This window comes from Amphibalanus amphitrite, unplaced genomic scaffold (assembly GCF_019059575.1).
Source record: "Amphibalanus amphitrite isolate SeventyFive unplaced genomic scaffold, NRLGWU_Aamphi_draft 000131F_arrow, whole genome shotgun sequence".
Classification (NCBI taxonomy): Eukaryota; Metazoa; Arthropoda; class Thecostraca; order Balanomorpha; family Balanidae; genus Amphibalanus; species Amphibalanus amphitrite.
In genome coordinates, this window is record NW_024881626.1 from 541111 (window position 1) to 668664 (window position 127554).

The 127554-nt window shown below is 49.7% G+C and overlaps 6 protein-coding genes across 8 annotated transcripts; 3 read left to right on the top strand and 3 right to left on the bottom strand.

Annotated features, from left to right (window-relative positions):
• Positions 1–61177: 61177 nt before the first annotated feature.
• Positions 61178–63886, top strand: LOC122381988 (ubiquitin carboxyl-terminal hydrolase 16-like). Its single transcript, XM_043366813.1, has 2 exons — positions 61178–62833; positions 63077–63886. Exons 1-2 carry the CDS (start codon positions 61178–61180, stop codon positions 63884–63886), a joined length of 2466 nt encoding a protein of 821 aa, XP_043222748.1.
• A 2508-nt stretch (positions 63887–66394) lies between these two features.
• LOC122381976 (cuticle protein AM1274-like) lies at positions 66395–69347 on the bottom strand. Of its 2 annotated transcripts, none has more exons than XR_006256618.1 (3): positions 67484–67598; positions 66917–67113; positions 66395–66784 (listed from the first exon to the last, which is right to left on the bottom strand). XR_006256618.1 is itself a non-coding variant. In XM_043366784.1 (3 exons), exons 1-3 carry the CDS (start codon positions 69286–69288, stop codon positions 66517–66519), a joined length of 474 nt encoding a protein of 157 aa, XP_043222719.1. In that variant the 5' UTR covers positions 69289–69347; the 3' UTR covers positions 66395–66516. The 2 variants fall into 2 exon arrangements, 1 of the variants encoding a protein (XP_043222719.1); XM_043366784.1 differs by lacking the exon at positions 67484–67598 and adding an exon at positions 69280–69347.
• A 4422-nt stretch (positions 69348–73769) lies between these two features.
• Positions 73770–89551, bottom strand: LOC122381989 (diacylglycerol kinase 1-like). The gene is made up of 8 exons (XM_043366814.1): positions 89456–89551; positions 85205–85346; positions 83581–83705; positions 78763–78897; positions 77866–78021; positions 77172–77373; positions 76796–76977; positions 73770–75774 (listed from the first exon to the last, which is right to left on the bottom strand). The coding sequence occupies exons 1-8, from the start codon at positions 89549–89551 to the stop codon at positions 75679–75681; spliced, it is 1134 nt and encodes a 377-aa protein (XP_043222749.1). The 3' UTR covers positions 73770–75678.
• A 2677-nt stretch (positions 89552–92228) lies between these two features.
• LOC122381955 (larval cuticle protein 1-like) lies at positions 92229–106747 on the top strand. Of its 2 annotated transcripts, XM_043366747.1 has the most exons (4): positions 92229–92397; positions 92578–92774; positions 92904–93108; positions 106540–106747. In XM_043366747.1, the coding sequence occupies exons 1-4, from the start codon at positions 92389–92391 to the stop codon at positions 106618–106620; spliced, it is 492 nt and encodes a 163-aa protein (XP_043222682.1). In that variant the 5' UTR covers positions 92229–92388; the 3' UTR covers positions 106621–106747. The 2 variants fall into 2 exon arrangements, with proteins under 2 accessions (XP_043222682.1, XP_043222681.1); XM_043366746.1 differs by lacking the exons at positions 92229–92397; positions 92578–92774; positions 92904–93108 and adding exons at positions 105234–105386; positions 105712–105974 and having other exon boundaries at positions 106335–106747.
• Positions 102771–104125, top strand: LOC122381953 (adhesive plaque matrix protein-like). The gene is made up of 3 exons (XM_043366744.1): positions 102771–102838; positions 103127–103368; positions 103789–104125. Exons 1-3 carry the CDS (start codon positions 102830–102832, stop codon positions 104111–104113), a joined length of 576 nt encoding a protein of 191 aa, XP_043222679.1. The 5' UTR covers positions 102771–102829; the 3' UTR covers positions 104114–104125.
• An 8861-nt stretch (positions 106748–115608) lies between the features above and the next one.
• Positions 115609–121658, bottom strand: LOC122381952. The gene is made up of 4 exons (XM_043366743.1): positions 121296–121658; positions 118578–118714; positions 117986–118151; positions 115609–116759 (listed from the first exon to the last, which is right to left on the bottom strand). The coding sequence occupies exons 1-4, from the start codon at positions 121298–121300 to the stop codon at positions 116324–116326; spliced, it is 744 nt and encodes a 247-aa protein (XP_043222678.1). The 5' UTR covers positions 121301–121658; the 3' UTR covers positions 115609–116323.
• Between the last annotated feature and the right edge of the window lie 5896 nt (positions 121659–127554).

Genomic DNA, 127554 nt, shown 5'->3' on the forward strand with positions numbered 1-127554 from the left:
TAATACAAATTAATAATATTATATATTATATTATATATATATATATATATATATATATATATATATATATATATATATATATATATATATATATATATATATATATATATATATATATATATATATATATATATATATATATATATATATATATATATATATATATATATATATTACAAATATATATTTGTGTATTTTGGCAATATATTTTCTTTAATACACGTTTGGTTAAAGACCAAGGCATGCAACAAAACGAACATTACGATCAATCGAACAGAACAACAAGAAGATAACGAAATGCAAATATGCCTTGGTCTTTAACCAAACGTGTATTAAAGAATATTTATATATATATATATATATATATATATATATATATATATATATATATATATCCTCTTGGTTCTTTTTGTATACTGGGGTATACATCGTCTTAAGTCGATCTCTACGGAATTCACTAATGGCTAGACTATTTCATTGCCATGCGTTGCATTCTTCATGCCATGGTCCGCCACCTGGTGGCTGAATTTATATCCTCAAGTTGAATTTGTTGACGCCTCAGCGCTTCAATCTTCCCGGTATCTCGGCGGTCGCAGCATAGAGGTACGTCTCCTAATTATTTTCCTGTTATTTCTTTTTAAGAGTATGACTCATCGAAAACTGTTGTTTTGCTAACATAACCATTCGTTGTTGATCATTGCTTGCAGGTTTTGTAAACAAAATTTGTGTTTGGAACTTTTCCAGAAAGAATTAAAGTTCATGTATACTAAGGTATACAAATGTCCTTGGCCCGAAAAATTTTGAGACGTACTTAAGAAGTAGCACTACAATTATTCGGAGGAATTGACCTCTGAAAAAATAAATGTACACCCAAGTGACCAACGGGATCCTGCACGACGGAGAAATGTAAACGTCAGTATACAACGGACTGTGCCTAGGACTAGTTATGTATACTGTAGTATACATGGTTGCTGGGTTAGTTAAAGCCATTTTTTGTGGCTCACAAACAACATTATGCCTTCAAATGGCTCTGTGGTTGAGCGTTGACATTCTTCGAATCGTTGGCGACCTCAATGACCGTAGATCCTCACTCAAAGTTTGATAAATCGCCCGATGAATTAAAATCCGACCCCTAAGCACAATGGCATAGGCAAGCACCTCTCTAAAACACACCATACGGCGATTTTTTTAGAGATGTCGCTTCAGATAATGCTGCAAGGTCTTCCTCTACTGTTTATCGATTCGCAACAGGTGCTACAAGTTCTATATCTTCAAAGGAAATGGCAACTAAAGACCTAAGAGCAGTGGGCAAGGGGCAGAAGAAGCTGAACTTAAGGGCGAGTGGTGTTGATAATTAAACGTGTCAATACTTTTAGCCATTTTACGCCCTAAACAAACGAAAAAAATACACTTTGGTGTTTGTATGGAAGTTTTCATGGGTTGCATTTCAGTCAGATTTTATAGGCTTTGAGTATTTTTGTATATCCCAGTATACATGTCACTGCGCATGCGCGATGACCTTCACGGCTGAAATGTCACCAATCTGGTCATTATTGGCACTAAAGCTCTCAGCCAAAAAAGTTTCGTTGCTCTCCATTCATGGGCGAATTGGCGGGACTCAAGAGGATATATATATATATATATATATATATATATATATATATATATATATATATATATATATATATATATACCGGGTGGCCCAGAAAAAAACGTTCCGAACTTTGGAGGCCTATATATCAAATTCGAGTGCAAATAACGAGACAAAATTTTCAGCAAGTTTGCGTCATTTCTTTGCGCATTGGTATGCTAAATTATAATACTATACCATCATTTTCAAGTTGGCAATCTTGAGTTGAATTAAGCAAGACGTTTTTGCTTTTTTTGCCGATGTCAAACGATAGTGATGATTGAGTTAGACGCCCCATGTTATAAAATAGAATAGAAAAATAGAGCATGTGAATGAAACCAACACGTATGTTCTTATTTTAAATATTTGTGTCTCACTTATGTGCCAAATATTCAAATACTGAGCCAAAATGGTGCTTATGGATGCCATTCGTTTTAACACCAAATCATGATTCGTGGCACGGTGCATGGATTACTGCTGATTACCCTCCTTTCAGTAGATCAAACAGTAAATCGACCGGATAAGGAAAACAAACTAAAACAGACTAGTTCCTGTGCCAGAAGACCACATAACATTTTATGAAAAACAACATTGCCAGCAGATGACAAAAAAGAAAACTGGTTGAAAAGCTACCTTTTCCCAGGAATGTCAGCCAGGAAAGCATTTGAGCCACAAGATGGTTAGGAAAACTGGAAACTTCTTCCGATGCCACTGGCACAGAGCCATCGTGGTTGCCTGATGGAATGTGTCATCCTGAGACCCGAACCATCAATGAGACTAGCTGCCAGTAGCAGCCATGGCTCTAGGCCGTGGTGCCGAGGGGTGAAAGTGACCTGTTCACTCACATTTTTGAGTAAACATCGGAGCAAAAAAGTAATTTTTACATGGCATGCTTGAAACACGAACAGTTTAAAAAGTAATTTACCGAACACCATGAAAATCACACCATTTACTGAAAATGTGTGTCGCATTGACTATTCGAAGTTTCAATGTTGTATCTTTATCACTTTCTGAGAAATATTGATTTAAAGTTGGGAACGTTTTTTTCTGGGCCACCCGGTATATATATATATGCGCATTGATAACACCATTTTCCGACACCGGCATTTAACGTCTGAATGGACGCAGCGATCACACAGTGACAGTTTACGTACCGAGAGATGATCAGACTCCCTTTCTTCACGGTAAAGGTTCTCTCGTCAGAGAAAACGACGCGCCGCCATTGCTCCGGCTGGTGCTGTAGCAGGACACTGGCCAGCAGCACGCGCGGCGTTTCCGTCCGTGCGACGCAGCTGGGGCGTGTGTAAGTCGATGGTGCTCCAAATACGCCCCCATCAAGCATACGTCTGTAATAGGACATGAGAAACCTTAGCTTACAGCAGACGTCGCACACAGACATACAGTATGGCAGTTATTGCGCATCCAATAGCAGATAGTCTCGCCTAGCCTCACGAACTTGCAATGCCCCAAATAGCATTGCAAAATCCGAAAACCGTCATTAGTAGGTATAGAACACTTAACACTATAAAACGCATCAGAACAATATAAATGGTAAAAACAGTGCTGCATTGGTGTGAATTGGCTAGGTACTCATATGTAATAAAGAACAACTGCATTGTGCTCATCAAACAGAAGACAGAAAAAGCATCATGTGACAATCAAGAAGCACTTAACATTTTCTAAACTTCAGTCGGAAAGGCTAAAAAAAAACGTGTCAACCTCACATAAACTTTCTTTCAGATGATCGAAATCGTCCTCGCCGGCACAGGCCATTTTGCGTCCTTCGACGGCACAAGCGGGGGGGGGGGGGTACGACCCCCTCGGGTTTGGCCCCTGATCGAGCTAGCTAAAGCTTTGCAGAAAAACGAGCGTGTTGCCCGTCACGAGAGGAAACCGATTCTACCCAATTTTAAGGTCCTAGGTCATCGGTTGACCTTCCAGGTCAGGTCAATGACCCAAAAGTCGTGAAAATCGGGACCTATTACTTGTTAGAAAGTCGTAACGGGGTTTTCGGGGTACTGATCACGAATATCGTGTTAGTTTTGATCACAGATGATGTCTTTAAGCATTTAGACCAGGTCGGGTCAGGTAAGGTCAGGTCAACCGGTAGGGGTCGTGAAGAAGGGTATTCGTAGTACGTGTCAACCGCCTCTGACAGCTTCGTAACATGTTCCGACTTCCGAAGGCACCAAAACTAGGGTAAGGGCGGGTAAGACCCAAGAGGACGCGGGCGATAAGAGTACGCATCAGCGGTTTCGGTTGCCTAGCAACGCGGGTTTGTCGAGTTCATGAAGCGACATGAAGCCGCCAGTGAGAGTTTGTCACCAACGGAACGTGGGCGTTGTGCGGCCACGCTGCTGAGTTTAAGACGATGAAGTGTGAAACTTGTGAGTTTCTCTCGGAGCCACTGTGCAGTGCAATATTCTGTTCGTGAAGTTTTGCACAATGTTTCGGGGTTGTTTTGTGTGCGAATTACATGTACGGTAAGGACGCATTGTTCATGAGGGTAAGAGTGCGCAAAATTATGCATCATATCGAATAAAATACGTAACATTATCAATATTTCGCTCGATGACTTTAGTTTTGTAGGCATCTTATCAATGAAACACTGTAAGGCAGATGTGTACCTACCCGAAAATCTAATTACATGTCTTCTGAGTTCGGAGTTAGCATTTGGACTAGCGGTGACAAAAGATGAAAACTTTGGGAACCAGACTCGAACCAGACCCGGCTGGACATTTCTGGAACCAGTCGGACCCGGCCTTAGTTGGAATCGGAACCAGTTGGACCCGGTTCTACAAAGTCGATTTATACAAACTACTTGTAGGTATCATTAGTTGCATCATGTAAAGCATCTTATTTCCCACTGGGAATACTCATGAGCTACTGTGTGCCAGGAAACATTCACTTCATTCACTTCATATTTTGCAATAATGTGTAGTGTGCAAGATGTAGGTACAGTTTATGGTAGGATCCGGTTGGACTCGTCAGAAAATTTCCAGGAATCGGTCTGGACCCATATGGGTCCAGACTGGTTCTTTGGACCGGGTCCTCGGGCCCACATTTTGCCACCTCTAATTTGGACGGTACAAGCTGCATAGATGTGTGTTCATATCAGTGTTCTAAAATTGGATTTTGGTTGGGTGTGGCGATGAAGAAAGAAATTTCCTAGGATGAGAAAAAAAAGAAGTAAATACCAAAATAAGGTATATCGCAGAAGGGCGTAACGCCCTTTTACGCCATTTGATGAAGCAGGATTTCATGTCAGGATTTTGACAGGATCTAAAAGAAAAATATGTGGATGCATCGACTGCTGGCTGTTTGAATACATGAAACATTTTCCAAAGATGACATAGTGTCACTTTATCTGATTTTTGGGATGAAAATATTATCTCCATTAGGTGTGATTTTCCACCCAAAATTCTGAAAAACGGCACACTGGTTCATATGCTTGGGTACTTCACCCGCATGGTGTGCGTACTCTTACAAGATACACACCCCAAGTGGTAAGAGTGCCTACGCAACAGCAGCGGTTAAGAAAATTTAGATTTAGACGACATTCATTTAAGCTGAGGCATCGTTGCCTTGCCTCATAGGTTGATAGCTAATTCAATGAGCTTTAATATTCCATATTTGCTATTTCTTTCTTTCAAATATTAACCCTAGAACGCCTAGGGGGGGGGGGTTGTATCAACCCCCCCCCTGAGGTTTTTTCGAAGTGCACGCTAAACGGCTTGTCGTAGCGGGCTGAAATTTTCAATACCCTCTGGGGCAACCTTTGCGCATCTTTTGCCGAAAAAAAATTGATCGGGTCATGTCAGGTCACGGAGTTATGACGTCATAAGAGGTACAGCCTCAGGCCGGATTTTCACAAACTGAGTGCCAACGCCCGAGGTTTCCTGCCGGTGGTACGGACATCGGTTGATGGATCGTGATGAAACTTCCCATGCATGTTGGGGCAAGTATTGGCTATCATATGGTATAAGAAATTTGACCGGGTCAGGTCAGGTCACGGAGCTATGACGTCACAAGAGGAACAGCGTCCGGTACTATTTTTGAAAAGCGCCCGAACCACTATTTTGCTAATTCTTGTCACCTCAATGGGAATATGCAGCAATATTAGCTTCTGTAGGGAGCAAATGGACCTCCCAAATCCAAAAATACAATCAGATTTCAAAAATTTAAATTTTGATTTTTCGAATTTCTGCCGCCGACTGTGACCTTGCCGACTTCCGGCGCTCCCAACGCGCCATTTTTAGAGCTAGGGAAACGAAATACATACCAAACGATAGAGAATTGATCAAGGAACACGATAGTGAAGGTTTCAAGTCGATATCTCCCACCGTTTTGCGGCAATCGCCGCCGAAAGTTGAAAAAAGTCTATTTTTCCGAAAATTTGACCTTTGACCGGTCAAAAGTAGGTCAAATGTTGACCTAGGACCAAAAAATATACCACCAATCGCGAGATCTCGTTGAGAGCAATCCGTTGGTTTTTTCCGCTAAGCTCTACGACCTTCCGTTTCGAAACGCCAGGGGGGGGGGGTCGTAACAACCCCCCCCCTTGGTCGTTCGTGTTATGAGAAATGGCCTGGTCGTGCGAGGGTTAAACGAATGAGAGCAAGAAATCCACGGTGCGTACTCTGATACGACTTGACCCTGCTTCGTAAATGTTCAAATGGTTGCTAAATTCAAATTCGGCTTAAAAACTAGCCTAGAAACATGTAAAACTCGAAAAAGTGAACCGAGATCACCAAAGGTCAAAGACCTGACCTGACCTTCAGGTGACCTTGAAATCCACCCTAATGCATGGGAGCAACATCAAACCATACGAGTATGTTTGAACGTTTGAAACCACGAAAATCTTGCAAACGCGCGGCTAATGCCAGAAGACATACGTCAAATCGCGATTCCGGCCAAACATGGCCTTGGAAAGTAGGTCACAGGTCAAAGGTCATTTGAGTCAGGGTCATGGTATTTTCAAGGTAGGTGTAAAATTGATCAATGCGAGGGAACTAGAAGTTTCGTCGTTTTCGGCCGTTTTTTTTTTTACGCGAGTTATTCGCGAAAATCTTAGAGGGGGTGCATCAACCCCCCTCCCTGTACCGTCGAGGGTTAACGGAAGGATCGCCTAAGACCCATAACCTAAGGTACACAAATCCCATATTTTGGTCAGTGGCAATGGGTTCCCTGCGACAACGAACCTTCAGATATCCTTGAGTTAACATACTATATAGTGAGATCTCTAAGCAGTAACGAAATTCGTAAAAATACTTGATGCAGTGTCTTTCGTAACGCACCTTCTGACTAAAGCAACACTGCAGTCGAGACAGAGTTCCTTCTTGACGACAGCAGGGGTACTGAGCGGGTGCTGCAATACGTACTCCACTATCCTGGCATCATCTTCCTTCGCAGTTGACCTCCGGCGTCCAAAGGCTCCGGGATGGCGGTTCGCAAACGGGTCTATCCGGATACTCTCCGCACAGTTGTTCACAGTTCCTTGCACACTCGTCCCATCTTTCCTCGAGGCATCCTGTACCTCCTGATCTAAGCCAGTGTCGTGCTCCTCAGTACCAGAATGGGTTGACCCAGTATTTTCTACCTCAGACGGCTTCCAGCCGTTGATCTTCTTCCAGCGATTCCACCAGCGACGTGTAGTGGGAGCGGTGCAGCCGATCACTTCGCTGGCTGATTGCATCGAGTAGCCCTGTCTCATCAGCTCGACGCAGCGCTCCCGTTTTTCACGGCTCAACTGCGTCCATTTTCCTGCCGGATGCCGGAACACGTTAGCACAAGTAGAGAGGAACGACTGAATATGGAAAGGGGAAGTATGCCAACAAATGCGTTGAATCAGAGCACGGATCAATGGATCAAAATAGCACGAAAGATGAAAACTTTGAAATGCACCATACCAAGGATTTTTCCATATTTCCTGGCCCTTGACGCGGATATACTAACATTTTTTCCGTTGTCGCGGGAGTTGCGGGAGGTTAAACGGTGCAAAGCGGCTCCCACTTTATGTTCTACGACCAAGATAGCGCCACCAAGCTGACTAAAAATAGAAACATTTAATATCATCTCACGAGTAGGTTTCCGAGGTCCAGGGCGAGCTTGTGTGGGATTTGCTGCCTTTGCCACTCGTGACGAGGGTTCTCCAGCTTTGCCTGAAATGTTACCGAAAATATACCGTCGTAAGCACGTCATTAAAACGGTAACACTAGTACGGGGACCCGCAGTTGCTTCTGTACAGCGACCCTGAGTATATTGTCCAGCACCCTCACAGGGAACAACGACAAGCTGTCAGAGGGCACGCACAGAAAACCTCAGCTGCTCTTGTACAGGGACCGGCGGTCGATATCAATGTTATCGGTTGTTACTGGACAGGACAGACGGCTAGAGTTGGGGTTCGTCTACAGTAGCAACTGCGGGTCCCCGTACCTTACCTACTCGCTTTGCCTGGCATCATCGATGACGGAAGCGTGATCCAGTTATCAAACTGTCTCCCGTGCGCTGAGCGATGTGACCATAGGAACGTTGGATTACGTCGTGCACGTTTAAATTCCCGAAATGACGACTCTAACATTTTTTATTAGTCAGAGCTGTGGTCAATGGTCCAGTCTGATATGACTTAGGAAATCGAAAGATGGAAACACCATACAGCCCACAGTTTTATAGATCTGTTGGATGTTTCTGAATGTTTTTTTTTTCTATGTCACGACATAGAAGTTAGAAGCATACTCATTACTCAAAGTTCAAGTTCCCCCAGACGCGATGCCATTTATTCACACCTTTTATTGAGTTAAATAATTACATGAGCATGCCTGGAAAAAATAAATACTTCTTGCACAAAACAACAGACTTCAAATCTGACTTCATACGTTCAATAGTGATATCAACATACGAACCAGAGCAAACCACTGCACCCTCTTGTCATTTAACACGACCGTAACAAACCATACTCGTAGTAACTACAAAGCCAACAAAGATCAGTACCTCACTGAAAGCAATAGACAATATCTGGAAAGTCCTCTTGAGGAAGTTTCATCACAGTCGCGGGACACTTTTTGCCTCGTAGCGCTTTACAGCAGCACCACTAACATCGGCATGCTGTAATTGCCTACCAGTGTCAGCCACTGTTCGCTCAACACTCGTGTTTATGCGGGCTTCACATATCGGTCACAAAAATCATCACTCATTCGATGCCATTTTTGGAACAGGCGTTGACGGTAGTTTCCCAATACTTGGCAAGAAGGCGAGCAAAGCTTCACTCCGACTAGTTGACCCACCAACTTGGAAGCAATGCATCTGAAAACAGCATATATCAACCGTCAAAGCACGGCATAACAAAAGAACAATCACGAACCACATAGCTTTAATAATTCTTAAACAAACTATTATCGCTGGTGAACCGGGTGCGGGCAAGGTCGGGTGGTGGGTCCGTGGTGGCATTCGCAACAAGCACTGCTTAGCGGGCACCCGGGCCCACAGCAAGGCATTCAACCATTCAGACAAAATTTCTTTTAAAAACTTCTCTTACGAAGTAATGGCAGTGTAAACTAGAGAAGTATACAAGCACCCGCCTGTTCGACGATTTTTATCATGGATGCATGGAAACAATGATATCACCAATCATTGTCTGTTCTACTTTTAGCCCGCGCCGGGCGGCGAGTTACCCAAGTGTGGAACTATAAGTCGATTCTAGGGCTCTGATTGGTGACTTTGGTCGGGGGATGACGCTTATAGCATAACGTCACTCGCGTACTTGGCCGGACCAACGCACACTGGTCGGAAACGCTCCAGCGAGAGGCCAGCGGCCTTTCCGCAAAAGTTTTTTGCTTGTTATTCCACAACTAGTGAAGCAAACTTCATAAAACTTTGCATACCTTCTCTGTCATATGTAAGCTATCATTTGGATGTCAAGCACTAAATATATGACGTGAATCTGTTAAGTTATGACGTCATAATTGAGTATAATACAGGATCTAGCACCACTTTAAGTCAACAAGGGAAATTGGGAGCTGCTATTCGGGCACCGGGAATGGTTTCATGCACTCCTTGCAAGGTCCAGTGCTTGACTTTAGCATTGTTGACTTTGCGTGACGTCATTTATGACGTCACTAAGGCCATGTAAGTTTTTCGTCAATAACTCCTGATCAGATGGAGCTAGAGAGTCGGGAAAGCCACCATTGGACTCAGGAAGACCTGCCGAATCGAATGATATGCAATATGACCTCCTTCAACCATTTTCGTGACCTGAGGGCTCCGACCTGACCTTGACCCGAGGTTAACACCTTAACCCTCGCCGGCACAGGGCGGGTTGATGCAAACCCCCCCCCCCTAAGGTTTTTCGCGAATAACTCGCGTAAAAAGCGGCCGATCGCGACGAAACTTTCAGTACCCTCGCATTGATCAATTTTACACCTACCCTTCAAATTTCATGACCCTGACCCTAATGACCTTTGACCTGTGACCTCTTTTCCGTGACCATGTTTTTTGCCGAAATCGCGATTCGGCGTATGTCAGCTCGCATTAGCCGCGCGTTTGCATGCTTTTCGTGGTTTCAAACGTTCAAACATGTGATTTGATGTTGCTCCCATACATAAGGATGGGTGTCAAGGTCACCTGAAGGTCAGGTCAGGTCATTGACCTTTGGTGACCTCGGGTGACCTCGGTTCACTTTTTCGAGTTTTACATGTTTCTAGGCTAGTTTTTGGAGCTGAATTCAATTTAGCAACCATTTGAACATTTACGAAGCAGTTTTGGCGCCTTCGTAACATGTTACGAAGCTGTCAGAGGCGGTTGACACGTATTACGAATACCCGTCACAACCCCTACCGGTTGACCTGACCTGACCTGACCCGACCTGGTCTAAATGCTTAAAGACATCATCTCTGATCAAAACTAATACGATATTCGTGATCAGCACCCCGGAAAACCACATAGCAGCCACAATTTACGACTTTCTAACAGGTCCCGATTTTCCCGGTTTTCGGGTCATTGACCTGACCTGGAAGGTCACCCGATGACCTAGGACCTTAAAATTGAGTATCATCGGCTTTCTCTCGTGACGGGCAACACGCTCGTTTTTTCCGCGAGGCTCTAGCTCGATCAGGGGCCAAACGCGAGGGGGGGGTCGTATCAACCCCCCCCCCCTTGTGTTGTCGAAGGACGCAAAATGGCCTGTGCCGGCGAGGGTTAAGTTGACTTCACCCGAACACCAAGTATAGCATTCAACGCGCCTGAGCTAGACAAACACGATTATGCCAAAATCGCGGCAGTGCGACCATTTTTGGCAAAGTACCTAATTAACCTAAAACCGAGCCCGTGCCTTGTGGCACTTACCTGACCTAAGAGGTCACTGGCTGACCTAAGACCTTAAAATCGGGTAGTACCTAATTTTTGCGTCTTATAACGGCACACAAGCTTGTTTTTTTCCGCGAGGCTCTAGCTCAATTAGAGGCGAAACGGCGAGGGAGTTGTACCAACCCTCCCCGGTCAATGTAGAAAACCAATCGGTCCGGCCAGGGTTAAATACCGGAATTGTGATCTAATGTAAAAAGACGGCCCAAGGTAACCCGACGTCAGTGACAGGTGTCCTATATTTGCAGCGTCTTATATTCACGAAGGTTTCAATTTCCACTTTGTTCAGCCGAGTGATGGTTGTCAATTGCAAGGCTCTCTAAATGCAAGCCGTAATTGCCACGCAATATGTGGAAGGCTTTTGATGTCAATACATAAATAAATGCATACATAAAACGCGCTTTTCCCAAATTCACAAACTCAAGCGCATCTGTTTTAATGACCAGTCAACTACGCATGGATGCGTGCAGGCCACACAGGTCAGCGTAAGCCGGGCGCGGCGGCCGAGCCGAAACTGGGGCGGGGCGGGCGGTAGTTGGGTAGGAAGAGCGGCTCCTGCAAATTTTGCGCAAATATGCGCAGTTAGCTTTTATGTTGCCCTGGTGTAAATTTAAATCCTACTTCATCTCACAAAAAATCAGAGTGGAACTAGATGGGACTACCTGTTGTTTCCTTACCTAAACTTTGCAGTTATATTCCAGAATCACTGTAGGAGAGCCTTCATAAAAAAGCTATAGTACATCTTAGTTAGGGAAAAAGTATACCAAAAATTTTGCACTGACCAGTCGGCAACTTCATAACGAACATTTTGATGCATAATATGTGGGATTTCAATTTGGTGTCTATCAGCAGTAAGACTCTGAATATCCGGCTCAAGAAACCTCTTGCTCCGCGTCAATTTCCGAGTTCTGGGATACCCCATCTTCGGGGGCTGATTACAGCTATTTTTGGTCACCCGGATTAGTTTTTTTGGCCTAAGTATAATAATTTGATCAATTTCAAATCGATCTATATAAAAAATAATCCGAAACTCCGGAATCGCCCGTGGCCTCTCGTGAGGGCGTTTCCGACCAGTGTGCAACGGCGCGGCGCAGGCGCGCCGAACCAACCCAGAGGCTCTCAAACTCAATTGTACAGATCCTGCGCATTGAATGGCGAAACTTCGGCGAGTTCGCTTGAGTTTGGAAGCCCCTGCCAGAGAACTGGAGACGGCCTGATTATTTGCTCGACAATGGGCAGCGCAGATGGCGATCGACGGTGCCAAAAAGATGATAGGGAAAAAGGGGTTGAGACTTGAGCAGTGAATTACAAGCCTGTTGCATAGCTGAGTGGTAAATTGTAAAATACTTAAGGTTTGAAGAGATGCAGTGTAGTTTAGCCGATTCAGGGGCATTCTGCCGAGTGCCGAGTTATGTAAGGCGGAAGGGTCGCAACTCGCAAGTCGTTTGTTTACATGATTGCTTGATTAAAATGTAAAGCGTACCTAATGTTTAGTTGACAATACAGCGAGGTTGGGCATCTGCTCAATCCATTTCTTCTCTGCAGACTCTGCAATAGTGCATTCGCCACTGTAATTCATTGTAAGAGGCACTGGGCTGCGCCGCCTGTTAATTATTCCGAAACCACCAGTGAATTGTCACAGTCACTCACAACAATACGAATCGTTCAGTCGTGCGCTGGGGGTCCGCCAAGTTTGAGTGTGCTGCAGAATGCAGACTGGACCGCCGAGAATATAACACTTCCGTCTCCCTGGGCGAGCGGCGCATTGGAGCCGAAGGAAACTGCTTCAGTTTTTTTGTGGGGAAGATACCCATGTTTGAAAATTATGTTCTGGAATGATGCAATAAGGAAAAGGACGGTTTCTTGAATTGAGGGCTGTGGAGAAGAAGCAGATTTTCTCATTTGCTACCCGACACAACGCGAAAAGACGCAAATGTTGCACATTAGGCTTAATAAGTCTAATAAAAGATAAGGGACTTCGTGAATCATGCCTAACTGACTGTGACCCAGTTATTTGCCACTGCAGGTAGGTACTAGGTAGGTAGATACTCATTTGTAAACAGAGCGTTCCACCAACCCTCGCCAGAAATTCAATCAGCAGTTGCTTATCTTAAAACGTTTGAGTGCACCTAACAACCTTTAAAAATGACGTCCTCCCTCTCAATGGTTCGTTCGAAGACACAAAGCCAGAATCAGCCAAGCAATATCGGAATCCATTGCGCAGTGTGTCGACTGTCGGATGTGCCCATCCACATAACATAGCACACACTGCTAAATGCAGGTACGCTCACCTACACATTAGGTATTCGAAGGACTTGATAGCTCATACACATGGAAGAAACGCATGAAATGTGATTAATAGCTGCAGCAGAAGTTTGGCGTCCGATGCCTCTTCGCCAAGTTAAGACCATGCCAATCTCGGCCAGTCTGCCGCCGCGCCGGCACTGGCCGTAGTGTGACGTCATCCGGCCGGCTCGGCGCTGGGTAGTTCCACACTTAGGTAACTCGCCGCCGGGCGGGGGGCGTTTGAACAACCCCCTGCGGTTTTTTGCAGATATCTCAAAAACCGCGGGCGAGGCTTCCCGAATTAGCCGTTGGCAGTTTCCAAAATGTTGGAATAGCCAACATTTTACCTTTGGTGACCTCTGGTGAACTTTATGTTGTTGCAGTGTGAATAAAATGCTCTCGCTCCCTCTCGCCCTCTCTCGCCCTCTCTCTCTCTCTCTCTCTCTCTCTCTCTCTCTCTCTCTCTCTCTCTCTCTCTCTTCTCTCTCTCTTCTCTCTCCCGGCGCGGGTTAAGCGGCAATTACTTAACACTTCTCACTACACCATTCAATACTCACTGACTCCCTTGATGCGCAGAATCACGGCACTTGTGATATACTCTGCGCCGACTTCCCAGCACTTTCAGCTGTGCACACGGGCCCTGCTGTGCGCGGCTGGGCGCGCATGGCCTCCGCGGCGCGGTCCACGTGGCGGGCACACAGCTCTGGAGTGACGTGCTCCCTGGCTGCCTGCAGCATCTCCCAGATCCGCTCAGCGGTGACGTTACCTTTGACGCCGTCCAGTGCACATTTCAACTCCGCAGTCACTCCCTTCCATACATGATCTGCCAACGAAGTAGCGCACACACATAATGGCAGGCCATGCACCATGAATCATCAAATCACAAAGGTAACACTTTGACACCCGAACCCCCAAGATGCATTCCTGAAAGACACCCAGGCACCGTCAGCGCTCACCGATCGGATTGAGGTCAGTCAGACGTGGAAACCACCTAAGCAGCTGCAGCCGTGGCTGAGTTTCCAGCCAGCCTCGCAGCGTCAGGGTCCTCGGCCAATTACGCAAGTGTAGCAGAATCCGGGACCGGTCGGGCCGCAGCTCGTCGTAGGCAGGTAGAAACTGACTCTCGAGCAGGGCGCGGTAGGCAGCGGGACCAGACGCACCGGCGCGTCTGGTACGCAGTAGCGAGCCGCGTCCCTCGCCGTCGATCCACGTCCAGACTCGCACCGAGCGGGGGCTTTTCTGCTGGCTGCTCTTACTCTGGCGGTAGTCTCGCCGTCTGAGGGGCGAAGCCCGATGCTAATACGTCGGTGTATGGCGAGACAGTACATAGATATAGTTTATCGCACTTTACCCTAGTACATACAACAGGAACAGCTATAATGGTCAAGTAAGATAAACTACCTATTGAAGTGATCAATGCATCCCGCTTTATTTCTTTTAATGTTAAACCAAATTGTAATTCAGTGCTAACTGACACATACTACTGTTAACGCCAGACCCCTTGAGATCCTAATCTTTCGCGATTATTTTTAAATGCGTGGAAGAATTTCAACCAAGCTCAGGACATGGCCGTTTCAAGACCTGCCGAAACTTATACAATTTAGATATTTCATCGCAATTTCAATATTTCAGGCACTTCTCATTGACTCGTAATGTTAAATTTCGAGCAAGATTTTCACCCGGTGTGTAGAGGCTATCACCAGTCAGTCTGTGATACGTTATGACGTCACAGCTAAGCCCCGCCTCTGTGGTCTTGGCCTGCGGCGGTTTCGGGCCGGCGCGCGGTCACTCGCGCTGTGGCGGGGAGCGGGGACGGGCGAGCTGCGGTGCCGAAAGCCGGCGGAGTTGTGCGTAACGTCATGGCCGACAGTGCCCAAAGAGCGACATGATGACTGAGGAGCCATAAATGTTCAATGCGCATTGCTTGCACAATGCTGATATGTTCGCTGATATGTTTTATTTTTTTATAAGCTGCAAATGACTGGCAGATGGCATATAACTGACATAGGGTTAGGAAATATTCACCTGTGTTTAACCCGCGACTTGGTGGGGGGGGGGGGCTATTTTTTGCCCCCCCCCCTCCAGACTTTTCGATATATCTCCAGAACCGCTCCGCTGATCGTCACCAAACTTTCAGCACCCTCTCGGACATCAATTTTTCACATTGTGACCAAATTTTTTTTTTCCAAAGGCTATGATAGGTTGGCCGGAAATGACGTCAGAGTGACGTCATGTTCTGCCGTTTTCGACCCAAAAAAGGGTTTCGCGGTAAGAGCTGTCAGGCCTATAGCTTTGCAAATACAGAAAAATGATAGAGACATAAAAGCTGTAGAATTGACAGGGCTACAAAACTGCTATCTCGGATTTTTGAAACTTTTGAATTTTGACCCCCAAAAATAAAAAAAATATTTTTTTTGGATATAATAACCGAAAAATCCAAAAAGTTTTTTTGAATTTCGCAAAAACCAGAATATATATGATAGTCCTTGCCGCCTTCCATCCACATACCAAATTTGAGATTGATGCCTCTTTTTTTGGCGAAGTTATAGCGAAAAAACTGTTCAAAATTGATGACGTCAAATTTTCAAACTCAATTTTTAGCAATTCTAGACCCCGTAGCGCAAAACAAAGACCACCATTAGACTCCTCGTGACAAGCTGCATCGAATCGATACCCATTTTATGCAAAACTATCAACTTTAAAATTTGACCTTTTTTGGCCTGACCTTGACCTGACCTTGACCTGAACTTCACCAGAAAGTGACCTAAGCCGTACCTGATAGTCTTATAACCAACACCATTGAGTTGGAAATGAAAAATTGGCCATAAAACATGCATCACACAACCTTAGTAAAGTTGGGCTCATGTGACCTGACCTGTGATCCTTGGTAACCTGACCTGTGACCTGACCTGGTATTGTCAGTGACCTCTAGTAGCAACATATCTACTAGGCAACTGACGCCCTATCGCTGATTCTCGACAAAATGCGTTTTCCTCGGTGTTATAGCGCATTCCCTACAAGACCCGTGAACGGTGAAACATTTCATCTTTGACCTGACCTGTGACGTCATCGGTGACCCCGAGGTCAATGAAATTTGAATTCCCTCCACAAATTTGACAGGCCTTTCGAACGCTGTTTGAATTTTGCGGATCCGTCCAGTAGTTTCGGAGATACGAGGGGGGGGGGGGCAAAAAATAGCCCCCCCCACCAGGTCGCGTTATAAACAGATCCCACCAGGGCGCGGATTAACCCGCGCCCCACTGGGGTCTGCGTATAACACGCCCTACTGGGGGGGGGGGGGCTATTCATAGCCCCCCTCCTAACTCCGAAACTACTGAGCCGATCGTCAAAATTCAAACGGCGTCTGATAGCCCCGGAAAAACTGTCGCGCGAAACCTAATTTCATTGACCTCGAGGTCACCGATGACGTCACAGGTCAGGTCAAATTAAAAATTATTAGCATTTTGGCTTGTTCACGTTTTGGGCTCTGGCCGCCGTCTTACAACTCAGATCAGGCTCATTTTTGGTTCACACACTCGTGATCAGATGCTCTAGACACCCTGAGGGTGCCAAACTTGTACTTTGATTTTCAGGTCAAGGTCAGGTCATCACAGGTCACGAAAATATTATATCATGCGTCGGTCACGTGACACATCTTTGATGGTCCATTTAGGCCAAAGATTTCGAATTTGATGTCGTCTGTGTCATTCGAGGTAATTTTGAGTCGAATTTAGCTTAGGTCAGGTCACTTTCAGGTCAAAAAAGGTCAAATTTTGAAGTTATATTTTTCAACAGAAAAGGTGTCTGTTGGATGCAGTTTGAGCTCAGGAACACGATGGTGCTATTCATATTGGCGTACGATGTCAAATACGTGGTTAAAATTGATTTGAAAAATTTATAATTGTTAATTTTTTGCAATAATGCGTATAACTTGGCCATTTTTGAAGATATTTAGCTAAAACTTGCTAGAGTTAGTCATAATAACGCATTCTATCACATATATTCCGGTTTTTTTCGAAAAGTCAAAAACTTTTTGAACAAAAAAAAATGTAAGAATGTAAATTTTGAATTTTATTATATAAAACTTTCCAAATTTTCAAAATTTCGAAAATCCGAGATAGCAGTTTGATAGCGCAGTCTATTCTGAGTCCTCTCATGCAAAGAAATTAGATCTAGCTTAAAAACTGAGCCCTTGGGAGCGATTGCCGTGGTTCAATGTTTTGCGTCGAAATCGACCGAACATGACGTCACTCTGACGTCATTTCCGGCCGACCTATGGTAGCTACGAAGTTCAAATTTTGACACAAGGTGTCAAATTGATGCAGCCGAAGTTACTGAAAGTTTGGCGTCGATACGTCAAGCGGTTTGGAAGTTATTGCAGAAAAACGGGAGGGGGGGGCTATAAATAGCCCCCCCAGTGGGGCGCGGGTTAAAGCCTTTGGCGTTGCAGATAATGCGATGATGGGATGTCGGATGTCACCAAGTAGCTGCCGATTTGTATATCGCTATGCAACCATCGAACAACGCAATAATTAAGTTTATTGTCTTCGCTTCACATCATTCGGCTCGCTCGTATTTCAAACAGATATCCTACATCGAAAATCGTATTTGTTAAGGATCGTTAACGTTTATTCGAAGCACGTGTGAGCAGTAGGTTGAGGAGTGATGGTCCTCTTGGTCCTATCCTATATACAAGAGTCAACAAGAGCCAACATTTACTTGACCGTCTGCTGCAATTGATTCATAGCACGTGAAGCGTCAGCGAAATTCATAGTCCTTTGCAGATGGCAGGGGCGTCGTTTGTACAGAGGTCGCTGATGGGCACGGGTCAATGCCGCAGTCGTGGGCGGAGTCTAATGTCCTATGACGTATGAAAGCCTCTATCCAGGATGGAAAAAAGTTAACATCACGAGCCAATGACAAGTACCACAAATATTTAAGTGACAACAAAATGTATTTGAAGAAAAAGTTTCGGCAGGTCTTGAAACAGCTGCTTTCTAAATATGGTTGAAAATATTCCACGCATTTAAAAACAATCGCGAAAAATTAGGGTCTCAAGGGGTCTGGCGTTAACAGTAGTAACTTTTCGAAGTAGAACTCTAACTTCAGCTGTTCCTAAAATAGGATACTTTAAAATGGGGCCTGCTGGAACATCTACGTAGAGTCGCCGCGGTCAACCAAGGCTGATTCACTTACCGGGATACGATCAGCTTTCCTTTGGTCACAGTGAACGTCCTCTCGTCGGAGAAAGCGACGCGCCGCCACAGCTCCGGCTCGTTTTGTAGCACGGCGTCGGCCTGCAGCAGCCACGGTGTCTCCGTCCGTGCGACGCAGCTGGGACGCGTGGCGGTCGACGGTGCTCCGAAAACACCCGCCTCGTGCAGGCGTCTGGAACACATGGTTGGCGTGTCACCTTCAGTGCGCTTCACAAGTTTCAGTAATGTGGGCCCTTGCACACTTCGGTAAGTTGTAACTTGAATAATCTGGGAACATTAACAGGTTATGGCAAAAGAGGCCTTTTCTTTGCAAACGGTTCATCAAGTAACTTCCTTTAAACGTCCAGTGTATAAAGGAAAGTGTTGAGGCACCCAGTCACTTCGTTTCAAGCACTGACATCTAATGTTGTAGGCAGAGCCCTTGTATGATGTATCACTACGTGCTATGCATCCTTATCTCTAACAAGTTACAAATAACTTACTCGATAGGTGTACCATTACAAATTTGTTATCAGATCATGCTATCAATAACTAAATCATAGCACAAAAAGCGAGACATCCCAACTCTGTCCATTTTTGCCTCAACAGGCAAAAGTTGTATAAGTCCAAAATAACTACTGTCACCCCGCGCGGGGACTTTATTCAATAAATGTGTTAATCCTGGGTGTCGCGCATCGTTCGTCTCTCTTATGATTTTCAAGGACTGATAATAAGAAAACATGTGGACCTTCGTTAAACTTACAATCCCTAGCACGTAGTGAGCTAAAGGCTGTATGTAGCTTTATAGCATAGAAAACGTACCTCATGATAAGCCCTTCGGTACAGACGAGACCGAGCTCTCTCTTGATCACGGCAGGAGTGCTGAGCGGATGCTGGGCTGCGTATTCCACTATCCTGGCATCATCTTCCTTTGAAGTCCATCTTCGGCGCCCTTTGTTCGACTTTAAATCTTTCAGCGGGTCATCCGTTTTGTCCTTACCCTTGCCCTCCACAGTATTTGTTTTCATTTCGACAGCCTCCACTTTGTTATCTTCTTCCGAGCTGGTATCATCATCGCCCTCCGAGATCGGCTCGGGGTCCATGAGATTTATTCCACCCTGTTCAGCCTGTCTCTCGGGCGGTTTCCAGCCGGTGGTCTCCCGCCAGCGCCTCCACCAGCGAAGGACACTACGCTGATTGCAGCCAATGAGCCGGCTGGCAGCCGTCGATGAGTAGCCCAGCATCATGAGCGCTACAGCACGCTCACGCTCTTGTCGGGTCAGCCGCCCTTTCAGCGCTCCGCCGCGCTCCCGCTCTTGGCAGCCTGTCTGCGACCCTTGCGCCTCGCCACTCTCCCGTTTCCCGCCACGCTTACGTTCTTGGCGCTTTAACTGCGTTTTTTGAGCCACACCACGCTCACGTTTTTGGCGGCCTGAGCGTGACTTTGTCACCACGCCACGCTTCCGTTCTTGGTAGGTCATCTGTGGTCCTTGCGAGACACTACTCTCACAGTCTTGGCGCACCAACCTCGATTTTTGCGCCATGCAACGTTCCCGTGTTTTACTATTCAGTAGAATTTTTCCCGCGACGCCGCGTTGACGTTCTTGGCGGTTTGGCTGCGATCTTGGCGCCACGCCGGCTTCAGGATCCCGGTGGCTCCGCCGCCTTTGTGTGCCTGACCGAACACAAGGCAGATGGACCAGACAACAGCTGAAAGAAGGAACTGAAGAGTGGATGGACTGGGATATGACTGTAAAGACAAACGTGATACTTTAAAAGAAAATGAGGAAACAATTTGAAAATACCAATCGGTCAACTGTCCCATCGATGCACAAGACGACACTAGACACAACCCGACATAATGTGGAGGAACATAAATTTAAATGCACATGTCTTCTTTATGCGTTTACCACTACCACTATTTAACAGCATTGATCCCAGTGTGCATTTATCTGGCATTTCCTGTTTCACGTAAATGTATCGACAGTCAGGCGGCGGCCGTTCAACACAACCATGCAAAATATAGGTACAACAGAACAGAAAGCCGAATCTTTGGCTGGCGAAAGAGCGCTCTTGTAGAGTCTCTCTTTGAAAGTGCCGATGCACATTGCACGGGAAAGGAAGCACCGGTGAACTAACCACTAAAATCGGTTCGACCATGCCTCCCTTCCTTCCCGACATCCGCATCCATCCCCCAGGTCAAGTGTTTTGGTGACTGAAACTTAGCAGCCCTCCCTCGGTCGGGCTTGATGGTACCGCCGCCCCTTGCATCGGTACTTTCAAGAAACACTGCACAAACAAGCAAAGAAGCAAACATCTGCGACCAATAAAGCAGGGTAAATGTTTCGATTAGCGCCCCCCCCCCCCCCCAAGCTTGAAGCTCGCTGAAGCACAGCCTATCTTTTCATTTGTACCGTTTTTCATTTTCATTTGTACTCCAGCAGTTTTTTTGGCAATAACTTAGGTATGATAAAATCATATGCAGCATGACCTTTTCCTGTCAGGTCATGCTGCAGGAATGACCTTGACCGTAGGTAATTTTTTTTCTTCAAAATCACCTACTATTGTCAAATTATCGTTCATTGGCGTCTCGACGAGCGACACGCGATCCTGGTAAAGTAAAAGTCGTGCCTTTCTGGAGTCAAATTTGTTCCAGGAAAAACATTGTTCGTAAAAACGGCTATTTTTAGAGTTTTTACCCTCTGGAGGCTAAGCCATTGATTCCAGGTCAAATCTGTGAGTTCACTCCAGAGACAGCGTTATGGAATGCGATTTTTCCGCGGCGCTGTCTATTGGTATCCGAGTTTTGCGCTAGCTTTTTTTGTTGAAATAGGCAAAATTTTACCTTTGATGACCTCTGGTAACTTAACCTTCGACCTCACCTAAGATGACATAGGTATTTTCGTCATGATTTTTGACACTCTTTCGAATGCCGCTTACCGTTTGTCGCCACATGGCCCAGGAGCCGAGTTAGAGGGGGGGGGGGGAGGTGAACACCCACGACCGGGCGCTGTTGGCGCCGAGTACTGCACCGGCCCGGGTTAAATGGTTAGGTACAGGTCTCGCGAGATTAAGCGGTAGGTTTTGCACTTTTACATTTCCGGTCATATCTCAGAAACTAATCGATCTACGATGAAGCCATTTTACACGCTCATGGCCGGCTTGTTACCCAACAAGTCGATCGCATCTTCAACACTTAAAAGCTTAAGACGACGAAGATATAGCCTGAAGTACACTAAATTTTCTAGGTGCAAAACCTACCGCTAAAACCCGCGAGACCTGTACGTACAACAAATTTATCTATAACGGCTTAGAAGTTCCTACCCCAGTCCTACTCGCTTAACCCGCGCCGGGCCGGGGGGGGGGGGGACTGTTTGAACACCTCCCCCCATGCGGTTTTTCGCAAATATCTCAAAAACGGCGGCGCAGACCCAGGGCTTTCAAGGTCAGGTCACCAGGTCACGTCAAGTGACCTCACCTAAGAAAAAGTTTCAATCCTCGTCAGAGCTACAGCGGCTGAACGATCGCCTTGAAACTTTCAGCGATTGATAGGAGTAACAGTATGTACAAAATGTATATCTCGGAATTTTGATATCGGTGACCTAAGGTCACGTCAATTTTGCGACCTCTCCATTACCTATCAGTCAATGGGAGAAAATGGAAATGCGCCTGTTGTGGACGAATGGTTCTCAAAACCCTCTCAAACATCGGTTCATGGGTAAACATGTCACACTGAATCGGAAAAATGCACTTGTGACCCCTCTGTGTGGCGTGTGCCCCTGAGGTAATCTCAGGTAACGAACGGTCACCAACAGTTTTTTGGCTATAACTTTTGATAGAGACGTGCTAGAGCGATGAAAACACGTCAGATGTATTCAGCTCGACGATACGGATCGACCGATATGCAACATGACCCTTTCCGGTCAGGTCATGACCTTGACCTGGGGTCAAATTTTCAAAATGACCTTTCAAGGTCAGCGAATAGTTCACTCGACGCGTCTCGACGAGAAAAACACGATGCTGGCAAAAGTAATGTCGTGGCTTGCTTGATCAAAAGCTATTACTGAAAAAAAACTATTTTTGGTGAAACGGCTATTTTTACAGTTTTTGCTCTCTGCAGGCTAAACCGTTGACCTGAGGTCAAATCTGAGAGCAATACTCAGAAAGGTCTGTAAAAGGGCTATCGAATGCGCTTTTCCGCGGCGCTGTAGCTCTATTGGTTCCCGAGTTAGCCGTTGGCAGTTTCCAAAATTGTTGAAATGGCCTACATTTGACCTTTGATGACCTCTGGCGACCTGACCTTTGACCTGACCCGACAAATGACCGAAGTGTTTCCGTCATTATTTTTGACGTTCTTTCGAATGCCGCTTACCGCGTGTCGCTACGTGGCCCAGGAGCCGAGTTACACGGGGGGGGTTCAGACACCCCCCCCCCCCCCCCCCGGCCCGGCACGGAAGTCGCGGAGCACCGGCCCGGCGCGGGTTAAGAGGTAGTGATGTCAATTACAGAAAATCGGAATACCGATACCAAACCAAACACCAACCAAAATAGTGGGGAAATACCGAAACCGAACCAACTCTGGAACATAGTGAAATGCCAACTTTTTACCAATTTCCTAGCCTCTTATATATTAGTGAGGGTTCATAACACCAACAAAATACCAAACACATTAGGATTGAAATACCAAATACCGAGTTGGTATCGGTTTGGTATCGGTATACCAAAAAGTTGGTATCCGATTGACATCTCTATTAAGAGGGCTGGGTCGCAAATTGGGAAGGGTCGCTAATAGAAACATTTACCCTACTTTAATAGCATAAATATTGCAAGCAAATTGAATCAATATTTTTGGGGCAGGGGGCCTAACTAGAAAGATATGCATTAATACGGTCTATGCACAGGTCACGAAATTGCGCACATGTCGGATATACGTAATCTCAAAGTGAAAATTCACTTACCAAGTGAGTTCGATGGTCCTAGGTTTTCTTCTTTGACCTCGACGGCCATTACAACACCGGGTGTGTCATCCCCAGCGCCGTCTGAAACAATCGCCGGACTCCTTTCTTGTACCAATGGACGCCACGCTGACCAGTTAGGTGCCACACCACAACAATCATCGAGATAACATTCGATGCTGCCTCACTGCTAGCCTTGGTCATTTTTTGCTAGACGCTTAGCTTGATCAAAGTTCATTTCGACTCTGGAATGACTAACTTTGTCTTGTTGTTGATTTGCATATATTTCTTTTTTTCTAAAATCGAATGAAAAAACATAAAAAACAATAACGTACTTCTTAACGCCATAATCGCTTAACAAATAAACACATTTAACCCACAACTCGTCTGCCTGCAATAAAAAAGTATGTCCAAAAATGAGAATCCAATGCTTTATTCCGAGTTTAACAACAATTCGCCTTTGTGTAACTGCCTGAAATGTCCAATACATTTTAGCTCCTAATTTATCGAGCTGGCAGCTGCTTTGGTATTTTGTGTAATAAATGCTTAAAGAATGCCTAGAAACCTGCATAAAGGTAGATTAATTAAACAGATCCTTGCATCCTCGTGGCATGACGACTAAGATACCTGTTCAAATCCTATCGTCACGCAATGGATATACCTACCTTCTGTTGAAGTGCCACATGATTCAGATGATTTGTTTAGGAGTCTGTTCAGCTCATTGATGTCAGGCTTCACATCCTCAGGCGGGTCACCTGTAAGCAGAAAAAGAGGACATCATTCACATGTTATACTCTCATTTCGTTTGCGGATGAGTCAACATTTACATTACACTTCACAGTCGTTTCTCTTTCCTTCTTTGCAAAGCGTTAGCACCAACTAAGGTAGACTTAGTAGAGTTTTCACAACAATTCACATGTAGACGCACACAACCAATTCCCAGACTCAAAGTCCCACCCACTGGTCCCAGCTTGTGTCCAGCTACATCCACTGAAATTGGCGCGTCTCTGAACGACTTGGGTTTCCCTCCTTGTCATTCCTCTTCTTAGAGAAAGGCTGAGGAAACCGGACAGGTGAGTATCGAAGGTCTAAAACTTGGCAATTGTTCGGTAATTGGTAAGCACATATACCTACATACCTGTGGCAAATAATGCGTAATGTGCAGGCTTTTCCGTTGTAAAATTAATACAGCAGCAGTCCTTAACCCTCGCCGGCCGAGGGGGGGGGGGGGTGCCGCCCCCCCCCCCATAGGGTTTTTTCGCGATAGCTCCGAACACGCTGGCGATAGAGAGCTGAAACTTGGCATACCTGACCTTTGATCCAAGCCGCATCTTTTGACACCAACCGCATTTTTGGGTCAGGTCAGGTCACTGACCTATGACGTCATAAGTGAATCTCTGCACGGTCTTCAGATGTCGCAACTTCGCAACGCCCTCACTGCCAGAGGAGATGTCACAGGGAAATGAAACTTGCAGGATCTAGTATCCATCATGAGTCTCACAACTTGTATATCTCGGATTTTTCCTAAAGGTCATATGAGGTCAGGTCATTTTCGTGACCTCACCATTAGTGTTCTACTACTTGCCCTGCATCTGCATTGAAGTCACCAGACCTGTGAGTGAACTGATCTGGATATTATTCATTGTTTAAAATTTTTGGTACCCGTCACCCGTGCTGCTGTCGTGAAGCCACCAGAAAATTCATCGTAGAGACGCAATCATTGTCAGTTGAAGATTGATGCATTTTTGAAAGACGCATCCAACGGTGTTATTTTTATGCGTCTATCTGCTCTTGCTTGCAAGAAAATCGCCAATATCTGCAGGACTATTTCCTTTCCGACGCGGATGCTTTCAACGACTTCTCCGCCCTCTGCCAACCGTCCTCGGTTGTCATGGCGACCAACCCCTACCGGGACCGGCCGGCGCCTGAGACGCCGGTAGCCGGCTAAACGAACAATGCCGGCCGACCCTTCCCCCCTGCCCCGGCGGCCCGCTCGGCGCGGGCTGGCGCGCTCGGCGTGCGAGGGGACATGGGAGCAGCGGACATCTGACTGCTTCCGGCACTGGGGCCCCGAACGGGTCTCGCCGTGTAGAGTGCCAAACACCGGCCAGCGACCACCGACGGGACGATCACACTGCTGAATCTGCCAGACGTGCATACGACCGGGCACATCTGATGGCGGTGCGTGACCGACTAAGCAACGACACCACTCGTGAAGTAGCCGAGACTATCCGGCGCAGTCTTCCCGCGTATCTCATCCGCTGTCTTAATCGATCACGCCCCCTCAGCCCTGCGGAAGCGGCATGTGGACCCCGCCCCGCATCGAGGACTCTCCAGTCCAGCCGGCCGACCGACCCGCCCAAATTGCTGATCGGCGCCCTAAATATTCAAAGTATCAAACCCAAACTTCAAGAGCTGACCTGCGAACTCGCTCGTCGCAACTACGACGTAATGGTGCTTTCCGAGACCTGGCTACGTCCGTCTACCCCGAAACGCCTCCTGGTCATTCCGGGCTACTCGCTCAGTCGTGTGGACCGCCCAGATGGCAGCGGTTATGGCGGCGTAGCCATCATCACTAAAAACAGTTTGACGTCAATGACACTGAAGATCCCCGGCAGCGGGAGCTCCGAAAGCAAGCTGGAGTCGCAGTGGGCGCTGCTGAAGCTGGACAAGGGCCAACAGATAATCATCTGCTCCCTTTATCGGCCACCCCGACACTCTGAGGCTGCCCTGCTCGCCGACTTCACGGACCTCGAGGCCCAGCTGCAGCGGGTCCTCATCGATTACCCCAGAGTTCCGTTCGTTCTCTGCGGGGACCTCAACTGTGACCTATTGAAGGGGCCGAATTTCCGCGCGTCTCAACATCTGATCAGCTTCTTATCGAATTATTCTTTAGATCAACTAGTAACAAATCCAACTTTTACCTCCGGCTCTCTATTGGATGTGTGTATTGTTAACAAACGCGAACTTGTGTGTGACACCAGCGTTAATTATTGTCACTTCAGTCCCCATAAAATCATCGACGTGATTGTCAATGTGCCGAAAGTGCGTCAAAAGCCCGCCGTTATCTCATCTCGCTCTTTTAAGCGCCTAGATCACCCTGCACTGTATCACGACTTACTCGATGTCGACTGGGATTATGTCTTCTCTGCCGAAACTGTCAGTGACAAGTGGCATGCTTTCTTGTCGTTCTTCGTACCTGTTTTTGATGCCCATGCCCCAATCAAGCGTGTGTCTATCCGTAACCCGACCGCTCCTCCCGTCTCCGCCGCCACCCGTAACCTCATGTCTCAACGTCGCGCAGCGCTTCGCCATCTAGGCCGCAACTCGAGCGAATACAGAGACCTAAACCGCTCAGTCCGGGCGGCAGTGCGTCGAGACAGGCGAATAGAGATACGGAGGGAAATTGGGGAGCGGGGCCCCAACAAAGTTTGGCAGTGCATCAGGTCAGTGGTAGCCGCGAAGAAGGACGGCCCAGACGTCCAGCCCGATCTATCTGCCGATGATTTAAATTCATTTTTTGTATCTGTCGGTCCTCGTGTCGCTGACGAGATCCGAGCCCAAAACACTCCCACCGATTTGGATGTGCGTCTCACCCGTGTCGGCGCATGCAGTTTTCAACTTCGTGAGATAACACTGGGGGAGCTCGAGCGGATTATTTTCAGCATGCGTAACTCGAGTGCCTGCGGCTCCGATAACGTCTGTGTCCGCATGCTGAAATTCGGATTCCCCGCTATTGGTGGTGTCATCCTGCATATTATCAATACCTGCTTAATCCAATCTGACATCCCCGATTCATGGAAACATTCCATAGTTCACCCTCTGTTCAAGTCTGGTAACCCTTCAGACCCCGCAAACTTCCGACCCATTTCCCTAGTTCCTGTAATCATGAAAGTAGTTGAACGCATTGTCCATCAGCAGCTCTACGCCTACCTCTCCCATAATCACCTTCTGGCATCCTCCCAGCACGGCTTCCGCCCCCGGCACTCCACGGAAACCGCGTTGCTGTCTGTCACTGAACACATCCTGGCCGCCACTGATAGGGGGGATTTGTCAATGCTATGCCTTCTCGATCTCAGTAAATGTTTCGACGTGATTGACCACGATCTTCTGATGCAAAAACTGATGTTACACGGCGTTGAAATTTCCTGGTTCGCCGCCTATCTACATGGACACACTCAGAGCGTGTCTTTGAAAGATGTATCCGGACGTAGAGTGCTGTCTAGGCCTCTTTCTAATGCCATGGGTGTCTTCCAGGGCTCTGCGTTAGGGCCGCTTCTTTTCACCATTTTCTCTAACAACTTATCGCTATACGCGGGCGACGCAAAAGTGTTTCAGTATGCCGATGACACTCAAGTATTGGTTAGCGGTCCAGCTCGGGACCTCGAAGTTCTCATCTCGCGCATGGAGGACTCGCTCGCGTCTCTCAACGACTGGTTTTGCGCTAACGCCCTCAAAGTGAACGCAAGTAAAACACAGCTTATTGCATTTGGCACTCGTCAAAATCTTCGTAAATTACCAGACTTTAGAGTACCATTCCGCAACGCAGCGTTGCAACCGTGCGCACAAGTCGGGAACCTTGTCCTTGGCGTCACTTTTGACAGCACTATGTCATGGGACGCACACGTCTCTGAACTCTGCCGCCGGTGTACGGGACTGCTGATTGGTCTTTCACATGCACGCCACTGTCTCCCAGATGGCATCATTCGAACGCTCGTGACGGCACTCGTTGTATCGCGTATCCAGTACTGCCTTTCAGTTTATGGTAATGGGTCCCAAAAAAATTTCGATCGACTCCAAAAAATTCTTAACTTCGCCGCTAGAGTTATTTTCGGCCGCCGTAAATTTGACCATGTCTCCGACCTGCGAACAAAACTCGGGTGGTTGTCCCCGCGCGGTATGTCCGATTTCCACACCCTTGTCATCGCACACAAGGTCATACAGCGCCGTGAACCTGAGCAACTAGCAGCCCTGTTCGTCGCTAATAGCGCTATCCGCGAGAGACCATCCAGACAAGATCACTTCTTCCATCTTCCCCGTCCACGGCTGGAAACGGGCAAGCGGCGGTTTGGCTATCGAGCTGCAGCTCTGCTGAACAGCCTGCCACCTCACCTGTCGCAGCTGCCTCCCGCCCGCTTCGCCCGCGCTGTTAAAGCCGCAATCGTGGACGATGAATCAGCACATCGTCGCTGACCAATAGGATAGGGGTGGGTAAAAGCGATGAGGCTGTCCTGAGAGTGTTTTGTCCTTGTTTTGACGTGAGTGAATGTGCAACTGTTTTGAATGATTAGATTAGCAACCGCGGATACGGATTCTGAGCAGTAATCGCCACGCACTTTGTATGTGGATCGCTCTTAAATGTAAATACAATACAATACAAATACAATTATAAGTCAATGGGGAAAAATTCAAACTGCTATTCTGGCGCCGGGAACGATCTCCAACTATCTCAAGCACACATAATCGTGATTTGATGCACTCCTTGCAAGGTTAGATGCGTCACTTTTGCAATGTTGACCTTCCGTGACGTCATTTATGACGTCATCAAGGTCATATTAGTTTTTCGTCAATAACTCCCGATCAAATTGAGCTAGCGAGTCGGGAAAGCCACCAATGGACTCAGGAAGACCTGCCGAATCGAATGATATGCGACATGACCTCTTTCGACCAACTTCGTGACCTGGGGGTGCTGACCTGACCTTGACCTGAGGTCAACACCCTAAGTTGACCTGACCCGAACAAAAAGTATATCATTCGACGCGCCTGATCAAGGCGAACACGATGCTGCCAAAATCGCGGCTCTGCGGCCGTTTTTTGCGAAGTTATTCACCAAAAACTGAACCGTACCCTGGGGCACTTGACCTGACCTCAGAGGTCACCGGTTGACCTAGGACCTTAAAATCGGGCACCAATCTCTGCGTCTCGTAACGGCGCACACGCTCGTTTTTTCCGCGACGCGCTAGCTCCACCAGGGGCGAAACGGCGAGGGGGGGGGGGTCGTACCCGCCCCCCCCCCCCCTCGGCCGGCGCGTATGTAGAAAACCAATAGGTCCGGCGAGGGTTAAAGGAACTATCCCACCTTCTAAAATGTTGTTAAAACCAGTTAAATTGTGCCCGACTTTATAGATTGGATGACCAGGAACACGGTTCTGGCATTTATTTTTCATTAAACATCTTAGGCTAGTCAAAAGACTTCACGCCAGTTTTCGAATCATTCTAAAGTAGAACGCATGATAATACGACACGGGCACCTCGATGCGATGTATTTTTTTTGTTTTATTACAAAATGTTTGGCCGTCAAAAAGCAATCGAACGAAATGGATACCAACCAAATCGACAAAGACCAACCCAATACCCACGGGTCAAAAATAACCCTTCTTCGCGTTGCGGAGCACGCGGGTAGCCCTAGTCCAATGCTATTTGCATCCAGCTAAAAGCAATATCCAGCTATGATGTAAGTTAGACTATTTTATATTCTTAGTAATGCTTAGGTACCAAAAAATGTCTGGAAGTGTGTCAGTCATCAATGGCATGGCCGTTAGGTGTTGGTCTATCTTCAGCTTCTCTATGCTCTTGCATCTCTTCAGCTACATCAATTCAAGCCTTTCAGTCTGCTGTCCTCTGAAAATTTATCTTTCAATATTTTAGAAACTTGCTGACTATAAATTCACAACCCATCTGAGCGAAATTCAATTCAACTTTTATAAAAATCACCAAAATTCAATCCCTTGAACCAACTGCAGGGACTCCACACAGCGCAAAACACAGTGGGCGCAACTGGCACATTCGCAGCCACATTTTATGTGTCCAAAGAAGACAGTCCTGCCACCTGGTGAGGAACTCAGCACAATTAAAAAGCCTTGATCAAATTGCCCCAGACAGCAGACGCCATCTTTTCAGATTCCCCCAAATCAACTTCATGCTGATTTTCTGTTAATTGGCCTCTGTCATGTGGCTTCATTCTTGGCATTCTAGAGTAAAGGAATTGATTTTGGTATTAGTAGAGCAGTCACACAAAGGTTTTGCAACCAAGGAGAGGCGCTATACCCGGAGGTGCTTCGGTATTCTCTTAGCAGACGTCACCCGAGCTGCCATATCCAGTAAGGTAGGTTAGGTTGTAGGTTGGTAGGTTAGGTTGTGGGTTGTAGGTTGGTAGGTTAGGTTGTAGGTTGTAGGTAAGGTTAGGTCAGGTTAGATTATGTTTTGTTATATATTTAACCGTGAAAAGACAATTGTTGCGCACGTGAGACGTAGATATGGCAGCTCGGGTGATGTCTGCTAAGAGTACCGGTGCTTCTTTCTAACAAAACCTAAACAAACCTAAACTAACCTGACCTAACCTAACCTACAACCTACAAACCAAAACCTACAACCTAAAAACCTACAAACCTACCCTACAACCTACAAACATACAGCACCTCTCCTCAGTTGGAAAACCTTCATGTGATGTCTGCTCTACTAATGCCTTAATTCATCCATAAGGGAATGACTTTGGAATTAAACTACATCTTTTTGCCTAGGGTGATCCAATTTGATGGCCAAAAACTAAATCCTTCACCATCAACACCAAACACAACACCAACACTAACACCCAAATTGAAATTGTGAAATTATTCCTGGCTTACTTTCATATCATCACAGATAAAACTTACCAGGTAGTATATATTCCGGCTCAGTGGAAGCCATTTTTAATCACAAGCAGATATTAAAAGAATCTTTATACAACAGTCAACAGCATAGTCATTGCGCCCGTCTTCAAGGTATCTTGTCGCCCGTCTTCCGCAAGTCTTCCGTCTTCACAAAAGCGGGACGCCGGTGGGACGGTGGGACGACGGTGAAAACAGGGCGCCTGAGGCGATTTGATCAAGGTTCGTGAAATTCACACGTGATGTTTAGCATGTGGAAGGCCCACAAAGGGGGAGAACTTCCAAATGTCACGTGACTAATATGCCCTCCGGCGCCCTGTTTTCACCGACGTCCCGCCGGTGGGCACCGGAGGGCATATTCGTCACGTGACATTTGGAACTTTACCCCCCTCCGTGGGCCTTTTCATGGCGTATTTGGAAATTCCGACCTCGACGAGCATCTGTGGTAGAAAACCACCACTTTGGTAGGGGAAACTACTGCTGTCTGCTACCATTTGCACTGCATGTGTCGCTATAGCTGCGACACATATGCGACATTATATGCATATACATATGAACCACGACATCTGTGGACTGTGTGCGCTGATTATAGCTAGCGATTAGCTAGGGCACCAGGGTGGATCCAGACTTTTAGTTTGAGGCAGGGCCGGGGTGCGGAGCCGGAGCCGGAGCTGGAGCCGGAACCGGCATATTTTGCCCGTGTAAGGGCAAAATTGAGCGCGTCAGAGAGTGTGTAGAGCGGTGGGCCGGAGAACCAGAGTGCGCGTTAGGCCAGTCCGCCGTATGTTTGCCTCCGGCGGGAAAGGCGTGCCCGCCGGTTGAAAGGCAGTGGCTGGCCGGCACCTGGGACTCGCTGGCCCGTCTCTCGTGGCATTTGCCTCTGCGGTGTCGTCGGGGCAACATCTTTCGGTAAGCGAATCCTTTTCCACCCCCCCCCCTAAATTAATGCCGCAACGCCCAGGCGCTGCGGAAGTCCCCGACATTTATGTCCTGGATCTTATTTGGCTCTCCGACCCACCGCAAATAGCGGTGGGCACTCCCGTTTATATCCAGGACGGTCCCATCTAAATTATAACTAGATGCCGGCAGAGCTCGTGCGTTGCCTTGGGCCAGAATTGGAGGATCCATAGCCCAATGAAATGTGCATTATTTTGGAGGCCTTGCCTGGGACTACCATTGAACCGATTTTGAGGTTGATAGCTTAAAATTTCTTTGAGCCAGAGGACCTCACGTCAAAACGGTTTTCCGACCCCAGCACGTGCAGCCTGCACCCCTCGCAGACGGTGACCCCCCTGGAAACTGGTTCAAGGTGTTACCGATGTGTCCCGCCAGTATGGCTTTGCCCGTGACCTCGGGTTGACCTGTAGCCTTGACAAAAAAAAATCGTGTCACCGAAACTTTGAAGCGGAATAGCATGTGCCACGAAGCACCGAGCGAACCGAGGCCAGCACCAAAAGTTTACCTCGCCGGAGACGAATCAAACGGTCCCACTTCCGTCCCGATCAGTCCACCCATTTTGACTCCAGGTCCAAAAAAGCTTGGACAAACTCACTCACATACTCACTCACTCACTGACAAACAGGTTCAGTCCAAGGCCATGTTCAGCCCAAGATTACTAGATACTAATTACTAGATACAAGATACCAGGGCATATTTTAAGGATTTTTTTACTGCGTCCCAAGGGTGGCATATAGGGCACATGCTTCGATCGGAAAGGGCACATACCACATTGCAAGCGAAATAGTATAAAATGCAGGTAAGATACACGTGTCATTGTGTAATGTGCCGCGGTGCACTGACAGGTGTTAATTTGCTATCAGTGCGGTGCAGAGGGACAGCAAGCGCCAAGCGGGATATTGGGAGCGGGCTGTGATTGCTTTTGGCCAGTCTCGAAATTCGCCCAATCATAGCGCGTTCTTTTTCCGCATTCAAAGGACGGACTGGCGAGTAAATGATATATCCATTGCTGTTAGTCATTCGTTTTCCTGAACGTCGTTGGGTGTGTTTGACCTCCCTTGATGCACCTAAATGTACCTATGTTTAGAGAATAAAAATGAATATGTACATGATTATCAAACTATGATACATTACACACGTCTTTTCACGTGTTTTTCACCCTTATCAATCTAGTCAAAAGAGAGCTTGACGTGTGAAATATTGTCAATTCGCATTTAAGATATTATGTGTTGGAATTATTAGATGACTTTGGGTCAAACAGTAGGTACCCACTTAGCCTGTGACAAGAAAACATCGGATTTTAAAGCTATTTTAAAAATAATCATAGATGATAGATGAATGTTTTGGATGAACAGTTTAAATAAATTCACATTAAAATTCATACTCAAAGAAAAATAACTAACAAAAAAACATAACATTTCAACAGATACAGTGGTTAGTACTTAGTACACATACATGTATTTACCAGTAAAACGCCTTTTGGGCGAAGAACGAGCGAGCGAGATAGTGAGCCCTGCACGTGCAGAAGGGCGAGAGGGTACTTCCAACGGGCTTGTGCAATTTGCAAAGCACCCTTCTAACCGGTCGCTAGCGGTGTACCAAATTTGAACGCAATCGGCCCAGCCGTTCCTGAGATCTGGAAGCCGCATTCTGCACGTGCGCACGTGCAAACGGGGTCCAAAATGACTTTTGCACGGCACCCTACTAACCGGTCCCCAACCGTGTACCAAATTTGAGCGCAATCGGCCCAGCCGTTCTCGAGATCTGGAAACGCCCCCTGCACGTGCGCACGTGCAGTAGCACCCTAACCGCAACACATGGGAATGCATTGCCTGGTGGGTGCCTACCTGTATGCCAAGTTTCAGCGAAATCGCCCCAGTAATTACCGAGTTACTGAAATGGGAACAAATTTGGCACCTCTTATTGTTGTATTTTGCACGTGCAGTGGGGGTCACTCACACAGATGAAGAGTATCCGACCTTTGGTAGAAGGGATGCAGCTACCCTATAAAAATGACCGCAAGACAATCGCTCAAGCCGCTGCTGAGATATGGGCCTCTCAAAATCATTACTTTTGCAAAACTGCTTGAACACCCTTGACTTTTCACGTGGCACGTGCCACCGCGGTCACTGAGAAGTATCAAAAGTGGTCAATTACGGGGTAGAAGGGATGGGGCTACCCAGCAAAAAAGACCGGAGGCCATTCGGTCCAGCGGTTGCTGAGATATAAGCCTCTCAAAAGCGTTACAGGCCGGGCCGGGCCGGGCCGGGCCGGGCCGCTCATACTGAGATTTTTCCGTTATATTGAAAAGACTTCGCTTCGCTCGCTGCGCTCGCTCGCTCGTAACAACAGATCACGTGCCCGCCCTTTAAAGTACCGTACCTGCGACAACTTGTCTACGATACGTTCTCACATTCAATATGAAGCATCTTAGCTTCCAAGATATCGTATTAACCCTCGCCCATGTAGGGGGGGGGTGCAACCCCCCCCACCCTGAGGTTTTTCTTAGCTACACGCCGAACCGTTTCAGATAGCCTGCTCAAATTTTCAGTATCCTATGGGGTATGGGGCATCCTTTGCGCAACTTTTGGTATTTTTTTTGTCAAGGTCATGTCAGGTCACGGAGTTATGACGTCATAAAGGGAACAACCTCCGGCCAGATTTACGCTAAATTGGAGATTGCTTCACATTGGTATAAATGCCGACTGACCTGACACACTGATGGATTGTTTTAGATCATAACTGGCTGATTTGACATTGGCACAATGTCCGTTGACCTTTTCAAGGTTACTAAAGGTCAAGGTCAGGTCAGTGACCTCGGTTGACCTGTAATGACTTCTTGCACTTGTATGCCTTTTCGGGGTATTTTGATGCCCTGAATTCGAATTTGCTATCCATTTCAGGCATCTTCGGTTGTTTCTTGTAGTTCATTTTGGGTCAGGGTCAGGTCAGTGACGTCACACGCCTGACGTGACCCAATGCACAAATGACCTTGCAGACTTCCGATGCTCCCGACCCAACGCATCATTTTTAGAGTTATGACATCGAAATATACACCAAACGATAGAGAATTGGTCAAGGATCACGATAGTGAAGGTTTCAAGTCGATATCTCTTACCGTTTTGCCGCAATCGGCGCGGAAATCTAAAAAAGTTAGAGTTTTCCGAAAATTTGACCTTTGACCGGTCATAAGTAGGTCAAATGTTGACCTAGGGCCAAAAAATATACCACCAATCGCGAGATCTCGTTGAGAGCAATCCGTTGGTCTTTTCCGCTAAGCTCTACGACGCTCCGTTTTCAAACGCCAGGGGGTTCGCACCAACCCCCCCCCTGCATGGGCGAAGGTGGCAAAACACCGTTCACGGGCGAGGGTTAATACCCCATAGCAATTCATATATCGGTTCATAGTTCATAGTTTATTCGTGGTTGCATCCACTGAGAAGTGGCTCTTCCAGCGCCCGAGTCACACATACAAGTCATAAGATATAAAACAGTGATGACATAAAATGAAGAGGAGAAACACGCGATAAGACATGGCACTTTTGTGTTTCGGTGTGGGTGTGGGACCCTTAGAGCTGCTGGCTCGAACCCTTTACAGGCCGACAGGGGCTCTCAGAGACCGACAAGGGGCTCTCAAGAGGTCTACGGTGCCTTCGGGAGCCCTGTGGAGTCCTTAGAGACCAGCAAGGTACACTCAGACGCCAGTGGGGCCCTCAGAGTCGTCTGTAATATGGGGCCCTCAAAAGTCACCGGTGAGTGGCCGTCCGATGCGGCTCCGGCGTTGAGCCCCCAGAGCCGCCGATATATGGCCTTAAGAAGCACTGGTTCGGGACCTCATTCAGGGGTGCCGGTTGCACTCAGAGGTGGCAGTGTTGGGCCCTCAGCTAGGCACCGGTGTGGGGCATTCACAGCCGCCGGTGAGGGCCCTCGCAGGCGCCGTTGTGGGGGCCTTCAACCATTGGTTTAGGGGGTCATCGCAGGCGTGTGTGGAACCCTTAGAGCTGCTGTTCCCTGATAGGCCGGTAAGGGCCCTCAGAGGCCGGCAAGTAGCCCTCAGAGGTCGCCAATAGGCCCTGAGAAGCCGGCAAGGGGCCCTCAAAGGCCGACAAGGGACACTAAAAAGCCGATGTGGGGCTCTTATGGAGAGAAGTGTGGCTCTTTGGAGCACATAAGGTGTTATTCCGAGCCCTGTGGGGCCCTTCTGAGTCGAAAGATGCCAGCGTGGACCCTCAGCCGCCAATTGGCGTCGCAAGGCCCCTCTGGCCCGAGAGGCCCCCTGATCCGATGGGGGCACGTGCCCCTGCTTCCCCTCCCCCGGGTGCAGATAGAGAATGCAATCGGCGGTTTGGAACACAACAATTGCAATCGTTCCTCCTCCCGTCGCGAGGTCGCCCATACGACCCATATCCCATGATTGTCAACCCTGGGGCTCGGATCGGCAATGTACCGGCAAGGAAATCAGCTTAAGGTGAGTAAAAAAGTTATTAAGAGTCATTAGTTGTCGTTACGTTCGTCGTTCAGTAATAACAACTATACGGTGCCAAATGTACCCGACGTACAGCTTGGAGCCGGGCGCCGCCCGGTCTCCACCAGTGACGTCACGCCAATGCTTAGCGACCGGTCCATTGGAAATCGCGGGATGATTCTACCTCTCTTATACGGCCTTGGTTTCAACGGCCGGGAATCCCCGGAAGGGTGGGCGCCGATTCCGCCCGGGTCAGCCTAACATCCAGGCCCGCACGTCCGCCTCGGCTCCGACAGGTCCAGCACGGCGACTACGCGAATGTGAATCATGAATGGGTGTTGGGCGGCGGATGGTGCCACAGGGGAGGGGAAGCGGAGGGGATTAAAGGTGACACTTATGTTGCTTGAGATAACTCGCCTCGCCTCCCTGGGTTCCGCCCAGGTCCAGGGATAATCTTCTCCAGCTTTAGCTAAAGTCTTATATTTGATTTTTTTATCAATAAGTATTATTAAGTATTATTGAGTAATATATAAGTATTATTGGATCTGAGGGCAGGGCAAGGAACAGAACTAGATATGCACAATTTTCCCGAAATCCGGGCCCAGCACCGAACCGGCAGCAGCACCGAACGGGTCCTTAACCCGCGCCCCACTGGGGGGGGGGGCTATTTATAGCCCCCCCTCCCGTTTTTCTGCAATAACTTCCAAACCGCTTGACGGATCGACGCCAAACTTTCAGTACCTTCGGCTGCATCAATTGGACACCTTGTGTCAAAATTTGAACTTCGTACCTACCATAGGTCGGCCGGAAATGACGTCAGAGTGACGTCATGTTCGTCCGATTTCGACGCAAAACATTGAACCACGGCAATCGCTCCCAAGAGCTCAGTTTTTAAGCTAGATCCAATTTCTTTGCATGAAAGAACTCAGAATTGACCGCGCTATCAAACTGCTATCTCGGATTTTCAAAATTTTGAAAATTTCGAAAATTTTATATAATAATATTCAAAATTTATATTTTTATATTTTTTTCAAAAAGTTTTTGACTTTTCGAAAAAACCGGAATATATGTGACAGAACGCATGATTATTACTAACTCTAGCAAGTTTTAGCTAAATATCTTCAAAAATGGCCAAGTTATACGCATTATTGCAAAAAATTCACAATTATTAATTTTTCAAATCAATTTTTCAGTACGTATTTGGCATCGTACACCAATATAAATGGCACCATCGTGCTCCTGAGCTCAAACTGCATCCAATAGACACCTTTTTTGTTGAAAAATTTCAACTTCAAAATTTGACCTTTTTTGACCTGAAAGTGACCTGACCTAAGCTAAATTCGACTCAAAATGACCTCGAATGACATAGACGACATCAAATTCGAAATCTATGGCCTAAATGGACCATAAAACATGTGTCACGTGACCGACGCATGATATAATATTTTCGTGACCTGTGATGACCTGACCCTGACCTGAAAATCAAAGTACAAGTTTGGTACCCGCAAGGTATCTAGAGCATCTGTTCACGAGTGTGGAAACCAAAAATGAGCCTGATCTGACTTGTAAGACGGCGGCCAGAGCCCAAAATGTGAACAAGCCAAAGTGCTAATAATTTTTACTTTGACCTGACCTGTGACGTCATCGGTGACCTCGAGGTCAATGAAATTAGGTTTCGCTCGACAGTTTTTCCGGGGCTATCAGACGCCGTTTGAATTTTGACGATCGGCCCAGTAGTTTCGGAGTTAGGAGGGGGGGCTATGAATAGCCCCCCCCCCCCAGTAGGGTGTGTTATACACAGACCCCAGTGGGGCGCGGGTTAAGACGGGAAGACAACAAGGTATCGGGTTTGAGGGCACTGGGCAGGGCAGAGGGTCACAGGGCCTGAATGCAGAGCAGGGCGCAGGGCCTGAAGGAAGGGTAGGGCAAGGTACAAGACCTTAGGGCAGGGCACAAGGACTGGAGAGTGCATGTACAGGTCTCGCGGGTTTTAGCGGTAGGTCGCTCGGCGGGCGGGAGGGCAACTAGTTCCGCCCCTGTATCGGCGACCCTTTGCTCCGCCCAGTTACGCACGAGCGTGTACTACATCACGTAGTAGCGTGGGGGAGGGGAGGGCTAGGGTGCCAGCGTGTGTAGAGGCTAGAACCGGTTTCTACCGCCTGGGCCGGCGACCCGTCATGTGGTCAGGAGACAGGGAAAGGTCAGAGGTCGCATACAATGTGCGGTGCGGTGCCCCGTCCTCCCTGCGTGCTGACCAGCAGCGCACGACCCCGTTCGTTGGCCAATCGGTGTTGAGCGGTCAAGGTCGCCCGTAGCCAGCGGGCTGAGTGAGCCGGCAGCGTGCCGATCCAAGGTCGCGAATAGTATTAGCCGGTTACCAATGGGGCCGGCAGACGACTGTTTAGCGCTGTTATTTCTTGGGGACCTTTCTGATAAATATCCGTGACCTGATGAGGCCGGATATCGTGTCACACTACAGTTTTATTTTCTGCCGCACTGTAGTTCCAAAACTACCAGACACAAAGCTTGCCGCAGAAAATGTTGTATGAATTTTTGACATCATTTTTAAAAGATAAGCATTTGGGTTCTAGTTACACCAATGTTATTTGTTGTTATCTTTATTTATTTATTTATTTATTCAAATAAATCGCCAACAGGCTCATGGCCCATTAACAGGCGAAGTCATACCACAACATAAAATACACACACAAGGTAAACACTAAGCACTCATTCGCAATTAGATGACACTTAAAAATACAGAGATCCATGAAAGAGATCCATTAAATAATAGGATATATTATAAAAGTACACAGTAAAAATAAAATTAAATTAAAAGAAAAAAACAATAAGAAAAGGAAAAGTACAAACAAACTTTAAAATCTCTAAGACACGGTTCTCAAAGGCATGTTCCTGCAGTGGACCACGACGAATGATTTAAAAGAGATAAAGGTATCCGACGTGAAATCCACCTGAGGATTCCTGGCGATAAAATCATTTGCCTGGGCCGCCAGCCTTGTAAAAGTTCCTGTCTTTACCGTCGAGACTCGAGCAAACGGCACATTAAACAACTGGACGTTCCGTGTTGGACGACTTGGTACATGTAGTGCGAACGAGGCTAATAAAAAAGACGAGTCGATACGTCCAGAGTAAATGCTTTTCAGGAATAAAAGATCGAACTGAGTGCGCCGCGCCTCGAGTGACGAAACATGGAAGAAGTGTAAAAGATGACAGTATTCCAGGCAAATTGATCTGTCCGTGCCACCGGCCCGAGCTGCTAACCACATTAGGAATTTGTGCTGGACTCGTTCTAACCGTTTTAAATGAACTTTGGCTGCGCCAGACCACACAACACTACCGTATTCAAGAATAGATCGGACGTTTGCGTAATATGTAGCTATCAGAGCCCTCTGATCAAGTTTTTGTCTGGGCAAGCCGGTCTGGAAAGATCTGAATAGCTGTCCGAGGGCTCTGTTTGCTTTTGCTATTGAACTGGTAATATGAGCCGAAAACGTTAGTTTAGAGTCCAGCACAATTCCAAGATCGCGAACTTCTGCGACACGCTGAAGGGGGAAACTGTTGACAAGGTAGGTGTGTAAGATGGGTGCTCTTTTGAGAGTGACCGTGAACGAAAGGCACTTCTGAGCGTTGAGAGAAAGACACCAATCGGTGGACCATTTGCAAATGTTGATGAGGTCGGTTTGAAGGAGGCCGCAATCAGCAGGAGTTGAAATTTGCCGGTAGATTTTGACGTCGTCCGCATACATGACGCATTTGGACGACGACACAACCGTCGGCAAATCATTGATGAAGAGAGAAAAAAGCAAAGGGGCCAGAAGGGCCCCTTCCGGAACTCCGGATTTTACTTTAGCCCACTCAGAAGTTCTTCCATTCACGATCACTCTCTGCTCTCTCTCCGACAGGTACGAGACGAACCAATCCAAAATTTTGCCGCTAATACAGTAAGACTCGGATAGTTTGAACAGGAGTAATTTATGATTAACACTTTGGAAAGCCGCAGAGAAATCCGTGTATATTGTGTCCGTCTGGCACCCGTCGGAGATCGAGCCCCAGGCAGTGTGAAGGTAGGTGGTAAGGTTGGTGATACAGGATCGGCCAGGCAGGAAACCGTGTTGTGCTGGGGATAGCACTGGGGCAGCGTGTCGCAGAAGCTCGTCAACAACAATTTTTTCAATAACCTTGCCAAAAAGTGGAAGAAGAGACACAGATCGATAATTTCGGGGATCTTTTTTGTCACCCTTTTTGTGTATCGGCACAATGTTTGCCTGTTTCCATTTGGATGGAAAAATGCCTTGTCGCAGTGACATGTCGCAGAGTTTGGCCAGTGGCACGGACAGCTCTGAGGCACACTCATGAACAATACGAGCACTGATCCCGTCGGGCCCGCATGCCTTGGTTGCTGGTATAGATTTCAGAATCGCACACACTCTATCCGCGGATACAGCGATACGGTTCAGGGCCGGCAGGTCGTGTCGCGTTACAGCGGGGTAGGTCGACACGTTGGGATCAGTGAACTTAGATGCGAATACCCTGTTCAGTAGGGAGGCTCTGCCAATATCGTCTGAGATGAGCGTTTCACCGTCTCTTAAAATTGGGTGTAAAGATCCCGTTTTCCTAAAACATTTCAGAAACGTCCAATATCTTTTCGGGTTCGACTTAAAGCTATCGACTAGATCACGCAGATACATGGCATAACGCCGGCTACAAATGTTTTTAAACGCCGAGCGCTTGTCCGAGTAACCGCGTCGTGATTCATCACTGGGACTCCGGCGAAGTCTCCGGAAAGCAGTCTCCTTCGCTTTGAGAGCCTGCCGCGCAGCGGCGCCAAACCACGGCGGAAACAAACGACGCAGAGTCACACGTGGTACATGATCACATATAGCAGCCCTTAATAGTGAGTAGAACAAATCAACTGCGCTGTTCAGTTCCAGATCATCTAGCATGGACCAGGGCGTAAGTGCCAGAACTCTACGGAGTCCTTCAAAGTCTGCCCTCTTATAATTAAAAACTGTGGTCCGTGTGACTAAGAGTGGTGAAAATGCCGGTATCGGTATACTAGTGAAGACCTCCAAGTGATCGGAATCAAGCCAGCCGTCCCTAGCCACAGCACTGCAGGTAAGACCACGGGTAAACACTAGGTCGAGGGTGTTCAGTCCTCGTGTTGGCTGTAAGACCCACTGTTTCAGTCCAAGGAGGTCACAATTGTCCAAAAACACGCACGCGCGGTCAGTTCGTCGCTGCAACACCGGTGTCGCCGAGGAGTCGTCCGCTGGCCGCCATTGGACCTCCGGCAGGTTAAAGTCGCCGACCAGGACCAGGCTGTCACACCCCGATAAGCCGCTGATCGCCTCGGTCAGCCGCACCAGCGACACGTCGTCATCAGGCGGCCTGTAGCACACCGCCACCGTGACGGAGACGGCCGCCAGCCGAAGGAGCAGCATCTCTGAGCCGGGCGGGTCGGGCAGGCGGAACGGCTGCAGCTGAGAGCGGACCGCGCAGGCCACGCCGCCGCCCAGCGAGCCGCGGTCGCGGCGGAACCAGGTGTGATTCGGTAGCCCGGCCGACAGTTCAGAATCCGAGACGGTGTCATTGAGCCACGTCTCCGTTATGGCGATGAGATCCAGGCGGCTCAACTCAGGGCTCGCAGCTCTGAGCTCTCCCAGCTTGGCTTTGATGCTGCGAGCGTTTAGCAGAGAGGCAGTCAGAGTCCGTTGCTGCGTGCCGCCGCGCGGTGCTCGGGATGGCCGGCCGGTGTCTGTGGCGGGCTGAGAGGGCCCGGGATTGATCTCGACATCACCACATCGGATCAACAATCGGCAACCTTGATAGGTGGCATCGGTCTTGGAGTCGTACGGGACTCGGGTGCGGCAGTAGTGACCACACCTTACCGCCCGGGTGACCGTGATCCGTCTGCTGATGATGGGTGGCGCCGCCTGGCGATCCGGGGCAGCTGTGCTCAGCAGTGCCAGCAGCAGGAGAACGGCGACCGTGGTAAGCTGCACCCACGTGCGTCTCCGATAGATGGCGCCACCGTCGAAGCGGAGCGGCGTGACCCCGTGGCATCCGCGGTCAGCATTGTAAACAATCGAGCGGCGGGCAGACGAACGTGGCGCGCCTGACCCCATCAGAAGTTGTCAGTGTCGAAATACCGAGGGATGCACGGCGACCAGACCATCACCACGAAAACGACGGCACTCCACTACACCGAAAGGTAAGTCACGGACCCTGCGGCACTTCAATACGCCTCACACTTTGTTATTATTAAAGCCAAATCCATATGAGTCGCTTGAAGAAGCATAAAACCATATGATAGGAGATAAATATGCCTTAGCCTTCGACTTTTAGGGGGAGAGGGGTCCGAAACGTCCTTTCTCCCTTTTTCAATCCATGTCTCCCTTATCCCTAAGTATTGTAGATATCGTAAGTCGTCAACAAACTTTCATGGACCCCCTGGGCATCAATTTTACACCATGCGGAGCCGTCTTTTTCCAGAGAGTATGATAGGTTGGCCCAAAATTAACTTGGAATAACGTCATGGGTCTGCAATTTTCGACACCAAAAAAAAAAAAACTTTTGCGGAAATAGCTGCCACGCCTATACAGTTTTGAATTAGATAAAAATGTGTAACACAATAAGATGTATATCATTAAAGCATATTATTTCAGCAATCACCATATTATTGTTCCAGATACCGGTTGAGAGAAGTGCCTGTGTATATTTCTCTCGCGGACGGCTAACTACTCATGCAGGAAAGACTATTGGGATTGAAGGGGTGATGGCTTGGAAGTGGTGTGTGCAAGGCCATATATAGTGGTGTGTGTAGTGATATATGGCCGAGAAGAAAAATGGGCATGTTTTGTGTAGATTAGCGTGTCGCTATTTTTAATTGCCGGTACAGTCTTTTGTTCATTGTGCAATAAACGTTCACTTAATTGTAACAACTGGTGTCAGAAGTGGGATTTAATGAACGTAATCCGGTTAACTAGTGGTGAAGAACAACTGCGCTAATTTCAATAGACAATCTAAGGAACTTAAAACCCAAGTACTAAATACCGGCGTAATTTTTAACGTAAGCGTACCTAGTACCTACCTGCATAAGTTGACAATATATGAGTAAAGGGACAATGTCTACCGACAACGTAAGCTCTAGAACACGGTCGAAAAGTCGTCAGCGTAGAAGTGACGGAAATGAGGTCCATAACTCAAGGAATTCTGCTGTGGTGAACGTTCAAATTCCCGGACGAAGTGAGGATAACGTAGAGACTGCCACATTAGACGACTTAGAAGAGTGGAGTGATGCGAATGGTGGAATGCCGACATCCGCTGATGAAAACCTCAGAGGTCAAGATCACTGTGCGACTACGTCTTCCGATGACGCGGCTGGCCTGGCCTCAGAGACATCGAGTCAACATGACTTAGTGCAAACGATAGTAGCCATCATCACACCACTACACAAGAAAATGGACCTAGTCCGGCAGGAAGTCTCGAACATGAAAACGTCTATCAGAATGGAGTTTCAAGAGGAGTTACAGAAGTTAGAGAGCCAGATCACCGCCACCAACGACAGAATGGATAGAATCGATGAACTACTACTGGCTCAACAACGGCATCAGCAGGATAAACAGACGGTTTTTTCCGTCGAAGCGACACCGTTCGAGCCGATGGAAACACCTACACTGATGACTACACACGAACCGGTGAGATACCAACAGCGGGTACCAAGGTACGATGGAAGTGCTGTATGGGAAGCGTACCTCGCTCAGTTCAGCATCCTAGCGCAGGAACACCGCTGGTCTGATGAGGAAAAGGCGTTTTTCCTTAGCACCAGCCTCGACGGGAAAGCGCTCACGGTGCTGGCCAACATGACACCGCTGGACAGGAAGGTCTTCGTGAAGCTAGTGGATGCGCTAGAAAACCGTTTTGGTGCGCGCCATAAGCAACAGCAGAGCAGGATGTTTCTCAGCACTAGCAAGAGGCACGAAGAACCTCTGCAAGAGTTTGCGGAAAGTCTAAAGCGACATGTCATGCTAGCCTATCCAAGCGCGGCCAGCGACATGCAGGACGCCTTAGCACTACACCATCTTACTGACGCAGTGGACGCAAGAGCGCGGTCGGAAATCATCAGGCAGAAGCCAAAAACACTCCAAGAAGCCCTTGAAATCGTAGCAACCGAGGACGCGATCAGGATTTGCTGCAGTGAATCGAACAAATCCAGGCGCGCACACAGGATTTTTGAATGGGGGGGGGGGGGCACGACCTTCGAACTGGGCCCCCCCATGCCGAAGGCCCCCCCCCCAAAAAAAAATACGGCCCACGGGGCTATATTTCGGTTGGTTTGAAGCTTGAGCAATTGGTTTGTCAATGCATGGTAAAACAATTATTTCGGTACCAGCATAATTTTCAAAACATACATATTTTTACGCTAGGCTGTTTTTTTCTCAAATGCGACTCAGAGCCGGTACATATCCTAATCATCTAATTTATTACGTAAAACATTTCATTAATAAACATTTTTGCAGGTCCCTCAGAAATCAGCCCCGGGCAGCGACTGACTGCCGGCCGGCCGACCGGCCCCGGGTGGCTAGAAGCAGGGGCCGGTCACTGTTTGGCCCGGATGCGTAGGAGCGGGAGCAGCACTCCATTTTCACGTATATTCGCATATTTTTTAGGCACATCGACATGAAATGTCATTATACCTGATACGATGCGGGATCACAGACTAGAGATCCAGCTTATAACTTATATTTAATGCTTAACCAATGAATCAAATCAACAGGACTATGTACAGTCTGTCTTAAAAGTACCGCGCAAAGTAACGGTGGATCCATCAAGCCTGACCGAGGAAGGGCCTGCTTAATTTGAGTCAGCGAAGCGATTGATATTCTCGTCCATTCCTCAGGTCAATTGGTTCGGTGACTTTTAAATTAAAGCAGGCCTTTCTTCGGTAAGGCTTGATGGATCCACCGCCACTTTGCGCGGTACTTTTAAGACAGACTGTACTATGCATGTCGGACACGTACCCAGAATTTCGCCCAAGAGGGGGTCACCTGCTGGTCACCTGACCCCGGGCCCGCGAGTCACCCGGGCGCCCGGGGTCAGCTCAGGCAAGGATGTACCCAGGACCTTTCGATGGGAGGAGGGAGGCACGGTGGGTCCAGTCTCACTGGCAGACGGGTCTCTTTAAAACGGTCTTTGCATGAGAAAATGTGGAAAATTGGCAAGCAAAAGTATCATTTATGCCCGAGGAGTGTGCCTAATGTACACTAATGCCAAATTTACATGGTATTTTACGAGCGAGCGAAGCGAGCGAGCACCTCAGAGTCACCGGTGTGTGGCGCGTTCAGAGGTGCCAGTGAAAGGCCGTCAGATGCGCTGGTGTTGGGTCCTCACAGGCGCCGTTGCGGGGTCTTAGGGCTTAGAGACACTGGTGCGGCCATCATTGGCATGTGTGTGGCCCTGCAAAATGGCCTGCAAGTGGAAAGTGGCCCGTCATAGGCTGGCAAGGACACTCGGAGGCTGGTAAGAGGCCCTCAGAGTCACTAGTACGTGGCCCTCAGAGGCGTCGGTGTAGGGACTCTCAGAGCCGCCGATGTAGGCCCTTAAGATGCGCTGGTGGGGGTCCCTTGGAGGTGGGGCGAGGAGCCTCGCAGTTGCCGTTGTGGGCACCTTTAGAAACACTGGTGTGGACCGTGTGTATATCACAGACGGATGTGGAGCCATAGCAGCCAATCCCTCGTTGGCCGTTACTACTTAGGGCCCTGAGCGGCCGGCGAGGTCTCTCAGAAACCGGCATTGGGCCTTTATGAAGATAATTGTGGCTACATAGGAGCCAATAACGTCCCCCCACAAGCCCTGTGGTGTCCTTCCGAGTTGAAGTGCGGCCAGCGCGAACCCTCTGCTACCAACTGGCGCCGCAGGGCCCCTCGGTTTCGAAGGAACCCTATACCCGAGAACGGGCACGTACCCCCTCGCTCCCTTGCTATGTCACTGAATCCAAGTGATGGGACTCTTTAGGTAATCAGGGGAGTTTCAGATGACCAGGGGTTTTCAATTGATCAGGGGCCCACCAGGTGACCATGGGCCCCTCTGGTAACCAGGCGCCCCTTAAGTAACCAGGGACCCCATCAATAACCAGGGCCCCTCAGTCAACGGGGGCCACTCATGTAAGTGTAGGAGTCCCGCAGATAACCAGGGCCGGCAAGGTTTCTCAGGTCCGTTTTTTGACAAGGCTCTTATTGACTCAGGTGCGAGCCCTTTGCCATCAGCGGAGGGCCCTTTCAAGCTTTTTGAGGGCCGTTTAACGTCTCTTGAGTTCCCATTGAGGCCATCTAAGGGCCCTTTGAGCAGTCGAGGGGCCTTTGAGGCCTTTTGAGGGTCTCTTGACGTCAGCTGAGGACCGTTGGACGCCAGCTGAGGATCGTTTTTGGGCCTTCTGATGGCCATTAGACGCCAATGGATGACCCTCTGACACCAACTGGGGCCCTCTGACACCAGCTAAGGGCACTTAAGTTTGACGCTAGCTCAGGGCCCTCTGACATTAGCTGGGGGGCCTCTGACGCTAGCTCAAGGCCCTTTGACGCTCTTTAAGGCCTTCTGAGGGCCCCTTGAGGTCTTCTAAGGGCCCCTTGAGGCTTTTTGAGGGCCGCTTGACGCCAACTGAGGACCGTTTGAGGCCTTCTGATGGCCATTTGGCGCCAGCTGGGGGCCCTCTGTCACCAGCTAAGGACCCTTTAGAGCCTTCGGAGAGCCATTTGACGCAAGGGCATGGCCCTCTGATGCCAGCTCAGGGACCTTTGACACCCTTTAAGGCCTTCTGACGTCCGTTTGACGTTAGCTGAGGGCCCTTTAAGGCCATCTGAGAGTCCTTTGAGGTCATCTGAGGGCTCCTTAAGGCCATCTGAGGGCCCTTTGACACCATCTAAGGGCCCTTTGACACCAGATGAGGGCCCTATGACGCTAACTAAGGGCCCTTCGAGGCCATCTGAGGGCCTTTTGAGACCATCTGAAGGCCCTTTAAGGCCATTTGAGGGCCGGTTGTACACGGTCTTCGGTGGTCTAAGGATTAGTTAGAGGCCCATTTGAGGCGGCCTTCGGCCGCCTCAAATGGGCCCCTTCCTTCGAGTTGGGCCCCCCAACTCGAATGGGGGGGGCACGGGCCCGTGTGCCCCCCCCCTTGTGTGCGCCCTTGAACAAATCGAGCGCCAGCGCGCCAGTACGCACCATTCAGGAAGACATGGCGGAGGTCGTCGAACCAGGCGGCACAGGAGCTTCTGAGTCGGATATCAGTAAAATAGCAGGTGTAGTGAACGAAATCAAAGGAGTACTGCAGCTTCTAAAGCAGCAAGTTCCCCAAAACGCCAGTCAAGCTGGGCCCCGTCCGTACAGCTTCAGAGGGTCCTGCTGGTATTGCCAAAAGGCGGGCCACATGAAGCGAGACTGTCGCAAATGGCAGTCAGATTTGAAAAGGGGAGCTCAGCCCCGCCAGTCAGAACAAGGAAATGCGGAAAACTAAAACGAGTCGAGTTTGATGAGCGGAGCTCGACTTCTGGTGACAATCAAGCTCAGTCTTGTATGTACGTCCACAGTGCATTCAGTCAACGGAAAGAGTGACGATGCGTTATTTATTGACGGCAAAATCGACGGGGTACCAGTGCACTTGCTCATCGACAGTGGAGCGGCTGTATCCGTGATCAGTTCCAAGACTTGTTCGAAGATTACCTCAGCCACCGGAAAAAGTGTCAGTCCTACAACGTGGCAAGTAAAGTCTGCTTCTGGCGACAAACTTACCGTGTATGGTCAGCTAGAAGTGCAGCTGGCAGCTGCCCAAGAGAACTGGCCTCTCACAGCACTTGTGGTAGACGTCAGCGAAGACGGAATCCTGGGAATGGATTTCTTGGGTGAGGCCATCATTGACTGCAAACGGAAGTCCCTGAGCTTGAATAAAAAAACGGTGCCACTAGTCGGAAAAAACGAAACCGAATCCTACAAGCCCTGCTACAAGATTTACCTGGATGAAACCGTAGAGATGAAAGAACACAGCGAGCTTTTGGTGACGGCGAAGATTCATTGTGATGAGAGAATATCAGGACCAATAGTCGTAGAACAGAGCAAGTTCAAAAGTGATTTCATCGTAGAAGATGCCATAGTAGACACAGACGACGATAGAACGGTGACACTTAAACTACTGAACACACAAGATCAACCCCTGAAAGTAAAGAAAGGTACTCAAGTGGCGCAGTGTGAAGAGCTGACCGACCCTGTGGTGGAAGTAAAGCTCATAAAAACGGCGGGAAAGGAGAAGAAAAATCTTCCAAACCATCTCACAGATCTGTTCGAAAAAAGCACCGAGTTTCTAGTTGACAGTGAAGCAGCAAAAGTCAGGAGAATTCTGCTTCAGTTTCAGCAAGTTTTCTCTGCCGGCCCAAGTGATCTAGGAAGAACGGAACTTGTCCAGCACAAAATCGACACAAGTGACGCTCGCCCCGTGCGCATCGCTCCGCGGAGGATTCCGTTGGCAAAACGAGCTGACGCACAACAATGTGTGGAAGAGATGAAAAAACAGCAAATTATCGTGCCATCGAACAGCCCATGGTCGGCGCCTATCGTCTTAGTGAGGAAAAAAGACGGCACCACGCGCTTCTGCGTGGATTACAGGGGGCTAAGCGAAGTTACCAAGAAAGATTCGTTCCCACTGCCCAGAATCGACGATGTGTTGGACTCTCTGGCGGGCTCTTCCTGGTTCAGCATCCTGGATTTAAAGAGCGGCTATTGGCAGGTCGGGATGGACTCCAGAGATCAAGAGAAAACGGCCTTTTCAGCCCTCAACCAGCTGTGGGAATTTTGCGTGATGCCCTTTGGACTCTGCAACAGTCCTGCTACATTCTCAAGGCTGATGGAGCAGGTGCTACGGAATGTCCCACGACTGCCTGCCTCGTTTACCTGGATGATCTAATTGTGCACGGCAGCACGTTCGATGAAATGGTTGTCCATCTTCAACAGGTGTTCCAGAAGCTGGAGAGCGCCGGACTGAAACTTAACCCCAAAAAGTGCAGCTTGTTTCAGCGGCAGGTCAGCTATCTCGGCCATACGATCAGCGCAAAGGGTGTCTCCACAGATCCGGCGAAAATCCAGGTGGTCATGCAATGGCCCCAGCCTAAGAACAAAAAAGAAGTGAAAAGCTTTTTAGGACTCTGTTCTTACTACAGGAGGTTTGTGCCAGAATTTGCGGATGTCGCGAGGCCTCTGCACGAAGTGGCTGAGGAGCGCAGCTCCTTCGTCTGGACAGAGAGATGTCAAAAGGCCTTCGAAGAGCTGAAGAGCAGGCTTACTAGCGCGCCGATCCTGGCACTCCCTGGAGATGGGGAATTCATACTGGACACCGATGCCAGCGATGTCGGAGTGGGGGCAGTCCTGTCCCAGTTGACAGATGGACAGGAGAGGGTGGTGGCGTACTACAGTCAGGCGCTGAACAAGGCGGAGAAAAACTACTGCGTCACCAGACGAGAACTTCTTGCAATGATAAAGGCCATAAGACATTTTCATCATTACCTGTATGGAAGGAGGTTTGTCATCAGGGTAGATCCTTCAGCGCTTCAGTGGCTAATGAAGTTTAAGAACCCTGAAGGTCAAGTAGCCAGATGGATCCAGGCGGTTCAAGAATATGACTTTCAGATCATCCATCGAGCTGGACAGAAACATAGCAACGCTGATGCTATGTCGAGGAGGCCATGTCCTGAAAACTGTAAGCATTGCAACCAGGCTGAGGCGAGCCAATCGACAGAATTGAAACGGAATGAGACAAAACTGCAAATCAATAGAACGGCACTGCTCCCGGAGGTGAAGTCTACTCGCTCTCTGGAAGAGTTAAGAGTGCATCAGCAACAGGATCCAGCACTGAAAGCAATAATTTCATTGATTCAAGAGAGACAAGAGCGGCCGGACTGGAAGGAATTAGGACCGCAAAGTCAAGAATTGAAAAGCTATTGGAGGCTATGGAACTCATTGCAGCTGTAAGATGGAGTGCTCTTCTACCGGTGGGAGTCTGCATCTGGCACCCGTCCTGTACTGCTCCGAATTCTACCTGAAACGATGAGGCACGACGCGTGGGAGCAGCTTCACGCTGATCCTGTGGGAGGCCATCTGGGGGTCCAAAAGACAATGAGCAAACTCAGAGCTCGGTTCTTTTGGGTTGGACAGCGCCTTGACGTCAAGAAATGGTGTGAATCTTGTCAAATTTGTCAGTCAAAGAAGGGTCCGTCAATCAGGAGAAGAGCGCCAATGCAGCAGTATAATGTGGGCTTTCCCGGGGAACGCATAGCCATTGATGTGCTAGGACCCCTGCCAGAATCCAATGCAGGCAACCGATACCTGTTGGTTTTGATGGATTATTTCACTAAATGGCCCGAGGCCTATGCATTGCCAAACCAAGAGGCTACTACGGTGGCGACAGCGATCCTACAGGGATTTGTGTCACGTTTCGGGATCCCCCATGAATTACATTCCGATCAAGGGCGTAATTTCGAATCAGCGGTGTTCAAGGGGATGTGTGATGCGCTGGGCATCACGAAAACAAGGACAACGCCACTCCATCCACAATCTGATGGGATGGTCGAACGGTATAATCGAACCATTGGCAATCAACTGGCTATGTACGCTCAAGATAACCCTGCCGACTGGGACCAGCATGTACCACTATTGCTACTGGCGTACCGGTCTGCCATGCACGAGACTACGGGGGAAACACCTGCCAAGCTTATGCTGGGCAGAGAACTGACACTTCCCATTGACATCTTCTATGGTCTGCCAGAAAACAAAACAATGCAGACCATTCCTGAGTACGTGCAAAATTTGGATGAAACGATCCGGAAAGTCCATGAATTCGCAAGAAAGAACATTGTGAATATGAGTAACAGGGCGAAGGGACGGTATGACCTGCGAGCATCAAGCCGGCAGTTTGACCCCGGTGATCATGTCTGGTTGTACAGCCCCCAGCGCAAAAAAGGAGTCAGTCCAAAGCTGACGTGTCCATGGAAGGGACCCTTCCTGATCGTCACCCGCATAAACGACGTCGTTTACCGAGTGAAAGAAAATGGCGGCAAGAAGCCGTTGATTGTACATAGTGACCGATTGAAGAAGTATGTCGGACCTGGTTAGAGCTTTCTCCGGGACGGTTAGAAAGCTTAGAGTGGTGTTCCAGATACCGGTTGAGAGAAGTGCCTGTGTATATTTCTCTCGCGGACGGCTAACTACTCATGCAGGAAAGACTATTGGGATTGAAGGGGTGATGGCTTGGAAGTGGTGTGTGTAGTGATATATGGCCGAGAAGAAAAATGGGCATGTTTTGTGTAGATTAGCGTGTCGCTATTTTTAATTGCCGGTACAGTCTTTTGTTCATTGTGCAATAAACGTTCACTTAATTGTAACATTATTTTCCAAAAATAACCGAAAGTTTTCTAAACTTCGAGAAAATCTTGATGTTATAGCCCGCGCCCCGTAGGGGGAACGCCACCTTGTCCTTTTCCGTATATATCTCCTAAACGACTGTAGATATCGTCACAAACTTTCAGGGCCCCTCCGGTTATCAATTTTACACATTGTGACCAAAAATTTATCCAGAGGCTATGATAAGTTGGACCGCAAATTTGACTTCATGTTCTGCCATTTTCAACAAAAAAAGGTTTCCCGCGAAGCGCTGTCAGGCCTACAGTTTTGAAGACAAAGAAAAATATTCCGAAAATACTCCGGCTTCAAAAATTGACTCCGACTTCGACTCCGACTCCAGCTCCGACTCCGGGCATTTCCCTATAAGTCCATATCATGATAGAAAAGTTCATGTCGGAGGCCAGAGACAACCATTCGCGCGTTCCATCGCCTTACATCGCAGTTATAGATTCTCTAAAAATAGCATTCAGATAAGCAGTTTCTAGCACAGCCGGTCTTCTGGTTTTTCGCTGAAAATGATCGTCCAAAACAGAAACCTTGCCTTAGCTTCGACAAAGTCTGGTTTGGAAACATCAACGAGCATAATATTTCCAAGCAAACGTGTCAAGGGCATGACTGAGCTATGCCAAATTAACTCCGACCCCGGAGTCGGTAAGATTTTGGCGACTCCGACTCCGACTCCGGTTAAAACTATCGACTCCGACCGACTCCGACTCCGACTCTGCAGCCCTGGCCGGCTATCCAACGCCGTTTAAATTTTGAAAATCGGCCGGTAACTTTCCGAGATCTTGGGGGCGGGGCGAAACGCCCCCCCCCCCCCACGGGTGGTAGGGTCCGCCGATAGCCCTACGGGGCGCAGGCTAACGCGCGGTCCATCGATATGCCTATCAAATCAATAGCTCGACTTTTTGGAAAACTTATGGTGAAAAATTCACAATTGACATCAATTTGTCAAACTCCCATTTTCGGCCGATCTATGCCGATCTATGACAGCTACGATTTTTTTTTTAATAGACATACGTGGCGATCCGCCACTTATGGCGAGTTGTTCGAGAAAAATGAGGGGGGGGGGGGTTCGTTCGACCGTCCTTTCAAATGCAAATAATAATTGTTATAAAAAATGGTAACATCGGAAAAATACAATTCATTGTATCTTTCTCAATAAATTATTGTGGATTATTTCGTAATGATAGATGCATTTTAATAAGCAAAATATATTTTTAGTTGATCTGAGGCCAGTTTTACCAACAGCAAAATCACCGGCTGCCGGAATATGTTGCCCATAGCGGTTACTTTTTCCGATCATTATAATGATATAATATATAATGATAAGTATAATGATGAAAGAAAACCGAAGCCTCATAATAATGAATGTATTCTAAATTATGACCGAGAAGAAAGAGAAAGAGATAGGGGTTATCTCTTTCTTCTCGGTCATAATTTAGAATACATTCATTATTATGAGGCTTCGGTTTTCTTTCATCATTATACTTATCATCATGAGCCTCAAACAAGCGCTTTCTCATAATATATAATGATATAATATATCATAAATAATTATCTATTATATATTTAGGGGTTATTAGTTGACCTTGAAGAAGACTTCTAAAAAAAATACTGGCAGCCGGCTATTTTTCTGTTGGTAACACTGGCCTCAGCACACTTTCATTCTATTCTATGCCTAAACCTATCACCCTGTTCCAGCTCTTCCCAACCCCTGCTTTCATAGACATGCCACACCGGCCGAGCTACAAGGCTGGCGGCGAGCGCCTCACCCCTCCCTACACGCCAAACAGCGCCGGGCTCTCGTGACCTCTGGCCTCACCGCCCGAGGTCTCGGCCGTTGTCCAAGGACGCCCTGCGCGGCGGGCCGCAGTGATAGCCTCTGCTGAGTCCCGCTTCCATTCACCGTTTACTACGCGCTGGGTTCATTCATGCCTCTGTGTTTCAGCGTCCTACTCGTCGGGTGGCGCCACTGTAGTCATAGGCGACTGCAGGGAAGCCGCGGTCAGAATGCCCCAAACGGGGAATTTTGAGGTTTTCTTTAAATTTCTCCGAAACTATCCGGCATACGGTTAAGCCTTTTTCCGTGATCATGGTAGGGAGCTATACGAATAAATCGGTCACATCTTCAAGCCTACAAAGCTGACGACGAAAAAGCTATAGCCGGAAAGGCAAAACCTACCCTTAAAACCCGCGAGACCTGTACGTGCTTAGGTGCATAGTAAATCAGGGCACAAAGCAATCAGAAAGGCAACACCTGTTGCATAGTAAAAGACCGAGCCATGCTAATTATTTTTGCTTGCACTTTTCCGCTGAAACCGTGACATTTCAGTGTGGGACGCAGTGGTCCAAATTTCGCGAGGGCTACGTCCCAAAGGCAGGGGGCTGCGTCCCAAAATGGGACGCAGTCAGTATGTTAAAATATGCCCTGCAAGATACTAGATTACTAGATACAAGATTACTAATCGCTGCACGTTTTAAACCGATTGTTCAGTCTGTGTAGCTATGACGGGAACTATAACTTTTCCTAAGGTAATGTCACTTGGACGTAACCTGATGACCTAACCTTGAGTGACCTAAGTCTGAAAGTTACGCAGCATGTGTGAAAAAGATGTATGAAAAGGTGTGCCAAAAACGGCCGCGCTACACAGCGCCGTTTTCGAGATATTTACATAAATCCACATAGGGTGTCCAAGCATCCCCACCGCCCGGCGCGGATAATTTTTTGCACGTGCAGAGCGCACCTTTGGGGGCCACCAGGAGATGGATATGCTCAATAACTATGCTGGAATGCATTCTGGGTGGCCTGTGTAAAATTTGGACTTTGAGCTTGCCAGCGCTACCCGCCCTACCCGCATATGTGACACCTGGAGTGCAACCAAGGCTATATAAACCAGGTAGAACGCTCCCGACGAAAAAGTGGTGACAAGCGATAATTAGTAGCCGCGACCCTCTTTTGTTCAAAACTATATCCGCAAGCAGCATTTACAGGCTAGCGGAAATCGACCAATCGGCGTTCGGCAATACTCAACGCTGATTGGTCCGATGCTCGTGACGAAATTGCGGGGGACTGCAGCTATTCCCCTATGGCGTTTAATAGACTTACGGCTTTTGAAGGGGATTTATACCAGTTTTTGTTGGGTTTGAGGCCATTTTTGAGCTTGGATATTCTTTTTGTGACTTTTGACTGTGTAATAACGACATTTAATCATGACATTTCTATAAACTACCGGTGTCACATCGGCCAAAAAGACCGTAAGTACATGGGATAGACGGACCACTGCTGATGATGGGGCCAGTGCCACACATGCCGGCGTGTGGTCATCGAAGGCCCATGAGAGCTCGACATAAGCCCTTCATGGGTCGGTATAGGCCCGGTGGGTCCAGTGCAAGCCTATCAGGGGCCGGTGCTGACCCAACAGGGCCCAGTGGCATATAATGTAAGGCTGTCTAGGGACGTTGAGGGCTCATGGGGGCCATACCTATAGGACCAATAGGGACCACATAAGCCATATCAGGGGCCATTTAGGCCAATAAAGGCACTTCAGGGGACTTGAAAAGGTCATTCAAGAGCTGTGGTGGGCCCATGAGAGGACGGCACTGGTCCAGCAGGTGCAGTCAGGGGATGTTGTACGGGTTTCTCAGTGGCCCATTTGGGCATATCAGTGACCAATTTAGACCCAGCAGGGGGCTTTGTAGACCAACCAGGGGCTGGTGATGGTTCATCAGGGGCCAGCGTTAGTCCATCGGGGCACGGAATATGTCCATCAGAGGTAATTGCGAGCCCACGCTGAACAATGATGGCCCTTCAACGGCCCCTAATGGATCTACATTGACCCATGGGCCATGATGTGTCATGTATGCTCCTATGACAGGCCTACTCAGACCCCTGATGGACGTTCCCGGCCTCTGATGACCCTATACTGAATGCTGATGGGGCTCTAAGAGTCTCCAATAACCCTTCGTCAACCCATTATTACCATACGCTGGCACTAGGGGAGGGGCCTCACATCAGCCGCAGGGCAGTGCAGTCCGTGCCATGACAGCATGTCTTTTCGGCCGATATTCATATTACATCGGTAATTGCAGAGATGCTACCTGAGCGGTACTTAGGTAAATGGGGCACGTGCTAATTACTGAACAGTGCTAATTAGTTTAGGTGCCATCCTATTGTTACTAACGGGCATTTAAGATGATTTGGTCATCGTTCTAATACATGTTTCACGAACGAGGAGTTTCTTCATGACCAAATCATCTTAAAAAATGTAAACTTTTAGTAAAAGCCGGCTATTGATTCTTATGAGACAAAATGGTGATCGTGACCTGCTCAGTGCCGTCATGCGAATTTCGTAGTGACGATGTATCGGAAGCCCTAGCCATCGCCATCCTCACCAATCATGGCCTAGCTCACCAATCCAGATCGGAGACTGCTCGCGCGCCCGTCAGACAAGGACCAAAGCTCGAGCGCCCGAGAGTGGATGTTGGCGTCACCACCGAAGAATGGAACGTGTTTGTTCGGCGGTGGGATGTCTTCCGGACAGGGTCTGGGATAGATGACGCATCAGCGCCATCGCAACTCTTCCAATGTGCCAGTACCGAGCTTGGCGACAGCATGCTGAAAGCAAATGCTTCAGTCGTGAATGGGTCGCTGTCCGATGTGCTCGAGTGCATGCGGTGTCTAGCAGTGATCCCTGTCGCTCTTGGAGTCTTGCGCTCAGAACTGCTGCAACTGCGACAGGAGCGCGACGAACCTTTCAGATCGTTCGCTGCGAAGGTACGCGGTAAGGCTGAAACGTGTAACTTCAAGGCTGACTGCAAATGCGAGCGTCAGGTGGACTATACCGATCACGTGATCCGGGACGTCCTTCTGAACGGAATATCGGACTGCGACATTCGGCGCGAGGTGATAGGCGATCGCACAATTCACTCAATGGCCGTAAATGACGTCATCGCGCTGGTGGAAACCAAAGAAATGGCCCGCAACGCTCTTCCCCCGTCGATGTCAGCGGTATCGACCCTCCGACGGCAGCGCAGTGCCCCAGGGCCTCAGGTGTCGACACCTGTCCCATCTGCTGCAGATCGGACGAGACAGGTCAACTGTCCAGACTGCAACAAACGCTATTGCGTGTTCACTGAAGGCCCTCGTGGGTGGAACGCAAAACCTCACCCTCGTTGTCTGGATTGTTTCCGTGCAAAACGTCGAGATAAACGCTCACCGACGGCCCAGCCTCAGACTGAGCTTGCCGCACAGACGGTAGAGACCGACACGGTCTCTCAGATGACCACTGAAGAAGCCTGCTCAGTGGGCCGGGAAGCACAAAAAACAGGACGGAAGAAACCTTCACACCGGAAGAACACTGTCAATAGCTGCAGAGATGCTACCTGAGCGGTACTTAGGTAAATGGGGCACGTGCTAATTACTGAACAGTGCTAATTAGTTTAGGTGCCATCCTATTGTTACTAACGGGCATTTAAGATGATTTGGTCATCGTTCTAATACATGTTTCACGAACGAGGAGTTTCTTCAGTAATATTGATTAAAATCATGATTTTATGGTGCCATTATATAGCATATAGCACCATTTGGTGTTCGTTGGTTGCGGACCCACGGACTGGGCCACTGCCCAGTAAGTGGTTCGTTGTTTGGAATTCTTTCATGTTTGCTTCATATAGTTTGCATGAGACTTACGCCAACCTAATAACAGATATGTGGCCGAAAATATTGTGTTCATTTTTAATTAAATACTGAGTTAGAGTACTTCGTTTGTCATGTGACATCCGTGGCGGGTCGAAGACGAGATTTGGCGCTCACTTTCAACCTGGTTGTCTGATCTTGCAAGCCCCTTTTATCGACTATCTTGATCACTGCGCTGCTGTGCAAGGTATTTTCTTTCATGGGCCGGGAGAACAGCATCGCTGGACGACAATTTCGGATTAAATGACTACGTTAATGATGTTCTCTTTTATATCATTTTTGAAGCACGCAAGCAAATCTCATGCTGTTTTGAATTTCAAGAACGTGACGTTTTGAGCTAGACACCTTAGATTATTCGGAACATGTCTCGATCACCCAACAGTACTTCAAAACTGAGGAGTTCGATGCATGAAAACATTCGATAAAATGAATCTGACTTTCTGCCTGCACTGCTATTAGCGTTATGAGCGACGAAACACTTATCTCACCAGAGGATGGACGCGCAACAATGGGTGGAAGCACACCTCGCTGTTGCAAGTGCGTATCTAACCCGTGTAGAACCTGCCGCTGCGTGAAACTGGGAAGACGGTGTGCCACCTGTCGATTCGGAGACAACTGTCCGAATTCAGTACCAAAGCTCACACAATTATGCGACATTGCTACAGAAATCGCTACTTTGAAGCAAAACAGTCGGGTTCTACCGCACATCCCAAAAGGAGCGCGTATCGCGGTAGCAGACGAGCTTGCTCACCTTATCAACGACGCTGTCGAACAGGGCACTGAGGAAGCGTGGCGCAGGCTCACGTGCTTTGGATACTCTACGCTCAGTATCAACAGAGAAGCGCGAACAGCAGAAAAGACCTCTTTGGCCACACAAGTGCGCCTAAACCTATCACAGAACAGTGACACCAACAAGGTCCGTCCTTCCAAACCATCCAAACGCTCACATGCACATCGCCCGGTGGGCGAGATGACAGCGATGTCACGACGCGTGGCCTCGAAACTGACGGACGGCGATACCCGGGGAGCGCTACGAGCTCTGACCTCAGATGACTCCTTCGCATCTCCAACAGAAGAAGTCATCAAAAGGATGCAAGAAAAGCACCCAGAACCGCCCACTGACCTGCGAAACGTTCCGCTACCTGACGACATCCACGTGCCGTTAGTGGCTTCCGAGGCCGACGTTTTGAAGGCGATCAACTCCTTTCCGCCGAGCTCCAGTGCAGGTTTGGATGGGATTCGCCCCGCCCACCTGCGCTCCCTCCTCACTAAACACACCGCCGAGGCTGGAGCTCGCCTACTCACAGCTCTGACAGCGCTCACGAACTTGGCGCTCAGCGGCCGTCTTCCGGAATGCGCAACACCAGCTTTCTTTGGCGCGTCGCTGATTGCTCTTCGAAAGAAGGACGGCGGCCTGCGTCCCATCGCTGTCGGCAGTGAGTATCGCCGAATCGCAGGCAAGGTCGCCGCCACGGCCGTCTCGGCGGCCATCGGAGCTCAGCTGCGACCAGTACAGCTTGGTGTGGCCACGAGGAACGGCTGCGAGGCGGCAGTATACGCCACCAGAGCATACATCGACGAATGCGAAGCGTCCGAAAACAGCAGAGTTATCGTGAAGCTGGACATCTCCAATGCCTTCAACACCGTGCGCAGAGATGCGATGCTGGAAGCTGTGAAAAGTCGTGCGCCAGAGATATACCCGTTTGTATGGCAGGGCTACAACAACGCCGCGCCACTTTTCATCGGCGACAGTAAAATCCTTTCTCAGACAGGAGTCCAGCAAGGCGATCCGTTGAGCTCCCTGCTGTTCTCTCTGACAGTGGATTCTGCCACCAGGGCTCCAGACACAGAAATAAACACCTGGTACCTGGATGATGGAACGCTGGCTGGCCCACCATCTGACGTCATCTCCAGTATCAAACAAGTGAAGGCAGAAATGAGCGAAGTGGGGCTCGCCATAAACGCAGGCAAGTGTGAAGTCACCTTCCTGGGAGGCTTCACCGACGATACCAAGCTCAGCGCCCTGCACATGCTGCAAAGTGTTCTTCCCGACATCCGGGAAGTCCCCGTGGATGAGTTAGAGCTGCTTGGTGCGCCTGTACATGACGCTCAAACAAGACGTGCGCTTCTACAAGGCCAGCTCCTGGTAGAGAAGCTTATCAAGCGCCTTCAGGCTCTGGACGAGGCACATCAGGCGTTCTTCCTACTGAAGAACTACGTGTCCCTTCCTCGCCTGTTGTACCTTCTTCGAAGCTCTCCAGCCTACCGCCACCCCGCCCTGCTCAACAGGATTGACGAAGCAGTTCGCCGTGGCATGGAAGTGATCACAAACGTCCAACTGCGTGACATTTCATGGCGACAAGCGACATTGCCAATCAGCCTCGGTGGGCTAGGCGTAAGGAGAGTAACAGACGTTGCCCTTCCTGCTCACCTCGCATCTCAAGTAGCATCCGCTGACACGATCGCATCCATTAACGGCTCCGCCGCTAATCGCGTCAGTGAGCTAACGAGGTGCTTGATCTCAGAGTGGGAGCGTCGCACAGGCTTGCCTCCACCGGAAGCGCACAGGCGGCGCTACCAAAGAGAATGGGATCGAGCTGAGACAGCAAGAATCAGTGAACGGCTGCTGGAAGACAGCAAAACCGATGTTGACCGAGCCCGACTCCGAGCTGCCGCACAACCACACTCTGGTGCCTGGCTGAACGCCTTCCCAGCCGCCAGCGTGGGCACGCTGCTCGACCCTGACACCCTGCGGACGGCCGTCGCCCTGCGGGTGGGAGCAGATATATGTGCTCCTCACCGCTGCCGCTGTGGAGCCGACTTTGACGAGCGAGGCCTGCACTGCCTGTGCTGCCAGATGAGTGCTGGCCGGTTCCCACGCCATGCGGAACTCAACAGCGTCATCAAGCGTGGACTATCAACCGCTGGAATGACGTCTGTTCTCGAGCCGGCCGGCTTAGACCGCGGAGACGGACGTCGCCCTGACGGCATGACGACCTTCCCCTATGCAGAAGGGAAGTGCCTCGTCTGGGACGCTACCTGCGTCGACACGTTCAGCGTTTCGTCAGTCAAGGCATCCGCGGCCCGTGCGAGCTCAGCTGCAACCGTCGCCGAGAGGCGTAAGCGCCATCGCTATGCCGACATAAGTCGACGCTATCTGTTCCGCCCTGTCGCCGTAGAGACATCCGGAGCGCTCGGCCCGGACAGTTACTCCTTCTTGAAGGAGCTCGGCCGCCGTATTGTGAAGACCACAGGAGACCGACGGGACTTTGAACGCCTCATGCAGCGCGTGTCTGTGGCGGTGGTGCGCGGCAACGCCACAGCCGTTCGACTTGCGAGCGTCAATGTAAGGCCGAGTCACAGAGCCAACATTGAGCCAAAATCACTTCCATGGCCACCCACAAACTCAACTGGCACCGAAGCAAAGCTCCCACCGGAGCTACCAACCACCACGTCTCCTACGACCAGACCAGCAGAACAGGAGATACTGGATCCATTGAACATGGGACTTCCCAACAATGGTATAAGCATGTGCCAGCACGTGGGCAAGAGCGTCAGTCTGGCTGACATTAAGCGGCAGCTGAAGTCGAACCGGCGGATCGGCGCCTGCGACAAGAAGGTGCCGACCCCGTGCACGGCACCCGCGGATGGGGAGGAGCGGTCGGTGCCGTCGGGCGCGCAGCTGCCGCACGGCGTCTGGCTGTGCATGCAGTGCGGCCACCAGGGTTGCGCGAGGCACGCCACGCAGCACTTTAACACGCCGCGCTCCGACTCGCACACGCTGGCCGTCAATGCCGCCGCCGACTGGGGCGTCTGGTGTTTCACATGTAACGAGAAAGTGTCACTGAAGAGTAATAAGAAACTTCACGAAGCTGTGCAGTTTGTCAAGAAAAGGCAGGGAACTCTACGTCCCGGGGCCACGCCATCCAAGGAGGACACTCCGCCTCCCAAGTCTTCCAAGGGCGCCTCCGCTAAGGAGAAACAGGCTCAAGCGGACTGTGATAACGAGTCACTTCCGAAGGTCAAGGGTCTGATCAACCTGGGCAACTCGTGTTACCTGAACTCGGTGCTGCAGTGTCTGAGCCAATGCCACTACCTGACGCACTACCTAGACATCAGCAGCCGCCCAGGACGAAAGGTCACAGTCAGCGCTGACGGCGAGACCATGGAGCTGGTGCTGCCGGAGGGCGGGCCCATCACCGCCTCGCTGTGCGACTTTCTCAAGAAGATGCACATCACGGGCACCGGCTCCACCGTCTCCCCCAGTCATCTGCTCAGAAAGATCGCCCTGAAGGTGCCCCAGTTTGTGGGCTGCGACCAACAGGACGCACACGAGCTGCTGCGAGCGCTCATGGAGCAGGCGCGGCTTGAGGATCTCCGGCGGCACCAGAAGCAGATCCTGCTCGGTCTGGGGCTGCCGGCCAAGGCCGACCCCAAGGAAGTACCCGACGACATGAAGGCGCGTGCCAAGGCGCTGGGCCACCAGGTATCGCATACGACCATCGACTCCATCTTCAGCGGCCAGCTGGTCAGCCTGGTGGTGTGTCAGGCCTGCATGGCCTGCACACACCGCATGGAGCCCTTCCTCGACCTCTCGCTGCCCGCCGCCGAAGATATCATCTTCAGCCTGCTGTCGGAGCTCGACCCGCCGCCGGCCTCGGTCAGTGGGGATTCGACGGAAGACGAGCTAAACGAACCGCCGGCCTCAGTCAGTCCGGACCCGCCGGCTGACGAGCCGCCCGCCTCGGTCAGCCCCGACCCGCCGGCTGACGAGCCGCCTGCCTCGGTCAGCCCCGACCCGCCGGCCGACCTGGCCGCGGAGGAGCTCTCGGAGCGGCTCAGCGCGCTGATTGTGGACAGCGCCGGCGCCGCGGCCGCTGCGGACTCGTGTGGGGACGAGCCGGGCCCGCTGACGGTGAACGGCCGGCCGTCGTCACCGGTGGAGGCGGACGCGGCGCCGGCCGGGCTGGTGCCACTGGTCGGGGAGAGTGCTGACAAAGCCCCGAACGGTGCGCCGGAGACGGCGGGAGCGGACCAGGTGGGGGAGAAGCAGAGCTCTGTACCGGCGGAGAACTGCGGAGAGGCTGTGGAGGCGCATGAGAACAGTCTGGGCGCTCCGAACGGTCACTGCGGAAGGGCAGCCGAGGAGGCCCCGCGGGAGGGCCAGTCGCCGTCACCCGGTGAGGTGCCGGGCGGTGTGCCGACGGAGGCAGTGGCGAACGGCCAGAGCTCAACGACAGGGGTGGCGGACGGCGGCGAACTCCAGTCTGCGCCGAACGGCGGGACCTGCGCGCCAACCGAGTCTGCCCCGGCCGAAGGGACGGGGACCCCCTCACCGGCGGCTGAGCCCTCGGACGGCCCGCCGCCGCCGCTGAGCCGCTGTGAGTGGCTCAGTCGAGCGCTGACCACCCTGGCGCCGCGCTACCAGGCGGCCGCTGGCGAGTGCAGCCTGCTCACCTGCCTTAACCAGTACACGGCGCCCGAGCTGCTCACCGGCAACAACAAGCTCGGTTGCGACAACTGCACCGAGCTGCGCAACAAACGGCTCACGGCGGCTGAAAAAGCAGCTGAGAAGAAACTCGGCACAGTATACAGCAACGCCAGCAAGCAGCTGCTCATCTACAGTCCGCCGCCGGTGCTGACCATCCACCTGAAGCGGTTCGAGGTGTGCAGCTTCAGCCTGCGGAAGATGAACCGGCACGTGCAGTTCGGCGAGCGGCTCGATCTGGCCCCCTTCTGTTCCTCCATCAGCCAGGACCTGCCTCAGATGCGGGCCGGCCAGCGGCGGGTGCTCTACTCGCTGTTTGGTGTCGTTGAGCACAGCGGTCGACTGACCAGCGGCCACTACACAGCCTACGTGCGCGTGCGCCGCCGTCACGACCAGCTCACCGTCAACCCTGCGCGACTCACCACACTCGTCACCGACGCGTTCGCCGTGGCGTGTGAGCGGGCGAGGCAGCGCGCCGAGCAGACCCGACCGGAGACCACGGACGGACCGTCCCCGGTCAGGCCCGCAGAGGAGGGCCGGGAAGACGGGGAGGGCGAGGACCCCGCCGCCGCGCCACAGGAGTCACAGACGGATCAAAAACAGCCCGCCCCGGAGCCCGAGACGGAGCCGGAGCCGCAGCCGGAGGCCGGGCGGTGGTTTTACGTGAGTGACACGCACGTCACAGAGGTGACTCTGGACAAGGTGCTCAAGGCGCAAGCTTACATGCTGTTCTATGAGCGAATTGTGTAAGCGACTGCGGTAGCTTGGGATGGTGCTCTGTGCACGGGGCTGTGACGGCGCGCGAATCGTGTCCCTCAGTCTGACCGAGGTGTGATTTCGGAAAGGTCGTTTTTGAATTTGCTTTAATGTGTGTTCATATTATATAGCTGACAGTCATAAGAAATATATTTCAACTCGAAAACAGCTCGAAATAGCATATCATTTTAAAGAAACGAAACCCCTCCGAAATCCAAAAGCCTATTCGGGTCCATAGAGAAAAACTGTGGTCCCCCACAATTTCGTCACGAGCGTCGGACCAATCAGCGTCGAGTACTGCTGAGCGCTGATTGGTGAATTTTCCGCTAGCGTGTAAGTACCGCTCGCGGAACAAGAGTTCGTCGACAATCCTCCACAAACGTCTGTCACCATTTTTCGTAATGCTAAACAGCCGGAGCGTACCCCCCTGAGTGCAACATCAAAAGGTTTGCACGTGCACAGCACGTGCACCGTGTACCCCAGCACGCTTATTTGTACAGCACCTTAAAGCGCGTGTCCAGTAGTGTCAGTGTGCCAAATTTGGTGTGCCTAGGTCAAGGTTTTCCGGAATCGGAGGATGCCTCCTCAAAACATGTTTTTCGCCACTAGCGCGTGCATTCCGCACCCCCTGATGCCGAGCATACCATATGTTAGTGGTCGAACACTGGGACATGTGACCTGTGAGTTTAGCACCTGTGCCGCCCTTCGTTTGATTTGAGGCGTCGCTTAAAGGTTTTTGCCCTTTGTAAGTTTGTTGGCACGTGGCACGCGCCATGTGACACCGGGTGACATGTGACATCCATCATCACCTGCCTCAAGGAATTACCCGTCGAACGGTACCACCAGCATCTCGATCCGATCATGCGTTTGGACGCAATTCTAATTGTATTGGCTCGATGACCTTCCAGAGCACGGTTTTTTGGCAACGTAAAATGGCGCCTCGTCGGCTTCACCTGAATGGAGGTGGTTACGGGTCCAGTTTATTTATACGTCCGTGGGGCTGGTTCAGCCGAACTTTTTTTCAGCGACCCACCAATGGGAATTTCCGGATGCAAAAGCATGCTATCGCATGCTTTTGATCCTCCAATTCTGGATTAACCGGCGAGGCGCGTGGCGTATATGAGTGAGCGATTGTAAGTGTGATGTGTATAATGTGCGTGAGAGAAAGGATCCGAGAGATTAATACTTTGTCCCGCAAGACCAAAATACAGTGTAATGGGAATGTGAGTCAAATCTTTGAATTGGGTGAAGGCAGATGCCGGGCTGATACACGGTGAACGTGAACGAACAATCGATACGGGCCGCTTAGTTTAATGCACCCGGGTGGCAGGCGGGCATTGTAGAGTAACTTTGTGTAACGTAATTTCTGTACATGGGGGGAACCAATAAAAGGTTGCCGGTTCCGATGCGTGAAACCCCTTCACCCGGAGCCGGAGCCGAAGCCGGAGCCGAAGTGAACAATATAAACCGGAGCCAGAGCCGGAGCGGGAGCTGTCAAAAACAGGGGCGCGGGAACTACTTTCAGACTGGGGGGGGGGGGGGGGGCACACCATGATAGAGATCAACCTAGGGTACCCCCAAATTTAGTTTTCTCGCCGGTTTTGCTCCTTTTTGAAGAGAAAACAATTATTTATTGACCTAGTTCGGTTTGTCAAACCGAACTGCCTTGAACTTGCAGTTCCAGGTGCAGTAAAACATGCTGTATTCAAAATATGAAAATGGCCTTGTTATGCAAATGCAGAAGCAACGTGCACCAATCCCGTCTTCTTTTTTCGGCCACCCGTATTTAATATGCCTACCTACTGAGCATTGGAGCCGGAGCCGCCGGAGCCGGACCATTTAACTCGGAGCCGGAGCCGGAGCCGCAATGGCATTTCACCCGGAGCCGGAGCCGGAGTCGGAGCCGTCTGAAATTTCCACCGCTCCGCATCCCTGGTTAGTGGTTAAAGGGACCCTTCCACCTTCAAAAAAGTTAATGAATATGCATGAAAGTGATGTCGCTCGTTCAGAAAGAGCAAAAACGAGAATATACCAAATTTCTCCGAAAAATATTCACCGGTTTTCAAGATATTAGACTTTTACTTTTGTTTACTTTTAGGGATCTCCGCTGTTCCTGCGACTTCATTTTGGAAGTGCGGCGTTTGCGGCAGATGTTGCGCGCAAATAGCATATATCCACCACTGCTTCACAAAGATATTAGTATAAAGTTTTAAAATCGTTGGATCACCGCTGACGTCACAAATTCTAAGGGGGCATCTCAATGCATTAGCCCCTTAGAATCCGAAAACTGCAAGTTTGAAATTCCATATCTCCGAATTAAAGCATTTTTCGATGCTGTGAGTGCCCAAACCGGTATTTGCAGGCCATGGCCACCAATTTGGCTATCTCAACTCAAAACTAATGTTAAGGTGGGATGGTCACTTTAAACTCGCGCCGTGCTGGGGGAAGGGCGTTTTAAACACACATTCGCCACCTGGCATCCCAAGGAATGCTATTCAGAAGTAATACAATCATTGAAACGTTTATTTTGTTCATGACGTGGACAATGATGAATGCATAAATTACACACAAACATCAAATAAATACAATAAATGAATCACTACTATTGTACTCCATGGGTGACCTTAGTTGTAGGCGGGCTGGTAGGCGGGCTTGCCGTAGGCAGGCTCGACGTAGGCGGTGTCCACCTCGGGGGTCGGGTACTCGGTGGGCACCGGGGTGGGCAGGATGTCGCTGGACGGCTGGTAGCCGTTGTCGTCGGCGACAAATGTCACCTTGACGGGGTTTCCGTATCCGTCGGTGTAGCTCCAGGAGCCCTCCTGGCGGTAGCTGCCCTCGGGCTGTCCGTAGGCGTTCTTGCCGTAGCCGGGCAGAGGCACGCCGTTCTCAGACCTGTACGGTAGAGAAAAACCTTAGTACTGCATGGCTAACTGGGTGACTTGGGTATGGAAACATTTATACCACGCCAGAGCAACGTGGCCGCCAATTTGTACCTAAATGTAAGCATATCCAGTACCTACTGACCTGTAGATGCCGTTCTCGGTGCTGAAGTGGAAGTTGTAGGTGCCATCTCCGGGGTGGACGCTCTCCTCCTCGAGGATGGCGATGGGCTTGTAGCTGCCGTGAGCCGGGGCCGGGTAGGCGGGCCGGGGGCCGTAGGCCGGGGTCGGGTACGCCGGCCGGTCGGCGGCGGCCACCAGCGCCAGAGCGGCAATGATGAACTGAAGGAAAATCATTCCATTGAATAGTGAATATGACGTTTCGTAATTTGTAGCTGAAGCGTACCAGCAATTAGGTACATATGAGTGTTTTATGTATAGCTACAACTTAAGAATGGTAATAAAACTGATTTAAAGGGACAGTACCATCGAAAAAAATCAATGTATGGAGCTGATTTTTTTTTTACTAGCATTTCTCATTTTTCTGAATCAGAAAAACATAGTTTGAGGACCGAACTCGGTGAAAAATATTTTTTCATGAGCGAGTCATTTTCATGAGCGAACCACCACTACAAGCATGGCCGCCACTTTGGAAGCCTGCGAAATTACTACAGAACTGGCGCAGATAATACATTATTGACGCTACGCTTACGCGGAAGCTCTTCTGAGGCCTGTTTCACTAAAAACTTGCGATTACAAGTGTTTGAACTTTACAATTCATAAGTATTTTTGCAAACTATGTAAAATCGGGTTTCACTAAACTTCATCACCAGCGGCACCTCCGATAAAAAGAGTTGGTAAATAAACTTGTAAACAATAAAATTGTTTTTAATCAAGAACTTTAACATGTTACAGATATTGCTTCTTTTTATCAAACTATGTCTAGCTTTCATGTCAGAAATTGCAGGAATAAATTAAAAATAATGATGCTGTTTCTGAGTGGTATAAATGATAGTTCACAATATCTTATTATTGAAAGAAAATAACACGTAAAACATTTGACAGCAGAAGACTGTTGAATGCAATTATGGCGCGCGAATGACAAAACATGACGATATTTATTTATTGCTCGTAGCTGGTTCGTAGGGAATGTGCTAAGTGAAAAAGAGCATATAATGACTCAGCATATCATATTTGTTTTAAATAATTGATTGCTTTGCATCATTGCACAAAAAGTATCAAAATTCCGAACGTCAGGACCACTGGAATTTCAGGTTTGTAATTACGATGTTTTCTTTCAAGTTTCTGGTCTTCGTGAAACAGAAAGTTTGCGATTCCCGTGTTTTCTAGCAAACTTTTTCTTGTAAAAAAGTTTGCAAATTTTAAACTCAAAATTCATGCCCGAAGGTTTCGTGAAATCCAAATTTCAAATGTTGGTAATTATTTCTTTTAAACTCAAGTTTTTTCTTTGTAATTACACACTTTATTTGTTAGTGAAACAGGCCTCTGATTGAGTTGTCGTTAGGGAAAGGCAGCATTAGGTATTGCCCAGAAGATATCACGTGACAAGCTGAAGGAATTCCTTCAAGCTGAAGGAATTCCTTTGTTGAGCCGCTAGAATCCGAAGGAAACAGCGGAAATTGCCTACGACTATTTAATGAATTTAACGGTGATGAATAAGTGCGAAAACGTTTTGGCTTTATAAAATTTGATGAAATGACCAGGGTAAAAGTTTTATTACTGGCGGTCAATTCAAAACGGCGCAAACATTTAAACAGTGAAGATAGTGAAGCACGATTCAAAGTGTAGTACACCTTTCTTACTTTGAGCGGCGATAGCGGGATAACGGTGTGGAGCTTCGAGGATCGGTCTTCAGTTCCCGGACCAGAAAGGTGGGGCCTATGCAATGTCAAATTTCATCAAAATGGTGATACTGTCCCTTTAAAGGGACCCTCCCAGCTTAACATTAGATTTGAGTTGAGATAGCCAAAATGGGGTCCCTGGCTCACAATTACCGGTTTCGGCACTCACAACATCGAGAAATGCCTTAAATCGGAAATATTGAATTTCAAAATTGCAGCATTTTGATTCAGAGGGGCTAATGCATAGGAATACCCCTCTGAATGTGTGACGTCAGCGCAGATATCTAACGATTTTTAAATGTTGGACTAAAACGTTTTGTAGCACGCGGTGGTAAATGCTGCTTTGCGCGCAACAAATGCCGCACTTTCAAATAAAGTCGCTAGGAACAGCGGAGATCCCAAAAAGTAAACAAAAGTAAAAGTCTAATATCTTGAAAACCGGTGAATATTTTTCAATGAAATTTGGTAGATATTCGTTTTCGCTCTTTCTGAACCGAGCGACATCACTTTCGTGCCAATTCATTAACTTTTTTGAAGGTGGGAGGGTCCCTTTAAGCACAACCTGATGCTAAACACGCTGCAAATAGTTTCATACTAAATCAAGGTTCTCAAGAAGCCCTACTCTGCAAAAAGGGCGCATACTTACGGCCTTCATGTTGCTGCGAACTGGTTGTGTGTTGAACTGGTGCCGCTAGCGGTGGTGGCCGCCGTTATATAGGAGTGCCTGCCCGCTGACCGACTGACCACACCCTCATGGTCAGCTCCGGTCCGCGACATTGTGCCAGCCCTACCGGAGGACGCGGATGACCGCAACACCGCGCGGTCAGACAGGCGTTGGCGGGTGCTCGTTTCAGGAGCGGCGTCTTGATCTATGGGCTCTTAATGAATTGGGCATTTGAGTAGCTTGTAGCTTTTTAAATCGCTAGGTATATGTATTAACACGCGCACCGACGGGGGGGGGGCGGATATCCGCCCCCCTGAGGTTTTTCGCGGATAGCGGAAAAAAACGCGGCGCGTAGCGCCGCGAAATTTGGTACGACTATTTTCTCATCAATTTTACACATGGTGTGCAATTTTGAACCCCCTAACTTTTAAGGTTAGGTCACCAGGTCACTTTGAATGACCCAACCTCAAGCCACTTTTTTGCAACTTTGTCACCGTGCCAGAGCTACAGTAGATGTCGGAGGCCTTTGAAAGTCGCAGGATGTGATTAGGTCATTACGAGCGAGCGAGCGCAGCGAGCGAAGCGAAGTCTTTTCAATATAACGGAAAAATCTCAGTATGAGCGGCCCGGCCCGGCCCGGCCCGGCCCGGCCTGTAACGCTTTTGAGAGGCTTATATCTCAGCAACCGCTGGACCGAATGGCCTGCGGTCTTTTTTGCTGGGTAGCCCCATCCCTTCTACCCCGTAATTGACTACTTTTGATACATCTCAGTGACCGCCGTGGCACGTGCCACGTGAAAAGTCAAGGGTGTTCAAGCAGTTTTGCAAAAGTAATGATTTTGAGAGGCCCGTATCTCAGCAGTGGCTTGAGCGATTGTCTTGCGGTCATTTTTATAGGGTAGCTGCATCCCTTCTACCAAAGTTCGGATACTCTTCATCTATGTGAGTGACCCCCACTGCACGTGCAAAATACAACAATAAGAGGTGCCAAATTTGTTCCCATTTCACTAACTCGGTAATTACTGGGGCGATTTCGCTGAAACTTGGCATACAGGTAGGCACCCACCAGGCAATGCATTCCCACGTGTTGCGGTTAGGGTGCTACTGCACGTGCGCACGTGCAGGGGGCGTTTCCAGATCTCGAGAACGGCTGGGCCGATTGCGCTCAAATTTGGTACACGGTTGGGGACCGGTTAGTAGGGTGCCGTGCAAAAGTTATTTTGGACCCCGTTTGCACGTGCGCACGTGCAGAATGCCGCTTCCAGATCTCAGGAACGGCTGTGCCGATTGCGTTCAAATTTGGTACACCGCTAGCGACCGGTTAGAAGGTCGCTTTGCACAAGCCCGTTAGAAGTACCCTCTCGCCCTTCTGCACGTGCAGGGCTCACTATCTCGCTCGCTCGTTCTTCGCCCAAAAGGCGTTTTACTGGTTAGTAGCTGCAATTTGTATATCTCGGAATTTTGGTGTCGGTGACCTAAGGTCAGGTCAATTTCGCGACCTCCCCATTATAAGTCAATGGGGGAAAAATCAACTCCCTGTTTTTACCACTAAAACGGGTCGGAATGGCCCCATATACCATACATGACTTCATATACGATCAACCTTCACTACCTTGAGGTCTGTTTTGCTGTTGGGCAGCTGTAAGGTCATGTGACGTCATCAAAGGTCACCAAAGGTTTTTTGCCAATAACTCCGTACAGGAACAAAATACAGCCGCGCGGACGGTCTCATTGTGTTCAGCTCGTCAAGACGCATCGAATGATATACATGATGACCTCGAGGTCACGTGACCTGAGGTCAACCTTTGACCTTGACCTTTCGAGGTCAACATATATATCATTCGATGCGGATTGACGAGAGGATCACGATGATGCCCTTAGTTTGCTCCTATCTTGGCTAATTCGAAAGTTATTCGAGAAAAACTCTCTCCATATCTAGCGCCGCCATTTTGACTTTTTCGACCCCTGTGACGTCATCTTTGACCTGACCTGAAAATGACCTTTGTAAAAATTGTAGACCTTGTCCGTGCGTATCCGATGCCGTTTACCGGTTGTCGCTATCTTGCTTCGTTCTCGAGATCTCAGGAGGGGGGGGGGGCGGTCATCCGCCCCCCCGTCGGTGCGAAGTTGGCGCAGACCCCCGTCGGTGCGCGGGTTAACTTATTAACCTAACTTACTCATTTATATGCCACGCACTTTTTGCCTATATCTTTCACCTACGCAAAATATAGGTACCTAAGCATAAATGTGAATAACTAAATTCAGTTAGGTTTAGGTATGGGCGCAAAATGACCTTGCAGTCGGCGCGCCCTTTACCCCCAACAAACAAACAACAATCTCAGTTAGGGTCTAAATTCTAAAACTTATTGAAAAAGAAAAATCGACTAGCTGACATTTTTCACATCGACTGTTATCTTCTCGGGTGGCTGGTGAAGCTCATGGACAACGTTTAGCCTAGAAAATCACCACTGCCGTGTTTTTTTTCTCTTGCTGAAACGAGCTTGGGTTTAAATTCATGGTATTTACATAAAAAGTTGGTATACATGTATGTTTCATTGTTTATAGAGCTTATGACGGATCATGTCTTTCCGTTTTGATCATTCGTAATTGTAGGGAGATACTTAAAGATCCTACATAGACGTGCAGATTATGTTTTTGAAGAAGACGAAAAGATCCTCATATCTGAGAGGAGATCCACGACCACCAAATTTGCATGGTAGCTTGTTGCCCACTCATAATGGAGCTAGAGCACTAAAACTGGCACCAAACGACTCGCGAGGACTGGAACCTACTTTCTTACTATCGTTTAAACTACTAAAGGTTAGGCGATGACCTTAGGTCGTTTACGAGTCAGGTCCAAAAACCACTTGCACTGCAGCTCTGGAATATGCGAACGGGAATAATTGCGATAAAAAAGCAGCATCATTCGGTAGTTCAAAGAGAAAGACCATTGTAGCTTTCACCGCAAACCACCAGTAGATATGTGACCTCGTGTGACCTGGGCAGCGTTGGTAACGCTCAGGAATTCAGCGCGCTAAAGGCCTCCGCCCGGATCCAGCCCGGGTTCGGGACGCCTCGGATCCACTTGGTTTGACCTGGACAGCGAGAAACGTTCACAATTTGATGTTCTGCCCAGGTCAGACGAGTTCACATTTGTATTTAGCAGCGGCTCGCGGCGAAAGTTACTACATAGTCTATATTGGCTACCGAATGATATGCTTTTGATCGCAGTTGCTCTTACATATTCATGTGTTCAACAACTGCTGTGCAAGTGTGTGTTTGTTTACCTAATCCTTAACTACGCCCTTTTGGGCTACATCACCTAAGGCCATTGCGTGACATATGAATTAAAAAGATAGTGGGAAAGTAGGTCCATTCCCAGCAGGTCGTTTGGTACCATTTTCGGAACTCTAGCTCCATTGGATGGGCCACAATCTGCTGTGCAAATTTATGGTCGTGATCTTTGTTGACCTCTGTAGCCCAAACGGCTGGGAGTGACAGCGATTGATATAGGTCACGTGTCCGACACCCAAGGGATGCATCGAGTCCAAGTTTCAAATGGATCTGGGGCGTCCCAACTGAGTGCGAGCTAAATCCGGGCTGAATATGGGCTGCCTTGGCGGACAGGGTCAGCGGCAAGTCGTTCAGACTCCACTCGCCCTCTGTCGTCTTCTGTCGGTGTCGGCATGCCTCCCGACGAGCTCACGAGCTCTTTGGTACGGAATACGGAGCGTAATCACCCAACAGGTGAGGCTATGGTACCTCTCCCCTCCCTCTCTTTACTCGACTCCTTCTTCTTTCTCTCTCCCTCTCTCTCTTTACTCTCTCTCTCTCTCTCTCTCTCTCTCTCTCTCTCTCTCTCTCTCTCTCTCTCTCTCTCTCTCTCTCTCCGCACCTCTTCTACAGACGTCCTTGCTCTGTCTGTTCCTCTGACGGAGGACTAGCCGGCCCGCTCCGGCCCTCGCCGCTCTGTATCCAGACCAGGGCGTTGCCGTGTCTGTGATGAACGCCCCACCGCCGGCCGGCCGGCCTTGCCCCAGGCTCGGCCCGGCTCGCTGCCGGGTACGTCGGCCGTCGCCCCGAGCACACAGTCGGCACGTCTCGGCCACACTGGAGCACTGGTGCGCAGACCGAGACACGCGGCACGCGCGTGAACGGCGGGCCGTGAGCCCGCCGCCGCCGGCAGTGGCGCTGCTGAGTGGCCCTGCAGATAACCGTCAGATGGCGGACGGGACGGGTCAGAGGGACCGCTGCAAATGAAAGACGGGAGAGGCGCTGCGGATAGGGGACGTGGGGAAAGGGGTCCCCTCATGCAGATAGTGAATAGGATTAGTGGCCACTTGAAACTTGCAAAACGTCCCCCAAGTAAGCCCCACGCCCTGCCACTGACCGCTGACCACTGACCGCTGACCACTGACCGAAACCTCGCCGCCACGTCCCACGGTCAGGCTAGTATCTACCACAAACGCCGTCACAGCAACCGGCTTGGGAAAGTTTATTTACACCAAGGAACAAAGTGGACTAGATATTTGTATAAGCAACAATGATATAATAACTGCATAATTCGTACACATGGTCATCAAAGGCTAGGACGAACCACAAGACACACGCACGCACAGTGGACTGGACTGGACCTGGCGCACCGGCTGCGGGCCGGAGTCCGAGGTGGGGCCGGGGCGGGGGCGCGGACGCATTCCGCCGCCGCCGGCCGACCCACTCGCACCAACCATGTGAAAAATACCGGAACACACGCGCGCCTGTGTTTAACACATACAAATGCTTTTCTGTTTTACCCAGAAATCATGAACAGCTACGGACAGCTACGAACGAATGGAATTCGCTAGCCCGACCGCCGGTCCAGACGGGCCAACGGTGACGTCATATGCAGTGTCGGGTCGTGACGTCACCGTCGTCTGTCGGTTGGCCGGGACGGCGCCAGTCAGCCAGCCGAGATGGCGCTATGTACAGGGGCGTAGCTGATAGAAAACCGACTTCCAACGAATCGCCGACAACAGACGACATGGACAATAAGTCAAAACACGTCGAAACGCTGATGTCGCCGCACACCTAGCTTGGTCTGAGACGCCGCCACGCCGGGGAAGGAGCGCCGGTGGAACTGGAGGAGAACCAAACGGCGGACGATGGGCGCCCGTAGGGGAAAGGACATGAGCCCTGTGTCCTTTCTCCTAGTTGATGCGCCATCGCCCAAGATCATTCACCTTTGTACTCTGCACTAGAGATTCTCGTCAACTGAACAACTCAGCGAGCCTGCCCGAGCCGGGGTGGGCGCGGCGGCCGGCGGCCGGCGGAGCGGGTTCGCCGGCCGGCGCGCCGCCGCTGTGCGCACCGCGTGTGCGTGGATGGAGGGGCAGGTGAGGTCGGCACCGTCACCGCAGTGAAGGTGCAGAGCGGCAGCGAAAAGTGAGGTAAGTTGCACGGGTGAAAATGGCCGCAGCGAGGCGTGAAAATGGCGCTAAGCTCACGAAGAACACCGCCAGGCTGCTTGTGCGCTAAATAAAACACAAAAGGAAAGTAGTTTGGTCCTGCAGGTATCTAAAGGGTGACCTAGCAAAAATGAGTAATGGTTTATAAAATGGTAACGTCGATAGGATAACACGAATAAAAAGTACCTGTTAAAAAGGTAGTAAAAAGTAGACTACAGTTATGAACATAGACAGCGTTTTGACTGATTTTATCATTTGACTATTTTTGCGCAAAACGCACAACTTTAAAAGCCCTGATAGTTTGGCACAAGCATTTCACATCGCTGACCGCCACACCAGCGCGCGGCACAGATGTCACCTGTGTGCCTGTGCCTCTCTCTCTCTCTCTCTCTCTCTCTCTCTCTCTCTCTCTCTCTCTCTCTCTCTCTTTCTCTCTCTCATTCACACACTCGCGGCCCAATCACGCCCGTTCTGCAGCCCACGGCGAGGCGCGGTCCGCTCAGAAGAGACGTTGGTTACCCGGCGTCTTGGCACAACACCAACAATAATGGACTACAAGCTCCCACAGATAATGATTAAAGATGGACTCTGGATAGAAACCCTAGGTCAGCTCGCGCACATTGGGCGCCCTACGGCGCTGCGACTCTGCGACAGTACAAAACCCGGCTGACGATAAACCAGTGCTGGCCCACTAGACGCGCACGCAGGCGGGGCGCGCGGCCGACCGGCCGGCCGGCCCTGCCGGGGTGTCTGTCAACGGGCGCTCGCGAGCTGGTCCCACTCTGAGGTAATCTTTCAGCGCAAAGTGCATTCACTCTAGATGTCTAAACTCCCTGGTCTCGCGCGCGCGAGGACCCCCTCTAGGTCGGTGGTAGCTGAAGATAAGCGTAGTCTTGGCTGTTGGTCGACAGGTGCGCGCCCGGCGGGCCCAACGCGGCTCACTTGCTGCGGATGAAGCGGAGCAGGCCGCTGGCGCGCGATGTGGAGGGAGGTGCCATCAGCATGGGCACCTGGTTCTTGTGGGTGATCTGGATCTGTCGGAGGAACGGAGGAGGACGCCTGTCAGACGGGGAAGTCGTCGGTCACGGCTCCGTCAGAGGCGGGCGGTAAACGGGTCGCGGTGACGGCCGGAGGCCTGTCCTTCCTACTCCGTGATCATTCCTCCCTTAGAATAGGCATGATGCTTGCAGTCGAAACGCAACGTGTATATTCCAAAAGGAAAATCTTAGACCGCTGTCTAATTTTAGGCATAACTATATCAAGGACGACCTTGTTGAGCATCACTTCTGACGAGCAATCAGTATTCGGTCTAGCACACTAATGCACTTGATATGGTCAGTGTGACGTCACCGACTAGCCTACATATGGTCAATGTGACGTCATCGCGTAGCCTACATATTGTGTCAGTGACGTATCTTTCTACTACAGACTTCACCTCCTCGAAGGATTACAAAACAATGCCTAGCAATTACAGGAAGATGACCTGGCTGCCGCACTTTTCCACCGGCTCAATGAATGTAAAAGTTGGCAAGGTCGGCGCTGTCGAGCGTGTCAAAAACCGGTCGGCCGTGCAGAAGCCACTTGAGACCAGAGTGGCTAGTTTTTGCACTCGTGTAAAACAGTGGCTGGCGGTGGAGCGTACTATACAAGGCACGCCGACAGGATTGTGCAGATTGCACGAACTAAACGGGCGGCATAGTATGCAGTTTGTACGTAAAAATAGGACAAATGATGGACAAAAACGCCGAGAGGTTCTATGACGAAGGCTCGCTAATTGGCGTTTGATGCTCCAGTACATTTCACAAGTTGAACATCATTGAAATTCAGTACGTTTTAAATTACCCTAAAAAGCAATAACTCAAGAAAGAGTTACTGTGCTGGAACTGTGCAAGAAATTAAACAGAGGCATCTCACGAGTCGATTCAAACCCACATAATTTGCTATCTGCCTCTGTCAATTCCATTCACTTTATTCAGCCAAGGGCATTACCGGTGACCTGTTGGAGTCAGTAGGTACGCTCCCAGCGCCGGGTACCAGGGTGTCGGGCTGGCTCACCGTGCACGGCGGCTGCATCCACGGCTCGCCGTCGATCTGCATCGGGAAGCGTTTGCGCGTGCGTACCACCACCGACGAGCACTGGGCCAGCCGGCGGCCGGAGGCACGCAGACCCGTCTTCACCTGACCCATGTGCAGGCAGTTCTCCAGACCAATCACCTCGATCATTTTGTCGCCGATGTCTGCGCACAGGCGAACGCAAGTTCAGGTTCAGAGAACATCGTCAGCCAAGGCAGCTCGTTACTACGAGCAGTGATATTCATTACGTGAAGATATATCTAACAAGATCGGATTATCTCTTATCGTGAAAATAACAATCAAATTCAAAGCAAACCTTTTTTCGTTTTCGCAAGAGAACACCTCCGACTAACCGCACCTTGTATGGCAGAGTTGAGATCGAGCGAGTTGAACGAGTTGCTGCTGAGTTCGCGGTCACGGTCTTGCTTTTTCCGCTTCTTGGACTTCTTTTTGCCCTGGTCACCCCAGAGGTTGGAGCCGCCGTGAGTGTATGGAATGTTGAGCAGGAGGATGCCCTGCAGCGACGGTCCGTTCGCCAGGTCCAGCGACACGCCGTCACACTGTCGGCGACAGACGGGAACGAGAGTAACACACTGTCGGCGACAGAAGGGAACGAGAGTAACACACTGTCGGCGACAGGAGGGAGTGTGAGAAACACACTGTCGGCGACAGAAGGGAGTGTGAGGAACACACTGTCGGCGACAGGAGGGAGTGTGAGGAAACGCTGCAGTGTCGGCGACAGGGTTGCAAGGTATCAAGAACACCGAGGTGTCGCGACAGGACGGGGGTGAAAATCCATACACTAGAGAGAAGTCTTACTACGAGGAAACTCAGAGAAAGGGACGGTCGTAAGACTTTGAATGGTAGTGTGAAAATAAAAGTGAAATAGAATGGTACTTGTCGATTAGTGGGAGAGTGCAATGATGTCATATGAAGGGAACTGGCGTCTTGTCTGGAAAGTGGGTCAGATAATTGACAACTGACGTAATTTCTAATTTTCCTATCGAGTCAGATTATTAGACAGAGCACAATAGCCAAAAGTTTGTTCTTACCATGATATCGATTTCTTCATGAAGGTTCTTGCACGACGCCGTGAACGTTTCTGATGTGGCGAACTCGAAGTACCAGAGCTTGTTTTTTACCCGTGAATTGAACTTTTCTGGATTCTTTTCTCGCTCTAGATGAAATTTGACGCATATTGCTGCATCCTGAAACCAAGGTGGAACATTTCCTAACGGTACTTTGGAGGTACAACCCGGGCTCGCAGCCTGCCAAACCAAGCGAAGTTGGTTACGTTATCGCCTCGGATGGCCCAGCCAATCAGAGACCAACGCAATTCGTCTAGCACGGGCAAACACTGAGAATCAAGGCCAGATCGATAAGACACCAGTAAACTGTCCAAATTTGAGGCTTGATTGTTTTAAACACCGGAAGGTCACGCCCAGGTCTGGCTGGTCTGGCATCATTGTAGAAATGAATGGAGATGACGTAACACACGTCACGAACTTAACTACCCAGACAAGGCCACCGGCAGTGTCACCGGTAATGACTACATGCGGGGTCTCTCTCTCTCTCTCTCTCTCTCTCTCTCTCTCTCTCTCTCTCTCTCTCTCTCTTCAGTCGTGAATGTCGATTAGATGACCCCGTGAGCATCGCGCGATCCCTCCCGACATGCCCCGCCCACCCTTTTAGCCCCGCAGTGGCAGTTACCTTGACGCTATGAGATGCGTCATTTTCGGTAACGAATCGAGAGCGTCGGTAATCACGTATGCCAGGCGGGGAGGCAGCGCAGCCTTGACCGCTAGCCGGTAGCAGTAGGGCTATACACTACCGCGATTACATCTCAATGGGAGGTCGGCGGCTGGCGAAATCCCGGCTCTAATTGCCCTGACGGGGGCGGAGGAGCGCGTCCGGCGGGGCGGCGCCGCGCGGCGCGCTCGGTCGCTCACCACGCCTATGGAGAAGTAGTTGTTGATGATGTTGTAGGGAATGGGCTCGCCGGGCGGGTCGTCCTCCTGCATGCGGCTGTCGGACACCTCGATCCTCCAGCGGTCCATCATCACCGTGGAAGCCAGCTCGATTTTCTGCCGTCACACCGTCACATATTGTCACACATCGTCAGATACCGCCAAATACCGTCACAGCGTCATATATCGTCACACCGTCATATACCGTCACATACCGTCACAGAGTCACATACCGCCACGTAGCGTCACAGCGTCATACCTATATCACAGCGTCACATACCGTCACAGCATCACGACACATACTCTCACCTACCGCCACAGCATTATATACCGTCACATACCAACACATGCCGTCACGACGACACATGCAGCGACACACACCGTCACAGTGTCACATACCACGCCATAGGCATCGCCACTGCATCGTCTCGGTTAGCAGATATCGTGCTGACAGCGTTGAAGTCAATGTCCCATCGCCACGACCGGAGAATGCAGCGGGGAGTAGAAACGTAACACCATGAGTCTGAACGGTAACTGCAATGACTCACAGCAGAGTAACCAGAACTCTTCACCCGAGAAATGAACGCCGAATAACTCAGCGGTCAAAACTTGCTTGGAATGAAATTTTAGCGCAATTTAGCGCAATATTTACAGATTGCATTAAGTTATATATAAATGTGTCTTACGAGTATAGTTGTATGATATCGGACACTGGTAAATGGCACTTAGGTACTATGTAAATAGGATTCACTAAATGCAAATTTTAGTTTAATAACGGACACTAAATTTCCCACTCCAAGCTTAATGTAAATGTGTGATACGTGACATTTCACTGGCAGTTCTTACTATAAAAAGCACTTGTCTCGCTTATAAAGTATTCAGGAAACACGCCGACCGTACAAAGGATTATACCGTAAACGGGGGTGACTTTGCCATGTTTTCAACTTTAGACGCTTGTATTCTTCACACTTCTTAACTTGTTGGGATGACTCTATGTTCAAAACACGGATGAAGGTTAACTAGCTCTTTTGGTTTTGCTATTATCGTATTTATATCTTGCCAAAAAATATAATTTTTAAAGAAAATGAGTCGTGGCAAAGTTAAACTGAAAAAGGGGTGACTTTGCCACTATGTCAAAAAATGGTTTTTTAACGCTTGCAAATAATTTCTAAGCATTTTTGTTCCATTGTATGGGGGAGGGCAACCATCTTTAATTGTTTAATAGGAAAAAAATGAAGCAATTCAAAGTTTTTTGCTCTTAAATGATGTACAAAAAAGGAGAGATACATTACTTTTATAATACATTATATTTGTTGAAAATTATTGACATTGATAGTAAATAGAAACTGAAAAATGGTTCAGAATAGAAAAATAAGAAAAATATGATTGTATCGGTACTCTAGGACCGTGCCACATTCCTCCAGCGGCATTGAGAGGAACAGAAAGAAGATGTTCTTGCGGCAACTTACCGGCACCCTTATTATCAGCGTTTTGATCTATAAAATGATACCGATTTCTTCAGCTAGTCTTACTGGCAAACTCAGGAGTTGTAGATGATCATGACTGTGCTGAAAAGTTGGGTCCAGCTTCATTCATTTTTTGAGTTTGGTAATTTTTGCCTTTCTATACTCCCACTGTGCATTCCTGTGCTAATTGTAAACGTATAAACTCTCACTTTTTTAAAAACCAGTTTGGATGTCAAAATGATGCTACATTAAAAATTATTTTGAATTGCATCGGATAAGTATTCAATTTTTGCATAAATAACATGGTGGCAAAGTCACCCCATGTGGCCTGCTATTCAGCTGGAAAAATCGCCACCAAAAATTTTAGCTAAATGAAGTGACAAATGCCAGTTTTGTTGGATATGCTAACTTAACAGCCTTGTCATGATCAACCATACCAAGCTTCAGCATCGCAGGTGGTCTAAGACATGGTTAGATAATAAAAAGTTTGGAGCTCTTCAAATTTGACCATTTCAATGACTCTAATAAAATGGAGCCCAGTTAGGTATTTAGTGGTAACTTACATACCTATCAGTGTTAGTTATATTGGGAGGCCCATCAATTACCTTTCATTTGTGCATAAAACATCACTACATTCCTCGTAAAATATCATGGGAGATCTCCCTAAAGCATTTTTCGAGAAGCATGGCAAAGTCACCCGGCGAGGCAGTCACCCCCGTTTACGGTACCATGTTTCCAATCAGACAGCGAACCAAGCCCACCCGCGTCCCAGACCTCTGAGAACAAAACCAGCACGCGTCTGGCCTTCTGCTACACTCGAACACGACGTGTAGCATTGTGTCACATTCGCTCACCTAGTCACGACCAGTAAGCGATAGCATCTAGTGCCCGTTGGTCATGCATGAATGAGACAGTGGGCTGCTGAGGCCTCGCAACACATCCGTCCGCGGTAGCTTTTATGACGGCCATCTAGTGAGAGTATCGGCACGGAGTTGGGCCTGGAAAGGTCGACGAGGACATGCTTCCCCGTCGCCGTATTGTTAGATTCCAATTACCGACTCGATTGTGTCCATGAGACGTCATGCCATTGTGACGACTCGTCCTTTTAATTGTGAACGCAGTTCGGCAATGACAATATTGGCTACATGTGTCCTCTGTACACAAGACAACATCTGAGTGTTGTGAAACAAAAGCATACACAACTATACAAAAGCACAAATGGAATGTACGAGTAGATCGAATGTCCTCGCATTGTTGATCATGAAAAATGAATGTGATTTCCTCTGCGTGAAATAGGCAATCCTGGAAAATATTAGTACCTTACGTGTATTGCTAAGCTTGGAACACGTCGTGCGCCTCTTTCTTCTTTCTCTCTCTCTCCTTTTCTCGCCTTCTCTTTCTCACCCCCTCTCTCTCTCTCTCTCTCTCTCTCTCTCTCTCTCTCTCTCCAAAATGACATATCATCCGTTCCTCCCCTCTATCACACTTTTTTCTTTCTCTTTTTCACTTATCTCGTGTCTATCCTCCCCATCTCTGCCATCTTCAGACGGCCCTCCTGACGGCGTTTCTCGGGATGGCCGAGGCGGGAGGGGAGGGGCGGGGCGGGAGGCGAGGGGAGGAGAGATGGCACGCAGGGGCGTCTCCCCAACTGACATCAGATCAGCATCGGACCTCGCCAGTAGCTCCGACACAAGGCGCGGCGTCCAGCCTTGACCCAGATGGCTGCCACCTCCTCCGGCGGCGGCGGGACGCCAATGGACGATCCGGCGCCGCCCGCCACTCCGGAACAGACGCTCCGGGATCGCTTTATGGGCCCAGCGACAGCGGCGCGGCGGCCTCGGCGCTATCGGGATATCGGCTGCTCACGGGACCCGGCCAGGTGCCAGCCGGTGGACAGGAAACTCGGCGGATGGGCGGGGACGGGGGCGGGGCCAGCGCTCCGGAGCCGACCGGAAGTCATGAGACGTTAACTCTCCCCAGATACTTCCAGGAGGACGGACAAGGCCGGGCGGTGAGCGGCTCCGTGTCGCTGGGTCAGCTGTCGATCTGATTACTGCCGGAGAGTGGCGGGTGATACTATCAGAACCAGTCGACCAGTTATATGGCATTGATTTCGCCGCCTAGAATATCGAAGCCGTCAAATGAACAAAGGGGTTACTCCAGAAAGTTGAATTCAGAAGAGCAAGCGAGCCGCAATTCCAATCTGATAACCAAAGGTTGGCAAATGGCGTCTTCAACATTTCTCAACCTTTTACCTGGATATGCCAAAATCATTTGGCTATAACTAAGAATAAAGTAGCGAATGGTTAGGGATGCAATACAGATTAGTCTAGCATGAGCATTGTGGTCATAAGAATGCGAGGCCGAGTTCCATTAAATTTCATATCGGGAATCATGTGTATGTAATGGTTTTTGAATGCATATACATGTTTATATGTTTATGTTTATGTACACATGTTCCGGCTTCCGTGAATTAGTGGGTCAAATTTCCGCGGCTACTGTTCTTCCAGACGACATGCAGAGCGAGGACGTGTCCGATGTAAGTACTAAGGTGAACATAGGAGCACGAGCGGGCTCCCGGACTGTTAGTGCTGCACCTGAGCTCAAATCGCCCCCGGCCCCGGTTCGTGAGTCAATCCGCTGCATCCGCCGCCCCTGTCCCGACCTCCCGCTGTCCGCACCCTCCACTCGTGCTGTCCACCGTCCCTTTCCCCGGCATCACCTGTCCACCCAGTTCGCCCCCAGGGCCATCACGAATGTCCCCGTTCGTGCGACGCCCGTGTCCCCTCGCTACCGTTAGCGGGCTCACTACCAGCTGACCACCGGCCGCTGCCGCCACCGGGGAGCCCCCCGACCCAGCCACACCGCGACCTCCGCGGCACCTGCCAAGGCCTCCTCTGGTGGCCGACTAACGCTACGGGCACCACTCACAACCGGTGCGGCCTATTGGAACCAGATTGGTGCGGTCAACATGCCGTGTGCATGCAACAGGACCATATCAGGAATCAACTCTATAAAAATAAACCTCATCTAGGTTAGGCCACTCAGTGACGTATAACGAAAGCACGTGGCGCGCCGACGTTCAGCATTAAGTGTTATTTGAATGATATCAGTGACCCAAATTCAGCGCCATTGTTTCGCGACACCCACACACCAGACTGCGACATATCAATTTGTGATTTCCTTCAGTCTGCTTAGAATTGACTCTTCCCGGCTTTGTACCGTGGTATGTGGTAAGTTCTTATCAGCTACACGATTCCGCGTGTTATCCATCTAATCGGCGATCACCGTCATCACGCAGCGCCTCGCAGTGCGGCCGGGCCGGTCGACTGACCTTGAGTATTTTGTAGATGGACTCGCCCTCGTAGCCGCCGCCCCAGCGCAGACAGCGCGCCAGGTCGTTGCCCGTGCCCAGCGGAATGATGCCCACGCACGGCGGGTGCGCCAGCTGCACCTTGTCTGTCGGAGACACAGCACAACTGTGACAGACAGATGCACAACTGTGACAGACACAGCACAACTGTGACAGACAGATGCACAACTGTGACAGACGGATGCACAACTGTGACAGACAGATGCACAACTGTGACAGACAGATGCACAACTGTGACAGACAGATGCACAACTGTGACAGACGGATGCACAACTGTGACAGACAGATGCACAACTGTGACAGACAGATGCACAACTGTGACAGACAGATGCATGACAGCAAGGTGGGTCAGCCGAAAGATGCGGGCAGACGGTCGGGCTGCAATGGTAGAATAAGATAGAGCTACATAGAAGTAAACAGGGAATTAGCAGCACAGACCAGAAAGGGTCCCGGAGTTTCACAGACACATACGAGTCGAGCTACACTGAGAGGCTGCAGCTCAGAATCGGGGACCATCAGGCTCCTCTGTAACATCGTGACACTAGTCTCTCCGACTAATAATGCAAATCGAAAAGAAAATCGGTTACAATTATGGTGGAATGTGAACTTGTTCAGATTAGAAAGGGGCCAATTGATCCCCTCTGCTGATTTGTAGCGCGTTTAACGAGCAGCACGGTAGAAAAATGACCCCAAAACGGGGCGGAGTGCCCCGACCAGCCGGCAGTTTCATCAGCCAAAACTGATGGGATTGCTCCACTGGCAGGACGGTCAGGCAGAGAACAGTCATCTGGAGACGACAAACGACAGGGGACAGCCACACAAAACGGCCGCTTTTCGTCACCACGATTTAGCGATGACCCAATGGCGTAACACGGGACTGATGTCAGTCGAAAAAAGGAGCTCCACGATGGAGCGTAATCTCAGCATGGCAAAAATCAGCGAAAAAAGACGGACGCGCGGACGGCTGCGGACGAACGCTCCAGAAACCATCGCTCCATTCCTGATCGGCGCGAGCAGCGCGGCGAGTTGCGTCACAGTCGCTGTCTGAAAACGTACCCGTCTGAGTGATGGGGCGACCGCCGGAGCGATCTGACCCTAAACGATCACCGCAGGAGACGAACGGGGACGACCAGCGACGTCTCCGGGCGGGGCGGGACACGGAGCGGCCACGGGGCGGGGTGGGGTGCGCCCGGGCGCGCTGGGTGATCTGGGGTGGCTGGGGTGCTCTGGGGTCCGCGGGGGTGCGCCGAAGTGCTCTGGGGTGCGGTTGGGTGCTCTGTGATTCTCTAGTGGGATTGTGATTCTCTAGTGTGATTCTCTTTTCGGCTCTGAAGCAGAACCGACCCAGTTACAGTGGCGAGCCGAAGAGGGGAGGGGAGCCAAGCTGAATAGCCTTCAGTCTGGGTGCCGGGGAGGGAGGGAGAAGGGGCGAGTAATGGGTGACAAGCTGCAGCGTGTCGCCAGTGGAGCAGCTGCGGGGGCGGAACGGGCGCCCATTTGAACTGAGGGGCGGGATCAGATGCGATATTGGACCGGTGTGCCAGCTGAGGTCACCCCAAGAGAGGACTGACAGACGGGGACGTACCCATCGAGTCCAAGATCCAGCCGATGGTGCCGTCGCCGCCGCAGCAGATGACTCGCAGGTCAGGCACGTCCTTGAAGAGCTGCAGGCCCTGCATCGGTCCGCCCTTGGTCAGGTTGTACACCTGGCGTGGGTTCAGCAGGTACTGCAACAGACGGTTAGAAAGGGGCGGTTAGCGGTGCGGTGGGTGCAATCACCTGAGGGAATGGACGTGGAGAGGTGTAATCACCTGACGGGATGGACGTGGAGAGGTATAATCACCTGAGGGGATGGACGTGAAGAATAATAACGTAGGAAAAGGGCAGAAGGTGGTACGCTATAAATGCCAAGTAGGCAAGCACAATGATGTCCTAGTGGACGGAAATATGGAAAGACCAGATGATCTTATCACACAACGCTAGGAACTGGTTATAACATGCTGTAACCTAATGGCCAGCAAAACACTAATTTACTGTTCATCTATTATCATTAATAAATTCCCAAGCCCCAAACTACAGAAACTATGCCACCAAAGCTTTGAAGCAGAGCACTGAGCATGACACACGCTGATTCTGAAATGCGTTCGTGACTTGCGTAGCATTTGCATGGAGGGATGAACTGGCGACACTTGAATGATAAAAGAGCGGTCCGAATATCTCATTCACCATCCACTGCATCCATGAAAGTTAAAAAAAACGATGAGCTCATGTCAGAGTAGACTCAAAACTTCCATAGTTATTTGGTAGCATACGCTGCGCAAGAAAATCAACCTACGCTAACCACTTTGTTAACAATAGATTTTACTAGGGTTACCCGCGTGCTTCTTCGCGTGCTCCGCAACGCGAAGAAGGGTTGTTTTTGACCCGTGGGTATTGGATTGGTCTGTGTCGATTTGATTGGTATCCATTTCGTTCGATTGCTTTTTCACGGCCAAGCATTTTGTAATAAAACAACGATACATCGCATCGAGGTGCCCGTGTCGTATTATCATGCGTTCTGCTTAAGAATGATTCGAAAACTGGCGTGAAGTCTTTTGAGGGCCATCGATGAATTTCGCTAAAAATGACAATGTAATGCTTTGGAGCATTAACATTTTAACAATACTGTTGCTCATCCTGCAAAAGTGAAGACTGAACCTTGGACAGAATTGAATGCTCTTTCCAACGGTGCCATTTTTAACTGCCGAAGATATCAGATTATGGAGTAAAACCATTTTGATAAACAAAGTGGCACAAAATTGACAAACACCATTTTCTCCCGTGATTCGTATCCACCTTGAATTGGATCAATCAGCTTTTCACAATTTTTATATGATAGGCGGTACATTTCTCTTGCCAACAGGCGTTGTTCCAACTCGCTCTGTTAAACGGTCACCTAATAATAAAATCAATTCCAAAATCCGCCCAAAACCGCAATTTTTCAACAAAAGTGCCCTCCCCGGTGCACGTGGCGCGTGCTATCCTCTATATCGCACACCATTCAATTGCCCATTCAATTATCTACACGATGCTGTTTTCCCCGTGCCGGTCGGACCCCTGGTCACCAAGATATTGCACCGGGACTGGACCCGTGTCGGCCAAAATTAGCCGTTTTCGCCCGATTTCGCACGCCGATTTATACATGTAAAGTCTATGACGCGAATTTGCACTTTTTGGACACGCGCCAAGCGCTCACTTACGACCCGATCGAGCTGAGACCCCTCAAAGGCACGTCGCGCATCTTTGATCTATAAGTTGTGCAAATTTCACCGGGCTAGGTGCAACGGTCTGGCCTGTAGTCCACGCAAAGCACCAAGTCGGGACCTCGCTAATGGACAGACGCACCCTCCTCAAATAGTAAGATAGATTTAATTTGATGACTTTAGTTATCAACACCACAATGATGATATGAAATAGGTATGAAGCATCCACCATACCAGATACTTTCAGCTTCGTCCAGAAAATATGTTCCGACCTATTAGAGCTATTGGACGCCAGACACAGAAACAAAAGGAGCTGTACCACTGGCGGCAGGCAAGGGTTAAAGGACACAAATCCCTTCAACATTTCTACATACGTGCTTAACAAATCAAACATCTACGAACATCTGAAACATGTTGTAGAATCTCTTTTTGAATATCTAAGTCACCATGTATGATATGATTATATGGTGTTGGTTGGGCGGGCCGGTTTTTGCGCAGCAGCCTGCGCAGTGCCGGGGGCTGTCTGTCTATCTGCGGTGAGCAGTGTTGTAACTGGCGATAGCCGAGCCACGGCGGCGGCATCCCTGACCCAAAGGCCGACCCGACCGCCAAGGTCGTCCTGCTACAACAATACGGTCACGTCTGGCCGCCTGTCGCCGCCGATATGTCCACTGGAGGGTCGCGGTCGGCGTCTGACACCGGGCCGACACGGGAGAGGCTAGCGGTCAGCGGTCAGCGGTCAGCGGTCAGCGGTCAGCGGTCAGCGGTCAGCGGTCCGGTCAGCAGCGGGCTGCCGCGAGCTCCCACAGCTGAGCCCAGGCGGCCCGCAGCCCGCGACTCGAGCTCCCACAGCCGAGCCAGGCAGCTGGTACGTGGGAAGGACCGCCGGCGGCCGGGGCGGCGGCGGCAGACACCGGCCCGGCCTTGCCGCCATTGACGCGCTGCAGCCTGCAGGCACTGCGGCCGGCCGGCCACGCCAGGGCACGGCCCGCACCCCGCCGGGCGCGCCGCGACCGCGCTCTGTCAGCCAAGGTCGGGTCGGGGGCCCCGCTGACCCGCGGCCAGCTCAGCTCGGCGCTGATGTAACATCTCGCGGGTCGCCGCCAGCCACCAGCCGCCGTTCATCGGTCTCGCCGCCGCGGCCCACTGTCACGCCCATCTCGGCCACTTATCTGGGCTATTAGTGGGTGATAAACGCTCATCGGCGGAGGGGCGGCTCCGGAGGGTCCGTCCAGCGCGCGGCCACCCGTGAGTCACCGTCCCGTGACACAGCGCCAGCGGCGCGTGCAGACGGCACGGGATCACGACATGTTACGGCATCGCCGCTCGGCTGACTGCAGTACGTGGGATAATCCAAAAATAGCATGGAGAAAAGGCATACACTCCCGGGAGCGAAAGTTCAATGAAACCCACAGAGTCAATCATCATCATCATCATTTATTTCGTTTGGAAGCTCCATGCACTCACGGCTTTTCAGTCCAAGTGTCATACAGTAAATAAGTAGGCTAGGCACATATATAAAGCTAAAATAAACACTTAAGCTAAAAGTAAACCATGAAAAGCATGGGACTTAAAAAGTAAAATGCATATCGGTACAAATGACCGAAAGCTACGCGCACAGTGACTAGTCACCATTGAGTAATAGTCGACAACGCCTGCGACAAGTGGCCGACGTGCGTGACGACCGAATGTCTGCTGGCAGCGAGTTCCAAACGTCACAGGCGCGGTAATAAAAGAACTTGCGAGCATGTTCGGTGCGGACCCTCGGCAGTTCGAGCTGCATATTATCAGTGGCTCGAGTCTGTCTGCTCGACACGTCGCTGCGTTGTACAAACCGCTCAGAGAGGCACTTCGGTGCATGAACATTATTCAACAAGTAATGCACAGTACTGCAGTCATTCTCCGCCACCAGCCTGTCTATATGGGGCCAGCATAGCTCTGCCAACAGAGGCGTCACATGAGCCGAGCGTCGGACCCCCATGACGACCTGTGCACAGTGGTTTATCACCTTCTGAATACGGTGTCGCTGCACGACGCCACATCCCGACCACACAGACATACAGTATCGGATGTGGGGGAAAATTAACATCTCCACGATCATCTGCTTCACGTTTCGCGGCAGGCCGCGAGCGGATCTGGACAGTCCCCCTAGTGTGGCATAGCATCGGCGGATGACCGCGGTCACATGCGATTCAAAAGTCAGTCCGGAGTCGAACGAGGTTCACCCGAAATTGAATCGGAACTTTATTGTAAGGCGATCGATTCTTCCGTAGACCGTTATTGGAGCTATATGATCTAAGCATAAACTCATCAAAGAATGAAAAACTGATGACAAGTTGCACCGACGCCTGATATGTCCTGAACTATGTAGTTACGCCGTCACCACAAATGAAATTTCAGCACGAATAAAAAATGTGTGAATGTGTGTGCAATCGTTTGGCATGTAGCCACGACTAATGATTCTCAGAGCGCAGGGAAATCTTCACATCGGTTGACAGCGCCATTCCGATGAAGGGCTATCGGAGCCGTTCGCCGCGCGCCCATTGTCTGGCGGCCGTCTGACCGGCTGACGAGTTGAGTCATCGTTCCGTCACTGGCCGGACGGTGGGCGGGCCGGGCGCAGCCGGCCGGCACCGCTGCGCGCCGGCACGAGCCGGCCGTTTCCTTGCCGACAGCGAGTCCTTGTCCATCGCTCGGAGCCGGACGGTCGGACGCCGCCCGGCGCGCCGCTCAGTCAAGGCTGCCGGCCGCGCAGCAGCAGCAGCCCCTTCCGTCCTTCTGGCCCGCTCGACCTTCCGTCCAGAGTCTGGAGAGCAGCGGCGACCCCTGCCTCTCCGTTCAGAGCGCGGGCCGATCGCCCCACCCCGTCAGCAGCCGGTGACCCAGCCGGCGGGCAGGGGCGGACCATGGCCCAGCTGCAGCCGAGGATGACCCGTCGGACCCCTCCCTGACCTGGCGAAACTGGACCAGCCCTGCTGGCTGCCTGCCCTGGCCGTCCGTCGTGTCAGTGAGGCAACTGGGTGGGGGTGTCTGCTGCGTCACAGGTGGCCCGCCGGCACTGAGATTAGTCGCGCTGATAGTCGATCGTTCGGTCACTCAAAGGATTAGCCAGCAACCGACGATTAGGCAAGACGCTCTGCATATCATCATAAGTGCTCACTGAATACTCGATCTAATTAGGACAGCCAGATGAGCGGAGTGGTAGTGGGAGACATGGCTTAGCACGGGATAAAAATACGACACCTATATTTCATAACTGCCTAACGTTAGATCGACAGTGTTTGTTCTTGACCACTCAATCAGTCACTTTGAAATATCAGTTTAAGTGAAAGCCGCAATGGGTTTAAAAGATTGCGTTTAAGGTGTGAGAGCCAGGCCCCTTCCTCTGCGAGCTGCCTCTGCACGCCTCGGTCCTTATTCATAACAAATAACTGTGTGAGCTGAGGAGGTGTCGTTTACTGAAAACCCGAGTCCAGCCTGTGTGGCCCGTGGTTCACCACACCCGCTTAGTACACAAAACAAACAATGCTCATTCTTATGAGGCACTTTACATAGCGCTGAAGGAAATGTGGACGGTCAGCTTGTTTGTATCTGTTAGCACTTTGTTTTTCTGTACTTGAAGAGCCAATTGCCAAATGCATGGTCGAAAGACGTTGAATGAAAGGATTGCAAATTAGCAATGCAAAGTCAATAGCCATCAAGTACGAAACGCATCACAAACCATATCAATTTTGTTCAACTTCCTTATACCTAAATGTCACAATGTAGAACAATTGAGAATCAACGATTATTGTTTTGAACATGCTTATTGCTTACATGATTGTACAAGCTTACATGTGGTGTCTCACACCTTATATTTCAGAGCTTCCTTCATATCCAATTCTGAGTTTGCCTAAAGATATGCAACGGGAGATTCGAAAACAGATCAGGTTTGAAAGAGCGGTCAATGCAGTGATGAGCCTCAGGCTCGTCGTGGATTGGGTGATTAGTACAGGGTGGAAAGTAATTACGCGAACATGTATTTTCTTACAATTTCGCCTGTCAGTGGAGATTTTGCATGAGCGCGGGCTGTTATGGAACATGACTGGTCGTGTTTGTTGTCGCCTCATCTAACAAAAGTGACCTTACTTTGAAAAATGACTTGGAAGGTCTACAACACCTCTCGGCTTCGAGTGGTGCTGACGCCATACGCTGCTCAAGACCAAAATGGGCAAAGAGATCAATTTGAAGTTGCCAGGGAAAGCGTTTGTGATTATTTTGGCTGGATTGGTGCGGAAGGGACTCGGAACGGTCTCGGCACCAGCATTACTCAATTACACGTTTGGTTGAAGCATAATAAAACTTAAGAGGACTTAAAAAGCAAAGCCGTTGGCGGCAGTAAAACCTCGGCGAATTCAGGCGCCGAATGGGTGGTCACCATTTCCGCGACCAAACGACAACAGTCGACCCGAAAACAGGCGAAATGGTTTACTTTGGCCGGGTACCCCATCTAAGATATCACGATTCATACATAAATCCGTGAAAATTCGAAAATCAAGCCGTACAAACAATCGAGATGGCCAAAATTCATGAATTAACAGCAGGATTGTCAATTTAAGTTTTCTTAAGACCGCCAAACCTGAACAGAGGACAGGCAGCTGGCTTTGTGGTTGGGTGAGACATCTTCGAAGCCATTTCATCCGTCAAACCTGCAGAACAACGCGTTGGGGGCTGCTGATGCGTCCGACGTCCCGCCCGTCCCAACCTTCAAACATCCGGCAAAGGAACACACATCAGCGTGTTATGAGCGCCCGGATGGTGTCAGAATTGCATGTAGTGACCAACAAGGCCACAAAAAATAAAGTATACAACTAGTGGAACATCCTTCCAGACGAGTCTCTTTATCTAATCCATCAATGCACCAAAAGGGGCAAAATGATTGAGCGCACTTTTGTGCCCGACGCAAAGAAACTCTTCTTCATGATTGATAAAGTCCTTCCTCTCACGGCCAAAAAGACGCAAGACTGGTGCTTTGAGAACCCGTTCTTCTTCTGGGCATATAATGGTCAATCTGGGAATAGCCAAGACCTCAATTTGATCAAAAATATCCAGGCGACTCTTCAGGAGAGCGTCTAAGAGCTGCTAGTAGCCACTAACATCGATTGCCTCACCAGACAGCTCCAGGAGGCGTGGACTAAGCTTTAGCCAACAGTGCTTGACATGCTCATGTCAATTATGCCTGAACGCCTTTGTCAGTGTATCGCACATAAATAGGAATATATGAAAAGATGAAATTTTCATGTCACCGCCGCTTTTTCCATTGCTATAAGACGAAAAAGTATGTTCGCGTAATTACTTTCCACCCTGTAGGTACAGCACATGATCAGATCAGTAGCGGTCCTGTTACTGCTGGTGTGAGTCGGCAGTATCGGTCAGGGCCGCGGTGCAGCACTGGGTGTGGCCGGAGCACCGGACCGCACCCGACTATATAACGTCAGCAGCCACCTCTCATGGCACCAGTTCTCCCAGCAACTGTCGCACTCACAACATGAAGGCCGTGAGTTACCCAGACTGTGTGAAACCGATCTAACGTTATCCTAGTGCTTATTCTTGTTTGTAAGGATCTAAGATCTTGTAAGGAACTTGCTGGTATGTAGGATTCACTTGACAATACGCTTTGTGCCGTTCATAGGGTGAGTGCAGCGAAGCATTCAGAAACATAAACGTTTTCTTTCAGTTCATCATTGCCGCTCTGGCGCTGGTGGCCGCCGCCGACCGGCCGGCGTACCCGACCCCGGCCTACGGCCCCCGGCCCGCCTACCCGGCCCCGGCTCACGGCAGCTACAAGCCCATCGCCATCCTCGAGGAGGAGAGCGTCCACCCCGGAGATGGCACCTACAACTTCCACTTCAGCACCGAGAACGGCATCTACAGGTCAGTAGTTACTGGATATGCTTACATTTACAACTTGGTTGCCACGTTGCTCTGGTGTGGAATACCTGTTTCCATAACCAAAGTCACCGAGCTGGCCATGCAGTACTAAGGTTTTTCTCTACCGTACAGGTCTGAGAACGGCGTGCCTCTGCCCGGCTACGGCAAGAACGCCTACGGACAGCCCGAGGGCAGCTACCGCCAGGAGGGCTCCTGGAGCTACACCGACGGATACGGAAACCCCGTCAAGGTGACATTTGTCGCCGATGAGAACGGCTACCAGCCGTCCAGCGACATCCTGCCCACCCCGGTGCCCACCGAGTACCCGACCCCCGAGGTGGACCCCGCCTACGTCGAGCCTGCCTACGGCAGGCCCGCCTACCAGCCTGCCTACAACTAAGTCATCCACACCTCAATCGAGATGTGTCTCGTGTGTGCATTGTGGCCCCAGCCGATCGACAGCCGCCCACCTAAGTTTCGGTGAAACGGTTAGAGATCGTCTCGCTGTGCGAGCAACACCTCAGCCATAACTGGTGACAACTGAGCGTGAGTGGTGATCTTTGTATTTATTTGTGAGTGTTGAGTGTCCGAGTCAGTGAATACATGTGTACCTTATTCTTAGTGTACTGTATTATGTATACATCATATTTAGGTATTTTAATGATCCTTGAAACGATGAAATAATGAATGATGGAAGGGACAGAGTTAAAACTTCCATTTCGCTAACCAATAGCATCGGCGTTGCCCGGGGCTCATCGCTGCGCCCTTAATATACTCCATTTTTTCTTTTAACAATTTAGGCTTATGAAAATTCGGAGGACACACAAATTATTGTTAGCAGCAACAAATACAAAATATATGGGCGTCTCCGCACGGATAGATAGATAGATAATGTATTAGGATCCTCCACAAAGTGGATTTTATGGTATCCACGTCAATACATAAATGCAAAACACTTTTGACAGACATTGCACAGACAAACCAACGTCAGACGCCTATCTATCAAACATACAATGTTAAAATTGCACAGTAACTAAACTGCTAAACTGTAACTACTCTAAAAATGAACACCCTATAAAAGTGGAAATATAGAAGGCACTGAAACAGGTGCATGACATCAGCATACAAGCTGATGGTAAAATATATAAATGGCTACAAAATAGATAGAAATCCTTAAAGAAAATAAGAACCACTAAAATGCATACATGTAGGTAGATACTATATAGATAAAAAATAAAAGGCACGAGGACAGACCTATCACTTCAGAACACTGTTCCATGCAGCAACTGCTCTAAAAAGAAAACTGCGTCGCGCCACCTCTGTCTTGACGCGTGGCAACTGCAGCTGGCCACTCGCTGCTGCTCGGGTACCCTGGCCGGATATCTCAGAGCGATGCACGAGCTTCGCTCTCAGGATCTCCGATGCGTCTGACGCAGTGAGTAGTCGTTTTACAATCGAGATATCATGATCCTTCAGCATGTCATCCAGCTTTCCCCATCCGAGCTGCTGCAGCACCGGTGTAACATGTTCGCGGCGGCCGAGTCCAGTTACAATCCTAGCACCGAAGTTCACAGCCTTCTGGATCCGCTTCTTCTGCTCTACCGTGCAGCTACCCCAAACACTGATACAATAGCGCACATGTGGAAGGACTAGCGCTTCAACGAGCAGGCGCTTGGTATCCTCTGGTAGTCGGTGACGCATCCTGGCCAGGCCTATCAACACAGCGTAGCAGCGCTGCACAGCTGCTGATACATGTTTTTCCCACGTCAGATGCCGATCAATGATGACGCCCAGAACCTTGACACTTTGAGCTGGGAGAATCGTATCTGTTCCAAATTTAACTGATAAATTTTCCTCAAAGATTTTCCGCTTCGATTTAATAATAACCATTTCCGTTTTGGATGGATTTATCCTCAGTCTGTTCTGAGTGAACCACTTAAATGCAGTGGAGAGGTTACGTTCGACTCGATTTTTAAGAATGTCACGGAAAATGCCCTTTCACCTACAACCCGACCATGAATGAGATGCATGGATCATATTTCGTGTTATCTATGGCAAGTAATATCACTTCGCATGAGATGAGTAAGTAACGTGTCAGTATCGGACAGCGGTCAGTAACAAACAGTAACAAACTAACAGTAGCCAGAAACTGCCAATAAACAACTGCTCGCATTGTATCTCGACATCAACAAGGTATCATGGTACTCATCTCGAAATGGTATCATAGCAAGCAAAAACCGGAATCATTCAACTAAAAAAGCAATTATGTTCTCGTCGAGCGGGCTATTCAATAAAAAAGCTCTAATCTTTGAATGGACGGATTGACAGAGTCGGATCCACGTTAACCAGAGCTTCTAGCGCAGGTGCCAGCCCCTATCCTTCCAATCGTGCGCAATGCCGAATAACGGGAGAATCCGGATGCCAAAGTTTAGCGTGCTCGTCAAGGCCGGACACGATCCGTTCCACTCAACTGACTTCAACTGGTTGCGGCTGCTCCCACCAACTGCAGACCATCCACGTCAGAATTTTCACAATCTAGCGCCGGAGCGTCTCGAACCCGGGCTCTCGCTACCGGAAGTCCAACGCCCTATCGACTGAGTCACGGGACATACACATTACAATCACAGTTGAGAGATGCAAAACCAACTGTGAGATTATTCAAGCTGCAATTACTGTTTGCTTCATACACCTTTTTGTCTTGATATGTTTTAATAATTCCAAAATTCGGAACAATATTCACTAAGACGGTTAACCAGTGAGAGAGCGAACAAAATCGTCATTTCTATCAATTGCGCTAAACCTGTTTTGCAGTAACCAGATTGAAGACAATGGGACGTTAAAGATGGGCGATGTTCAGCGAGGACAGGGACGACTATATAATCACCACACTCGCCGGTCTACAGCATCAGTCGTGACACACATCAATCCGATCAACATGAAGATCGTGAGTAGTAACTAACATACTGAGACGCATCTGGCCAGTGCGCCACCGATAGTTCAGCTGTGTAGTGGACATGTGGGACTCTAAGAACATTAACTTTCAAGCATGTAGGCTATTTGCTCTAAAAATACAACCTATTGCGCACGAAAAATCAGGGGTATCGCTGTTATTTATTCTTCTTCTTAATGAAACTCTGTTTTTCAGTTCATCGTCGCTGCTCTGGCCCTGGTGGCTGCTGCCGACCGGCCCCAGTCTTCCTACAGGCCCCGACCTGCCTACTCTGCCCCGACCTACTCTGCCCCGACCTACGCTGCCCCGACATACTCTGCCCCGACCTACTCTGCCCCCACCTACTCTGCCCCGACATACACCGCCCAGCCCAGCTACAAGCCCATCGCTATCCTCGAGGAGAAGAACGTCCACCCCGGAGATGGCTCCTACAACTTCCACTTCAGCACCGAGAACGGCATCTACAGGTGAGAAATGATAGATCTCGAAATTCGGGTCAGAAAAAATCGAAAATATGCTCTTATCAATTAATGAACTGAATAAATTGTCAGCCACTTAAATAAAAAAGCAATGTAATTGACACAATGAAACCATTGCCAGGTCTGAGAGCGGCGTGCCTCTGCCCGGCTACGGCAAGAACGCCTACGGACAGCCGGAGGGCAGCTACCGCCAGGAGGGCTCCTGGAGCTACTCCGACGGATACGGCAATCCCATCAAGGTGACATTTGTCGCCGACAAGAACGGCTACCAGCCGTCCAGTGACATCCTGCCGACGCCGGTGCCCACCCAGTACCCGACCCCTGCTGTTGACCCCGCCTACGTCGAGCCCCAGCCCGCGTACCAGCCCGCCTACGTTGAGCCCCAGTCCGCATATCAGCCCGCCTACCAGCCCGCCTACAACTAAGCAACACGGCGATGTCATGGCGAGTGCTTCGCATCGAACAAAGCCATGTAAAGTTGACTACAGTCAGTGTCGGAACGGCACGGTCGTGACTTTGCGTGGAAGTCAGCTACAAATGGCCGCAGTGATGCTCATTGTATTTATATGGGTGCTGTTTGAATAATAAAATATTCCGTCTCTTATATATGTATAATGAACGTGGCGGAGGCATCTCAGAGCATACAAAACATCACAGATATATTTGAATCTTTCCGCATGTTCATGTACAGGTGGGAACTGTGTACATTAAGAACACAGGCATGAAGGATCCACACATCTGTATGCCTCTGTCATTCCTGCTTTCTGCAGGGAACGTTTCCCCTTCAGCTGATACATGGGGTCATCAAGGAATGAGTTTTTTTACAACTGCCGCTTTTATGAAGGCTATTGAAAACCTTAACCCACGCCATGGCTGGAGGCGTAAAAACATTTCCTAAGGCTATTGGCAACCACCTAGAAACAACTCGGTGTGATCGGACCACCACTCCGCCAAGGGAGCTGTGGAAGTGAGCTTTAACTACATCAAAAAAAAAAAAAAACTTAGAATAAACCATTTATGCATGGCACAAACTTTATATACAAGCCCACGTTCCCGTTGCTCACTATTTAGTGTCGGTTTGAAATTTGAACAATTTTTCCAGTCCCGATTTCCTGAGAATGGCAATATTTTCGAGAATGGCAAAAGTAACTCGTGAAAAGACAAACAAACATGGGTAGGTATAGTTGAAACACAACCGACACACACAGCATACTTCACTGTACAAGAACTGGTACATTCTGGCCTTAGCGCTCACTCCCGTGCTTACCTCCCAGCGATGCATGTCATCCATTTGGCCATTGGAGGCCTGCACAAGAAGGCGAAGTTCACATTTATAAAATATGTTTTCAGCTGAATACTCGACGCAGCGCTTTTCGAGGAGCGCTGTTGCCCGAAAATTTGGACTTTGAATTGTGAAAAACGCCAGCCCGCCGCAAAACGCAAACACCGCAAAACGCGCAAAACGCACGCCCGAAACGCCAACGCAAATGTCGCAAAAAATAAACAATCGCCCGCCCGACGCAAACCGCAAAAAGAAACATAAAACCGCCGCAAAAATAAAACCGCCCGCATCGCGCGCCCGCTAACCGCCAACCGAAAACGCCAACCGAAAACTCCCGCCCGCCGCCAAATGCAAACACCGCAAAAGAATAAACGAAAAAGCGGTCGCCAACCGCAAACAAATTTAACACCGCAAACGACGTAAAAAGAAAACCGCCCGCATCGCCGCCCACCCGCCGCCAAAGACAAACACCGCAAAAAAAAACACGAAACGCCCGCCCGCCGCAAAACGTAAACACCGCAAAACGTGCAAAGCGCTCGCCCGAAACGCCAACGCAAACGTGGAAAAAATCGCCCGACCGCCGCAAACCACAAAAAACGCAGAAACGCCGAAAAAATAAAACCGCCCGCATCGCACGGTCGCTAACTGCCAACCGAAAACGCCTAAAAGTCGCCTGCCAGCCGCCAAACGCAAACACCGCAAAAAAACAAACAAAAAAAAAAGCGCCCGGCCGCCGCCAGATAATAATTTATCAACGACTGGCATACCGCTAGCCGCTAGGATTCCAGAGATTCAGCTTTTCGGTCATTTTCACAAATCAAAAAGATATCTCAAAAATTATCCTAGATGAAAACGCATGGGTAGTGCACCGAATGGTGGTTGATCCGCATGAAAGAAAATGGGGGGGGGGGGTTGTTTGGATCGTTTTCGAGCAATTTGCCGTGGAACGTCTTTTTTATTTTCCCCATTGGCTTGACCCGCGCCCCGCTGGGCTATTCAGCCATACGCGCCCTGCTGGGGGGGGGGGGGGGCAGATTCTGCCCCCCATCTAACTTCCGAACCGATGGTCGAAGAAAGACGAGGAAAACGGCAATCGAAAGCTCTCAACATGGCAGATCTTAAAAGCCCAATTTTTTTTGCTTAAGTAGGTCAGAGGTCAGGTCAAAGTCAGGTCAAGGGTACAGCAGATGTGGTCTACTATAGGACCAGGCGGGCTCCGCCGGCCTGTGGCGAAAACCTGAGTTGCCAAGCATTGGGCCAGAATCTGCGGGCGGCGGGAGGCGCTCCGCCCGCCCCTATGACCCATCCGGGCCAACCTGAGTACCGGTCCCACTTGAAAGGGACCGGTCGGCCGGCCTGGCGGGCGGAGCGCCGGCCTGTCGGGTCGGGTCGGCGCTCCCCTCGCCCGGACTGTGGTTAGGGGGCACCCCCGGAAAGATGATTTTCCGGGGGTGCGGGCGGGGGCTCGCGGCCCGTCTGGAGCGCCGGGGAGGCATCCACTAGATCTCTCAGGCCCGGGGAGATATCCCACAGCTCTCCCCGGGGCCGGGACGGCATACTCGTATGCCATGGAACGGCACCGGCCACCGTACAAAGTTAGGGAGGAGGCCGCAGGCTGGCGGAGCGCGTGTGGTCCAGCTGTAGTGGTCGGAAGGTCTGTCGGGGCGGTGGGGTTGCGCGTGGGATCTGGTGTGTGCGTGTGTTTATTTCGGTGAAGCTCTGTTTCGTTTTGTTTTGTTGAAGAGGTGCCTCGTAATAAGTTAATGCTTTTGCACCAATTCAACTTTATTTATGTCCATTGTCCATGCCCATAATCATAAATAAACGACAAACAAACAAACAAACGCAATGCAAGTTTCTACAGTATCGGCCTTGCACCGTAGTTGCCGAGGAATGGACTGAAACTGATTGCCCACAACGTGTTCTTAGGCTACCAAGACAATATTCGTTGCATACAATATCATTCAAAGGTCAAGGTCAAGGTCAGGTCAGGTCAGGTCACCAAAAACAAAATATAGAAAAGGGTATGTGCGACACATGTTTTATGGGCCATTTTATCCATAGAATTCGATAGGCACACTCAATAAGTGATATGGACCACCTCTGGATGAATTTCAGGTCGAGGTCAGGTCAAGGTCAGGTCAAGTGAGGTCAAATTTTGAAGTTGGTTGTTAAGGCCTAAAAAGGTGTCTATCTGATGCAGTTTTTCACGGCGAATCGAATGGTGCTATTTTTGCTTCCGCAAGAGGTCTAGAAAATCCAAAAAAATCATTTTTCAAAATTTTTGTGTGTCGTGACGTCATAAAATTTTGAAAAAATCCCACATTTTTGAACCGATTCTTCTAAAAATTGGTATGTAGGTGCACATAGACCACTTTTCTGACATATATTCCGATTTGTTTTTTCTCGATACACTCAAAATTATGGATTTTATAATTATTTCCCCAAAAAAGTCAGTTTTTGGAGGTAAAAAATTGGGCAAAATCCAGAATTTTCAAAAACCGAGAGAGCCATTTAATAGACAAGGTAGAATCACGTATAAACTTTTTTGTTATGTCTTGATTCTTTAAAAATGAAGATGTTAGCGGCGTTTTCCGATGGATTTTGCTCAAATTTTCAGGAAACGTCTTGAATTGATGTATGATAAGGTACTGAACGTTTGACGTCTCTGGCGTAACGCGTTTAGAAGTAATTGGCGACAAACGGAAGGGGGGGGCAGATTCTGCCCCCCAGCGCCCAGCGGGGCGCAGGTTAACCCGCGCCAGGCCGGTGCTCCGAGATTCCGCGCCGGGCAGGGGGGGGGGGTGTCTGAACATCCCCCCTTCTAACTCGGCTCCTGGGCCACGTAGCGACACGCGATAAGCGGCAATCGAAAGAACGTCCAAAATAAGGACGAAAACACTACAGTCATTTTTGGGGTCAGGTCAAAGGTCAGGTCACCAGAGGTCACCAAAGGTAAAATGTTGACTATTTCAACATTTTGGAAACTGCCGACGGCTATCTCGAGAACCGATAGAGATACAGCGCCGCGGAAAAGCGCATTCGATAGCCCTTTTACAGACCTTTCTGAATATTGCTCTCATATTTGACCTCAGGTCAACGATTTAGCCTCCAGAGGGCAAAAACTCCAAAAATAGCCGTTTTTAAGCAAAGCGTTTTTTCGGCAATAACAAAAGAGCCATGACATTACTTTTGCCAGCATCGTGTTCCTCTTGTCGAGACGCGTCGAATGAACAATAATTTGACCTTGAAATGTCAGCTTGAAAATTTGACCTCAGGTCAAAATGACCTGACCGGAAAAGGTCATGTTGCATATCAGTCGATCCGCAACGTCGAGCCGAGCACATCTAGGCGTTTTCCGCGCTCTGACACGCCTCTATCAGAAGTTATTAGCGAAAAACTGTTAGATTCTGTTCGTGACCTGAGATGACCTCGGGGACATAACGAGAGGTCACAATTGCCATTTTCCGGTTCAGTGTGCCAATTCTACCTACATCTCGATGTTTGAGAGTGTCTAGAATAGCGTTCGTACAAAACAGACGCTTTTCAAATTTCTTCCATTGAATTTTTTAAACATTTATTTCGTTCATATACGCACATATGATGTATAGGTATACGTACATCGTGAATCACATGTCACTCATGCATATGGATGCACATTGCAAATGCACATATTGGGCATGTAACAATGCGAGCGCACCAAACGTTCACAAACCTCGCCCCGCCCCGCATCGCCCCGCGAATCCCACATGTACAGCCCTCAGCAGACTGCGTAGTAGGTATTCTTTTTTCGACAAAACCGGTAATAGCTCAAAGATTATGTTATCAGTCGGTCGGAACTCACTGCAAGTATGGCGCCTCGCCATGCTCCACTCCTTCGATTGGGTCTATCACTAAACAAAGTAGATGCCTTGTGTGGCAACAAAATGCAAAAGTTTGTTTTTGGGGCAAATATAAACTTTTGGGTTTTGTTGCCAAACTGGATGGAAAATGAGGACGATGGTAATGCCAATCCAAAGTGCGAAGTCTCCCGCGTCTTGCTGTTACGATTTCCAAGTGACCGATAGCATAGTATCCGCGTTATTCTCGGTTTTGGCGAAAAAAGAATACCTACCACGCAGTTTGCAGAGGGCTGTACATACTCGTTCTCGCTGGGGCGATGCCCCAGGCCGCCGGCCGGGCCCGCGACCCGTCACCCTGCTAGGGTGGCGAGCCGCGCGCCCGGCCGGCCGGTTTAGTGGAAAACAGGAGGTTGATTTTTCCCCATTGACTTGTCATGGGGAGGTCAAGAAATTGACCGGACCTTAGATCATCGATATCAAAATTCAGAGATTTGCACATTGTAGCTATCAATGACCTCATTACATCCTACGACTTTCAAAGGCCTCCGTCATCTACTGTAGCTCTGACACGGTGACAAAGTTGCAAAAAAGTGATTTGAGGTTGGGTCATTCGAAGTGACTTGGTGGCCTGACCCTAAAAGGAAGGGGGTTCAAACTTGTACATACACAATGTTTAAAATTGATAAAAGAAAAGGCATGACAAATTTCGCGAAGCTATGCGCCTCCCCTATTACATATAGGGGGTCTCCTCTATTCACATACGTGTATTCTGTATTCATGCCTTCAAATCGGTAAATCAGTTAATGTAGCATGGTTGAAGCAGATGCACCCAAAGGAAGCCGAATGCCTCTAGTGATTTATAAAAACAACAAAAAGCTCTTATACGTTCGATGATAAAAATGGGGTCTATTTATAAACATGTTTCTATTGACTAATTTTTAGAAATCTCCTGTCATTGTAGCGGTAGTTTCGAACTCGAGCTAATGAAAAAAAACAACATATTTAATCACTTGTTTCAAAAACGCCCAGCATTGGTGAATGCGGAGAACGCTACCTAGTACTAAAAGTCACAAAAGCCTTTACTAGTCCTATCGCGAAAATAAATCTGTTTTCCTCGATTATTCATCATCAAAACCTTGTAGTATTAGCTCAGTTATATATTATTGATTCTCCTCGCAGTCAAAAACAATGTTGACGTCACATTGACGGTACTTTATGCAGAATCCTGGTAATGGAGACCTATACGAGTATGTAAAGCAGTATGGCTGAACGCCCTCTTTGTGAAATGGGACATGCCAAGGTTGTTAAAAATGTCACTTTATTGAAACATTAAGTAACAGACCGGCGCGAGCTCGGTCAATCGTCAGAACAGGTTTTGCAGTGTGGTAAAATGCGAACAATGGATGGGTCGCGGGGCGCGGTTCGTCTATGTACCGCGTAACTATTTAAAGACACCACAGACGAAATCAGGGTATCATTTGGCTCACAGACCAAGTCTCTTCAACATGAAAATCGTGAGTAACTAGTAAATGAAACGTATTCGGTAGTGCAACTCATTCTATCGATCACCGAGTGAACGAGAATTGAATGCAGCTTAGCATTTACAATAGTTAATTCTAGAAATACATTCTTGCAGAATACAATATAGAAGTAGCATACTCCATGGCACTTGGCAGGATATATTTCTAAGAACATGTGAATTCAAAACATGCTCACAGCATTACCAAAGGGAGAAATGTTTTGCCAGTCAGCACCATAGGCTGTCAGGAAAAAAACCTAAAACAAATGTTTATCATTTTCAGTTCATCGTCGCTGCTCTGGCCCTGGTGGCTGCTGCCGACCGGCCCCAGTCTTCCTACAGGCCCCGACCTGCCTATTCTGCCCCGACCTACTCTGCCCCGAACTACGCTGCCCCCACATATGCCGCTCCCAGCTACCAGGTCCAGTCTACCTACAAGCCGATCGCTATCCTTGAGCAGGAGGACGTCCACCCCGGAGACGGCACCTACAACTCCAAGTTCTCCACCGAGAACGGCATCTATAGGTGAGAAATGATAAATCTCGAGATTTCGGCTAAGAATACTAAAACTTAACCTACTTGAAATTGAGTTGAGATGCGAGCAGTCTGGTTAGCGCTAAATCCGTGAAAATAAAGGCCGTGATATTCATTTCGCTCTCATTACCATGGCTTCACAGAACAAAGTTTCCTTCTATTGCCATGCGGGCCTTAATAAGGTCCCACCTCTACAACACGGTCGCTCCATTTTGAAGAAGGTCACCAAATAAAAGGCGCTTTTTAAATAAATATACTTGCTTACAAAGTCACAAAGTCAAACTTACAAAGTCAATATGTATGTTTGTGGTGAAAAAATGCGCATTTAATAATATAATAAGGAATGATTATGACATCCAGTGTAAAAAAGACAAAAAGATACGTTATTGACACAATAAAAACCATTCTCAGGTCTGAGAGCGGTGTTCCTCTGCCCGGCTACGGCAAGAACGCCTACGGACAGCCGGAGGGCAGCTACCGCCAGGAGGGCTCCTGGAGCTACTCCGACGGATACGGCAACCCCGTCAAGGTGACCTTTGTCGCCGACAAGAACGGCTACCAGCCGTCCAGCGACATCCTACCGACGCCGGTGCCCACCCAGTACCCGACCCCTGCTGTTGACTCCGCCTACGTCGAGCCCCAGTCGGCCTACGTCGAGCCCCAGCCCACCTACGGCAAGCCCCAACCCGCCTACCAGCCCGCCTATCAGCCGGCCTACAGGCCTTCCTACAATTAAGTAAATGCAATATTTGATGCTGAAAACGCGAGGTGAAATCACACAGTATATGACTGAAGTGATTTTGAAACCGATCGTTGTCATCATCTGAAATGTTGGAAGCATAATCTGTATTTATGTGTATCTGTTGTGTAAGCATTTGCAAAATATACCTTAAATAAATCACTTTCCGCACGTTTGCCATTCATCTCCCTGCAATGCATGCTTTCTATCGGATAGGTATCGATTGCCGGAGCGACTTGAACCCGGGAATCCAACGCTCTACCGAGATACGGAACGGACGCCGAGGCGAGGGTCCCTCCCACTGTCAAAAAACTTAAGGGGTGTCCGTGGTTCAGAAGGAGGAAACATGAATGTGCACCAAATCCCAACGAAAACAATTAACCATTCATTTTTTTTTAGGAACTAGACTTTTATTCCTTTTAATTTTCATTTTGGGCCTCCGTTGTTCCTGTGACGTTATTTGGAACAATAGTTTTGTATCTTTAAAGTGTGACATATGTTACGCGCAAGTTAGTAGTTAGTACATATGTATATACCACCAAAGCAACAATTGTCTTTTACAAAGGCTTTAGTATAAGATTTGAAAACTGTTAGAGATCTGCGCTGACGTCACAAAGTATAAGGGGACATTCAAAGGCATTAGCCCCTGAGTATCCGAAAAAATGCAGACTCTGAACTTAAATATCTCGGAATTAAAGCATTTCTCGATGTTGTTAGTGCCCTAACCGGTAATTGCAGGCCATGGACCCCAAGTTGGCTATCTCAACTCAAAACTAATGTTAAGGAGGGACGGTCACTTTAGGTTGCACTACGCATCTGGGTCTCGTTCAAAAGATACGGTAAAAAGGCCGATGAAAGGTCAGGTTAGCGAACTCGCTTGAAAAAAAATGAAACGTCAAACACGCCCGCTAGGTAAGTACGGGGTTCTTCATTTCCTCAGTTGTCATCGCTGGTGAAGCGTCTAGGCTTTGGTCAAGCTGTTGGTCAAATACAGTAGCAAAATGTAGTAGCAATTTGTGAATACATTTAAGAGCTGCCACTCTGTCTTTCCTTACAGACCAGGGCCCCTGCAGGGTCGCGCCTGCTTCCACTGTAGCGCTTCTGTCCCGTACTCAGCGCCGTGTGTTGACCTCCGTCAGGGTCGGAAGGGGGGGGGGCGTGACCGGCCGCCGGGCCTCGTCCCGCCCCACACCGCCACCTACTTAAGGCCGCACCGACCGTGGGAGAGCATCAGTTCCACACCGATCCCACTACAGTCAACATGAAGCTGGTGAGTAGCACTCGTATGAAATGGAGAGCATTGATATAGTTTAGCTTTTTATCAATCGGTCTGTGATTAGACTTTTGGATGCGAATGTGAAAAACATTTTCGTTGCACGTTTCCAGGATATGACCAAATAAGTACAATCCAAATAATTATAAGATAAGACAGGCCTCAATTCTTAATTTCATTCAACAGAAATTCAGCATCGCTGTCAGCAACGGTCTGCAGCTCAAAATATAGTTGTTAATTTCGATCAGGAGTAGCAAAACAGAAGTAGGATAGCAAGTACTTGTACTAGGCAAAGAAGTAACAAACCATATTTTCATTGCAGTTCATCGTCGCTGCTCTGGCCCTGGTGGCCGTCGCCGACCGGCCCCAGCCTTCCTACAGGCCCCGTCCCACCTACGCTGCCCCGACCTACGCTGCCCCGACCTACGCCCCGGCCCCGACCTACAAGCCCCAGCCCAAGTACGCTCCTGCCCCGTCCTACGGCCACTCGAGCTACAAGCCGATCGCTATCCTGGAGCAGGAGGACGTCCACCCCGGAGATGGCACCTACAGCTCCAAGTTCTCCACCGAGAACGGCATCTACAGGTCAGTTAATTAATATACCACTTTTTAGTAACATCAGCTATAATGACCTTTCGCCTGTTATGTTAGAAATGTTTCATTTGAATGAGAACTGTTCGACTACACGAAACATCAATAGTCCATACGTGATGTATCTGTAGCCACGATTAGCCTGACTTATTGACAAGATTATAAGAGTATTCGATATTTTCGTAGAAACCAATTTTGTTGCATTCAAATATGGCAAAAAGCATAACACTGACCAGTGACCACGAGAACGAGAAGTACAAAGTCCACAATAAGATATCAAACAAACTGTGTGAGCACGGACGGACATTGAATGTTGAATATATACAATACAATAATACGTTATTTATTTTTCAGGTCTGAGACTGGCGTGCCGGTGCCCGGCTACGGCAAGAGCGCCTACGGCGAGTCGGAGGACCTCTACCGCCAGGAGGGCTCCTGGAGCTATACCAACGGCTACGGCGAGGAGGTCAAGGTCGCATTTGTCGCCGACGAGAACGGCTACCAGCCGTCCAGCGACATCCTGCCCACCCCGGTACCCACCGAGTACCCGACCCCCGAGGTGGACCCCGCCTACGTCGAGCCCCAGCCCAGCTACGGCAAGCCCGCCTACCAGCCGGCTTACAAGCCCGCCTACAACTAAGTGATCTATGCTGAATGGTGTTCGCTGACCTTAATCTTATTTATTATGTCGATGTTGGCTATTTATGAATCATATAACTCATCATCGTGTTTTATTTCTCATGCAAAATACATTGTTTCATAATGATGCAAACATTTTGTATTCATCTGGGTGTTTATTCTAATAGGAACCTTTTGAAAAATAGACAATGGACATAGGTAACAGGTCATACGGGTGAATAAATCAGACAACATTCCATATGAACAATTACTGAGTCACTTTCAACTTGGTCCCGTCTTTGGGCTGTGAGCGCCCACCGGGAAACATGTTTCCGTGTGCGACAGTTGAGGTGCTACTATCTACACGTACACAGCGCAGAAACCGCTTTTGCATCAGAGCGAAGGACCGTTCACAGCTCAAAGCCGACGACCACTGTCACGGACCAGCTACATGGAACCAGCTCTTCAAACCAGGCACTGTCGCGGACCAGCTCAATGAAAACTTAGCTGGGGTGACACTGACCGCATGTGCACGAGCATTCGCCACTTCTTGTGGACCCAAGAACGGATAGGATGATTGTGTTTAAGCTTGTGGCTAACAAGACTAGAATTGTGGCACACAAAGGCTGACCAGAAATATGCAACCAAATTATTGACGCGAGGATGACAAATCATCAAACAGCCTTCCTCAACAGTACGAGGGCCAGCGACACAAGTGAATGTGTAATGCTGAATGCCGGATGACCGACTGGGGGCCACCAGCGGCCGCTGAGCCTCAGTGGGGGCCACGCGGCCGACCCGGGCCGGGCAGACGAGGCCCAGAGCGATATTTTGATACGCTCGGCTGGCGCGGCGGTTAGCCGGCGGAAAGGAGCCATCGGCGCCGGGCGGCCGCATGGCGTCCCCGGCCGGCGCCGCCAGCGGCGGACAGTGCCGGACACACCCCATCGCCGCGCGGCCGACGGCGAAACAGGCGAGCACCGGTCGATCCCAGACGGACAGTGGCGCGACCAACGGAGCGTGACGCCGGCGTCACGCCGCCCAGACAGAGGCGTCACAGCACCGTGCCACTGGCCCGCCGCAGCCGTTTGGGGCCATGGCCGGGCTTTCAAAGCCGGCTACTGGGCCGGCGATGGCGCCCTTACAGTCGTCTGGTTTGTGATGGGGGTACCAGCGAGCGTGACGGCCCCATAGCGGCCGCTGCAGACGCCCACGGCCTGACGATGTCGTCCTGGCCGTCCCTCGAGACACGGTCGAGCAGGGCGCGGCCCGCGGCGCACACAGCACACTCCCCGTACAACAATACAGCACCGGTGCCATCCGTCAGTATCTGTGCGCGCTGACAACGGCTGCGGCACTACATCATGTGCCGTCACCGTCCAGAGAGGGCTGCGACACGGTGAGGTCTGCCGGCGCCGCCTCTATCACAGATGAGAGCGCGGCGCCGCCGATACCGGATAAGTAACAGTGCCGCGTCTTCAGACCAGCGAACCGACAATTCACGGCACCTAGAACCTCGTCAGTTGGCCAATGGAGGCAAAAACGGCGTGAACGATCCCGCAGGACCGTGGTTGGCACATTTCTCCCCATTTCGGCGACCCGACAGGCTAACACCGTGACACGCGGCTCATATCCCTACAACGCACCCATAAATTTGGCCGATTCAGGCGGCATAAATTATCGCCAAGGGCCCACCGGCCGTGGAATGGAAATCTGATCGCCAATTGACGATATATTGCTTCCGACAAATTTATAATTAAACCTTTAAAAGTGTCGTTGTGATTGTATTTTACTGCGGAGCCCTGTTCCTAATATCCCGGCGAGTGGTGGCAGCGAGTGTGTGAACTATTGGAGCGTTGGGCGAGACCAGCCAACGCGCCGGGGAGGGCGCCACTAGCACTGGGAGAGGATAAATCGAATCCAGATTGACTGCTGAAACGCCGGAGGCAGGGAGATGCACAGCGAAGGACATATTGGGCTTAAAATGCACATCATTACGGAGCGAGCGAAGCGAGCGTAGTCTTTACGGAGCGAGCGAAGCGAGCGGAGTCTTAAGGCTGAAACAGACTCTTTCCGCATCAATCGCTCGCTCGCATCGCTCGCACGACTCGGATCTGAAAATCGTATGTCCCGCAAACACTTCTCGCACGACTCGCTCGCCCGCATCACCCGCAGCTCTCGCATCGACTTTCGGCATCAATCGCACTGTCCGTACGGGAAGTATCAAGAACAATTTGGTAATAAATGTGTTCTTTACTTATACTATATAATACGTGTATTGTGTTCTTTTTTATCAATAATCATCAAAAATAAGCCATATAAAATATCATGGTAATTAAAACACATTTTACAAATTTAAAACATGCATCTACCAGCGCAACGCATCAATAAAATAATGCTTGTTGGTCACGTGCCATTATGAAAAACTAGCCAGTAAATAAAATAATGATGCAGACAGGCACAACCAGGGTATTTACCAGGGGCCGATTCGAGATGGCGCACTAGGAAGCTAGTAAGACTAGGCGGCCAAGTGACACTTGATGGTAGTGACACTAAGCGGCATTTTACACCAATCGGCTAGTGGCTCAGCGCAAACCGAAATCGTCTAGTGACACTTGAAATCAAGTGTCACTAGGGCCTTAGTGCGCCAACGCGAATCGGCTGCAGGGCCTTGGGCATAAATATTGGTATTCATTGGCCATTGCTTATTATCGGATCAGTATAAGCAATATTTTTTTATATGTTTATTTACAATATTGCGCCCGTAGATTTGTTTGTGTCTAATTTTTAAGAAGACCTTCAATATAACGTACCATGGCTCGAAGAAATCAGTTATTACAGCTTCGTTTGCTTCTCCTATGGCATCGTCTACGACGGTCTAGATATGAGCGACAGCGTGAACAGGCGAGTACCTATCTGTAAAAACGTGCGGTCGAAATGTTTATTGTTACATGTGGTGGTAAGAACTGCCAAGTCGCCGTCCGACCATGTCCCCTTCGTAAGCCAGGCGCCCCAGTTGCGAGTTGATTACATTGATTTATACTATTTATACGACCCCTATACAGCATTGGGTCTATCATTCCCAACGGGGGGGGGGGGGGTAACTCATGCCGGGCCGGGGTGTTTCGCCACACCTTGCCATTTTCCGCAAATATCTTAAAATGGAGCGCAGCCATTTTGACACACCTTTTCTGCACCTACTGTGAAGAATTGAGACCAAGGCTGCTTCAGCTCAGGTCACCAGCTCACGTAACCTAAGAAGGGTTACCTAAGTAATGCTCACCATAGCTGCACAGACGAAATGATCGCTTTTAAAACTTTCAGGTATTGAAAAGTGAATTACCTAATACCTACCTATGCGTAAAAAAGATATCCCGGATTTCGATATCGGATAGCCAAGGTCAGGTCAATTTTGCAACCCTTCCATTACGAGTCAATGAGAGACAATTGAGATATGCTTCTTTAGGACGAAAGTCGTATTAAACACTCAAACATCAGGTACCATTAAACATGACACATTGAATCGGAAAATGGTACCCACTGGCAGACATGTGCATGGATCCGATAAAATGGATCTGGGATCTGATCCCACGGATCCTGATCTCGAATCCAACGGGATCATAGATCAAGCTCAGTAATTTATCGAGAGATCCGTAGGGATCACAGATCCGAGTCTCATTTTTTGCTTGAGATCCAGTGAGATCATAGATCCTCACTTATTTTTTGTCAACACATATGTAAAAAAAAACACTTGTTTCAACTCACAAACGTTCTGTTTTAGTGATTTTATGTGATCGCACGTCATAATCCATAGTTATGTGCCACTTATTGGCATAAAAAAACCTTTAACACGCGCAGTGGAAGGGTTGCGAGTACTACGCCCAGTGGAAGGGGGGGGGGCGGATGTCGCCCCCCTAAGATCTCAGCTCCCACTGGAGCTAGAAAGACAAAATTTAGAGGGTAGGTGGGGGCCATGGGGAACTCTGTTGTGTGTGAATTTCATGACCCTAGGTCAATATCTTCAAGGTCAAATGAGGTCAAATGTGGTCAAATCTGCCATATGAGCGATTTTTTTTGCGTTTACACGCCGATAACTCAAAAAGTTACTGGCCGATTTTCTTTTTTCTTTCACTATTCGAAAGAACAAACATTTGTGAGCATGTATGGTGAATTTCTAGATAATCCAACAATAAATATGGCAGTTAGAGGCCTGCTGAGGGTAAGATGTCGCCGGCTGAAGGGGGATCAGCCGACGCGGGAAACGCGGCAATCACAATTTTGTGTTTACACACTCATAACTCAAGTTGTTACCGGCCGATTTTCAAAATTTTTTGACCATATGATTGCCCGTACATTTCTCAGTCTTCTCACCGAATTTGACGCGAATCTAATGTAATCAGCGGTGAGGAGCGCGATGTAAAGACGGAACCGTCCCGCCCCGGCACAGTCTACAATTCAGGCGGCGCGTAACGGCTAGCGCCGGCGCGGCCGCCGCCCGCCGCGGCGGCAGGATGTTTGACTTTACACCGCTATTACTAGAAAAGTTGTGAACTGATTTTCATATTTCTTGCACGAGAAGTTCCGCAATTCAATTCTGGACAGGTAGCCGAAATTTCACATTAATATTATGTTTGTGGCGCGAGTTATTGGCGAAAAACAGGAGGGGTGGGCGAAATCCGCCCCCCCCCCTTCCACTGCGCGTGTTAACCCGCGCCCAGCTGGGGGTCCTGGATTTCCACGCCATGCTGGGGGGGGGGGGTGTTTGAACACCCCCCCCCCCCTTGTAACTCGGCTCCTGGGCCACGTAGCGATACGCAGAAGGCGGCGTTCGAAAGAGCGTAAAAAAATAATGACGAAATCAGTTCGGTCAATTTTTTGGTCAGGTCAAAGGTCAGGTCACCAGAGGTCATTGAAGGCAAAATTTCGCCGATTTCCAGGTCGAATGTCGAAAATTTCCCAGAAGCCAATGCATAACTCGGGAACCAATAGAGCTACAGCGCCGCGGAAAAGTGCATTCGATAGCCCTATTAACGCCCTTTCTGAGTAATTATCTCAGATTTGACCTAACGTCAACGGTTTTGCCTGCAGGGGGCAAAAACTGCAAAAATAGCCGATTTTTTCGGAAACAGTTTTTCTGAAATAACTTTTGACCCAAGCCTTGTACGAGCTTACTTTCACCGGCATCGTGTTCCTCTCGTCAACACGCATCGAACGAACTATAACTTGACCTTGAAAGGTCAACTTGAAAATTTGACCTCAGGTCAAGGTCATGACCTGACCGGAAAGGGTCATATTGCATATCAGTCGATCCGTATCGTCGAGCTGAACATATATAAGGCGTTTTCATCGCTCTAGCATGCCTCTATCAAAAAGTTATTTGCGAAAAACGGTTAGATACCATTCGTGACCTAAGATGACCTCAGGGCATAAACAGGGGTCACGGACACCATTTTCATGTTCAGTGTGTCTAAACCACTTGTAATTCGGTGTTTGGGAGTGTTTATAATGTCCTCCGTCCAAAAGAGGCGCATTTCAATTTTCTCCCATTGACTTACCAGTATAGCGCCTTTTGGGGCGACTAACGGAGCGAGCGAGGGGGTGAGTCTTGCACGTGCGAAATTTCGAGGGGGTACCTCCAGCTGACTTGTGCACGGCACCCTACTGACCGGTTTCTAGCGATGTGCCAAATTTGAGCACAATCGGCCCAGCCGTTCTCGAGATCTGGGAGCGGCACCCTGCACGTGCGCACGTGCAAAATGGGTCCCAACTGACTTTTGCACGGCACCCTACTAACTGGTCCCTAACCGTGTACCAAATTTGAGCGCCATCGGTCCAGCCGTTCTCGAGATCTGGAAACGACCCCTGCACGTGCGCACGTGCAGCAGCACCCCAACTCTGGCACATGGATATGCAGTGCCTAGTGGGTGCCTACCTACATGCCAACTTTCAGCGCAATCGGCCAAGTAGTTACCGAGATATTGCAACAATTACAAAACTGACACCTCTTCGTTTTGCACGTGGCACGTGCATAAGGGGTCACCCACATGCATCGGGAATAGTCCAATACTTGGTAGAAGGAATGAAGCTACCCTACAAAAATTACCGCGTGTAAATCGGTCAAGTGGTTGCTGAGATATAAGCCTCGCAAAAGCGTCCGCACGGCCGGCCGGCCGGCCGGCCGGCCGGCCGCTCATACTCAGAAATTTCCGTTAATCTAAGGAAAGACTCCGCTCGCTTCGCTCGCTCCGTAATAATGGGGAGGTCGCAAAATTGACCTGACCTTAGGTCATCGATATCAAAATTCTGAGATATACATTTTGTACATGCTATTGCTCTTAGCAATCGCTGAAAGTTTCAAAGCGATCGGTCACTCGGTGTAGCTATGACAGACATTGAAACTTTTTATGAGGTGAGGTCACTTCAAGTGACCTGGTGACCTGACCTTGAATGACCTTGGTCTGAAATTTTCACAACATGTGTAGAATTGATGTATGATAAGGTGTACCAAAAACCGTTTTTGAGATATTCGCGAAAAACCACAAGGGGGGGGGGGTGTTCAAACACCCCCCCCCCCAGCAGGGCGCGGGTTAAAACATAGTTTCAACTGTGGTGCATGGTGGGATCCACTCAGATCATAGATCCATGTTCTCAATTTATCGTCAGATCATATGAGATCATAGATCCAAGATGTATTTTTCACGCCGGATCCGGTGGGATCATAGACCCCAACCTGTAATTTGCTTCGAGATCCACTGAGATCATAGATTCATCACTCGGATCCATGCACATGTCTGCCCACTGGGCCACTACTAAAATTCATGCGTTTTTGGAGCTGTTTTGCCAGGCGTTCTTGCCAGTTTTCGGGGCGCTTCGCGCCGCCAATTCATACAAGTAAGAAAAGAGATACTGTGTCTAATAACGCCTTCACGCGGAAAGGACATGTGTATGCGTTACAAGTATTGCATACTGCATATAGGCCCAAAAAAGTAGGTATGGCACCCGAAGGTTGTTTCTTCATTAGACAAACAGTATTCTTTAGAATTGTTTTTCTATTGAAAAACAAATAACCAACTTCTGGGTTTTTGGCCAGCCAATCCGTCTCCCTCCCGTTAAAAATTCGTGGCGACGCCCCTGTCATCATCCCCCCCCCCCCCAGCTGGGCGCGAGTTAACGCGACCCTAGGGCCTAGGTCGCATGTACAGTCTGTCTTAAAAGTACAGCGCAAAGTGACGGTGGATCCACCAAGCCTGACGGAGAAAGGGCCTGCTTTAATTTGAAAGTCACCGACCAATTGACCTAGGAAATGGACGAGGATGTTAATTGCTTCGATGACCCAAATTTAGTAGGCCCTTCTTCAGTCAGGCTCGATGGATCCACCGTCACTTTGCGCGGTACTTTTAAGACAGACTGTACGTAATATAAATCCGAAACATACAAATTGTACGTGTCTACCTACACAATAAAGTTAAAGCAGTTCAAGCCAATCACGAAGAACGCGTTTTTTGTGGCGTATTGCGAGTTGTGACCCTCAGCCATCAAAGTTTCCACAACACCGCGTTACTTATTGTTGCAGGTGCGAGCAGCGCTGAGGCACCGCAACACCCGCAGTGAATATTATCAGCTTCTGCTTGAGCTCAGACAGTCTGACCCTCAGCAATTTAGGAAGTACATGCGCATGTCACCTGAGCTGTTCGACGAGACTTTGACATCCATCCGACATCTCCTGACCAAAGACAACAGACGACGGACACCCATTTCCCCGGAAGAGCGCCTCGCCGTAACACTCAGGTTCTTGGCGACTGGAGACCAGATACCGTCCATCGCCCGCTCATTCCGGATGGGAACCAGCACCTGCAGGGACTGCATTTACCAGACCCTGGACGCCATCTGGACCACGCTTGGTCCCATCCACATGTCCCATCCTATTGAGGACATGTGGAAAGACAGCGAAGAGGAGTTCCGCCTACGGTGGAATTTCCCAAACTGCATAGCTGCGGTAGACGGAAAGCACATTAACCTGATGTGTCCAAGGAACTCCGGCTCCACATACTTCAACTACAAGGGGCGGTTTTCGACTATCCTTTTGGCCGCCGTGGATGCCTTTTACTGTTTCCGGTGGATCTCGATCGGGAGTGCGGGCCGGGAGTCGGACGCCAGGGTGTTCATGACCTCAGATCTAGGGAAGGGACTCGAGGCAAACACTTTGGGCATACCGGGACCGAAAGCTCTGCCAGGAACAGAGGTCGTCGTACCACATGTCATGGTGGGCGATGAGGCCTTTCCCCTCAAGACCTACATGATGCGCCCGTTCCCAGGTGCACAAGTATCCGACCAACAACAGGTCATCTTTAACTACAGACTGTCACGTGCCCGTCGCATCGTAGAAAATGCGTTTGGCATTCTTGCTCAACGATTCAGGTGCTTTCTGAAACCACTGCACATGGAGCCAGCTAACGCCATCCGCGTGGTGCGAGCAGCCTGTGTGCTACACAATCTGCTTCGCCGTGACACCATGAGTGTAGGCGCAGAGCGCGTCATACCTGACGAGCCTGAGCCACTTCCTACCCTGTCAGCCTTTCAGCCTCTACACCATCGCGTGGGTTCCAACAACCACTCTCAGGCAGCTGTGCACTGGCGCAATGTGTTTGCCAGCTACTTCCTTCACGAAGGGGCGGTGCCGTGGCAGAATAGCTACGCTGGTGTCAGAGAGTGAGTCAGTGACGCAGCCGTGCTTAGAGGGTTGGAACGCCCTGCCGTCCTTCCTCGCGCTGCGCCGATCCTCCGCCGTGGAGGCTGTGATGTCCGTGCGCCGTGTCGACTGTGTTCCTGTTGGGGCTGGGCTGTGATCGTGTCGCACCAAACTGCCGCGTCCGGACCTGTTGTGCATCAGCTGAAGGGCAATATACTCGACGTCATGGTGTTAAGAAAATCATCGCCTAACATTTCTACTAACATACCGTTACAAATTATTATTATGATCCCGGTAGCCGTCGGCCGTAGAGTCGAGATAAACATTAACGCACTTATATTGTGCAGCGAAGCAAACACAGGCGGAAACAAACTAGCCTGGAAACATGTAAAACTCGAAAAAGTGAACCGAGGTCACCAAAGGTCAATGACCTGACCTGACCTTCAGGTGACCTTGACATCCACTCTAATGCATGGGAGCAACATCGAATCACATGTCTGAACGTTTGAAACCACGAGAAGCTTGCAAACGCGCGGCAAATGTGAGCCGACATACGCCGAATCGCGATTCCGGTCAAACATGGGTTCGAGAAATAGGTCACAGGTCAAAGGTCACTTGGGTCAGGGTCATGAAATTTTCAGGGTAGGTGTAAAGTTGATCAATGCGAGGGTACTGAAAGTTTCGTCGCGATCAACCGCTTTTTGCGCGAGTTATTCGCGAAAAACCATGCGGAGGTCCATCCGACCCTCTACACATGCGAGGGTTAAGGTGATAAAGATGCAACGATTATAAAGATGCTTTATAATCGTTGCAAGAGCATAGCAGAACTCTGATCAATACACTGGTCTGCACGGCACCGGACAAAACAAAACTCAAAAGCATAGCAGATCTCTGATCAATACACTGGTCTGCACGGCACCGGAAAAAAAAACTCAAACAGCACAGCCAATCCCTGATTAATGCACTGGTCTGCACGGTACCAGACAAAAAAAAAAAAAAACTCCAACACAGCCAAGCTCTCATCAAGCAACTGGTCCTACTCCTGTCCTTCTGAAGGTGGGTAAGCGAGCGCTGTTAGCTCTGCCAACGCCTTCACCTTCCAGCGCGCACAGGCAGCCTCATCCATTTTGTCGAGGAGCTGAGAAGCGCTGCGCAAAAACGGTTCGTGCTTGTCGTTCTGCAGCTGCCGCACCTCAGCAACGGCATCGGCCACCTCCTGCTCAAGCCTGTCGGCGGCGGTAATCCGCCTCTTCTTCAGCGGCTGTCGTGCCTTCCGGCGCGGCGCGTCAGAAGGGGCGCCTACCTGGGTGACGTTGTCTGGGTCGTCCGCTGTGGGCGGCAGACCGTCGCCGGTTGAGTCGTTGGTCTGGAGCTCCGATTCGAAAATGCTATCGAAGGAGTTCCCGGCCGTCGCCGCGGACTCGTCTGGCGTCAGCGGTGTAGCGCCGGGCTGCTGCAGGCTGGTGCACGTACTGCAACAGAGAACAGATGCGTCAACTAAAGAAGGATAACCTACCAGCTTTCTCAGACGATAAGTGTCCCTGCAGATGAATCGCTGATTTATCGATATAACAGTCGTGAACACTCCGACCAGCTATACCGTGCAGGAATCGTAGTGCTATCATAGGTAAAAACATCATATCCGTAACCGCTGGGGGAGCAGGGGGAGGCTGGCATCACGCTTGTGTAGAATTTTAAGAAATGGCAATAATGGATCATAGCGCTCGTTTCATATCGGTGTACAGTCTGTCTTAAAAGTACCGCGCAAAGTGACGGTGGATCCATCAAGCCTGACCGATGAAGGACTGCCAAATTTGAGTCACCGAAGCAATGGACATCCTCGTCCATTCCCCAGCTCCATTGGTTCGGTGACTTTCAAATTATAGCAGGCCCTTCCTCGGTCAGGCTTGATGGATCCACCGTCACTTTGCGCGGTACTTTTAAGACAGACTGTACAAGTACACTTGACACGCTGACTGAACTGAAAAAACTGCACCCCTGACCCTTCTTATGTTCCTGAGGCCATCTCAGGTAATGAAATGTTCCGAGCAGTTATGTGCAAATAACTTGATAGACATGCTAGAGCGATAATTACGAGCGAGCGAGCGCAGCGAGCGAAGCGAAGTCTTTTCAATATAACGGAAAAATCTCAGTATGAGCGGCCCGGCCCGGCCGGCCCGGCCTGTAACGCTTTTGAGAGGCTTATATCTCAGCAACCGCTGGACCGATTGGCCTGCGGTCTTTTTTGCTGGGTAGCCCATGCATCCCTTCTACCCCGTAATAGACTACTTTTGATGAGGTGCCCCCGAGGTCAATGAAATTGGAGTTCCTTCGACAAATTTGATAGGGCTTTCGAACGCCGTTTGATTTTTGCGGATCCGTCCAGTAGTTTCAGAGATACGAGGGGGGGGGGGGCAAAAAATAGCCCCCCCCCCCCCACCACCACCACGTCGCGTTATAAACAGACCCCACCAGGGCGCAGGTTAATCTGACCAAAAAATAACCAGTGCTTATGTTATGATTTTTGACGTTCTTTCAAACACTGTTCACCGCGTGTCGCTACGTGGCTTAGGAGCCGAGTTTGGTAGGGGGGGGGGGTAACCGATACACCCCCTTCCCGGCCCAGCGCGGGTTAACGATACAAATTAATGCAGTGGATATACAAATTGAGGGAACAAAGCCAAACAGATATACTTACGTTTTAGCCTCCAGCACTGGATTGAGGAAGCTCAGGTACCTCATGTACCCCAGTTGGAGCGTAGTCAGCGGTGGAAGCGCAGCGCTGCCGCTGGGTGCCGCTCGGCTGTGGCGCAGCGAGCGATAATAATCGCGGATGTTGCGCCATCGCCTCTTTAACTCTTGCTCTGAAACAACAAGTTAATGCCAAATGAGATTGCCACTTTAAACTGTTGTCAGAGAGGTCAAGGGCGGTAACCAATACCTACAATACAATAAGGCAAATAATCAATCGACTTCAGAAGCGTGTCGACATAAGCATTTTTGAAATGTGATTGTGACACTCATCGTAATAAATAATATTTCTCACATTTTAGCGGGTTATTCAACCCGCGCACTGATGGATGTCTCAGCCAACTTCGGCCATGATTACTAGGTGTGTGTGTGTGTGGGGGGGGGGGGGGGGCAGGGATATCTGGCCTCATACCGAGTAATCTCGGAGACTAAGAACTATAGATATCCAGCTTGCCCTGGTGACCTTATCTTATGTTACCCCCTTCTCCGCCCTCTCTCCCCTCCCCCCCCAACAGAAAAAATACGCATGTGTTACATACCATCCTTGTGCAGCTCTTCTGCTATTTCAGCCCACAGGTGTTGCTTTTGGATGGGCTTTAGACGATAGCCTTTGTCTCGTATGTCCCATAAAGCGATCCGCCGCTGCACCTGCTCTGCGAGCGCTATGTCCTCAGGACTGGAAACACAAGCGTACTTTAGTTATAGGTACAACAGTGAACAACCATCAGCCAAAAATTCTGCGAAAGGGAAAGAGCATGGAAAGGAGGAAGCACCAATTACCTAATTTTGAAAAAAAAAACATGAAAAGGCACAAGTAGGAATAGGCATAACAAAGTTCATTCATTACAAAACCAGTTATCCATGCCTTGCTAGGCAAGATCCTTTTTCATAACGTAAATAAACAAGGTAGTGTTTCAGCTAGCGCTGAAAGTCAGTATACTGAAGTTTTTTTATAACCTTTTCAGTTCACCTAGCTCGGTAGACGGTAGTTGCTAGGGTATTTCACCACCCGCCGTTTCCTGGGGGGGGGGGGGCATTAAAAGCCCCCAGCACCAAAAAGAAGCACAACTTGCAATGCACTAAACAGACCTTGGACTTAGGATCTGGCATTTGGAATTTGATGTTCATAGCAAAAGAGGCTGATGCCTGACCTGCATTTGGTAGCAAAGTAGCGAGCTGACGACATAATAATCAATGACATAGTAAAACACAGGGGCGGATCCAAGGGGGGGGTCACATGGGTCATGGCCCCCCCCCTTGAGGCCCGGGGGCCCAAAGACCTTCCAGGGGCACCACCGGCCTATCAGGGGTATCACAGTCCTGACAGGGGCACCACAGGACCGCCAGGGGCACCACAGGCCTAGCAGGGACACCACGGGCCTGGTGCCCCTGGGCCCTGACAGGACTGTAACGCCCCTGACAAGCCTGAAGTGTCCCAGGCAGGCACGTGGTGCCCCTGACAGGCCTGAGGCGCCCCTGCAAGGCCGGTGGTGCCCCTGGCAGGCCTGTGGTGTCCATGGCAGGCCTGTGGTGCCCCTGACAGGCTTGTAATGCCCCTGGAAGGACTGTGGTGCCCCTGGGCCCTGACAAGCCTGAGGTGCCCCTGACAGGCCAGAGGTGCCCTTGCTAGGCCTGTGGTGCCCCTGGCAGGCCTCTGGTGCCCCTGACAGGCTTGCGGTGCCCTTGGAAGGACTGTGGTGTCCCTGGGCCCTGACAAGCCTGAGGTGCCCCTGACAGGCCCGTGGTGCCCTTGTTAGGCCTGTGGTGCCCCTGGCAGGCCTCTGGTGCCCTTGCTAGGCCGCTGGTGCCCCTGGCAGGCCTCTGGTGCCCCTGCGCCCGGAGAGGACTGGTGCCCCTGAAGAGTCTGAAGTGCCCCTCGGCAGGCCCGTCGTGCCCCTGACAGGCCCAAGGTGCCCCTGCGAGGCCGGTGGTGCCCCTGGCAGGCCTCTGGTGCCCCTGGCAGGTCTGTGGTGCCCCTGGCAGGTCTGTGGCGCCCCTGGCAGACCTGTGTTGACTGGTGCCCCTGCTAGGTCGCTGGTGCCCCTGGGCCTTGACAAGCCTGAGATGCCTGGCTATGACAGGCTCGTGGTGCCCCTGATAGACCAGTGGTGCCCTTGCTAGGCCTGTAGTGCCCCTGGCAGGCCTCTGGTGCCCCTGCTACCCCTGCGCCCTGAGAGGACTATGGTGCCCCTGAAAAGCCTGAAGTGCCTCTCGACAGGCCCGTGGTGCCCCTGGGCCCTGACAGGCCCAAGTTACCCCTGCGAGGTCGGTGGTGCTCCTGGCAGGCCTCTGGTGCCCCTGGCAGGTCTGTGGTGCCCCTGGCAGGCCTGTGTTGACTGGTGCCCCTGCTAGGCCGCTGGTGCCCCTCACAGGCCTGCGGTGCCCCTGGAAGGACTGTGGTGCCCCTGCCCCTAGGGGTGCTCATGGGCCCAACAGGCCCGTTGTGCCCCTGACAGGCCTGTCATGTATACTTGCTAGACCTGTGCATGTGGTGCCCCTGCTTCCTGGCAGGCCTGTGGTGCCCCTGGCGGGCCTGTGGCGCCCCTACAAGGCCGTAGGTGCCCCTGACAGGTTTGTGGTGTCCCTGGAAGGACTTTGGTGCCCCTGACAAGCCTGAAGTGTCAAGGACAGACCCTTTAGACGCCAGGGTCAAGTTCGTCGGACTGACAACGATTTGCTTACCTGATAACGTTCCTGGTAAGTACTCATTACTCAGCGTCCACAACATATATACACATAGCACATTCATATATACTTGCTTACAATTGGTAAATGTGGTTGTGGCTAAGAGGTAAGATACTGACTAAAAATAAAAAAATAAAAATAAAAAACCGAAAATGGGGGCACCACCAAAATGAAGTGGACGAAATCCGTTGAGTTTTTAATTTTGGGTATAGGTAGGGGCACCACTTCGATTCATGACCCTCCCCTTGGAGTTTTCCTGGATCCGCCCCTGGTAAAACATACAAGATATGCTCAGCCTGCATATTTTCTACACTGAGGTTCTTTAGGATGTCTGTGAAACGCCAAATTTTATGTCTGGGGAAGGTGTAAACTTTTTTTATACAGCACACAAAACATGGGTATCTAGCCATGTAAACATAGGTACATTGAATAAATGCAATTCTGATTCGGTACAATCAATCCACATATTAAGCAATCAACGTCTATTCTTTCAGTAGGTGCTAGTAAATCAGGATAGCAAAACATGATTTGATTAGACTTGATAATCACTGACACTTGATTGTGATACTCACTTCATTTCGTCGCCCGCCCTTGTCCTCGGATCCGCTTCAAGTAGTCCACCACAGTAAAAAAAGATATATTTCTGTTACGATAAAATATGAAATGTAATAACAATAAACTTATAACAATGTCACATAGGTTAGTAAATGTCTACAACTCCACAACAACCTTGACAACAACTGCCGCATATACATAGGTCTTTGTTTACATTCCAAGATGGCGGACGTGCTGCCCTCTGCAAAATCGCATCGCCCGCACGGAAAAGTTGACTGAACTTCAACTCTCTCGCATCCCGAAAAGATGTCGCTGCGGGCGATGCGAGCGAGAGGTGCGGGCGATGCTTGCGGGTGATGCGGGCGATGCGAGCGAGGCGTCAGGACGACGCGGGAAGACTCAGGGGCGGATCCAGGAATTTTCGAGAGGGGGGGCGGCAAGTCGAAATAGGGGCGACCTGGCAATCCGGGGGCGCTCCATACAAAGGGGGCGCCAAACCGTCAAAATCGGGAGCTAAAAGCCCGCGCCGTGCTAGGGGGCGTTATCGCGCTCCCCCTCAGGTTTTTTTCGCAAATATCTGAAAAACGGCTGCGCGCAGCGCCGCCATTTTCAGCATACCTTATCATGCATCTTTTTTGCACATGTTGTAAAAAATGTCTGACGCGGGTGATGGAAGGTCAGGTCACCAGGTTATGCCAAGTGACCTAGCCTAAGAAAAAGTTCAAATGCTTACCATTGCTATACCGACTGAACGATTGCTTTGAACCTTTCAGCGATTGATGAAAGCAACACTATTCATGAAATGTATATCTCGGAATTTCGATATCTGTGACCTAAGGTCAGGTCAGTTGTGCGACGGCTCCATTAGGTAGGTAGGTATAATTAAGTCTTTGGGAGAAAACTGAGAGGCATCTCTTTTGGACGAGCGCCATTCTAGACAATATCAAGCATTGGGATACATATAAAATTAACCCTCGCATGTGTGCGGCGTTTTCCAGCTTCTAATGTGTAGGGGGGGGGGGGTCGGTTGGACCCCCCCCCCCTTGCCGTTTGGCCCCTGATCGAGCTAGAGCTTCGCGGAAAAAACGAGCGTGTTGCCCGTGACGAGAGGAAGCCGATGATACCAAATTTTAAGGTCCTAGGTCATTGGTTGACCTTCCAGGTCAGGTCAATGACCCAAAGTCGGGAAAATCGGGATCTATTAGAAAGTCGTAAAGTGTGGCTGCTAAGGGGTTTTTCGGGGTGCTGATCACGAAAATCGTGTTAGTTTTGATCACAGATGATGTCTTTAAGCATTTAGACCAGGTCAAGTCAGGTCAGGTCAGGTCAATCAGTAGGCGTCGTGACGGGTATTCGTTGTACGTGTCAACCGCCTCTGACAGCTTCGTAACATGTTACGAAGGCACCAAAACTACTTCGTAAATGTTCAAATGGTTGCTAAATTCGAATTCAGCTCCAAAAACTAGCCTAGAAACATGTAAAACTCGAAAAAGTGAACCGAGGTCACCCAAGGTCACCCGAGGTCACCAAAGGTCAATGACCTGACCTGACCTTCAGGTGACCTTGACACACACCCTAATGCATGGGAGCAACATCAAATCACATGTTTGAACGTTTGAAACCACGAAAAGCTTGCAAACGCGCGGCTAATGCGAGCCGACGTACGCCGAATCGCGATTCCGGCCAAACATGGTCTCGGAAAAGAGGTCACAGGTCAAAGGTCATTTGGGTCAGGGTCATAAAATTTTCAGGGTAGGTGTCAAATTGAAATGCGAGGGTATTGAAAGTTTCGTCGCGATCGGCCGCTTTTTACGCGAGTTATTCGCGAAAAACCATGGGGGGGGGGTCCATCCGACCCCCCTACACATGCGAGGGTTAACACACTGAATAAGAACATTGCAGCTAGTGTGACCACTCATTATGTCCCAGAGGTCATCCCATGTCATGAAAGGTCCGCAGCAGTTTTTTTTAATAACTTTTGATAGATTCAAGCTAGAGCGATAAAAACACCTCAGCTGTGTTCAGCTCGACGATACGCATCGACTGCTATGCAGCATGACCTTTCCCGGTCAGGTCATGACCTTGACCTGAGGTCAAATTCTTAAAACTACCCTTCATAAGGTCAACCTTTAGTTTGTTCGACGTGTCTCGACGACAGAAACGCAATGCTGGCAAACGTAATGTCGAGACTCTCTTGAGTCAAAAGTTATTGCAGGAAAACATTGTTCGTAAAAAGGCTATTTTTAGAGTTTTTTGCCCTCTGAAGGCTAAACCGTTGACCTGAGGTCAAATCTGAGCGCAGCTTTTGCAGAAACACCTTTAAAAGGGCTATCGAATGCGCTTTTCTGCGGCGCTATAGCTCTATTGGTTTCCGAGCTATGTGCCGCTGCTTCGAAAACGGAAAAATGTTGAAACAGGCAACACTTTACCTTTGATGACCTCTGGTGACCTGACATTCGACCTGACCTAAAAAATGACCGTTTTGTTTTCGTCCTGTTTTTTTGACGATCTTTCGAATGCCGCTTATCGCGTGTCACTACGCGGCCCAGGAGCCGAGTTAGACGAGGGAGTGTGCCCCCCCCCCTCCCCAGCAGGACACGGAAAGCTCAGACCACCAGCACGGCACGGGTTAAAAGTCGTAGATGGGCACCGCTACCCTAGCAAAAGATATTAGCAAAAAGGTGACCTCCATTTACTGGTGCAGTCCTCCCTCCCTCCCCCTCCTTTTTCTGGAAGCGTCTCACTTATGCTGGTATGCCTCACTTCCCGGGGGCGCCCAACCTCTGCTTGGATCGCCGAATCCATTATGGAGAGACCCACTTTGCTTAAGTCGCCTCATTTCTTCCTTCTAAGAACGACCAATTTGCTGTAGGCGGCCCACTTATCTGGGACGCCCATCTTCTGCTAGAAGTGTCCCTCTTCTTCCTGATGCGTCCCACTTCTACTACGAGTGCACCTTTTCTGTTAGGGCGCCCCTTTGCTGCTGAGGAGTCTTTTCTACTGTGAATAGGGCGGCCCTCTCCTGTTTGGCGACCCCAAATTCTGCTGGAGGCGCCCCACTTCTGCCCAACTTTTGGTGGGGTGCCCCTCTCTTGCAGGGGGCACTTCTCTTTTGCTGGAGACGCCACTCTTGTGGGGGCGGCCTTCCGCTGCGGGGAACGTCTCTCTTCTGCCAGAGGCACCCCTTTTCTTCTTATGGGCTCCTGTTTTTTTTTTCTGGGGCGAGGCGACCCTCTGCTGCTCGGAACGGGGCACACCTCTCCTTTTACTGGGGCACCGCCCCTCTGCTGGGGTTGCCCTTCCGCTGTCGTCAGGGGCGCCCCTCTTGATAGAATATACTCCTTTTCTTTTTGTAATGGGGCGCCCCTCTTCTACCGGGGGCGCCCATCTGCTGCTGGGGCGTCTGTCTTCTGCCGGATATTGTCAATGGGGCGCCCATATCCTGTTTGGCGGGCCCAACCTCTGCTGGAGGCTGCCTATTTCTGATTAACTTTTGCTGTGGCGCCTCTCTTCTGCTGGGGCGCCCCTCTTCTGCTTGGGGCGCCCGTCTCCTACTGGAGACCCCTCTCTTCTGCTGGGGCGCCCCTCTTCTGCCAGTGGCACCCATTTTCTTATTATGGGGCTCCTTTTTTGCTGGGGCGCCCAGCTGCTGTCAGGGCGCCCCTCTTCTCGGAATGGGGGCGCCTCTCTCCTTTTGCTGGGGCGTCGCTCCTCTTCAGGGGGACACGTCTCCTGCTAAGGGTGCCCTTCCGCTGCCAGGGGCGCCCCTCTTGAACAGAAGGTATTTTATATTCTTGTAACGAGACGCCCTCTTCTGCTGGGGGCGCCCATCTGCTGCTGGGGCGACTCTCATCTGCTGGGAATAGGCGTCACTCTCCTGCTTGGTGAGCCCAACTTCTGCTGGAGGCGCCCTATTTCTGCTGAACCTTTGCTGTGTCGCCGCTCTTCTGCTCGGGGCGCCCTCTCTGCCGCGGGATATGGGCGCCTTTTTCGGATGGCGGGGGGGGGGGGGCGGCCGCCCCCGTCGCCCCCCCCTGGATCCGCGCCTGGGAAGACTGTCAGGGAGATACGATTTCCTGATGCGGGTAATGCGAGAGATGCGTGCGATCGATGCGAGAGGAAACTAATGTATTTGAATAGGCTCTCGCATGCGATTTCCTGAACGCGGAAAGAGTCTGTTTCAGCCTTTACGTAGAATAACGGAAATTTCTGAGTATGAGCGGCCGGCCGTGGTCACGCTTTTGCGAGGCTTATATCTCAGCAACCACTCGACCGATTTACATGCGGTAATTTTTGTGGGGTAGCTTCATTCCTTCTACCAAGTATTGGACTATTCCCGATGCATGTGGGTGACCCCTTATGCACGTGCCACGTGCAAAACGAAGAGGTGTCACTTTTGTAATTGTTGCAATATCTCGGTAACTACTTGGCCGATTGCGCTGAAAGTTGGCATGTAGGTAGGCACCCACTAGGCACTGCATATCCATGTGCCAGAGTTGGGGTGCTGCTGCACGTGCGCACGTGCAGGGGTCGTTTCCAGATCTCGAGAACGGCTGGACCGATGGCGCTCAAATTTGGTACATGGTTAGGGACCGGTTAGTAGGGTGCCGTGCAAAAGTCAGTTGGGACCCATTTTGCACGTGCGCACGTGCAGGGTGCCGCTTCCAGATCTCGAGAACGGCTGGGCCGATTGTGCTCAAATTTGGCACATCGCTAGAGACCGGTTAGTAGGGTGCCGTGCACAAGTCAGCTGGAGGTACCCCCTCGAAATTTCGCACGTGCAAGGCTCACCCTCTCGCTCGCTCCGTTAGTCGCCCCAAAAGGCGCTATACTGGTTCCTTAGATTAACGGAAATTTCTGAGTATGAGCGGCCGGCCGGCCGGCCGGCCGGCCGGCCGGCCGTGGTCACGCTTTTGCGAGGCTTATATCTCAGCAACCACTTGACCGATTTACACGCGGTAATTTTTGTAGGGTAGCTTCATTCCTTCTACCAAGTATTGGACTATTCCCGATGCATGTGGGTGACCCCTTATGCACGTGCCACGTGCAAAACGAAGAGGTGTCAGTTTTGTAATTGTTGCAATATCTCGGTAACTACTTGGCCGATTGCGCTGAAAGTTGGCATGTAGGTAGGCACCCACTAGGCACTGCATATACATGTGCCAGAGTTGGGGTGCTGCTGCACGTGCGCACGTGCAGGGGTCGTTTCCAGATCTCGGGAACGGCTGGACCGATTGCGCTCAAATTTGGTACACGGTTAGGGACCGGTTAGTAGGGTGCCGTGCACAAGTCAGTTGGGACCCATTTTGCACGTGCGCACGTGCAGGGTGCCGCTTCCAGATCTCGAGAACGGCTGGGCCAATTGTGCCCAAATTTGGCACATCGCTAGAGACTGGTTAGTAGGGTGCCGTGCACAAGTCAGTTGGAGGTACCCCCTCGCAATTTCGCACGTGCAAGGCCCACCCTCTCGCTCGCTCCGTTAGTCGCCGCAAAAGGCGTTATACTGGTGTTTAAGTTGGTAAGCTGTTAGAAACCGGTTAGATCGGTGGCTCCCACATTTTGCTCGGTCTCAACTATCACGTGCACACATGCACTGAGCAACACTAATTATTGAACTTGGTCTTTTGTCGACCCAAACGCTGCTTACAGGTTCATTGTTTCAGGTCCACTTGTGAGGAGTTCAACAAATTGGTCTGACCCGTGGCTACAGACATCAAATTGAGACGTGGGTAGGTACTGGGTATATTTCATGCATCTTGTCGTCTTTATAATCAACAACTTGAAGTTTCAAAACACATGTAATAGGTCGCTGTTGGTCTGTCCTGTGAGTGCTGGTTACTAACCCTTGTGGGCACAGGTTGGCTTGGAGCGATGTGATGTAACTCTCTTCCCTGTCCGTTTGTTGAGTAAACACGTAGGTAATAAGGCCCAGGCCATGTCATTACACGAACATCAACCACCTAAGATCGTCCCCAAATATGCCCAAAACACTTCGAAAAACAATGAGAAATTGGGCGTAGCTTTGATTTCCTATTCGTTTAAAAAACTCAAAAATTTTGCTTTCCTTTCCCGTCAAGACAGTGAGCAAAACGTCAGGTAAAAACGTCTGGCCAGGTCAGGTCAAGTCAGGCTATGTTCAGAAAAAGTCAGCGGTTTTGTAACCTCAGTGAGTTTTTCTGCCTTCTTTCACAGGCTTTTGCATTGCAATGGAAATAATTGGTGTTCGCTGATACTCAGAGTCGTGAAAGGCTACATCGAGCTCAGGGGCATGGCAGA

Coding starts and splice junctions, on each gene's coding strand:
- LOC122381953 (XM_043366744.1), top strand. Junction 103,369..103,788: donor ACCGAGAACGGCATCTATAG/GTGAGAAATGAT, acceptor AACCATTCTCAG/GTCTGAGAGCGGTGTTCCTC.
- LOC122381955 (XM_043366746.1), top strand. Junction 105,975..106,334: donor ACCGAGAACGGCATCTACAG/GTCAGTTAATTA, acceptor TTTATTTTTCAG/GTCTGAGACTGGCGTGCCGG.
- LOC122381976 (XM_043366784.1), bottom strand. Junction 66,785..66,916: donor ACCGAGAACGGCATCTACAG/GTCAGTAGGTAC, acceptor TCTACCGTACAG/GTCTGAGAACGGCGTGCCTC.
- LOC122381952 (XM_043366743.1), bottom strand. Junction 118,152..118,577: donor AGAAGAGCTGCACAAGGATG/GTATGTAACACA, acceptor TTGTTGTTTCAG/AGCAAGAGTTAAAGAGGCGA. Junction 116,760..117,985: donor CCAGTGCTGGAGGCTAAAAC/GTAAGTATATCT, acceptor TCTCTGTTGCAG/TACGTGCACCAGCCTGCAGC.
- LOC122381988 (XM_043366813.1), top strand. CDS start 61,178: ATGTGCCAGCACGTGGGCAAGAGCGTCAGTCTGGCTGACATTAAGCGG. Junction 62,834..63,076: donor AGTCGCCGTCACCCGGTGAG/GTGCCGGGCGGT, acceptor CCGCGCTACCAG/GCGGCCGCTGGCGAGTGCAG.
- LOC122381989 (XM_043366814.1), bottom strand. CDS start 89,551: ATGGACAAGGACTCGCTGTCGGCAAGGAAACGGCCGGCTCGTGCCGGC. Junction 85,347..89,455: donor GCCCGCCCACCGTCCGGCCA/GTGACGGAACGA, acceptor CGTCTGTTGCAG/TACCTGCTGAACCCACGCCA. Junction 77,374..77,865: donor ATGAAGAAATCGATATCATG/GTAAGAACAAAC, acceptor TGTCGCCGACAG/TGTGACGGCGTGTCGCTGGA.